This window comes from Coptis chinensis, chromosome 9, assembly GCF_015680905.1.
Source record: "Coptis chinensis isolate HL-2020 chromosome 9, ASM1568090v1, whole genome shotgun sequence".
NCBI lineage: Eukaryota > Viridiplantae > Streptophyta > Magnoliopsida > Ranunculales > Ranunculaceae > Coptis > Coptis chinensis.
This window is the reverse complement of record NC_141464.1, coordinates 81,567,264-81,705,154: the sequence shown is the minus strand read 5'-3', so window position 1 is coordinate 81,705,154 and position 137,891 is coordinate 81,567,264. Positions and strand designations below refer to the sequence as shown.

The window sequence follows — 137,891 nt, the reverse complement described above, 5'->3', positions numbered from 1 at the left end:
TGAAACCAACTTTAATCTTAGAACCCAGGTACACTAAAAAAAGACTCGACTCACGTACATTCACCCCTTACAAGTAGACTAAACTGGTCAGTGGTCACTAGTTATCTTCACCGATCAGCAACTATCATCATCATCATCACCATCACAAGCACCACGACCATATTCATTATGGTCTATCTTTTCTACGAGTTGCACGGTGTCCCCATCTTTAATACCATACCAAGCGAAGGTCATTTTCCCTTGGAGTCGTTCGTTCCCCCAAAGAAAAAATATGCCGCCTAGGCCAGAAGTTAAGCCTTGTCGACGTGCTTCACCATACAAAGTGTAAATAGTGTCTGAATTCTCAAAATACGCATTGCTCTTGTATGAAACTGTCTCTATTTGTATGTGCAAAGTTTGATTATGATCCATAGGAATCTCGTCAAGAAAAAATTTGGGCTTGGTCTTTAGTATGTATTCATCCAAAACATCTGACTCATACATCAAATCTGATTGAGGTGTAGAGAGACTTTGACGATGTGGAGAAAGACCGTACTTCTTATCAATCAACAACTTCAGGTGTAAAACCGTCTTGTTGCTAGCAACATCTAACTCTAAGTTTATGTTACTATTGCTTTTGGACACAATTTTAACACGTATCATCCGAGGGGCGATCTTTCTGAAAACCTCAAACGTTCCAAGAGTATAAATACCCAAGTCGACCAACTCCTTACCATTATAATGCACCAACTTTTCTTTGTAGAGAAGGAGCTGTTCCTCAAAGGAAATGCCAAGGTCATATTCGATGCAGGATTTTAACTCTCTGATGGTCTTTATTTCGCCATTTATCATATGATTGTTACAATATGCGTAACCATGATCTGTTTTTCGAAAAATGATATTTAATTTTACCATTGTTGGAGGAAGTGAGCTGATACTATACTTAAAATTGGATGGAAAGCTTAAGAGTTTAGAGGATGCGTAGTTCATACTGTGTATATATAATATCACAAAATAAGTTGCACATCTATCATGATAATTAGCTTTCTCCATACCCCCCTTATCTTCATAACTTTGGTATGCATAAATTGTTATGAAAACAGAATATGTCTGGGAGTCATGTGATTGTTGTTAATTGTGCCTGCATGAATGTCGTACATGAAAAAACATGTTTAATCCATATATTCTAACTGGAAAATTATCAGGTTAGAAACTGGTACAATCCCCATACCAAGTTTTGTTTTGCACTCAATAACCATTTTCTGCTCTAGAAGTTCTTTTTGAGCAATGTGAAGTAACTATTAAGTACGTCAGTACGTGTACTGTAATCTCAATAAGTTTGTTGACTATAGTAGGTGTGAGTGATGAGTCTGAGATGATGGAGCTACATGGGTGATTGTTGATTATTCACTACATCATGCTTGACTAACATATTCAGAATTTCTATGAACGTCCTTGACCAACCCTACCAACTTGAATATGTTCATATTGGATTATTGATTGACACTTTTATTGGTGCATTTTGTTCTAATAAGTTGATAATATTTTGCAAATAATTTAGAGTTGAGACCAACTGTTGTTAAGTTGTAAAGAAACAATAAATAGTAATGTAATTTTCTATCGGCCAGTATGGCAGTATCATATCCCTACTTTGATTTGCATATTCAATCAATGTTTGTTTGGGAATTAAATTCATTTTCTTGATGACTTTTAAGTTTGAGCAAAAGTGCAAAACCACTGATGATGCCTAAGAATTTAGATAGGAAAATGTTAAATTCAGTAGGCTATATGTAGATGACTCCAATACTACTGCAAAACGGTATATACATACCTTCTTTAAGAAAAGACAATAAGCAGGTGGTAGGATAATATTTAATTTAATTTCACCAGCAAATGCACACTACTCGAATCATCAATAATAATAGCCTTTCAGATGAGGGACATTATGTAAGTTACTAAGTTTCTAGTGCTCCAGCCCATAGTGGACTGGCTTCAGAAATCATCATTACTTCATATATATATGTTGGTCGGTAGTGGAGGTGAAGTTATGTGGCGGTGGTGGTGAATTATGTAGGTTGCTGTGGAAATAATGATGGGGGTCGGCTGCATGACTTGCTTGGAATAATTGAAGAAAACAAACTGTTAGGGTGAAGAATTTGTCTGTGCGTGTGCAAGGACAATTTTCTTGCTAATAATGCTATTTGGCGTTTTGATAAACCCAAACAACTTGTAAAGTCCACACATCCTTATGTGACTCAAGTGACTAAAGAATTTGCATTCTACAAAATCGGAATCTAGCTTAATAATTAGTTTAAAAGACATGAAAGCAACGAGTTTTATTTGAAGTACTTGCTCTGCTTAAACATACTAGAGAAATTTGGAACTGAGATCTGATCGCAAGACTACTTTTGTTTGGGTTGTAGAGCACTAGAAAAAGATAAGATCTCTGGTATCACGTAAAGGAGAGTAGCAGCTAGAGTTGTCATTTGTCGATATACAGTATGGGTGAAAACAATAATATGTTGCTAACCAAAAACTCCATAAATTAAATCTCCTCTCCGGTTGTAAAATGTCATAAAATGTGATAGTTGCCTTGAAATCCATCAAACCATTACATTGACACCTATCCATTCTGTTAATGATCTGTGCATCTCATAGCAGCATGAATGTGTTCTTCTATCTCTTTTTGGTTACATGTATGTATCATGGATACAAATATTCTAGTACTTGATATATTCATTGATGTACTTCACTATTCCTTAGTCCTTACCACTCTATCAGTTTCAGAAAAGTTGATAAACCATAAGAAACCAAACCATACCTAGATACCCTTCCAACTCCGGACTCTTAGGTAGATCAGTAGATCAAAGCCTGTCTGTCTGTCATCTAGTTACCAACATCAAGCCAAAATACCAACAGGCCAACACTCTATCTTCTACAAAGTACATACCTTTTCCACAAATCTCTCATCATCACCAAAACAACACATTCCAACCAAATTCAACGACCCAAATCACTCCACGTAAACATTCCTTCTTTCCTCCACGTCAGCCAACATAATCAAATGCAAAAGGGCTCTCTCTTTGTCCACATTAACAACATCTCATATCTCAATGAACTCAAAATCCAATCCAACGGTTTAAACAAAGGATGACATCTTCCTTAAATCCAAAAATAGCCAAATATTTCGGGTCTACTCTATCTTTTTCTCCCTGTTTTTCGTCTTCACTAACTTTTCTTCCCTCCATTTTAACAGAAAAAAAAAAAAAAAAAAAAAGCCCCATCGAAAAACAAGGACAAGGAAAAAAACCGAAATGAAAGTTATAATCTTTTGATCATGTCGAAACTTGGATGTTTAAAATTTTAGGTAGTTTGATGAGAATAAAGGTATTTTGATTGGTTTTAAAGATTTTTTTTTTTTTTTTTTTTGATGGGGAATAAGTTGAGTAGTAGAAAGAGACAAGTGATAGATGAAAGGTATACAAGACCACAAGGATTATATGAAGATAATGATGTTGATCAAAAGAAGTTGAAGAAACTTATACTTGATTCTAAACTAGCTCCTTGTTATCCTGGTGATGAAGAATGTGCTTTTGATCTTGAAGAATGTCCTATTTGTTTCTTGGTAAGAAAATTTTCATAATTGTCATCAAATTTTAAATTGAATTTAGTCTAATGTTTGTGAAATGTTATTTAAATATGTTGTTTTGCATTGGTTTAGTATTATCCAAGTCTTAATCGGTCTAGATGTTGCGCAAAAGGAATTTGTACAGGTATAATTTAGTAGCTTTTGTTTTATGATTATGAGTAATAGGTATTCTATATTGTGATGTAGTGAATTGATGTTGTGATGTTTGTTAGAGTGTTTTTTGCAGATGAAACCTCCTCATTCAACTCGGCCTACACAGTATCCTTGAACAGTTAGTGTTTATATAAAATTTTCAATTTTCAATTGTTGATTGTAGTATTTAGTTTGGATATGTTATTACTACTTTTTTGGTGTTGTTGTTTGGATAACTTAACATTTGTAAGGTGCCCCTTTTGCAAAACCTGTAATTATGCCGTGGAGTATCGGGGCGTGAGGTCCAAAGAAGAAAAGGGCATTGAACAAGTTGTAAGATATTGTTACATTATGATTACGATTCCCATTTGTTGGTATTATGTTTCTATGATTAATAATATATCTGAGATATACAGGAAGAACAACGAGTTATAGAAGCGAAAATAAGGATGCAACAACAAGAACTTCAGGATGAAGAAGAGCGAATGCAGAGAAGACTAGAGACTAGTTCTTCCAGTGTAATAATAGCTCCAGACGAAGTTGGATACAGGGATTTATCTGGTACCTCCCGTGCAGGTTCGTTTCAGTTGGAGAATGTTACATTCCATATGCCTTTTTCCTTTTAAGTATTATTGGATGGTTGTGTTATGTTTCATGATTAGTGATTTGTTACTCAATCTTGCAGTTCCATCTTACAACTTTCCCGAAGAAAGAGATGAAATAGTTTCTTCTCACGAGCCCCAAGCTTCTTGTGTAAGCAGTCAGCCTTTAAGAATATGGCGGAACAGGTTGATTATGCTCTCTTATTTTTTGAAGTAATTTCTTTTACAATACAAAAAATCTATTTCATAATTATGGTTTCTTCGATTTGGGTGCATTTTCTTTTCTCAAGGAAATCACAAGGTGTTTGTTACTTTGATCTTTGTATTGATTAATTGTAATCATACACATCTGCTTTATGTTTGAGTGTTTTTTGGTCTGATGTTAAATAATCTAATGGAGTGCATTAATATGGAAATCTTAAACTGGTACTGGCCTTTTGTTTTCACAGTTTACATGGTTCCTCCTTGGAGTTAATGGTGGAGGCTGTGTGATCTGGTCATGGGGAAAATATCGTAACATAATTTGGTGAATTGGGAGTCTATGGTCTGCATAAGGTAGTCGACTAGTATTAGTTTCTATATCTATTCTTACCTCCTATGTGGATGGCAAGAAGTTAAGAACAATACCTAAGTTGAGCATTTTTCGAAGAGATGCCAATGAGTCTGGTAGCTTGTGACACTCTTTCACGGTTTGGTAGGGTTCCACTGGTGATACTTTTCGGTTGATGTTTGTTAGGATCCTTGTTTGGCATTGCTGATTAAATTGGTTTTCAGATAACCTGATGGATATAGCGATATTGATTATTTTTTTCATTGATCTAAATGGCATGAAAAACAGACACTTACCATTAGTCTAGATAGGTTGTCACTTTCAGTAATTGCTTAACTTTTTATCTGGAAATGTAATCAAGTAATGGATTTATTTGAGACCTAGTTTCAATCTAAACAATGCTGACCCATTACGATTGATTGGAACTTTGATAGACTGTTTCCCTTGTTCATTGTCAAAGTGCTTTGTGCCTAATAATTTACTTTAGGCGCTCTATATGATTAAAACATTGTGGTTTTTCCTCCTAGACAGGCTATGCTCTCTGTACTAGAAAAACGATATTGGAGTCACTGTAGATAAATATATTTTCAATTGATTTTCGAAGCTCAGAAGTATAGGATAAAAGAGCTCTCAATTGTCTGGAAAATCCTTTCAATATAACAACTTAACATTAATAACCAAATTCTTATTGGAGGGGATAATAACTAATGTAATAAAGTAGTGAGCTCCTTGTGAATCCATCATGAGCTTTCTTGTATTGAAACACAATTAAATGTTACTTATTTCAGTGTGTAGCTATTATCTGTCTAATTATTCTTGCTTCCATTCAGTGAAACATCATGTTCCCTGCTTTTATCAGTTTCCAATTCTGCTTAATTGAAATATTGACCAAGTGCCATCAGTGCTCCATTCTTTTTTCCTCTTACACTTTGTACTAAAGGTAAAGGATGGCTTCCTTTCTTAAGAATGCCTTCGGTCATGAAGTAGAGTTGTGAGATCCTGTGTTGTGGGCATTGTAGGTTTGCCTGCCAAACCCCAGGTCATACTATTAGATAATTATTATTTTATCTGTAATGCTAAATTCATTGACCAAGTAGAACCGTACAAGTATAGTAAGGGTGGAACATGGAAGTATATAGGGTCCGACCCACTACTCCATTTGTGAGATACTAAGGCAATTAGACCCAAAAGGACAAACTATTATGACATCAACCCCTGTCCCCTGTGAATAACTCGGAAATACAATTAGAATCATGAAGAGTAATCCCTTTGACGAGTCCACCACAAGTTCCAGTGCACAAAGATCCTTCTACTGTGTTCTTGCAAATTGGCCAGCAAATGGATGTGTTTTTTATCGGTAGATCTAGATTGAGATGAACAAAAAGGATTTTGGAAAATAACAGTCAGATTTATCTTATTATTAGGCTTTGAATCAGTATCTTTCTTGGCATTGGTTTCAAGATACACCATCAGTCATGAAATTGAGTTCACTTTCATAATTAGCCACAATTTCTCTTGCTTCTAAGTATTAACATGCTCTGTCAATATCCCTTTTACTAGAATATGTACTGAATCTTGAAAATACAGGGACAACCAATTTGATGTGGATCTTGACGATCTTATGGTGATGGAAGCGATCTGGCTTTCCATTCAGGTAATGATTAACTTGTTAAATGATCGAACTACCATTTCCAAAATGACTTGTTTATGAAAAAAAGAGCATTCAACCATTAATTTACATAGTACTTGTCTAACCACGGACAGGCAAGTTTTTCCTGCGAACCTTATTTGTTTTTTAAGAACTCGAGTAAGTTGCAACAGCACAATTCTGTTATTGGTGTTTTGGTTGATCCTCTAAACTAAGTTAGTATTCTCTTTCTTTCTTGTGTAGAAGGCTTGTCTTTTTAGTAACTTGTGCGTGTACTTGCATTTCTATATTTACGAAGTCTTTGTGTTTACCAGCCAAAAGGGAAAAGAAACAAAGAATTGATAGCTAAAGTTAGAGAGTTTGGTGCTTCGAATATGTGATTGTTTCTTCATCAATCTAACTGAAAGAAACAACATTATAAAAGCTTATTTATGAGTTCCTTTGGCATTAACGTACAACTGAACTGAGCTCGTAGAAATTTTAGTTCTTTTGGCTTCAATGTTTTCCCATGGTTTCAGTGAAATTTTATTATTGCTAATGGAGAAGAAAGTTGAGAGAGAAGAGATTTCGGCTTAGTTCATCTTCAGCCCCTCTCACTTTTCTTATATAGGAAAATAGTATGTTTACAATATAGAAAGCCCAGCTGTCACGGCTTACAAGAACACATTGTGGTTTATGCATGCAAAAACATTGTGGATGCACTGTGGATGTTTGGTGATAAATGGATCAATCATTACAGTTAGTCCCAAATATGTAATAGTCGGAATCCCTAAAGGATTACATGGCGCATAGCTTCACGCCTTTACATGTGAATTTTGGGAAGTGACCGTTTGTGGAATCAGGGAGGTGTTTCACCGATCACATCACTTTGAGGAACCCTTGTGAAGGACTCGATGGTTTACAAATTTTGACCTGAAGTGTTGAACCAGGAATTTTTAGAGCTCAAGAATAACACCTTTAATATATTCCCTAGTCACCCCTTGCCTCGTGATGATGCGGTGAGCTTGATAGCTCGCACCGTGAACTGCTGTCAGAAGTTGTGTTGTTTGGATTGGTAAAAGTGTTTCATTATGAAGATGATCCAAATTCAATTGGTTTTTGCTACTCATTCATATATAAATTAGATGAAGGTTCACATTTAATATCCATTGAGAAGCGGGTTAAGCAGTCTAGAAATAGGACTGCGGTCTGGTAAGGTATTGCCATAGTTGCTTCTTTTTTCATGTTTTAGTTGACCTAATTTTTGAGTCTATAGTTCCTTGAAACTGTATAAGTAAATACATGAAGAAGTGTCTTGCATAGTTGCATGAGAATGTAAATAGGTTGTTGTGCCCCAAAGTTGGCGTGTAACGAGTTGCCAGCCATAGAAAAGGAGCAGATAATTCGTTACCCTACTAGCTTCCTCTTGGATGTCTCTTATATAGTTGTATATCCTATCTCATATATGATAGATGTATGATTCATATCAAGTGGCTTAACTGCTTGAAATGAATATATGTGCTAACATCCTTCTTTATCTAAAGGAAACTCATCCGAAATGAATAAATAGCAAGCACAAATATTCTGCTTCTCCAATAAACCAGCTCTATAGATGGCCGAAATATATTTTGATGATCAAGTTATTGTGATACCCATCACAAATATGAGTGCTGTTATCAGTTACGGTTTGTTGTTTAGCACCTGATTAATCCAGCTGATAAAGACTTCGTACAAATTATTTGACAAATTGAGCAGGAGAATGACAATCGAAGATTAGATCCTCATGGTGCTGGTTCTCTATGTGAAGCGCATATGTCTGAGGATCGTTACGCCTCCCTCGCTATGGCCACTACCTCTCAGACATCATCGCCTTCTGGTGGTCTAGCTTGTGCAATTGCTGCGCTTGCTGAGCGTCAGCATATGGGCAGAGACTCCATTAATGATCTTGGGAACACATCAGCTGTTGACATGGTTCCAGAGTCCTGTGTGCTGACCCCTGAGGAGGGACGGGAAGGTTATGCTTCAGAGAGCTGGGTCGACGTCTCACCAGACAGCAGGGGGGGTTTCACCAGGGAGGAGGGAGAATGGGGGACCGACATCGGTTCCGAGGTGGCTGAGGCAGGTACCAGCTATGCCAGTTCTGATGCCGCCGTTGATCTCAGGGGAGCAGCAATTCCACTCCCTAATGGTGTGGGAGAGCAGTCTCAATCCAATATCTCAGGCTCTATCCTCCCTGAGAGTTTTGAGGAGCAGATGATGCTAGCCATGGCTGTTTCGCTAGCAGACGCTCGTGCAAGAACAAATTCACAAGGAGTTGCATGGCTCTAGTCAAATGGGGAGGTACTGTGGATATGCTCTCTCTCTCACCTGTCGTTTCTTTTATATGTTTGGTTAGTTCCTGTGAATTTTAGATTTTAATGTAGCAGTTAATGATAACGAAGAAAATATTTTTTGATTGTCAAAGCTTTATAGGTTATTAATTTTGTAACATCCAAATTGTTATTTTTTCTCCAACACTCTGAATGGAGTAACAGGCTGAAAGTGTTATACATTAATGGGAAAGGTCAGCCCTTCTTTGCTGCCATACTTGGCTTGTAGATGTGAAGATGCGATTTAACCTGTAATTTGGGGTTTTCTGATCCAAAATTTTACCTTTTTTTGTACCTATTTTCATTTACAATTTTCTAGGGGGACGCTTGTATAAAACTGTCGTCAGTCCTCACTCCTCAGGAAGACCTTTTTAGGGGAAGAATTCTTTTAAAAGGTATCTTGAGCATGAACTGAGTTGGTGCACTATTTACACGCTTACATGCCAAGAGATGCGAGATGCCATAGTTTAAAAGACTATTACCAGGGGAGAGTTGTTGATAGTTCTCTGCGTGCGACTTGTTGATTGTTCACGAATCCTTCTCGAGCTAAAGCAAACATAAACTTCAGTACAAAGTCATCTGTAGTCGATTGTCTTTTGCTAAGCATTTAAAACATGATTGTATACACTGAACATATAAGAAAAGAGGGGGACAAAAAAGAAACACGGATTTATGCGAATGAAGGTCGGAAAGTGTCCTGGGCTTCATGAGGGCATTGTACAATTGGATGAGGTGGGACACCTAGGTGGAGTGCTTTCACTAGTGAAATTGCAATTCATATACAGAGGCAGTTAATCTTAAATTGAACTTGCCAGAAAGGGTTGAGGCTAGTTGGCTATCTTTGATACCATCAGCTGATTCAGTGAAGGCGTATTCCCTGGATTAAAGCTCTTTGAAGGTTTTACTGAATCTGTGTTTTGTACGCCTGGAGATGCTAATGAGCTATAAAAGGAAGAAAGAAAACAAAAACAAAGGAGGAATGCATGATAATAATAATAAGGGCGATCGAATCCCATAAAAAAACATCGTTTTTCAGAGTAAATAGTTAGATGTTTCTCCTTAATCCAGTAGCTCCTTTGCATTCGAAAACATCGAATAGAAAATGTGTACGAGTGACATTGTATTGCATGTTGAAGCCAGGTACTCAGCTCTAACTACACTGTATTCGATCTGTCTAACCGCTTGCTAATATTGTCTGTTAATCTAATTATAATTTTCCTTTGCAACTAATAATTTCGTGAAACTGTCACTGTTTTTGTCATGAGAATATCCAATTGTTTAATCTGCACCCAAATGGAGTCCAGGTCAAGTGCACATGTACACCTTTATAGCAACTTTCATATCAGAGTTGAAATATAATTATTGGATTCTATATTTATGACTTCAACAGTTCAACTGAAAGATAAGATCACCAGAGTACTTGAATTGATGAAATGGAATTTATGTTTTTCCATAGTTGAGATAAAGAGTGTTGACATCAATGACAACCATGTCTGTTTGAGAGTGGTGAATATGAAAGGAAGAAAGAAGGGTCAAAGGAGAATGTCTAAAGTTCCGCCTGCTTTCTTTTTTGAATGAAAGAACGGCTAGTGGTAATGGAAGCCTAGCTTGTAGCGCAATCACTTGCGTAAGCATGGGCAAAGAATTGAGAGTTTGAGACATGAATTCTTTGAGTGTTTATGGTGGCCAAGTTATGTCGCCTGAATAGTAGCTATCAACCAATAAAAAAGTATCCAAAACAATGGGAGATACATGTATGTAGAAAGATTTCTCGACACTTCACATAGTAGGGTCCCAGTTATGGCTAGAAGCTGAGAACTCACTTATATAAGATGCATGTAGATGAAAAGTTGTGTTTGGCTTCAAATACTGTTCCAGTCTTCCAGACTTCCAGTAAGAAAGACAGTGCTGCGTGAGGCCGTGTGGGGACTGTGGGTGAGTAGTGAAAGTGAGAAACAATGATGTGAAAGATTCTAATACACAGACCAAAAATTTATCATTAACGGAATTTACAATTTTTCTCTCTGGTTTACAAGTTTTCAAGTGGAAAAACATAATGAATTCTCTCTCCTTTTTGCTCTTTTTATAGTCATAATTTTCTTTCAAGTTGCAATCACTTGCTGTGGCGTGTCCATTTTTTTCCTCTTTTTTTTTTTTCCGTTTTTATATCAATATCTCAGTTTATAATGAAATTAAATATCAATATATCAATATATACGATATTTGGCCACCACACATGGCATTTTATTGAATCTAGAGGGCATAGGCTCATATGGTTATGGTTGTACTTTTCAGTTGTTTTGAAAGATCAAAATAATACACATCTTTTGTTTTATCTAACATGTAAAATAATACAGTATTAGTAATCAGCTAAGATACTCCGACCAGAAAGATTTTGGCACTTCAAAGTTTCCACAAAAGTGTTTAAGAATTATCTTCGAACTTAGGGGTTTGATGCTTAGCTTAGCAAAGTGACGGTGCGTGTTAATATTAAATTAGTTTTGAACGATTGCAGGCTTTCGAGTCCCAACACTGTTTGACTCCAATACTCCTGGAACTTGGCCAACTGTTAGTATCTCAATTGCTGTACTAGCCAGTTGCTGACTTGCTGGTCATTGTGAGCTGGGAGTTGTGACTCACTGACTTGTGACCAAGAATATAATCTAAAAAGAATTCTTCTGAACATATACTCCACAACCCATATTTTGGTTCTTTCCTGTAAGAAAAACTATCAGAAGCCATCCAGGTTCGTTGAAAACATTCGTTAATCTCAATTCAAAGAACTGACATGGTGGTATGAAGGCCACGAGCACACACTCTTTTAGCCCAATAATGTTGCAGTTTTGGGCCTAAACAGGTGATCAAACCATGTGAGACGTGGTAGTCACTTGTAGGCTTAGTTATATTTCTAATATTTAGTGCATGCTAAGTAGTTAAACTTAAGACATAAAAAGCCCAAAATGCAAGATTCTTAAGTTTTGAAGATGAAGACAGAATGATTGAAACAATCGTGGATCGAGGTTGATTTTGGGCTTTTGTTAGATTATCTGTCACCACGTGGCGCATTTCCTCTCTATCCGCAGATGTGTGCTGTATGCTGTTACCTTATGTAAGACAGCCAGCAAAAATAAGCAGAGGTGGATATGGGCGTCTATGGTTCCTACTTCCTACACGTATCCAATTTCGATGCCTGAAGCTAAATTCGTCTGCACAGATTTGATCCAATTAACCTCTATTTTTCTTCAACCAAAATTTATAAATAAAACTTAGTAATTAAATTAGAGGCAAGCGATATCTATTAATACAATTAGGGCTGGAAATGGCACGAGATTTAATCTGAATCCATTTTAACGGATATAGTTTCTATGTTTGTGATTAGAATCCGATTCGAATATCTGAAAACCCGAATTATTTTAACAAAATTTATATTTTGATATCTACAAATTAATTTATATCTTACATTTATATATGAAAATTATTAAAATAGTATATTTTTTTATATTTTTTAATAGATATGTGATATCCGATATCCGACCCGAACCCGAATGGATCCTAATATAGTAAAAAGTTTTGAATGACAATTCGACCCGAACCGGGTTCCATTTCCAGCCATAAATACAATATATTTGTTTATTTAGAAGGAAAAAACAAAAGCACCCCACGGCACCACTACACTATTCAAGTAGTACAAAAGGAAAAAGGGCTTTTGAAGTACAACTGTATACGTGTACGACACCAAAAGATTCAGTGAAAAGAATGTCAAATGATAGGTACCCACAAGGTAAGAATATGTGACACGTTCATTAACGTTGTGCTCATAATGCTCATCTTATTAATGGAGTTTGGGCTGGAGAAAAAGACTGGTCAAGTCTACTAATGCGATTAGAGACTTAATTGATAACGATGTACTTATCAATCTTTATTTAAGCAACATTTGTGATTAGAAAGATACGATGAAAAGTATGAGAAAAGACTTTCGAACATTTGTCACTTCAAAGGGATTTGGTGGTTTATGTATCGCCATTTTGATGTAATTTAAAGACTATTGAACACGATGGTGACTATTTTTTGACTTCCTAATAGGTTCCAATGATTTGAGGGGACCTCGGTATTTATACTACCTTTTATCAATAACAAGGTCTATTCTGTGATAGCTCATGCCAAGCAAGCGGGTGACATCCGTGGAATTGTGGTGTCGGTAGAATTCACGAGCACGTGTAATTTGCACCACAATTCAACGGAAGTCATTCAACAAGCAAGTAGGATACTAATGAGAATGAAAGAATGTTCAAAGTTTTTCCTCAACACACAATGTCGTCAGTCGTCACATCGAGCAAAGATGTTATACCTTTGTAAGTTGTATGGGGCTTCAAGAATTCTGTCAAATATGAATTTGTTTTGACAAATGTTAACCTATTTCGCCCGAGTGCAAAATACAATACCGTTCTAATGTTTGCACATATATCAATTGTATATCCCGACTCTACAACACAGTCAACTTTCGGCCTGACATGGCAAGAAACATTGCAGGCGCAAGCAAGTCGGCTAACGCTCGCCCACAAGTACTAAATAAATGCAGCATCATCATCCATTTATGAAGGAACATGCGCAGGCAAACACGAAGGAAACGCAAGTCTGGCTTGGGTCTCTATATATTAATTCCATGCCATTATATCTTGGAAATTCTCCAAGTTGATGATGTGATTGTAACTGTGTAAAGACTCATGGAGTCAAACCGATTCATCAAAATTTCAACCCGACCGACTTCTGTGTCAAAATCAGTTTTTTTTATGACACAAATGTTTCTTTCACTTATCATGGATCAGGCCCATTGATTGATCTGTCAAGCCATCAATAAATTTGATCAAGGACCCACATTCATTCAGAAATTAACAGCCAATGATCCGTACACGTTGGATTCCTTGGACCCCAATTTGATTGACCAATCACTGTTATGAGCTTGTCAAACAATGAATTCTCAAAGATATTTGATTTATTTTACTTTTTTATTTGTATTGGTTTTTTTGTTGTTTTTTTTTTCTGTGACCTTAGAGTATGAAATTGAGGAAAATGTAAAATTTTGGTATCTCAAAATTACTGTCGAATTCTGTGTGCCACAAAGCTAAGATACGAGTGCCAATTCTAGATTTGAAACTATGCCGCAGAATATTTTTCATTCTTGGCAATTTATTAACCAACTGCCGTTTGGGCAACCACAGAATTTGATGAAGGCCCCAAAGACACGGGAATAGAATATTCTTCTTGCTTTTCCATCAACGTACTAGTTTTCGATCCCACCGAATGTACTCGTCCACATTGTGTATGTCATCACTATACTGTTCCACGTGGTTTCAAAGGCATGGGCAAAAACATTATTGCACAAGTTTCACAGACCAATTGTACTCAGTCGACATCGTGTCATTACCATATGAAGCCAAGTGGGTTCAAAGGTTTCGGCAAAATTATTATTCCCTTTGCGAAAGGACTTGGGTGATGGTCTAATTATTGACAACATCCTTCGAAAATAGAAAAATTGGACGCTCCAACTCGAACACATTTATGTTTGTTACGTTAACCGTAGTGATATGTTTCAGAAGAGAGAAGAAAACGTTTTTATTTTTTTATTTATTTTTGCTTATTTTGGTAGCAAACTACAGCTAGTGAAATGAAAGTTGGCAAGCATCTCGCTAAGCATAAAAAGTTTCAAGAAAGCTTCTTGTCAACATACCAAGCACTCCCCCTTAAGTGAATCACTATGAAAAAAAATGTGGAACTCCATTCCATACTTGAGTTAAGTTTCACATCGATAACAATTTTATCTATAAAGATTTGATTATGTACTTGAAAATCCTTTTGAGCCCGTTTTAGTGACCTGAGGTGGAAGGCAATTTTTTCTCCCCACTCTCACTCACATTCTATTAATTTACAAAAAGAAAAAAAATAATAATAATAAAAATAATAATTTCTCTTCGGTCTCTCTCTCTCTAAGTATTTATTGAAAACACCCATCTCTATTTGAAACCCCCAAACTTTCATCAATAAAAACATCATACATGAATTTAATGTCAAGATGACTAATATAAAAACACTTCAATTTTTTATTCATTTGTTGTGTTGTGTTTTCTATAGATTAATTTATATTTATATTTTACTTTAAAATTGAGAATTTTGAGGTTTTAAGAGATATCCTCAATACCCATTTTAGTTTAAATGATCTAAAGTTCATTTGATTTTGGAATAAGATTTGGTGATATATTAAGGATTTCTTGCAATCCAATTGTTTTACAAACTTGTTAAAATTCTAGTTAAAGTGGACAGTCTCGAGGTTTGTTTATTTCTAATGAGTCATAACTAATGCCGTGTTATTAATTTTTCATGAACTTTTATGACGATAATAGCAGTTGCATACTTACTTAAATTAGTTTGTATTTGTTTTTCTTTTTATTTTGTGATTTAAATGATATGTGATAGATGAGCAAAAATTTTGCCTTCCACGTCACTAGAACCGGCTCAAAACCATGTCTCCCTATAATTATTGTATTGTATTTGGCTATTTGCGTATTATTTGTCTATATTAAAAGACATATTTGATAGTGTCAATATAATTACTGATTATTAGTGTGAAGAAGGGTGTGTTTGATGAGTACTTGAGTAGTCACAGACTTTGCAGTGATAAAATCGTTATCCAGCCAGCCAAATGTTGGTTCCACTGTTGCAGTAGTACGTACCATCCTAACTGATGGTCAGCACACAAATAATACAACCGACAATTAAAGCAACGATTGATAACACACCACGTCATCAATTAACAACCTCAGATTTGTTGATTCCAGCAAAGTAATGTCTACGTGTCACTAGCACACCAACTAATTGGTGTTACCACTGTTATGCCATTCAAACACGTGTGTTAAGATACCTGCTTGCTATAAGTGGAAAGTTTCCTACAGGGATTTGCAATATGCACTTTTCCTGCTCGTGACCCCTATAAAAGTGTTCTTTTAGGTTGGATTTATTCGAAGTTCTTATCTCAGATCTTCACTTTTATTGACTACTAATGGCACATCAGCTCCTGCAGTCCAGAGTTCACCATACTTTCAATTAGGTCAGGGGAGCAGTATATATATGACTGATGTAATAAATATACATCCTCAAAATATTTTGATATATTTGAGTTTTGTATAAGGATGAAATTTGAGCCAAGGGCTTGGAGGAGAGCTCAAATAAAAGCTCGTGTAATAAACGAGTTTGATGAAGCTTAGCTCGTTTAGTTCAAATAGTATATTTATAGTGTAAAATAATCGAGTTGTTCGGATTCAGTTTGGGTTTGGCTCGTTTAAGCTCGGCTCGAGTTCGCTCGTTTAATTATATGAGCCGAGCTCAAGTTCAATTTAAAACTCGTGTAATTAGTGAGCTGAATTTGAACATGGTAAAACTCGGTTTGTTTAGCTCGAATTCCACCTTTAGTTTTGTAGTATAAAACACTGGTATTTTGGTATGAACATTTCATTTTGTGTAAGAAACATGATGTTAAACTAACTTTTTCAAATTGACTAAAATTTCACAATGATTGTGGTTTTTGACTTATCGGGAAGGTGAGATCTCGAAATTATTGCTATGGGGATGTTCCATGATTGTTCGACAACAGAATAAACATTTATATTGTTTCAGTACTTCCACATTTTAACCAATTGGCTTGACCCCGTACTTAGCTGGAGCAGAGTATCATTTGAGGGTGATGATTTGATGTTTGATATTCTACCAAAATTCAGTATGGCCATTCAAAATTGAAATGAGATAGTCTAAAACTCTAAATCAGCTGATTTTCATTCCAGGGACTGGGATGCTATAGGTGTATACCGATCTTATCTTACTGTACTATTACCAGAATCACTAATATTGATTTTTATAGGTTTCAGTCACTTCTTGATTTTGGTTTTAGAAATGATGGATCCCAAAATGGAACCACATGTTTGTGCAATTGGGTTATCTTGTACAGTTGCGGACCCAGTTGCTCTACCACTTCCAGTGAACAGTAATCTTTGGTGTGACCATGTGACGTTGATCTATGATTTTCGATAATTTGTCTATTTTTTACCTTTTAAAAATATCTAAACTCCTTGTCGAATTCATTATCATGTTGAGATTCATCGTAATAAATTTATTGCGAGTTGAGTTTGTTATCACTTTTGTTATTACTTCCAACAAATAATAAAATTCCAATAATTTCTTACGCCTTTTACATAGTTCAACTTTTTGTATAATTAGATGGGATTAATTGAGGAATTCAAATTAATATGACTTTAGACATATATGCACAAGTTCTAGTCCACCAGCATCTGATGGAAGAAACAACACAGTAGGTAAGCGTGGTGACGCTGTATAGCATTATCCTCTAATAAGTGCAATTAATAAGCCACAGAACAAAATGTCCCATGGCATGATATATGCCAATATATTTACGTTCGTTTCATCAGTTTGATTTTTTATTTTTTGGTAATCGTTCGTTTCATCAGTTGACACTTTGATTACCTATATATATACGTATGCTCTGAGTGTTATTTTTCGTTTCTTCGATGATCTCTCTCAGAGTCTCATTGCTATCAAGTGTATCAACACAAGTCCATTCTACAAGTCCATTCCAGAATTATATATGTTGACCATTTTTTGTAAAGCTAAAATCAAAAGTACACAAAAAATATGAAAACTCTACCGGTAATCAATCTTGTATTTATTAAGAGATTGAAGATTAGTTTGGATACGGAACTTATGTTGTTTCTTACCTGTTAGGAAAAAACTGCTGCAACAAAATACAAACGATGAGTACGAACAAGCTAGAATGAGACTCAGACTAGGTTATTCTCTTTAAAGTTGTTTAGCGCTGCAACAAGCCACTCAACCCCTACAATTATCAATCTATCTCCAATGTGACTGCACTTATTAACAAAGTCCAAAAAATATATTTTATGTTAAGAAAGAGATTTTCTATAGGGTGATTTTGGACACACCCATAAAACCACTCTCATACTCTATAACTAACTAAAGTTTTTGGGCTATGCGTCAATAACCGTTTCAATCCAATAATATCTCTCTAATTCATTTAGGGTATTTTCAAAAAAAAAAAAAAAAAAAAAAAAAAAAAAAAAAAAAGGCCTTGTAATTTTGCACTTCATAATTCAAAATAATTAGTTGTTGACTTGTAATCATATTTATTGGTGAGAAGAATTCAAGAACATTTTTTATTTATTTTTTAAATAAAGAATAATAAGTAAATGACTTGTTTTGTCTTGGGTACGCCTAATAAAAAAAAAAGAGTAATTTGGGACGAACCTAAATTTGTCTTAAATAATTTTGTTTTAAAGTTGGGGTATGGGAGTATTTTTATGGGTGTGTCCAAAATCACCTTTTCTATAAACCGTTTTTATTTAAATAATATAGCATTAGGATACTTTCTTTCTTCATTAGGCACTTTTAGCATATATAGTTATTAACATCATATGCCAATCAGCCAATGGCAAGCATGTTTAAGGGAAAATGACAAGATTATTTATGGTAATGTCGGAGCAACATGTGGACAAGATACAATAGTTTATTAAAACAAAATAAGTATCATTTACTAGCTTGAAGGTTCACAAATAATATGAAATCGTTAAGTCAAGACTAATAAATTAAGCTGCTATAGTTAACAAATTCATGAAATAGTGATCGACTAGTGACTAGTGAGATGCCATTTTCGTTTTTTTTTTGAAAAATCGATCAATTTAGTACTATATTACATGTAATGGAATATTATTAAAAACAAATTCGGCAAAAATGCAATTTTACTTGCTGGCATGTATCATATTATTAGCAAAGCGAGTCCTCGATCTGAAATAACAATGGAAAATATATGCGGCTGAGAATTAGAAAAAATTGACTTAGGTTATACCACCCTATGTATTGTCTTCAAACATAATCAGCACAAGAATGGATAAAATCCAAGTAAAATAGATATAAAGATAAGTTCTATGTACATTAGATATGCTATGCATTTATTTATATTTGGCAAAATGTGATCGCCATCTTTGTTCTAGGTGATGGTAATGTACTAAGTATCATTAGATAAATGTGACAGTAACTAACTCAGTAAGAACAAGAATTTTTTGTTAATCGCCTTTAATGATAAGCATGAATTAGTCAACTTTTTATCGTTTGCTTAGCTTAGTATATATCATTTTTCCTTTTTCGATCAAATTAATTAGGCACAGTACAAGATAAATCCATATAGATCGATCTCACGCTAATTTTTGTGCCCCTTGGATGCATCCGCATGAAATGGTGAAACAGATTACATCAATTAAAAAATAATAATAATAAGGTGCTATATATTTTATATTTTGATCAGTTCTTAATACAAATGATGGCTATGGAGATATAGATCGAAACATGTTATCAGGACAGCTGAAAATGAAACGATAAAAATACGTCATCTTATGAACGTATAGTACTGTTCTACATATATACAATATCATGCACCACAGGTCCACAGCACCACTACCACGTACCTTTTTTGTTAACCCTTACCTCAGCAATCAGAAACGTGTTACTAACTTCAATACTACATGTCTATACTATTCAAAACTTATAACTCGTGACAAATAAAGGTTTTAGGTACAGGCTGCTAGCAAACTGAAAGTATGCAATTTCTACAACTTTGCAGGATTAATTGCTATGACACTGAAGTCAGCTCCTCATACTTATCTAAAAAGCCTTGTCAATCTTACTATACATTTTTCAGCTATGGAGAACATTATATTCTAAAGTACGTAAAAGTATTAATTTGGATTATCGATTTTTTTTTAAAAGTAAATAAATAAAAGTATTAATTTGCATCTATCATTGGATGCACGCATGTGTTGAACAATTGGACTTTAGTACCAGGCTACTGGCGCGCATATAATGTGCGTGGTGTCTTGCACAATATCAGCTCAACGTATTGTAAATTCTGCGGTAATCTGAATTATCACACTGAACATGTTGGTTTCGAGTATGCAATAAGATAAATGCTAAGCTGGAAGGCAATTTGCACTTGAAACTTGTTAGTTGCGTACATGCATGCTTAGCATGCGTAAGCGGAAAGCCCAAAAGTCTCGTCAACGTCGCACTATATGATCAGTTTCGTGAAGAATTGGGCATCTCAATGCACACTCGACGGTGCGCATTAGGCTATTTGGTTGCGCCCCATATAGGTGACATGGATATATGTTACTTCAGCATCTTTTATGAGATATCCACACATCATTGAATGTGGAAATATCGACTTGGTTTAACGCCTTAATGGCCCACCCTCCCCCTGAGATATGACTGGTATTACTTTAAGTAATTAAGATAGTATATATAGCATAGACTTTCTAATAACAGAAAATAGTTGAATGACATCTATACACGCATCTCAACGTCATCCAATGCTTCCATGTGCAAAATTAGTTTGGTGACATATATTAGAGTTGAGATCTTCCGGTCACATAATCAGAATTAGGTCCTGCTTCATTATGTCTAGTGGACACTGCATCCATTGATCCATCCTTCATCTCCGGACTTTGCAGTATGAATGTTCTGTTAGGATTTAAGAGTTATTAGAATAAGCCTATGCATGCTTATGCACTTAAGCATGTGCCAATTAAGTGTATGTCCTTTGAGTTGTATGTTGAGTTGTTGACTGATCGAGTCTAGTTAGTTGCTATTGTTATGGTCATGTATAGAGGAGTGGATTAGTAGTTCTGTAGTTCTTGATTTAGTGGTGTTAGTTTTACTTTAGAACTACTACTTTCTCATTCAATAAAACAGAGTGTTTACACCATTTTTTCTTGTTATTGTTAAGCTCTCACATCTCACAGGTTATCATGTTTGATTTCCCATCCATGAATGTCGTGGTTGTTGTTTTTGTATATTAAATTATTATCAGGTCAGCTATCAATGGCACTGTGACAAAGTTTAGGCTTTGGATTGAATAATAAAGTAGTTGCTACAATTACATCATTGGTACGAATGAACTATAACAAATATAATGCAAAAAGCAGTGGTTTGTTTCATTTTCAAATCAGTGTCACTCACTATGGTTCATGATCGAATGATGGAGTAACGGAGTACATTATTTTCTAATTTTGGCACACACCTAGGTGTTTTTATTTATTTGTTAAGAATATATCAAATTGTTCATGGGTGAATGGATAGAAAACAGATGTCAAGCTGGCAAATGATATCAATGTCTATGTATAGTAACATATAAAAATCTCAAAGTAATCTAAACAAATCGTAAATGAGAAACATAAGTGAAACCTTGATCCTAAGCAAACACTCTCCTATGTACCTGCCAACGAGTAGGGGCGGATCTAGGGCCCCAAAAAAATAATAATAATGGAAAATTCTGATAGCAGCTCTCCTTGAATCAAAATGGACGAGACCACATACATGGAACTCCCGAAAATCATTTACATTTACTCTTGTATATGTTTTGCAAAAATGATTATAAGTAGAGTTATTTTCTAGTAGTATCTATCCTCGGTTCCACCATAGAAACTCTGAATTAGGTGCTGTAGCACTCCCGCTTCGCCGGTCTTGTTACTGAGCTATTAGGCCTGCAGGAGGGGGTCCAAAAGAATATTGGCACAGGCAGGATTCAGTGTGCGCCACATGGCTTGATATAAACACTTGGCCATCTCACTCTATCCTACCATTCAAAAAGAAAAACCTCAGGTACTTAAATACCACCCCAGTTGTCACCACCCCTACGAACACAAACGCGTAAACAAAGGGCTGTTCAAGGAATCTTCATGAATTGACTAATTTTTTTATCTTTTTTTTCCTTTTTTCAGCCGAAAAGAAGACCAAAAAGTCCAAATTTAGTTGATCCTTTTCTGTTTGTTTAATTTGGTTAATGCCAAATTAATTAAACATATGTATCAACCTCGTGAGCATAACTCAATTAAACAGTCCCTTGGCCAGATGTCTCAAACTTATATAGTTTGTAACGCCCCTGTTCATGCATTCCCAACCCTTTAAAGCCCCCCCTCTCAACTCTCAAACTTCTCACACTACTACTAGCTCTCTCCATTTTTCTCACATTTCTCTCTCTTTCAAACCTCCTCACTTGTTCTTGTTCTTGTTCACTTGTTTAACATGGTGGTGCTTTCAAAACCAGCATTAGAACAATTTTCACCAATAAAAACATGCAAACCAACTTCAACAGCTTTCTTCTCAAATATACCAGTTATTGATCTTTCCAAACCAGATTCTAAAAACAAACTTGTTAGAGCTTGTGAAGAGTTTGGATTCTTTAAAGTTGTTAATCATGATGTTCCATTGGAGTTCATGAACACTTTAGAATCTGAAACTATTAAGTTTTTTTCTTTACCTCAATCTGAAAAAGATAAAGCTGGCCCTCCTGACCCTTTTGGTTATGGAAATAAAAGAATTGGGACAAATGGTGATGTTGGGTGGGTTGAATATCTTCTTTTGCGAAGTACTTCAACAAATGCATTCAAAAAAATCCCGAATTTTTGTTGGTAAGAATAAGTACTTTGTTCAAGCAAAAATGATTGTTCTGTACTACAGAGTACTCTGTTTTCTAACTTCGAGTATTGATATCTTTTTTTGTTTTTGGTGGTTTTGTAGTTCTGCTGTGGATGACTATGTATCAGCAGTGAAGAAGCTGGGATGTGGGGTTCTCGAGTTACTAGCAGAAGGATTGAAAATGAAAGAAAAGAATGTGTTCAGTAAACTTTTAATGGATGAAGAAAGTGATTCTGTTTTCAGGCTTAATCATTACCCTCCATGTCCTGAACTTCAAGCTTTGAGTGGTAGAGATTTAATTGGATTTGGAGAACACACTGACCCCCAAGTCATATCAGTTCTAAGGTCTAACAATGCAACTGGTCTTCAAATCTCTCTTAAAGATGGAACTTGGGTGTCAGTTCCACCTGATCAGAATTCATTCTTCATCTTTGTTGGTGATTCCATGCAGGTACAATCTTAAATTCAAGCTTATCCAAATGCATATCCCAACTTCAATTCTTGGCCTAGTCCTTAGTTTGGCATTGTTCTTAGTTGAAATAAGTGCTTCTCAAATTTATTGTTCAAAGCTCAATTTGCTGTTTTGGGCCTTTGACTCTTTCATTCAATTAGACACTTGCTGCTTAGCACATTGTCTTCGAGTATCATAGAAATGGAGTTATCTTCTTGTTGGAACTTAAAACCAATGGCATTTGAGCAAAAACATAAGCATTTGATATACAGCTTTTTTGCTCTATAGGATTGAAAAAATATTGTTTTAGAAATACATTTTTTATTTACCAAACAAATAAGTTACTATAGAACATTTTTATATATAATGACTTACTGGATTTATATGCAAATGCCAAAAACAAACTTTCCTGAGTGTTTTGTGCTTGTTTTGTAGTTTATTTAAGTTTTTTACCTGTTCTTTATTTATTCCAGTTTGATTGTCATACTTATTGCTTTTCCTGAGCATTTGAACAGTACCTGGCATAGGCTTAACAGTGAAATTTTTCTGCTCATTATTTAGTAGTCAATTGTTGTTTCTTCAAAGAAAATGTTTGTTTGTTTGGTATTTACTTATTCTTCAATGATTTGCAGGTTATGACTAATGGGAAATTTAGGAGTGTGAGGCATAGAGTGCTAGCAAACAGCAGGAAATCAAGATTATCAATGATCTACTTTGGAGCACCACCTGTGAGAGCAAGAATAGCACCAATAGCATCATTAATGAAAGAAGGAGAAGAAAGTTTGTACAAGGAATTCACATGGTGTGAATACAAGAAGTCGGCTTATATGTCAAGATTGGCTGACAATAGACTAGGCCACTTCCAAAAATAATAGTTTGTTCATGCTGATGTTGTCAACTCCCCCTTTTTAAGTATATGGGTTGGTCAAGCTTTTTTGTTGTAAAAAATTGACCAAATTCAAATAGATAGACGGATGAAACAGTGTTCTTTCTTTCTAATTTCTTTTTCTTTGTGCAACTACCTTTCCTATTAATACAAAATTTTCATCAACAGAGCATGAGTGGGACTATGAAAGTGATGATAATAAGAAAATTTACATAGGAAGTTCCTACTGGCTAAGTAAACAAATATCTTCATCCGTAGGATATGGACACAATGAAAATGACATTAAACGGTGATTTGATCATCTAAGGTTTATAATTTTCATCCTCAACGAAGTTCTTGGTTCTTCAGTCAAATCGGGCTATAAAACTCGTGGAGATCGAAAGTCAACATTTTTTGGACTAGTCGACTTCCGTGTGTCTGAAATTCGTGGAGATCGAATGTCAACTTTTTTTGGACTAGTCGACTTCCGTGTGCAGTGTCTGAAAATTATAGTCTGACTGGGAGTTGATCAAGTACATTATCAAGTTTTAAGTCACTTAATTAATTACATCCCGTTCTGCTATAGACAAAAATAGGAGGTACAACACTACAACTTACTATCCGAAAAATGCACTTTGATACAAAGTATTGTTTTTTGTACCAATTTATATAATGTACTTGAATTTGGCCAATTTATACAACCAACACTATTCATGTCAAATTAGAGTATTGGACTAAAGTGGCGGGTTTAAATTGAAACACACAATTGTAAAGAAGAGGTAAAATAAGATTTGAATATGATGAAAAGATGAAAATTTACTTCAATTGATGTTGAAGTGATTATAAATTGCTTGTCAATTTCAATTTATTATTTTTTTCATCTGCCATGTCTTTATTCCGAGACTCTAAATTCACCTGAATACTAGTATTGGTTGTATCAATTGGCTAAATTCATTTAGTACATTGCATAAATTGATACAAAAAGTAGTATGTTTTAGTATTTTTGTCTTCTGCTATAATATGTTTCCTTCCACAATTGGTATGTAGAAAAAATAAATGAAAAAAGAGAAGGAAGTCGTTTGTTGGTGCCCCATGAAGGATGTCCACATGCCATTAATTGGATGGGATGGGACTTTTAAATTTTAATTATGGTTTCCGGCCTACAGACCTTATCTGTTAATCAAATTATGATTGAGAAACTTTAGAATATATAATACAGGCACTTAAATACTTATGTTTGAGGTTAGAGAACAAAGTAGGCCCTTACTACAGCCTCTTTAAATCCGAAAGTGTGTGATTGGTGTGGCATAGTTGTTGGAATGAATACTGACAATCCACAGAAAGTGGAGATTAGGAGCCGCGCTATGACAAGATGTTTATACAATTTTCACATGTATGCCGAATTGCCGATCTCATTGTCCACCTTCACTTGATTCCAGTTTAAAAAAGGAAGAAGAAGAAGATATAGAAATCTGGTGTTTGATATACAAGAGATCTGCGTTCCAGAATTGATAATTTGGTATGCTTTTAGCAAAACCAAAAGTTGGGACTCATAAGAGTGAAATAAGTGAATGTCCTTTAGGAAAAACATACTTACGCACCCACTAAACAGAGTGTTTTCCAAATGATATTGTGTTTTGTTCTATAAAAACACGATATACTGAAGCAAATGTATATGGTGCGTCCTTAGGAAGTAAACCAAAAAATTACCTAGTACTAAAGTTAAATTGTTCTCTGTTCTGGTAATGCAATAGTTCATTTTGTAATCTTGCTTTACCTAACTTAGTTGTTGATTCTAAAAAGAACATTTACAGATGGTCTTTAAAAGAGAACACTGTTATACTACAAGTCACAAATCACTGAAACAACATAACTAGTATGTAGATCTTATCCACACATCCACAATGCCCTCATTTCTTAGAGGTTAGGCTATAAATTAAAGCAAAAAAAAAAAAAATCTCATTTATGCATTATGATACAGTCCCAATCTTTCTTCCCTGAGATGGAAGAAATATAGAGATGTACAAGTAATAATGTACCTACCAAAGGCAAAGGGGATGACAGGCTACTTTTGGCCCCTAATTTGAGACCCATTGTAGATCATTGCATGAAAGAAGCTCCCCATCATATGCCTTTTCCGTATCATCTTATCTTCTAGGTTTTCTAATTATATTTAGGTTCATTTTCATTATCTGTTCCCCTAGGCTTCTATTTTTAATCTGAGTCTCAACCTGTGAAATTTCATTTCCACATTTTTTTGAGTGCGTGACTGATTGGTGGGGGACCGTCGGAATATATATGTACAATCCATTTTTGTTTTTCTTAACACTCAAATTTGATCTCAATGTCAAATTTGTTTTTCTTTTAGGACAAATCTTTATCACATAGCATCCTAATTAACTGCAAAAAAACCTGCAAGGAATTATTTCTTTTTGATCGAAGCGAATAATGATCGACTATATAGCATAGAATTTGACGATATTTAAGTTCATACTAAGAAACTTGCAGTCAATCTTAGATTATATAAACCAAATGATAAAGGTGCATTCACTTTATAGATAATTGTACTAATGTACGAATTAATGTAGAGCCCACGATTGGCCAAAATGACAAATAATGCAGTTCTTAGCTAGAGCAATGCATCAATTATCCATCCAACAACTATTCTGGATGAAATTTTTTCATTCTTACGATTAGAAACATATATTATAACGAAGATAATGAAAATATTGATGATCGAGTACGATAATTGATTGCTACTACGTACCATTTTAGGAAGTCCTTGGATTTTTCTCAAATATGGTCGCTGTCTTTCATTCCTTTCATTCTGGATATGTATTATTATTGGTCTATGTAATCATTTACTTCCTATTCTTTTACGAAATCACAGATATCTTCTGTTTTGGGATATAAATAGTCAAATAGAAAACCATTTTGTACCATTTCTCATGGAGTCCTTTTTATCAATTCCACAATGAACTATAATTTGCATAAGAATTCTTGTGGCGTAGCCTTGTCTCTATCAGTGAAAACATCACTATGCTAAAAACGATATCAATTATTTGCCAATATATAGGCCGATAAGTTCAACTTTAGGTCGAACAGACGAACTCAGATATAGACACTGAAGATTCAGACAGGACCTCTACACCGAATATATATATTCAAGTAAATTGTTTGTGGCCATGGATCTTAACTAGAAATGAGGTTGAGAATTTGGCAGGCTAAATTTGCAGCTTATTGTGTTTTCTTAGCATGAATGACTGTGCTTCAGAATGTGCGGCCCACCTCTAATCTAGTGAACTTACATCCATGGACTCCCGCTAGTTCAGTTTTACAATTCTGGGTAGTGCTGGAAATGGAACGGGTTCGGGTCAGATTCTCATTCAAAACTCTTTGCCATATTTGGATTTATATTCGGATTGGATTTCGGATATCTATATTTATTAAAAAAAACACAAAAATATAATTAATTTTTAGGCATCAAAATATAAATCTTGTTAAATTGATTCAGATTTTCGGATATTCGGGTTGGATTCTAGTCACAAACATAATATCCGTTAAAATGGATTTGGATATGGTCGGATTCGGGTCGCATCCCGTACCATTTCCAGCCCTAATTCTGGGTCTCTGGCTAGGTTTAACGAATAATGTAAATACAAAGAATTTTGTTCCTCGATTTTTCAAGGTATGTCAATGGTATTGTTAGTGACTGCGAACACAGCCTCATTTTAGTTATGTGTTAGTTCATTAGCAGCTGGATTCAATCAGGTATGGTCTCTAAATGTTCTCTGTAAATCACGAAAGTAGAAACAAATTTCTAGATATTAGATCTCTATTATATGGAACTGGAACTAAAGGTATACAACTCCTTCGAATTACACAAACAACAAAAGAATTTCAATAATGTAGGTTCACATACAACAAAAGAATAACAGTAAAGTAGGCCCATATTGATCATGCCTGGATTCAATCAGATTGCTTCCTTTCTGCTTGTACGTTATATTACAGCCCTAATAATACATATACATAAAAAAAGAATAAAACATAAGACTTATAAAGAACATCAAGTTCAATGGTAAATGGAGTCCTGTAAATGTCACTAAAATTCTAGAAAAGTATATTCTAGTCACCTAAATGGATTAGACAGAGGGTTTATGTCTTCAACGGTTCAGAACAGAGATGCTGTGAATGAATTTTTGTCCATTGAAGGTCCTTTTTCTTCATACATTCAACTCCATAGTTCCATTTCAGTCAGTAAGGTACTGGACCACCCAAAAAACTGAACAGAATCACGTCAGATTCCATTGGGTAATACTTATATACATCTACAAAGCAAGATCATTCAGTAGCAACGAAGCTGAGGTGTGGACTCAATCCAAAGCAAAGGAGGCAGAATCATGTCAGATTCCTTTGGGCAATGCGGTTCAACTTCGTTCAGTATCAACGAAGTTGAGGTCTTCTAAACTGTATACTCCCATGTCATGAGCTCCAAATTTATGTTTTTCAAAAAGATACCCCGCATGGAAATCATCGGTAAAGTAGATGCAATTCGGTTTGCATCCAGGAAAGTCCGAAGCTGATACAGAGAACGAAGAATTATGACCTACAAACATGGTACGATCGCAAATGCTCTTCACTTCAACCCAATAACGCGTCTTGAAGTCCAACTTGAATACAAGGAATCCGTGAGTATCATATCCATATGATCCGTCTTCAGCAGATCTCCTGTCCCTCTTTCATTAGAAACAAGTCTCAAATACTTGCCTGCTGTAGAATCACTGAAAAAAGAGTCGGTAAGCCCTTCTTTACCAGTTTAGGGCCATTAGGATCATTAAAATCACAAACAGAAACTGCTCCAGTCCAATCCGCCATGCAAGCGTGAAGATCTTTATAACAAAAGACGTCTTCTAAGGGGTCTAAATCCAAGTCTAGTTTAGTCCACGCTTTGTCTGCACATATCACTATAGATTGCCAAAACTAGATAATTGGGATTTGTTAATGGGTTCTCTGATAAAACTGTCTTCCTTAGAAAGTGAGGGTAGTCCACAATGGTGTCCAGAGAAAGTAAAGAAGGGAGACGGATCTTGTTATTGACTGAAATGAAAGGATTGAGTAAGATAACATCAAACTCGTCGGAAATTGTTACCAGCCATCCATGCTAAAACTATTGACTAACATATTGTGGGGAATTGGTAGTTTGGAAGTGTTGAATTCTATGTTAGTGGTTATGCTAGGAGAGTTGTGACATTGATATATTAGAGAAACCAAGAAAAAGAATAGAGAAGATTAGAGATTGATTAGGGTTAGAGAGTTTTTGTATTTGAGATTTTTGTTCTCTTTCCATAATTACATAGTTATACTTATACTAAAACTAAAACATGATAATAGAAACTACTAGATATGGATATTCACACTTATAAAAACATAAGACTTTTCATATTGGACATATTCTAACACTCCCCCTCAAGCTGTAATTACGCAAACTATGCAAATTACAACTTGGATTACAAAAAACAAAAGATAAGAATACTACGATCCCCCTTTCGCATAGAACTGTCTTTAGTTGAAAAACTCGAACAACTGTTGAGACGTTCTGGAGATGAAACTGTCGGTGTAGACAATGACCTAACCTGGATACTGAAGGTGTACCACACTCACAAACTAAAATCATAACACCGATTTAGTGGCACGCTGCTTGGCTACTACTCACTCCATTCGCTGTTATGGCTGTCATAATATAAATTGAAAACAATAACACTTATAACTTGATGTGCGCTTCTTGGCTGCTACTATCAATATCACTGTTAATGTTAACAAAATACTATTATGGGTATTCCTGAATACTGAATACTGAATACTAAATACTGGTGTAGTTATAACTTGACTGCTACCTGAATCCTGATGAGTACAATTTAGGCTTGACTGCTACCTGAAATTTACTTGCAGTTTAGGCTTGACTGCTACCTGAAACATACTTGCAATTAAGGCGTGACTGCTACCTGAAACATACTTGCAGTTTAGGCGTGACTGCTACCTGAAACATACTTGCAGTTTAGGCTTGACTGCTACCAGAAACATACTTGCAGTTAAGGCCTGACTGCTATCTAAAACATACTTGCAATTTAGGCGTGACTGCTACCTGAATCCTGATAAGTGCAGTTTAGGTTTGACTGCTACATGAAACTTACTTACAGTTAAGGCTTGACTGCTACCTTAATACTGAAGACTGTAGTTTAGGCTTGACTGCTACCTGAATACTGAAGACTGAATAGTGGATATGCCTTGTCATGAAGAGTTCGTCAAGGCATGCCGGAATATGGAGACATGAGTACTCTTTCTCATACGTCTCTATATTCTTCTTCCCTTATATACTACTGAATGTCTTCATATCTATTCCTCCTCTCAAGTTGGAATATACAAGGTTGAGTAAGAACATACAAAGACTTGTCTATTCTGATTTAAACTTGAAATAGAGAAAACCAAATACTAACTTAGACAACCAACCAATGCCCACTTCAAAAAATAATACTTCATACTCCAATACAAAAAAAAAAATTCTAACAGAATATGCATCAAACAATACTCGCTATAGAGGGTGAAGGGTGGGTTGCGCCTTTTTATGACTGCGAACTTCTGGAACAGTGGAAGATGGAAAGAATAATTTCTCGTGAGATAGAGGTCATGTGCTCCTATAATACTTCAAACAAACAACTTGATCATGTTCTAGAAACTGAGACAGAAGACGGTATCAATACCAACTGCGTGGAAGCTAGAAACCCAAACATCCATAACGGCATACAAACTATACTACCCCTCTAATCCTGGATGAGAGTGCAAACTACCTTCTAAAGGCTTGATACTTCAATTGGCATTCAAACCGATTGTGTGTGGAGGCATATAAACTTGGCAAGGCCAATTTCACAGCGTGTGCCTTTTACTATTGTTTCACGAAAGTTTTTTTCTTTTTTCGGCATAAGCAATGTATGTGCCCTTTGAACCGACTATACTACTTGAAGCGTCGTGTTTCGTCCAATACTAACTTCACTGGAAAAACAAATTCGTACATAAAAAACTTACTTCTTTCAATTCGCGGTAGAAGCGTACACAAAAGGCTTAAAACTTTGGAAATGGCGTGTTTCATCCAAAGACTAACTTCAGAGACTGTGAGATACAAAGAGGTTGTGCCCCTCTTACAATACTAAGACAGAGAGATTCTGGAAGAAGGAGACTGCGGAAGCGAAACAATATTATAAAAATAATACTGAGAAATTTTGGATCTCTCTCCTAGCTTTATTCAAACAAACTTTAAACACCAGCGAAATCTTGAAAACTTACTTTGAACCATAGAGAATAATGAGATGAAAGATTTCGGAACTTAGAATACTTAAACATGTCAATGAACAGTACCATGAACAGTGTCGGTGAACAGTAATGATGAACAGGACTGGTGAATAGTAAATTCTTCTAGAGAAAGATTGAAACTTCAATTGAGATATAAGAACTTCTTGTTGTGAGAAATCTTTCTTCTTCTTAAAACTTGACTTGAATACTATACTGTAAAACTTAAATAGACTTGATTTTTTTTCTTAGTGAGGGATTCCTCTCATAGCATACCACTGAACCTCGCTCTGATACCATGTTGAATTATATGTTAGTAGTGATGCCAGGAGAGTTGTGACATTGATATATTAGAGAAACCAATAAGAAGAACATAAAAGACTAGAGATTGATTAGGGTTGGAGAGTTCTTATATTTGAGATTTTTATTCTCTTTCCATAGTTACATACTTATATTAAAACTAAAACATGATAATATAAATTACTATATATAGATGTCCATACTTATAGAAATAGTAGACTTTTCATATTAGACATATTCTAATACTGACATATTCTAACAGGAAGAGTAGATTCTTTTCTCTGAGATGTTGTAGAAACTTCGTGTCTTGCCACCGTGGTCATATTGGGTGGGAATCATGAGCACAGGAGCTTGTCGGGGAATGTGGTTTTGAAGATCCATATAAACAGATCGAAATTGCTTACAAGCTCCTCCAAAGCGAATGTAATCCTTGACATCGATCAGCCTTCGTCCAATTAGACATAGAACATGATCAGGAAGATCCAACCAGTCAAATTCTCTGACGAAATAATTAATTAGATATTGGAGCACTTGGCATAGAGTCATCACGGCTCTTGGGTGGGTGATGATCCGAACTCTCCCTCTCTTCTATAAGTTCATCACAATCATTACAACTGTGTACGTTCCATAACAATCCGATGGTGAAAGACTTCACAGCCATAGTTTAATTTGTTTCTGAAAGACAGGAGAAAATTTCAAATACAAACAAATGAAAAAGGACGAGACAACTGAAAAGTAAGAGGCCCGTCGGATTTACGACTTCATGAACTGGTTTCTGAAAGACAGGAGAAAATTCAAATACAAACAGTTCATGAAGTCGTAACAAGATTTACGACTTCATGAACTGGATCCAGTAACAACAACAGAAATCCTCGAAACCGAAGCGGAACCATTTAGAGCTATTTTGGGTCCTAAAATGTTAGACCCATTAAAAACGGGTTTTCAGGAATCTAACTAGGCCCGGCCCTCAATCCATAAAAGCCATCATCACTGAGGGCTGGGTCAGCCCGCTCCTAATGTGTGTTGAGGGCCGAGTCGAATAGAGTCAGGACATAAATACACAAGCCCTTACCCGCCCCTCGACCCTCAATTTTGAGAGTCAAATGAGGGCCGAGCCGGGCCCAATCAAATTATACACTATTAATTTTTTTTAGTAGTTTTAATTTTATTATTATACTTTTGATTATGTATATCAATTTCAACTAAGAATATAAATCTTATTTTTATATATTTAGAAAATGAGATATAGAGATGGTGGAAGAGATGAAAGCCTTACACTTTCAATATTGAACTATGTTACTACTACGTTAGAATTGCATGTTAACTTTGTCTTTATATAACGTATATATTTCTCTTTCATTTAATTTATAAAAAATGTATATGTTATGTTCTAATCTACTCCTTATTGAATACTAATTGTAGCGAAAAAAATTGATATAACCTAGATAATTAAATTAGAATACATATATGCAATGTAAAACAACAACAAAAATTATGAGGGCCAAGTGAGGGCCTAATGAGGGTCGGGCTCATGTTCCATAACCTAAGCCCTAGCCCGCCACTAATAGGCATGAGGGCTGAATTATCACCCCTAAATCGAACCGATAAATAACATAACCGTTAGAACCGAATAGCTAAAAACCTGTGGGTACCCGAACTGAAACCGATTATTTTGATTTTGATATATAAATTTTACTAATATATTACACTTAAGAAAGACAAACTCAAGTGTTATAGTATAGCATTTGCTCATGCGTAAAAGTCTATTAAGCATATATAGCATATAGTGAATGTGTGTTGTTAATATATAATAAATTACACTAAGTAAATAAGTGTTTTATAAATGATAATAATGTCAATGTGTAAACGTATACTATGAATTAACTAATACATTGTATATATATTAACTGATACACGTTTACGTGATAATATTTATATATATAGTGCACGTGTTTGATATATTACACATGTATATATAGGATGATGAATAATATAGTCTTCGTGTTATAATTTAGTGTGATATATATATATATATCATATCGGGCTGGCTACGTCGACATACATAAATGACATACGGAATTGACATACACAATCTAAAAGCAGACTTGCACATTGCTCTAAGGGTTGATTTTTGGTAGATATTTCCTCCCTACCATGGATAATATCTCCACAAAAAATCAGCTCAATCGGATGTATCTAGTCTTGTCAAAAGAGTGTTACAATTCTGGACTGTCAGATAAATTTCTAACTTGAACTCAACTTTTGATAGAGTTAGACATGTTCAACTGAGCTAATTTTTTTGTGGAGATGATCTCCATGTTGTGGAGCTAGATCACATCCCTATAAAATCAGCTTTTAGTTCATTGTGTAGGTAGGTAAAATTGTGTATGTCAATTACGTATATCATTTATGTATGTCGATGTAGCCAGCCCGTAGTATATATATACTTAAGTTAACTTAAAATAAGTACGTAAGTAAAACTTCACCTAAAAATGAATTCAACCATAATTTTTTGTGGATATTATATACTCAATATTAAGATCATCTCCACAAAATTTCAATTCATTTGGAAATCTCTCACATTGGCAAAAAATGATTGCAAAAACTCGACATTTCTGGACCGTTAGATTTCTTTTTAAAGATAACAACAATTTTTATCTATATTAGAGGTTTTCAAATGAGTTGAAATTTTGTGGAGATGATCTTTATGGTGAGTGCTTCATAACCACAAAAAATTAGGGTTGAATTCATTTTCTAGGTGAAGTTTTACTTACGTACTTATTTTAAGTTAATTTAAGTAGCTACTTTTAAAAGCTTACTCAACCGTCATAACTATACATATACAAATTTTCTAACAAATCGCGTTTCCTGTTTTCGTTGCTAATATGTTTTAATTTCCTAGCAAATTGTTTTAATCAAGTTTTTAAAACCCGTTTTAATTAAGTTTTAAAAACTCGTTTTAACTTAGAAGTGTGATTTTCGTTTTTAATATGAGAAGGATTTTCGTTTTAATTAGAAGTGTTAGATTTTTCTTTTTCAATATATAGGAGAGGAATTCCCATTATAATAGGAGAATGATTATCATTTTAATTATAAGTGCTAGACTTTTATTTTTTTAAATAGGAGAATAGGGCCAGCCCTAGGTTTCAAGGGGCCCTATGCAAGCTCCAAAAAATGGGGCTTATATATTAATAAAAAAAAAATAACAACAAAACTCGCAAAATATTTTTTTCTTACCAAATCACTTCCATTTGTCCAAGGGATATGGAGGACATGGACCAAGCATCACAGAGTCAGACACTACCTTCTCATAAAACTTAATTGCACGGTCCAGATCAGTCACACGAAGCATAACTTGACACAGTGGCTCTGGAGTCAATCCTCTCTGGATTAGCTCAAAAGTATAGTCATCCGGATCCTTCACAAAAGCTATGACTGTCTCCCCACCTAAAACTGCACCAGGTTCACCTATGACCTTTCCTTCTTTGGCTCACATTTTCAACCAATTTATGAATCTGTAAATGAATGAAGTTAAGAAATTCAAGTTTCCATATATATCAACGACTATATAATCATTCTAATCTCCAGCTCAAACAAAACTTACATCTTCAGTTGCTATAGCAAAATGTCCAAAGCCTGATCCAATATCATAGCTATCCTTTCCATAGTCTACAAATCAGCATAGGCAAAACTCGCAGGTGCAGCTTCTTTCACAGTTTCACTATTCAAATTTTCTCAACTAAATTGGGTGTGACTGTCTTAAAGAAGTACATCACTGAAAAAGTGTAAAATTTAGTGGAACATGGCAAATTATTGACAGAGTATGGTAGAGAAAATGCCAAGCGTAACACTCATTATGCAGACAGATCGTGCAAAGTTGTATAATGCATTGGCCTTTGGAATAAAATAAAAAGCTGGTCAGGAACGAAGCAAAGGAAGAACAAATATATATAACATATTAACATAACATATATATAACTAAGTGTTACCCATCTTGCGCAAAAGCATCAATAATATATATAACTTCTTAAAGGATACCATGTAATAAAGTATATGGCTTCTCTTTCACTGATTTTATAGCCAATCAAAAAACTACTAATAAACTACTATTAATCAAAAATAGATCTTGAAGTATTTTTACTTGCGAAATCACTGATTACGCTTGCATAGTCAATTTTCTCCACCAATCCCTTCTCAATGGACAACATAGCTAACCCATTCAATCTTTCTTGTGACATGCTTGACCGAAGGTAAGATTTTATCAATTTCAACTTTGAAAAGCTTCGTTCTCCAGATGCAACTGTAACTGGTATGGTTACTAATATTCTGTAAGAAATCCATGCATTTGAAAAACAACTAGCTATTAACTTCAAATGATCCAACACATCAACTGCCTTCTTTATGCTTTCTGGCAAATCTTTTCTCAATATCTGTAGTTCAGAAAATAACTCCCTCCCATCAATATCAGATACTGTGTCGTGCTTCAAATACTTTTCAAGGTTCTCACAAGAAGCTTTTAAACTAGTATTATTTGCAGACTTCAACTTCTCCAAATCATACAAAAACCCAAAAGTTCCTTCAAATTTTTGAAATTCTTCAAATCGACTCCTTAATAAAGAAAGAGCTTGGTCAACTATATATATAAAGTAGTGGACTTTGAACAACTCTTCAGCCGATTGTGGCAGTTCTTCAGTAGCATTCTCATCAAACTATCTCTTTCTACGAATGATACGTTGTTCACGAAAAACAGGTTCAACTTGCATAGCAGTCGCTATCTCCTTAGCCTCTACCACAGCCTCATCAAATCCAGTTACTCTATACCTCTCAAAATATGAAATGAGCCCTTCTAACTTCTTTATAGCTACATCCTTGTGCATGTCTTCATTTTGCAAGAGTTTGCTAACAGAGTTAACCTGTAACAATACATTGTACCAAATAATCATACCAACCAAGAATTCAAAATTTTCCAGCTCGTGTGTTGCTAAAGACTCAGCATCACTCTTTGTCTTTGGATCATCACTAGTATCAACCAAGTGAAGTAAAGCATCTCGAATCTGTGGAGCCTGCTCTTTTATCGCTGCAACACTGTCCAAACGGCTTTCCCAACGTGTTGGTGCCAATGTCTTAAGAGTAAGACCACCTTGAACCTTATCTTTAAAAACTTGCCACCGCTTTGTAGATGAAGAAAACACCGAATATATACGTTGCACCACTCCAAAAAAAGATACAGCTTTTGGACAAGAGTTCGCCATATCACATAGAGCAAGATTAAGTGTGTGACAACCACATGGATGGAGTATAGAATGCTCTAGGATTAACTTCGAGCAATCTATTTTGTACACCTTTGTGTTTCCCTTTCATATTAGATCCATTATCATAACCTTGGCCTCTAATATTACCAATGTCAAGTTCAAGAATATCTAGCATATCTTTCAGTTTATTAAAAAGTCCCAGACCCGATGTGTCATCCACTTTCCAAAATTCTAAAAAATATTCTTCCACCTTCATTGGACTTGTTGAAACATCCACACACCGTACAATAAGAGACATTTGTTCTTCATGACTTATATCAGGTGTACAATCAAGGATGACTGAGAAATACTTTGCATCTTGGATTTTCTTCACTATCGCACCTTTAATTAACCTCACCTGCCAACATTTCTATCAATTCATTTTGAATCTTGTGACCAAGATAATGATGATGAATTTCACTCTTTTGGATACGTTGGAGGTGTTTCTGGATAACCGGATCAAATTTACCCATCATTTCAATTATACTCAAAAAAATTTCATTGTTCTCTTCATAAATCTTCTCATGCTTCCCGCGAAATGACAAATTATTCTTAGCAAGAGTTTTCACAACAACAAGTACCCTCTGTAAAAATTCCCTCCAATGTTCTCTTTCCTTTGAAATCTGATTCTAAAGATGTTTATCAATAGTTTCATTCTTGTCTAGTCGATTCACCAATTCAATCCAATATTTAAGTCGTCTTTTGTGCTCAGGATGTTGCTCATGATGTTTAAGCCTTGTTGTAATTTCTCCAATTGTCATATCCTTCATCAGTTGACATAGTAAACTTTCCATTTTGCTTGAACAATTTACAACAAAAGCAATATACCTTGTCTAAAGCATGTGAATAGACGAGCCAACTTCTATCTTGCTTCTCCCCATTCTCCAAATGTCGAGTGTAATAAGAGGAAGAAAATCACCTATTTTCAGAATTTCTAGGAAAATTACGACTATGATCTCTTACTGGACCCTTTTGTACAAGTAAGTCCCTAAATTTTTGGTCAATCTTATTCCAATTTTCTGGATCATAATAATTCACCGGTCCTTCATAATCATTATCGACTTGTGCATGTTCTTCAATCACCACATTTTCAGATTCCACATTATTCAATTCTTCATTAACCGGTTCCTCATTTACCAATTCTTCAAACCCTTCATTAATTCGTTCATCATTTACTTCTTCTCCATTGCCATTGTCATTCTCATGTATCTCGTTACGAGGATTTGCAATTGAACTCTCTCGCTTGTTTTCAGAAGTAAATAAATTTTTTATAGCTCCTGCTTGAGATTGAGCCAATGCTTCCATTCTTCGCTTCTTTTTCCTTTTTTCATTACCAGATGGATACGCTATAGTCCCCGCCATTCAAAAAATCCTAAGAAAAACAACCTGATAGTCTGATACGTCTTTTCACAATTCCGTTAAAGTGGCTTGGCGCTTGTCTACTTAAAACTTGATGAATGATAACGGGATTAACAGATAACCTGTTCAAATAATTTAAAATAATTTAATATCCAATTGAAAAAACAACAGGAGAAATTAAATAATCCCTTCTACTAGTTAAAAAAAGCAGTGAAAGCACCAACAAACCATGACTTGTTCATATTAAATAATCCCTAACTTAAAAAAGAAAGGATTGATTTGGATTATAAAAAAAAGAAATTAAAAATATCAAATACCTGATCCTTTATGAATTTAGAATGGCAAACCCGCCGAACCGCGAAAAACAAAGGCCAAAAGAGGGAAGATAATACGGAAGGAAGGATAACTGGGTTTTGTTTTTCGGACTTTTGAATTAGAATCGGATTTTTGTTTTGGTGGGCTAAATCAACTTTTAAGTTGACACAGTAGTGGGTTTAAGTGGCGGATGGGGCCTTTATATTTAGCAAACATTTAGGGGCCCTATGCAAGGCCTTAGGCAGCATAGGCCCAGGGGCGGCCCTATAGGAGAATAATTTTCATTTTTAATAGGAATTGATAATATGGAATTTTAAGAGAGATATAAAAACACCTCTTGTGGTCGTTTTAATTTTTCAACAAATTATTTTAATTAAGTTTTAAAAATCCGTTTTTAAATTGGATATATAGCCCGACTCCTAAAATGACATTAAAATAAGTACCAAATTAAACTAAGTACCCATTCTAATATTGCTCAATTTTCTCTTGTAAGCTGTAAGTTTCTCTTGTTGCTTCTCCTGTAATCATGTATTCACTTCTCAAAAGTATAGTAATGAATATGTCTTTTGAATATTATTCACGCATAAGTAGTGTAACATTTGACCTACAGGTTTGAGTCGTTGTGAGATTAGATTAAATGCCTCAGTTAAATTGCTTTATATAGCTATGAAGGGGTATCTGGAGTCCTAAAATTCTATCACAGTCTCTCTTTTTCCTCCCCTGTTCTAGCTTCAACTTTGTAGGAATTCCAAAATTTGCAAGCAAACAAACACAACCCATATGGCATCTCTGTAACTGAACTGTTGATCATTCTCCCATTATTTACAGTATAGGCTTAGATTCTTGGAACTTGGATTCTTGGAATGTTTTTTTTTTGTTGGGTAAATTAAATTGTATTAAAAGAAAAGTAACAAAATACAAAAGGTATTTAGAGATGCAACATGTTGCATTCTCTAATGTTCATGCCAACTCAATCAGTCGACTATTACCATTTATAAGAGCATTTGCAATGTAGGTGGATAAGGGGGGTTTGTGACTATAGTCACAAGTTTTGTTGAAAAAAGGGTGTGTAATGTAGAGGTGAAAAACTGGTGATTATTTTCCCCAGTTGAAATCAAGGTGAAACCTTCTATCGAAATAGTGGCTGACTTGTTAACTTCGGACGGGATGTTGGATTCCGTCTCGTGTGTTTTTTTGATTTTTTTTTCGGACGAAATGTTTCATTCCGTCTCGTGTGTTTTTTCGATTTTTTTTCGGTTTTTTTTAACTTCAGATAAAATAACGGATGAGATGCTATATTCTATCTCGATCAAAAAGCCTCCAGACGGAATCTAACATCCCGTTCGAGATTTTTTTTTCACCTTTATATTGCACAGCTTCACTTTACTTTTCACCGTTTTGGTGAAATGAGAGAGAATAAATACCTATGTAAAGGTGAATAAAGGAGAGATTATTTTGACTTGTATTACAAATGTTCTAAGAATAGTAATAGTTTCAGTCACTGAAATATCTAGCTTCACATTGCATTATAAATGATATATAAGTGGCATGACCTTCCATTTGCCATTTATATATATATATACTCCCCACGTGTTTTTTTGCCTCTACTAATACAATCATCCCACAATCTACACCCTCAATATCTCCTCGAATTTCACAATCACAAAATCTACGTAAATAAACGGCTTATAACTACGGAGCACATCTTGACTTCCATTTCACTTTCTCCTGAACTCAAGTGAAGAGAGAGAAGAGAGTTTGATCTCTTTCTTTCTCGTATCTCGAGGAAGCAATCGTTATGGACGAACCTATGCCCACTCGCTGGTCATTTCAGGTATTGCCTAGTTTTTCTTGCATGCATGTAACGATTGATATTGGTGTATTTATACTTATATATATATATATATATTTTTCAAGGATTTTAAGATGTTTTATGATGCAAAGTTTGGAAGAAAAAAAGAGGCCGAGCAAAAAGAAAATGTACTAGTTTCTAATGTTCATACTAATGGGACTAACGTGGTAAACGAGGAGTTTCGAAATCAGGTTGGTGAAAGTTTAACACTTTGGAGGATTGGCATTGTTCCTGGGCTTTTTTTTAACTCTTTGATTATTTAGATTTTAGAGTGTTTTTGTATTTCAGGCTAATGGAATTTCTTCAGAGACAACCAATGGAAAGCCGTAAGATTAACTTTCTGATATGTTTGATTTTAATTGGTTTTGATGATATTTATAGTGTTACTGTGCTCTTATTTTCCAGGCAGAAGTCTTTGCTTCCTCCTTTTGACTCTGCGGAAACACGCGCCTTGGGAGAGAGTTTATGTAGGTAATTAAATCAGTATAGGCCTGATTTTAGCATAATAGAGTGTGTGTCAGTCTGCTTACTTTCATGGGTGCCAATTTGTCGTTTTACAGGGATATTATTCGAGGTAATCCAGATGTAAAGTGGGAAAACATTAAGGGTTTAGAGACTGCAAAACGTCTTCTTAAGGAGGCTGTTGTTATGCCAATAAAGTATCCCAAGTAGGTCTTGGTTTATAAATTTGAAATCTACTTAGTACTACTCTTGAGATTACTTTATGAAAGGCTTGATTAAGATTAGTTGCAAGTTACTTTCTTCTTTAATGTTGTCAATGACCAATGCTATACTGGTGGGAAGCTTTTTCTATTTGATAACTGAGCTAAGCGGAAACAAAGACACCAAGTTGCAGTAAACATTGAAATCAAACTTTCACAGCCAAGCTTTTGCGATTTGATCACTTTTCCCGTTGTGTCAGGATGTCTTTTTAGTTCTCAAAAAAAGCTGTGATAGTGAATTCTATACAACCAAGCATGGGAGGTAGACTAGCTAAGAATTCTTCAGCTCCCTTAGCCACCGTAGGATGCCTGAAAGATATTGACTTTACGTCCTTCTCTTAAACGCTATAAATGGAAGCTGAGATCATTTTGTGTTCTGTAAGGATTTTGAAGTGGAATTCCTTAAACAACTGACCAGCGAGAGGCATAGATGCATGTAACTGAATAGGAGTTTCTTTTTTGCCCAATTTCTCTTGTGCTTGAGTATTACACTTAGATTCTTATTTAAGATTTTTTCTTAAAATTCATGTTTTATGGTAGATGGCTTTTATTATCTAATTGAACTGAGTCAGAAGATAGCATGCGAATCCTTGCATTTCTAAAACCTTAAACTCTCCCCCATACATTGTAGGTACTTTACTGGTCTCCTGTCACCATGGAAAGGTATTCTACTTTTTGGCCCACCAGGAACGGGGAAGGTATGTCTGAAATGCTATTCCGTTATTTGTTATTTCGGAATCCTTTTTTTTGTTTTCCTGTTCATGTAAATTGTTTTTATTATTTGTATGTCAAGCTACTTAGTTTTAGATTCTTCCCTGAAATTGGTTGTATAAAATATTCTGGGATGCTAAGCAAAGGTCAATCACATTCCCCCAAAGTTCAGCATTGCTCGCAAAAAGGACACCTTACTCCCTCTACCACATGAAATAAGAATAAAAAAAGACCAAAAGTTAAATATGAATGAAGAGTACATTAGGTTAACAGCAGCCTGAAACTCTTACATGTTTTGATGTTCTCTGATATTGTTATTTGTTGTGCTGTATATATAACTTTCGTTCTGGATGAGAATCCTTTAATTCTTACGAATGTTGTACTTGAGTCATTCTATATTATACATTTGACGTATCGAAGTGAGGCACGGTTCCATGCATACTTGTATTGAGATTGCAGATATATACACGCACTCATAAATCATAACTGTTGTGAGTGTCGTAAATACTGGTGATATATCACCAAATATTGGTTTTTTGGTATATTGAATGGACATATCACTGAGTTTTTATGATTATTATCCTTCAAAAGAGTGACCTTTAGTATAGAACATACAGATGTTTCCAGCCATATATGTAATATTTTGTTTTCTGGCCCCTTAATATTTACTTCGATATGGTGATTAAGAGCCCTGGTCATGGATAAAATTTATTGAAGCTCTACAGTGAAATTGAGCCTTGTCTTGTTAGAGAATATTTCATTGTAAAGTTACTTGATTTCTGTCTCACTACTTCCAAATTGCAGACTATGCTTGCCAAGGCTGTTGCAACCGAGTGCAATACTACCTTTTTCAACATATCAGCTTCATCCATAGTTAGTAAATGGCGTGGTATGTCAACAGTGTACCTATCATTTGCTTTTGAATAACTTTGTTGGATATTCTATGTAAAAAACCAATCCTTGCAAGTCACACCCTTCTTGCACATTTCACGCATACGAGGCTTACCAATGCCAAGTTGCTGGAGGCCATTCATTGCTTTGCACTCTTTCTTCTTCCTTCTGCTCGTAAAAAGTTACTTTAGTTGGTTCCACCCTTGATCGAATATTATGGGATGACACGCGTCAGGAGACACCCTGATTTCTCTTGGGCCCTTTTAAAATATGAAGAAATAAATCATACCGCATTTTTAACCACTGAACCACACAGACTTCATGTTATTGAAATACCCCAGTGAAGATTCTTCCCTTGAAAAGTAGATATTCTGAAATTTTCTCTTCCTTTATACTTGATTTCTATTTGATGAGTCAGTTTATTACACATATTCTAGAGGTCATTTGATTAATTGTACGGGTATGATTGTCTTAATTCATTGAGTTTATTAAAACTGCAGGTGATTCAGAAAAACTAGTGAAAGTTTTATTTGAACTTGCTAGACACCATGCCCCATCAACCATTTTTCTTGATGAGATTGATGCAATCATTAGTCAACGTGGAGAGGGCCGCAGTGAGCATGAAGCAAGTCGTCGTTTAAAAACCGAGCTACTTGTACAGGTTTTTTTATTCTTCACCAGAGTCAAGTAGAGGTACATAACCTCAAGTTTTGGAGCCCCTGTTACCAAGTTTGCCGCAGATATACTGGCTATAGTCAAGGATTATTTTAAGAAACTTTCTTGAGAAGACAAATTGATTGGTTAAAAAGTAGACCCAATTTAAAAGGCACATCCACATGTATGGATGACTTAAGGAGTACATGACTACTGGTACAGATATTCTTTACAGATTAACAATTGACTACGTGTTTTATTAAAATATACATCAAGTTATTGCAATGACCATGAAAATTTAATATTTATGTATCACTCTCAATCTTCTGAAATTGGTTGCAGTTCTATTTCACATTGTTCCTGATCTATTTCCGCATTCTTATGCAATAAATAAGTAAAATAGAAAGGGGAAGAAAAGAAGAAAAAACTGGAAGTACAACTTTCTGATCAGTGTGGATGTGGGTGATTTTGTTAAAGTATATCTCTGCATTGACATAGCAAGTGCAAGTCTTATTCTAGAATGGGAAATAAATACATGTAGTCAAGAAGTATTAGGATCAGTTTCGATGGTGGTGTTAGTACTCTCATACCTTGAAAAGTGAAGAACTGGAAAGTGACACTCCAAATTGAACTGAAAAACCATCCCACAAAGAAATTTCTGCAATCTTCTCTTTCTGGAGCTGAAATGTTTTCTACTTACGACATCTATGCTTGTCCATATCTAAATTCCTGTTTGTTTATTATAACTGTCTCAGTCCATTTTCCACATTTGATCAATAGAGTAATGATTGCAGATGGATGGCTTGACAAAGACGAACGATCTCGTTTTTGTTTTGGCAGCAACAAATCTTCCATGGGAACTGGATGCAGCTATGCTCCGGCGTCTTGAGAAGCGAGTATCCTAAAAGCTTCCAACTTCTATAATTTACTTGTCACTTTTGTGTCCGTCATCATCTAGATTCATCTTGGTTAAATGCAAGTTGAAGCAATGTCCATGTCATGTTTTTGCTATTTTTTTGAAAAAGACGCTTTTTCTTACTAATTGAGAGCTTTCTCTTTAAGAATATTTAACTCCCTCTCTCTCCGTCGTATAATTTGTCCGTTGGTGTGGAGAGGCTTTCCAACCAGTGAAGTACCATTAAATGAAGTTTTCACTTGACTTTGATGAATTAGATTCTTGTACCACTTCCAGAACCAGAAGCAAGAAGAGCAATGTTTGAGGAACTACTACCATCGATACCTGGTGAAGAGAAGCTTCCATATGAGTTGCTAGTTGAAAGGACAGAAGGCTATTCAGGTTCAGATATTCGATTAGTTTGCAAAGAGGCTGCGATGCAGCCTCTTAGACGAGTAATGGTGCTTCTTGAAGAGGAGCCAGATGTGGTGCCTGAGGATGGTATGTAACTCACATTAGTTATCACATCCATGACTGCTAGACAAGCTTGGGGAAATAAATGCAAATTATAATCTGCAGGGATTCAATAATTCTATGGTATATCAGATAGTCAAAACGATGTACTTTGATCAACACTAGCATTTGTTTGAATTTGATAGTTATTGTGTTAGGTAATGTCCTATTGGTTGTATTACCAGCTTCTCTGAACACTCCGTCGCTCCTTCCCATCCAACCCTCCCTCAAGAATAGAGCTTGCCTGTGTATTTATTCTGCTGAAAAGAGAATGTTATTGTTATTATTATTATTTGTAGTTTTTGTTCTTTATCAGTAATTGTTCTGTATCAGAAAGAAAAAAAGACAGAAACAAAAACAAAAAACTATTGACTGAAATGTTCATCACTATCTGTTCATGCAGAGTTACCAAAGGTTGGCCCGATCAAACATGAAGATATTGAAACAGCTTTAAGGAACACAAGACCTTCAGCTCATCTTCATGCTCACCGATACGATAAGTTCAATGCTGATTATGGTAGCCATATTGTCCAATGAAGGTGACACTATTTCTTTCCAATTGTTGTTCCTTCTGTGCTTCATTATTTATTCATGTGTTGGAATTTATGTTGTCCTTGCAATTTGAGAAATAGAAAGAGAACCCAAGAGCTTTACAAATTTCCCTTCTAGTTTGACTTGTTTGATGTATGATTTCTATTGTAGAGAGAAGTGTGCAAGTTTCTTTTCAAGGGGCAGATCAATTTCCTTATTTTTTGGAATAGACAATTTTTTTTTTTTGCTCTTTCATATGTATGTTCGATGTGTCATAGCTTTCGGAGTCTGCATGTTACTTTTCATACGTCATGGATGCTCTGTTTACATTTCATTCTCCCCACGTTCTCTCTGTTATATAGTGTTTTTCCCTATAAACTATCCATTATATAGTCATTACCATAACATGACACCCGTGTAGAGACTATAAGCTTGAACTCAAGCCGGGTTAACTAGTATTACCCCCCTACTAGATGAGCCAATTAGGATTGCCCCCAACTAGGGGAGACCCTAATTTCCCCATCTAGTTGGGGGCAATCCTAAATCCTAATTGGCTCATCTAGTAGGGGGTAATACTAGTTAACCCGATCATTTCACTTTAAGTTTAAATTGCCCCTACTCACCAGTGGTAGTTATTATTATTATTATTATTATTATTATTATTATTTTGGTTAAGTTACCCCAAGTTATCTGTATGTATGATTTAACTGAAGATGCAGTGAGCATTACTGCATGCGTCTGCGGTCTACCCAAATTGGAAATTTACCAAATGGCATGTTAAAACTATTGTGAAACGATTTGGATTTGACAGTTTATGAAATCAGACACGAAGCTACAGTGACCTGATTATTTGTATATCGGTTTTAGTGTGAAACTAAGCATAACCAACTTAAGCTCTTAATCTAGGTTCTTTACATGATTGTTGCTTATGTGGATAGATCATTATTATTATCAAATGTCCAATCTCGCTTTGAGAATTTAGTTGTAGTTGTTCGAAAACAATAAAATCATCCGATGGATGATGTTGTCCCAGACTTGTTTCTCTAATGAACAGCTACTTGGTTAAAGCACAAGATTTATACATCACCTCTCGTGTACATGCAAACTCTAACAACAAACTCATGATTCACAGATATTGTTTTTGGTACATTAATTAGCATACAAAATTCATGCACAAGGAGGCAGAAAGCTTCTCGTGAATCGTGATACATATAAGTACTATGCAATATACTTGGAAAACAAATCTGAGAGGTTCAGTTCTCATCCTGTTTCATTTCTCTTCCTGATTAAGAAAGAAAAAAACACTTCAGTTCTCTTAGTTAGGTGCAGTTTATAATTCCGCAATATACAACATAGAATGGTTAAGTTCATGGAAGATGCTATAGTACAGTAATAAAGGGAAATTTTCGTACAGTCAAAGCCTTAAAATCCCGCTAGATACCATGACATTCCCTATGATGAACAGATTCTTCTACATGTTATTGATCGCGATAATTACGAGTTCAAGTCGATGTTTGATGATAACAAGAGGTTGACTGATTTGGGAATTTATGTCGTGGAGAGATAGAAGTAAATAGCAAGATTTGTAATGAGGAGATCGCAGTTGAAATCTCCAGGACTGACCAAATAGATGAGTACTTAACTGTAAATGTTAACACAGATGATCCAGTTCTCAATCTGAAGATGCTGATTAGTGAGCAATTGAGTCGTCGTGCGCATCGTCTGGGGCTCACTTGGTTTACTGGAGTCTGGAGACATTGGATGATTCACATCTTTTGAATCAATACGTAGCACAAACTACGGATAACAATTTTTTTCTTTCCGACAAGGAAGATTAGTAGTGACTGTCTTTCTTATTTATCAGAGAGTAATATGTGCAGTATTTTAGTGAGTGTAAGTGCAAGCCTAAGTGTCAATATAGGTATTTAGTTCTGGATTTGATTTAAGTAATTTCTTTCTGCTGCTATTATGCTAACTTTTTTTTTTCGCTGAACAGTACTACTATATGAATCTTCATATTTCTAGCCTCTTTCAACTTTTTTCTTGGACAACAATCATTATTGGGTCAACAAATGTCGCATTTTACTTTATGCTAGATAAGTTCTACTTAAAACTACAAGAGCTGGGAGGGCTGGAGGGGCTAATAAGCTATTAACCACTAGTACGTGTTACAACCATCAGCTCAACAAATGTTGCAAGCTACAAAGTTTTAATGAGAGCTACGAGCCTACTCCAGATAAGAGGAAAAAACCGAAAGAATATATGCAGCCTGTTACAATCTTTTCAAGCCAGAGCATCCATTCTCCAATGAATTATAAGCTGTAAGAATAAAGAAAATAAGCATTGAAATTTTATTGGTTTAGATGTGAACGTAGTTCAATCGAATCCTTGTAAGGTAGGTTCAAGCCAAATCCATCCCCACTTTTGAGTCTGTAGAGTGAGTCTCGAAAGGGCAACTTCACGAGCACAATCATCTGCAAAATAGACATAATTTGGTTTACATCCATGGCGAAGGACATCGGTCTCAGAGACGCATATTGGAGAATTGTTACCTAAGAACAATGTGCTACCTTCGAGACTTTGTAACTGGATCCATCCTCGTCCCACCGGATCCAGCTTCAAGATTTCACACTTGGTAAAGTAGTCTCTTATTTTGTGAACCAGCAACAACTCGCCTGATGATACTTCCACCAAATACTTCCTCATGCACACGCGGTACGCTAACGTGTGTTGGACAATGCTCGTTGCTGGAGGTGCAATTTGTCTCACCCCGAGGAAAGGATCTTCAGATTCTCCTTGTACAATATCAATAGTTAAAACTGCTCCAAAAGAGTCTACCACAAAGAACTGATTTGCCTTTTCAATGAAAACAACATCCATAAAGCGGATTCGCTCTTCTGTATGTACTTTACTCCAAGCTTTCATTCCCGGCTTGAAGAAGACCAAATTTCGTTCAAAAAAAGCAATTGCCAGGATCAAATAGTTGTTTGGTGTGAAGGACGGATTGGCAGACAAGACAGCCTTGCTAATAAAAGGAACTGAATTTAGTATACCTTTTTGCGATTTCATGAGTGAAGGGAGATCAATGATATTGTTATTTGAAAGGAAGGGATTTCTTAGTTGAATAACGTATCTGAAACGTTCTTCTTTTACCGATTCCATTGTTACAAGCCATCCAAAGCACGAACCACGCAAGTGTAGGTTATTAGGCACTGGTAACTGGAAATCATAACCCTTTTTCCTAGTAATGTTATACAGAATACGAGTTTGGCTATTGTTGTTTTCTTCTTGAGTCAAGAGAAAAGGAAGTGAACAAAGCAGCTTCTTTCTTGGATTTTCTTCAATTAAAAGCGTTCGCCATGAAACGCATACAGCTCCAAACCGAACATAATCATCAATGAGAGTCAACTTATCCATTACAGTAGCTAGAAGATCCCTTGGAAGTTCTGCCCAGTTGGGCTTGAGACTGCTCTCCATCACAACTTTGAACACGCCAAAAAAAACAGAATCTAAAACATTGTTCAAACTGATGTTATTGGAGAAGTACAACTTCAATTTATAGATAAGTATATAGGTACATATAGGATTCTAAAAGATTAAGTATCCCAAGTTCCCAACGGACACGTACCTCACAAAGACTCCTCCATAGCACCAAAGACCATAGCCGTTATATTCGGCGATATAATCTTGTCAAGTCTTAACTATGGACCTATGAGCATGAGCAAGTGGCGACCTGAGGTTTGTTTGCAAAAACCTTTTTTAAGCGCTACAAGTCCTATAAGATGATTGTACGAGAAGTACTTGGGCCAATACAGATATTAGTCTCTTGTTAAACAACTCGGTTTTGTTGGCATAGAATCTATCTGTAGAGGGTTGGTGTTTAATGGACAACGACCTGATGATTTGTGTGATAGGGGATGGCTGCACTCTTCTCGGGATAAGAGTTGCTAACGTATCAAGTTTCTTGGGGTCAACTTGAATCTAGCCTTATGTAGTTCATCTCTCTCTACTTATAGATGTTTGAGCTAACATTCATTATTTGCTCCAGGCCGTTATGAAGTGTAGATCCACCTTGTGTGCTATCTTTGATGATTCGTCATTATTCTGATGTTACAAAGTAAATGACTCCTTGATTGTTGCGTTGACTGAGCTCCATGATTGCGCTAGATGATTTGCTTCCATATATGGCTGTAACTGATGCTGGGACGATCTGGGTTTGGGACGTTGGTACATTTTGATGGATTGGTACGAGCTGATGGAATACGATCTGGTGTGTGGACACGTGTACTGTAGTGTAGAACGGAGGGTACTTACACATCCCCCTTTATTTTATACGTTATGTGTACAGTTGTGATGGAAAAAAGGACGGGTAAAATAAAGTTTTACAACACGTGTCGGACAACTGGTTATTTTAATCGGGTTTTGAAAAATGTGTGGGAACTGTTGGGTTGGATTCGTGGGCCCGAAATCACGGCGGTTTGTATTTTCGTTGAGTGTGTTTCGTTGGAAGATGAAACGATTTGTATTTTCTCGAGGTTTGGGAAGGTAAGGTTTGTGAAAGGTTTTCGTCTGTTCATTCTTCAAGCAAAAGGAAAAAATATCAGAGCGAAAGAAAGAAAGAAAAAAAAACTTTCCCTTTTGGTTTTGCAATGTCTATGACTAGTGATAGTTTGAGTGGAGAGGTTGAGGTTGATTGGTAGAGAAAGAGAGAACGGTAAGTGATGGGGATGATGAGGTTAGAGTTCGTAGTGGTGTTGGGGCTTCATCATCTTCTTCAGTGGAGACGATGGTTGAGGAGGCGGAGCCTAGGTCGCTTTATGCTGATCTGAAGGAGGAATTTGGTTGGGTAGATGCCGACCTGACCATGTACAACCTGAGTAGAGAGAGGAGGTTGTATAACAGTGATTACGTACCTCGGGATGGGGGTGTCGTGGTTTGCTATGGTCAGTTTAAGGCTGGGCTGAGGCTGCCCTTTTCTCGTCTTACTGTGGAGTTTATGAATTTTTGTGGGAAAGTCTCTTGTCAGTTTGTAGGGAATAGTTGGAGGGTTTTCCATGTGTTGGATTTGTTGAATGAGAGGGGCTACAACATTTGTTTAGTAGATGTGTTGGAGCATTTCTCTGTGAAGAGGTCGGCTGCATTGAACTTTAGTTTGTAGGTCGTAAAGGGGAAGTCTTCTGTTATTGTGGGGGTGAGTAAGGAGGAATGGGGGCGTAGGCCGTTATTGGTTGTGGGTGATTACTGCCCCCTTGGTTGGGCGTTTGAGAATCGCAGTGTGAAGACTGCTGGTAGGTCGTTTATTTGGTATAGGTCGTCTTGTGTTGTATGTCATAGGTCGTTTGTTTTTGTTAGAAAGTTGATATGATGATGTTCTGATAGTGTTGTTTTGTTTTTGTAGAGGTTGTCATTCATGGGCGTATCAGTACTGACGCTATCGAAAGGTTTGCTTGTTTAAGTTGGGAGGAGAAACAGGCTTTGTTGGGGGAGGTTGCTCACTATTTTAAGAGGCGTGGAGGGGAGAAAATCAACAAGAAGAAAGCTGAGCAGAAGAAGAGGGCTCAAAGGTTTGTTCTTGATATATCTGATTCTAGCTCGGATAAGAAGATGGAGAGGGAGAGCTAAAGGAAGGCACCTGTTTCTGCAGGGAGAATGACTGGAGGGGCTGCTGATAGCCGTTCTGCTTCAGTGAGGTCAGTTGGAGGAGCTTTAGAATGTTCTGCATCCAAACGCTCTGAAATGGGTGATACTGAACGTTCTGCATCCAAACGCTCCGAACTGGGTGATGAGGAACGTTATGGTCATGGTGTTGGGAGTGCTGGTGGTAGTGTGGATGCTCCCACTTAGTTTTGGAGGCCTAACTTGAAGAGGCGCTCTGAAGTGGTTGAGAAGGAGGGGCCGAAGAAGGCTCGAACTAAGTCTGAGGAACGACCTAGCACTTGTGGAGGTCGCTCTTCTACAAGTCGAGCTCCCTTGAAGAAGCTGGATTTGAAGGAGCTTTCTGTTGATATGGGGGCTACTGATGCCCGGGGCAAAAAGAAAGCTAGTGAGAATGAGCCTGTTGCCCAGAAGTTGAAGGGGTCGGGGAGTAAGACCCCAAGTGGCAAGAGTGCTGATGACGTCCTGGATAGGCTTGTCACCTATGAGGACCCAGTGAGTGGGTTGAATAAGTTTGTGAATAATGGGGATTGTAGCTTCAAGAACTATTTAGTTGTTGGCGGGTTGCTGGAGAGTGTTGCGCTGGATGGAGATAGGCACCAGTTGGAGACTAGAAAGGACTTGGGGATGAACATTAAAGATATGGATCGCTCCCTGTGCTTTGTAAGTGTCTCTCCGACCTGTTTATTGTTTTGTTCTTCACTTTTACTGTTTTGTGATTTACTTTGTTTGTTGTTAGGTCCTTGCTATGTATAAGAAGTTGAAAGAGATAGCCCTTATCTCCGACCTATACAAGAAGGAGTTGGATGCTGCCAAGGAGGCCTATGATAAGCTGCTCGCTGTTCAAGAGGTGGAACGAGCTGAAGTGCCTGGACTGAGGTTGCAAGTCTCTGATCTTGCTGGGAAGGTGGCTTTGCTGCAACCATCTCTTGATGCTTCTAGGGTGGAGGTTCAGAACTGGGTCGATGAGTGCAAGAATGCACAACTCGTTGCTGAACGAGCTCAAAAGGAATATAACGACCTGGTCGACTTGGTAGAGAGCGGTGATACTTACGTTCTGGTGGATGACTTTCTTGAGCTAGAACGTAAGTATAAAACCCTTAAGAATGCGTTGAAAGTAGGGCGAACGGCGATGGCGTGGATAAGGCTTTGCGGATGCTAGTAGGCGACGATCTACCATCCAACCCCGATGTTGCTCAAATTTTATGATTAATGAAGAGGTCTCCACAGAAGTTGTGAATGTGAGTGGTGATTCAGCTGGGGGCCCTGTTGGTGAAGAGGGTGGCCCACTGGAGCCTTTGAATGTGGAGAATCTTCCCCGTGTCCTCTGACTGTGCCTTTTCTCTCTTTGTTGTTTTGCTTTGATATTGTCTTTAAATGTTGCATGAATGTGATTGTTTTCCTTGTTTTTTTTTATTTGTTATATGACGACCTGTGCTGCATAGCTTCGGCCCTGACGACCTATTGAACTATGGTAGATCGTCTAATGTTCGAAGGTCGTGATTAGATGAGCGTAGCTGTCACCTAGGTCTCCTTGCGTGTGTTTGATTGGGTCGTTCCTTTTGGGGGAACTTTTATGGACTGATAACTAGCCTTTGAATAGTAGTTATAGTTGAGCCAAGCTTAACCCTGTTCAAAGGCCTTAAGTTGACTTTGGGTCCTTTTGGGGGTCCCAAATGTTTGTATTTGACTGATAATTGCATGGAATTTACAGTTGAATCATACTTAACCCGTTGGTGTTAAATTGATTTAGGGTCCTTTTGGGGGACCTTGAGTTAGATTTGATTGGTACTTAACCACTGCGTGGTAAGTGTAGTTGAGTCGTTCTTAACTCCGTCTTTGAGATACGACCTGACATATATTGTGACTTCCTAGGTCGGGTTGCGTAGTGCGAGATGCATGGTGCTTGTGTAATGCAAAAGATGACACTTGTACTTGAAATGTTGATGAAATTTTATTCATATTGATTGATACATCTGGAGAGAAATTTTATTGACAAAATCGCTTGAGGATAGCAGTATTCCAAGGTCGGGGAAGCGTATCACCGAGCTGAGTTTTGACCCAGTATGCTCCATTTCTAACGACTTTGTCAACGATGTAGGGAAGTCATGTGGGGTCGAGTTTGGATGGAGCTAGCGTCTTTTTGAGGACTAAGTCGCCAGCTTGGAAAGATCTTGGGATAACCTTCTTGTTGTAAGATCGTTGGATTGTTTGGTAGTATCAAGCTAGGGATATTACAGCTGCTTCCCTTCGCTCTTCTAGGAGATCGATTTCTTTTGCCAAGATGGTGTCATTATCTCCTAATTCGATGATGTCAGAACGTGTGGTTGTGATTGTGAGTTCTGATGGTATGACTGCCTCTGTTCCAAAGCAAAGTGTGAAAGGAGATTCATTGGTACTGGCTCTGCCTGTTGTTCTATAAGCCCATATAATGTTCTTGAGTTGCTCCGGCCATTGGCTTTTCTTGCTCTCCAACTTCTTCTGGAGATTCTCCTTGATTGATTTGTTTATAGCCTCTGCTTGACCTTTGCTTTGTGCATATCTAGGTGTAGAAAATGCTTGAATGATGCACCATTTTTGCAGAAATGTCTTGACTTGTGAGCTAGCAATTTGAGTTCCGTTGTCCATGACAAGGGTGTAGGGGAGGCCAAATCTTGTGATGATATTGGTCCATATGAAATTGATGACGTGGATCTCTTTGACTTAGACTAGTGGGATTGCTTCTACCCATTTGGTGAAGTAATCTGTGGCTGCTAGGACGTATTTGAGTCATGTTTTCTTGTGTGGGATGAATGGTCCCATGATGTCTAGCCCCCACATATGAAAGGGCCATGGGCTGGCTATGTTGATCAACTCTCGTGCTGGACTCAAATGGTTATGTCCAAATATTTGACATTGGTGGCATTTCAGAACATATGTCTTTGCCTCGATGTGCTTTGTGAGCCAGAGATCTTGCTCCTGTATGGTTGCCACATTCGCCTTTGTGAATCTCGTCAAAGATGAGTTAGCCTTCACGTGGAGTTATGCACCTTAGGTGAGGTCCACCAGCAGATTTGCGGAACAATCGTTCGTTGATTACGGTATATCTGGGAGCTCGGAATTTTATGGCACGAGCGTTTTTTGCTTCTACTGGGAGTTCCCCATGTAGGATAAATTGCAAAAATGGGCCCATCCAAGATTGAGTGATCTCTTCTTCAGATGAGGGCTGAAAGTCTGTGAGGTTGTTGACACTTTCCTGCTGGTATGCAGGCCTCTCCAAGATGTCAATGTAGACCGTGGTTGGACATGCCTCTTGGGTTTTCGAGGCTAGGAAGGCCAGGGTGTCTGCATGTCTATTGTCCTCTCGAAGAATGTGTTCCAATGAGAATGATTTGAATGAGCTGATGATTTCATTGACGACCTGGGCGTATTTGGCCAGGTTTGCTCCGTTTGTGACATACTCTTTGGTGAGCTGCTTGAGGATTAGCTATGAATCACTGTGAGCTTTGAGTTTCTGGACTTGTAGCTGTTGTGCCATGCGAGGCCTGTGATTAATGCTTCGTATTCTGCTTCATTGTTGGATGTTGCGAAGTCGATATTTATTGACTTTTGTAGCTGTGTTCCTTTTGGTGAAGTTAACACAGCCCCCAGTCCAGTACCACTATTGTTGCATGCTCCATCTACGTAGAGGTGCCATGTATCTGGGGTGGGTGGTTGATGAAATGAAGTGATTGGCTTGGGCTCCCAGTTGACGTCTTCGACGGGGAAGTCTGCCAAGAAATCAGCAACGACCTGTCCTTTGCGAGATGTTCTGGGAACAAAGTCGATGTGGTGTTCTCTAAGCTCTTCAGCCCATTTGGCCATGCGGGCTGTTTTGTTGCTAGAACTCAAGGCTTGTTTGATTGGTACATCTGTGATGACTTTGATGCTGTGAGCTTGGAAGTGAGGTCGGAACTTCTGAGCTGAGTACAACAAAGACAGCATCGTTTTCTCCATGGGGGAGTAATGCTTTTCTGAATCTGCTAACGTCTTGCTGGTGAAGTAGACTGACTTTTCAATTCCTTCATGAAAGAGAACCGAGCTGATGACGAAGTCGGTAGTTGCAAGGTAAAGCCCCATTGTCTCTCATTCAGTTGGTTTGGACAGGACGGGTGGCGTTGATAGGTAAGCTTTCAGGTCGTTGAAAGCTTTGTGGCATTTGTCTGTCCATGTGAATGTTGCGCCCTTCTTCAATATTTGCAGAAACCGTCTGCATTTGTCAGATGCACACGAGATGAATCTGTTGAGGGCTGAGACCATGCCAGATAACTTATAGATTTGTTGCTTGGAGGTCGGTTCTGGCATCTCGAGAAGAGCTCATATCTGTTCTAAGTTCGCTTCGATGCACCTTTGTGAGACGAGGTATCCTAGGAATTTCCCTAAAGCTACCCCGAATACGCATTTTGCTGGGTTGAACTTCATTTTGTTTTGGCGTAGTCTTTTAAAGGCCTCTTGTAGGTGAGAAATGTGATCTCTAGCTTTTTTGCTTTTGACTACCATATCGTCTATGTAGACTTCCATATATAGTGTCGCCCAGCAAGTCTTTGAACATTTTTGTGACCAGTCTTTAGTAGGTCACGCTTGCGTTCTTCAAGCCAAATGGTATGACGTTGTAACATAACGTTCCATGTTCGGTGATGAAGAGCGTCTTTTCCTGGTCTTCCTCTGCCAGTGGTATTTGATTGTATCCACTGTATGCGTCCATGAACGATAGGAGTTCGTGACCGCATGTTTGATCGACCAGAACGTCAATTCTTGGCAGGGGGTCAGGAGTAAGTGTGTAAAACCATTCCAGAGCTCCGTCCTTTAGGCTGGTTGGAAAGAGTTTGCACTTCAAGTAGTCGTACTCTGGAACACTGTATAGTGTGAGAATCTGGGTGAAACGAGCTATGTGCTGGCCTGGACACGAGCTACCGTCGTACAGCGGGAACTTTGGTTGGATGAACTCTGAGGGAGGTTGCTTGTCCCTGATTTCAGTTGTGAATGGTGACGCCTTGTACGTCTAGAGGATCTTCTGAGGGATCTGGAGCGCGCTAGCCTTGGCATTCGACTTCTCCAATCTTTGTGCGAAGTCTTCTAACCTCTTATTTGTGGTGGTGGTGAGGGCTGTGACGGCGTTGTTCTCCACTGCGTCTGGAGTGCTCTTGTTGGAGTTGGAGGTGGCTTGTTCACGCATCGTCTGGTTCTCTTGTTGCAAGGTGAGGAAGGCTTCTTGGAGCGTCTTCATCTGATCCGCCAACATTTGAAGTGAGGGGTCCATGGTGGTTTTTCTGACCAGCTTCGTGGGCTTGAGAAAAGAGTGAGTGTTTTTGTCTTAAGGAAACGAACCAGCAGATGACGCCAATGTAGAGGTTTGGTGTTTACTGGACAACGACCTGATGGTTTATGTGATAGGAGATGGCTGCACTTTTCTCGGGATAAGAGTTGCCTATGTATCAAGTTTCATTGGGTTAACTTGAATCCAGCCTTACGTAGTTCATCTCTCTCTACTTATAGATGTTTGAGCTGACCTTCCTTATTTGCTCCAGGCCGTTATGAAGTGTAGATCCACCTTGTGTGCTATCTTGATGATTCGCCATTACTCTGATGTTACAAAGTAAATGACTCATTGATTGTTGCGTTGACTGAGCTCCAGGATTGCGCTAGATGATTTGCTTCCATATATGGTTGTAACTGATGCTGGGACGACCTGGGTTTGGGACGTTGATATGTTCTGATTGATTGGTACGAGCTGATGGAATACGACCTGGTGTGTGGACACGTGTACTGTAGTGTAGAACGGAGGGTACTTACACTATCTATCTATCTATCTATCACCTCTCTCTATATTAAAGTAGAATACATCTTATGTGGATCTTTGGTTCATGTTGGGCAGTTGTACCAGTGGGCTGCTCCCTGATCTCTTTGCCTCTATAATTTCTTATGAAACTTGTTCCTGCACCTTCAGAGAGGGCACTAGGACGACTCCTAACTCTCCATATTCTTCTATTCACATCTTCTCCACTTCCATTGCCAACATACATTACAGTATTCCTCATAGCATTTTCATGGCTTACATTGGCATTAGGAATCATTCTTTCATTCTGCCTTCCTTCCTGTGAACTGGTTACATTGTTAGCATCCAATCCAGTAGATTATGCAGTATTGAGTCTACTCATTCTTCCACTTTTGTTAGTGGTATTCAACCTCCTTGAATTTGCATCACCAAGACATTTTTCAGTTTCATGCCCAAACTTTTGACACTTCTCACATCTTTTTGGGATCTAAGGGTACTCAAACGAGATGATCCGTTCATCTCATGGTGCTAGTTCAACTATAAATGAATCTGGAAGCTTGGCAGAAACATTTACCTCAATACATAGTCGAGCATAATCGATTCACTTCTTTTGCTTTGTAGCTTCATCCTGACTGAAAGGAATGCCCACCTTGCTAGCTACTTAACCCCAAACCATCATCATCCCACTCTCTTGGGGCGTTGTGACATTTAACCCACAGGGATTGTTGTTGCCATTGCTCGTTGTTTTTCAACACCTCGAGTCCATGAACTTATGATAAAGCAACGACCACCAATAAAGATTGGACCTTCATTCCTCTAAAACTGCTTGATGAGCTTCATTGCTCGAGAATTTGAAGTAGAACAGATCTTTATCTGCAATAATCTCAAATGACCCTTTATCTTTCCATCGTTGTGTTGAAGGGCGTTTTCACATATGGGAATGAGTATTTGTTCTATAAAGAATCCCACCACGTAGTCACTTCATTCATTACATCCTTGCATAATCAAATCCATCGTACCTGAGTAACACCATTCACTTCTTGTAAAGTGAAGTGCTTTAGTGTTTTTTTAAGAGCAGACACTCTATTTTGAAAGAATAAGATACTCCATGATGATGCAGTAGGCTTGAAGCAACTGGCGGAATTCCAGCTGAGGAAGGTGATGCCACTGAGGAGATAAGTGGCTCAGGAAAGACCACCACAAGGAGGCTGAGGAATTGAAGTGGAGTTGGATGGGAAGGAAGAGGAGGAAAATAAGATATATTGCTATCCATTGATAGATCAATCAAACTCCGATATATCCATGTTCTTAGATGAGAAATCTCACATCCCTTGTTGTTTCCGATCCCCCTCCCCAAGGGAAGGTTTTGAGTTTGTTCTTAGATAGAACTTTACTACTTGAAGAAAAGATATACGCGAGATTACTCTTATACCCTTAGAGGAAAGGAAGTAAGTTTTAACGAGATAGTGTCAAGTCTACACGCCAGTATGAGTGGCGGGTAAAAAAAATCTAAGCCACACACTATTCTGTGGCGGCTAGATTTTATTATTTATTTTTTTTTTCCCACACACTTTTGAGAATGGCGGCTGGAGAGTCCAAAAAAAAATCCTTTTTTTTTTATTTTTTTTTCCAACACGCCTGTGAGAATGGCGGCTGGAGAGTCCCAAAAAAAAATCCTATTCACCGTAGATACTGGCGGTTGTGAAAAAAACCATTGCCTTGGGAAACGCTAACCTGCTAACTGTATACACTATGCTATTGTGGTTTGGCGGGATGGTGCACCAAATCATTGGACTTAGCTTAAGAGAAAATGCCAACGACAATATAGTACATGCAATAGCTAGGAAAATAATGGATCTTGTAAATTGTAATACTCTACAGTCTACACAAAGTGCAAACAATACATGTTGCTACCTTCTAATACTGCTGCACACCATAAGATGAATGACTGCAGGCCTAGTCAAGTAGCTGTAGGTGTAGGCCGTGTAGCAGCAAGCGAGTAGCACTTCATATTCCTAGCACTCCTCTTTTGTGCAGATGTAGACATTGTAACATCATTAAGGAGCAAGTTTGTCATAACCCTTGTATAAAAATGTAGACATTAACGTAAACCAATGGACTTAAAAGGTTATAGCAAAATCTAGAGACACAAAAGAGCACAAGAAACAAGTCAATAGCTCATTTCTTACCAAATGGTGTAGGCGGTGTAGCCTAGGAGTGTAAAAAAAAACCGTTGACCCATCACCCGGTCTTCACCCGCCACCCAAACTCGCACCGACCCGAAAACAGACCCGCCCTACCCCGCCACCGTTTTTACGCGGTCGGGTTATGGGTGTAGGTTCTATGCTGAAATCCGACCCATCAAGCCGCCCGACCCGCCCCGTGTCAAAAGTCGTTGACCCAACCCCGTTGACCAGCACAATTTCAATACTCTAACTCTAATATTTTTGTATTTTGTTTATATTTTCTTTTAACTTTTGTATGAATTTGGGAGATATGAACACAAACTTATGAGTTTAACATCAATTTCAAATAATCAAATTTGAACATTTGACAAATATCAAAAGTTCAAATTCAACGTTCGAATTTTGGAGAAGATGAATCGTTCATCTTTTTATTAATTTCAAATTCTTTTAGTTTATATTTTATTTTTTTTGTACTATAGGTCCTCGCTCTCATCTTCATTTTATCATGCTATGGAAAATAATCAATTTACAAATGGTAAATCACGAGAAAAAAGTTTTAAATTTACAGATATGATTTTGGGTTCAAGTTCAAGTTTTTTTATTTTAGTTTATTTTTTATTAATTGATTCCATTTTTTTCTCTATGTTGTGAATTGGAAATATATTACTTGCATAATTAGAAAGTTTTTTTTGGGTGAAATTGGGTTAAAATGATAATTTCCATCCGACCCGGATGACCCCTTCCAAAACCCCATACGTAAGGTGACCCAACAGTAGGGTGATGAGTCTTAAGACATGACACTTCAACCCGCCCCGCCTTGCCCCGTTGGGGACCACTGGATTTGTATCTCCTAGACCTGCCCCGTCCCACCCCATCACTATTTGACCCGCAGTTGACCCGGCCCGCCCCATATTACACCCCTAGTGTAGCCATTAGTCCATTACTATGCAAGAGATCTTCAAGGCATGACTAACATTGTCACACATTGCTTTGGAAAACTCTTTCCTTATGTTGTGTGTTGGCTCATTTTGAAGTTGCTATAATTTATATTATGAAATTAGGACCCTAATATAGAGAGAATAGTTAAGCGCTTTAGGCATGCATATGGCCATGAACAACATGCTCAATGGACAGAAGAGGACTTCACTTTCATCAGATCAGATGATATTAATTGGCGTGCATTATTGTATCTGTATCTTCAAAGTGGTCTAGTTAAGTTTTCTGGGCTATACCACCTGTAATAAGGTATAGATGCCGCTAGGCGACTTACTTGATTGAGGACATTCCTCATTGTATAGTGTAAGTGACTATGCCTTGAAAGCACAAACATATGGCCAAAGTTGTCGGCGTATATGGACTTGGTGGACATGCATACAATTTTTGGCAGAAAAGCCAAAGTTTTTCATGTCTTGATATTGTATCACGGACCATGAGGAAATACAAGTAAAACAACTGAATTCTAAGTCACTTTTGTTTTTCTGACATGATGCAAATTAAGAAACTTGATGGACATTTCGTCGTGCCAAATACATAGTAAGGAGAACAATACACAAGCATGTCAAAATGCTGGACAATGAACACAGGTAACTGCAGTACTCCTAATCAATATTTGGCAGTCATGCTTTCTCTATTTCTCTATAGGTGCTCCGACCTCAAAAAATAGGTTTGATGTCTTGGATATTGTGAAAGTCAGAGCAAGATTCTCTTGACCTTGTGCAAGTCAATTCAATGCGATAGCTTTCTCTCTCTCTCTCTAGTTGAGTTATCTCTGTGTGTGTGTCTCTGTCTCAGTCTCAGGGGAGCCTGAAATTCCCTGGGGAAAAGTTCTTTATTATCAGTCCTAATTAGCTAGTAGCAGTCTTGATAAAGAAGTTCTAGTGGGTAACACTGATGCACCTGCTCAAGTAATTCATACACAAAATTACTTTGGAGGGACATCTTTGGGATGAACAAGATATCTAGAACAACTCACAAGATGGAATTGGTGAAAAGTCAAAAAGAAAGTTGTTTGTGGCAATAAGTTGAGTGAGGATTGGAGCTCGCTGGTGCGCTGTTAATTAAATGCGGACACATCTTTTACAGGCAGTTTAAACTAGTATAGGCGAGGACTTCAAAATAATCCATATATGATTTGCAAAATCACAATGATAATGTAGTGACCTAACAATTTCAGATCAAACATGTAAAATGACATTTAATAGGTAGTGCAAAAGATAACCTGATGGAAATCCATAGGTGCACATAAGCTAATCAGAAAGCTTCATTCACCACTAGTAATCAGTGTTCACCCTAACTCGGCAAAACAAGTTCAACCCTCCCCTTCCTAAGATGAATTTGTTCTTTCATTCTGATGGCCTCATATATGGTGTCCCTTAGCATTATGCGGCCACATTTTCCTGTCCTCCCTAAAGGAGTTGGGCTGAGGTAGGATGCCAAGTCCAAGGTAAATTATGTACACTGGCCTGCATCACATTGGAAGGGGAATCTTAAGAGTCACTATTCATAAAACTAATTTAGCGAACCAAAGGAGTTCAACACCCTCTCCAATGGTAATGCTGTCTCACCAATTTAATGACCATTCCCCAGCCTAAATGATATACCATTTCCACTGACCCAGCAGAGTTGTCTTTCATCTCTTTCAGAGCGCATTTTATTCCTGACCACACTGGTGACGTCATATAGTTAGACCAGTCCCCAAAATCTTTTTGTGAAGAGTACTCAATCTCTGTGTTCATTCAACATTCATCTTCAACTTGTAAGAATTATCGTGTTTACTCTTCTGGATGCCATAGGTTGAGAACCTCAACGTGCATTTCGTGTCACCAAGATATATGTGATGGTGGTAGTCAGCCTAGTGCTACTCACCCCCAAAATCGGAGGACCTGGCGGCGTTGTGTGTATTTGCCTGCTGACCTCCAAATATATCAAAAACCTAAAACTTACAAACCAACCGTAAATTTCTTCTTGAAAACCCAACGGATATATATTATTTGCCGCCACCATTAGAATTAGAAAAAACGCGTAATCCGAGTCCTAAAGATATTATGATTACGGACTACCAAACACCAATTCGGAAACTCTTTCTAAAACAGGGTAACCTTTTATATAAAGAACGAAGGCAAATGCCTCAAGTCACAGGTTTACTTCTAATTCCTTCTATAAACAAAGCAAACTTCCCTTTTTACCTTCAGTGATTTTTTTGGTAGTTTCCTTCTATCAACAAAACACAAATTTCTTTCCTCTTTGTTGGGTTTGTTAATCATGGAAGGTAGTTTCCTAAGACCAGTTCCATTTAGTTTTGGTTTTTCTCCATACCGACCACCACCTCCTCCACTTCCATTTTCCTACCGACCACCACCACTTCCTCCACTTCCACTTCCACTTCCAGCTCCCCACCCTTACCAATTTACAGGTCCATATACTAATCCTAACATCCCAAGTGCGAAATACTACAAATGGGCTAAACCCCTACATCCCTTTTGTACTTTAAATACAGATGGCTAACTAACTAAGGATTCCAAGGTTGGTGGTCTATTACGTAATTGTTTAGGGGAACCAATATTTGCGTTTGCCGATGTTTGTAACGAAGAGTATCCAGTATACGCGGTTGAGTTATGGGCGATAAAAGTAGGTTTGCGCCATGCATTATCTAGTGGAGTGCAATTTATTAACGTAGATACCGATTCCACAGATGCTGTAAGTTTAATTTATAGCGATCCCTCTGCTTGTCCATCACTTGTACAGGATTGTATTATTGAAATACAAGCTCTTTTAGAACAGTTTTCATGCTGGGAAGTAAAGCATGTGTTTAGGGAAACTAATCGAGCAGCAGATTTCTTGTCTAGGTTTGCTACTACTAGTGAAGTATTCTTACATCCATTAGAGTTTCCTGAAGAATTGTCAAAGATTGTAGATGAGGATGCAAGTGGGGTTTTGTATGTTAGGGAAAAAACATTATGTTAGGGGAAAAAACATTATGTATGTACAAATATGATATTCATACCTACCAAAAAAAAAAATGATATTCATACCTGTATATACACAGGGAATATATAATAGATATCTTTAATTTGTTCACTTTAGCGTTCATCTTTGTTTTTGTTTACTTGTGATTGTTCTGATTGAGTTTGTTATATGATTTTCCCCAATAGTCAAATATGTTCTCAGTATTCAAAAATATATATGTACAATACGCAATGGTTCTTGACATACGCATACGGTTCAGAGGTATTATTTTCACAATAGTTATTTATCAATATTATCTTCTTAGTGTTTTTATCAAATAATATGCTAAACGACAATTTTGAAGAGAGGATTCATGAAGAAATTAATGGTTTGAACGGTATGTCCTCAATAATCATACAGCAAAACGTTGTAATATATTGTCTACCTGCTCAAATCTGAGAGATATCCATACTTTACAGTGGCAATCTATTGCAAATGCCTAGTGTCGGCTTTGTATGCAGTGATAGCACATTGTTGTATAATGAGATTTCACACCCTGTTGGCATTTAAAAATTATGCTTGTTATTGCTACCTCCATATATGGATGATGATTGCCAAGTTTTAAGCAGCTGTCATGTTTGAAACATTTTGCAGCATTTTTGTCATTGCACAACACCTATAACAACAATATGTGAGTTTGATAGCCAATTGCTGCTACAGCCTACGAAGGATAAAGACTCCACTGGTAAAAACACAGATGGATGGAATCTATGAACAAGAAAAAAAATCTAAAATTAGGAAACTACTCTTATAACAATTTAGCTGTAGATAGTTGCATTTCTGTTCTCTCTTTCTCACCTTTCTCTCCATCAACGCAGCTATGCTAAACATTATACTCTCTCAATCTTGAATGCAGATTACAGTTGGTGAACTTCTATAGTGAAGAAGTGAGATACAGGCAGTTGAATTTGTTTTCTCTGTCGAAAATTTGAATCGTCGTTTGCTTTTGTCACAATTGCAGATTCAAGCTGTGAGGTCCTTCGTTCAGTTTTGCACCTTTTTTTTATAGCTTGAGTCTTGAGTCTGTACTAGTCTGTATGGTTCACTTGATTAACTACTTAAATTCAAAAACTGTTCCATGTCATATTTTTATGCAGAGTCTTGGAGTCTCAGGTGGTGGGACTCTGAGGTTAAGTTTCATTAGCTTGGTTAGGTTAATCGACTACATTAAGACAGCATGGCATTGGGGCTTCTTAGCTCTATTTCGAGTAAATCACAATTGTTATATACATGCCAGTGTCCTAGTGTGGTCTCATTCAAACTTCATTACTTGTTGAAACTAATACTAAACATAAAAAGCTTTTGCCAATACAATTGGTGATCAATCTCAGCAGCTAGCGTGATACCTAGATAACAGGTGACAATGCTGGCACAATACAGGTAAGCCAAATGAAGCCGCTAGCCATGAACGCAAGGTCTAAATGTATGGCTTTTGGCCAATATGGCAACTGGCCATTCTCCGTTTTTAAGGAATTCAATCAGAACAGAGCTGAAGCAACAAAGGACTTTGGTCATTTGGTGTTCTCTGATGCTGAATATCATCAAATACAACATTGTAAGTTTTCACAAACAACCCAATTGAAAAGCAATGACATTCAAATTCGTTTGCAATCTCAACAACGGAGGAAGTACATTGATATTAAGGCAACGGAGTACATTGATATTAAGGCAACAAAACTTCACTAATAAATATGCTTATTCACTGAATCGAACAAACTCAACACTAGCTACAACTTCTCCATCAATCTTTCAATCTTACGGTGAATGGCCCAATGATGCCTCCTGCTTGGCTCGAACGGTTGTTTTTTCCTGGAATATGGTTCTGATTTTTTTTTTAACCTGCAGTCACCAAATGACTCCATGAAAATCATAAAACTTATGGCGGTTCCCAGTGAACACTGCACCTTTAAAATGATCAGTGACTATTCCATATGAAAGATTTGTATGAGGTACGACTATAAAACCTTTGAATTCTTATGGATAGAAGTAGCCAAGTAGGATTCAGAGTAGTAGAAGAAGATGCAAAGGTCTTACCTCACTCTAAGAGCTACTAACTCACCGCTAGCAGCAACAGCTATACTAACACACCGGTGACAAACCAGAACTCGCTAGAGAGGAGTATACTCCCTTGACGGAACTACACCTAAAAGAACAGTGCTAAAGATGAACTCTACCCAGCAAGAAAACGGCTGCACGTTAGCGCAACGGTTTTATCGCGTCAGCGCCGTTGCTTGTTGGGCTGGCTTTCCAAAGATATCTCGAGGCCTTTTCCCATTCATTGATAATCATGTTGTTACTTCTTTAAAAAAACACAAATCCACTGGGGTATGTAAACGATCCAGCCAACCCAATTCCAATAAACAAAAGATTGGAAGGGCTTCATACCTACCTAACCTTCAGAGGGCCCTGTTGAAAGGGTTTTCTTACCTTTCCCGCAACCTACAAACAGGATTGGTTAAAGTGAGTTGGATGGATTGATTTCTTCCCCTCTCCCTTCCTTTTGTTCCGAACCCGCCGGAAGCACGTACTATAAACTGTCTCCGGCCCCTTGAGTACCACAGCGCGAGTCGTAAACCACCCTTAGAGTGGGGGATCTCCGTCCGGGACGAATCGTTCCAATGCTCTTGAGATGGACAGACAAAAGGAAAGGGAAAGGATAGGAGAAAAGGTGAGGAGATCCTGCCTTATAAACGTATTAATATCCCTTCCATTCCCATATCCGGCCACCTCAGAGGAAGGGAGGCTCAGAAGATATGGACTTGGACCACTGGTGGGGCATGTGCGAATGGCCAATAACTATGACTATCACACACCATACCAGCCAGACTCTTCCACCATGCCAGAAATCACCCACCCATCTAGTTCGCCACCCTTCCCAGACCAAATTTCCCAAACTATGCTTAAGAACCTAACTATGCTTTAGAACATAGCCTAGATGATTTCCATGATCTCCTCGCCTAACAAAGAACTTTCAACCTTGCCAGAGATCGACACACAACTAGAACAACCTATTCCCATAACCACACCATTCGACTTAGTTAAGACCTACCTTGAATTTCATGAATCATTACCTTCCCATGATCCTCTCATTAACCATTATGTTGACTCCACACCCCACCTGGATGAGAAAATTCTTGAAGACGACTCTTTAGGACATATTTTGGATGACCACTCAAATTCGATAGATGCCTCCGAGGAACCTCCCACTGATCCATCTGAAGATGAATATAATGATGACACTTTATAAGATATTTATAAAGGTGTGACGAATGAAGAATTTGATAACTATTGACATTCTCTTAATATGGACCCTCCTGTTGAGCATGTCCAGGCCTTTGTGTTTGCTAACCACACTCGGCTGGATGATTCCTCGACACATTCAAATGATGTCATTGAGGATACTTATAGTATTTTAGAGGAAGAGGGTGAGAAAATAGAGATTAACAATTCTAATATAAGGCATGAACAAGGTCATGTGCAAGAAAAAGAGGAAGTAACTTCTTTAGCGCAATGTGAATCAAAATTTAGTTTGGCAGCTGAGGAAATAACAATAGAAGAAATAGATAAATTTCTTAAAGATAAAGCCACGAACCACAATTTTATGGATTCAGCTAAGCTAGATGAAAATTTTTATGATTTCTTAAGAGCGTGTGAGGATCCACCAACTGATGAACCACCAACCAACCACCATCCACTTGAGTTACCACCTCCTATAATCTAACCATCTATCACAACTAAACCATCCATTCACCCACCATTTCAGAGGAACCTCGAATTTGCACTTGAGCCTATTTCCTCAGAGACCCTCTATAATTTTTTTAACCCTCACAGTGAAGAGTGTTTGCCTAGCACACAATCCCATGAGTACACTATTCCTGTAGTTGAGAATCAAACTTTGACCGAGTGTAGTGAGAAACCTAGTTTGTCTTATTTTTCCTCATCTGAGCCTCATGAAAGACACACTACACCAAAAATGGGGTTTGGTAACGGTAATAATTGTTACTAATATTTTTACTAACGCTTATATCCGTTACATCTGGGGTGTTACAGTCATAGTTTGGGATTTTGGAATTCCGGTAAATCCAAAAACCGAAATCCAGTAAATTTCGACCCTATTACATTCGGAATTTCGAATTCTTTTGGAATTTCGATTATTTCGACACTATATTTGGAATTCCGATTTTTTGGAAAACCGAAATTCCGAGCGAATTCCGGAGTTTCGTTCGGAATCACGAACTATGGTTACAGTCACTTACATAAATATTTGTAACAGATATATTCGTTACTAAAATTAATTTAAGTAACGCTTATATCCGTTAGTGTTCCAATTTGTAACACTTACCTTGCGAGTGAATTTTGTTCATTTCATGACATTCGTCACACTTATGATCGTTACTAATGTCATTGACCAATAGTCAATATTTATTTGTAACAAATTTGTAACGGATATCTCCGTTAGTGTATGGGGACTGTTTTGAAAAAAAATATAATATATATTTTAGCCCAGTTGTTTTGGATATGGACTACCTGCTCCTGCTCCTCCTACACCCACACCCAAGCTTAAAGAGCACAAAATTAAAAAAAAAAAAGCACACCCCACCATTAAAAAAAAAAAAAAATCCATTCAAGTCATATAACCATGTAAAGAAACACAAAATACTTCTACCATTCCAAACACAATTTATACCAACTCCACCATTCAAGTCAAACAAATATATTTTATTGATCATAAATACTAAGTCTTGACATAAAAAATATGGTACTAAATGGGTGAATGATTTCTTACCAACAAAATTTACCATACACATTTAATTCATTAATTACAAGTACACCTAATATGTCCAACTCAAAACTTCATTTCTTTCTTTGACATGCACTTCTATAAGAAAGGCTTGCTTCACAACACCTGCACACTAGCAAATGGTTAAAAAAAAATTATTAGAAATGACATTACCATAATGTATTAAAAATAAGTCAAGCTACTAGAAAATGAAAAAATTATTACTGAAACACGATGCATATAGACGGTGGCAACCTACGTTCATACATGAAATATATTATATGCAAAGTGTAGGAAGTTACCATGAACTTAATTGGTGTCTAGTTCAATAAAGGAAAAATAATCAAAGGCGAGATTGCTCGTGTTGTTCCCAAACATACATAGTGGGGTCCATACCTGTACATAGCGGTGTTCTTTTTTAATGGTGCATATCTACAAGACTACAACTACCTTCATTTCTTCCTTTCTTTTACTAATTATCTGACTGAGTGTACCACGGAGGAAAGTAAAAAAAAGGTAAAATAAAGCCAATTACACGAAGGATAGACAACCAACACAATAGAATTTTTTTTTTTTTTTCAGAGGATCAAAAGATAGACAACCAAAGTAGCAAAACATAAAGTAGATCACTAAAACCCTATGGACAAGAACAACAGTTATCATATACCAATGCAAAACATTTGACCCCACTACTTCGATCCATAACATATAGTTTGACCCCTAAAAACCAGTATAACCAAGTGCTGAAAACCCATGGTTCAAATTGGATTAACAGAAAAGGGAAGAAGCTTTTTGTTAGCCTTAAACTAGTAATCTAGTATTATAAATTTCTAAACGTGCTTTGTTGGAAAGCCTAATGACTTTCAGAGAGGAAAACATACATACCTCTCAAAGCAAAAATGATTGTATCATCGGACATGGCAACCACTACCTTGAACAACTTGTGAAACCATACCCATTGGACCAATAACACTCCCCCCTTTATAAACCACATTAAATTTCCTCGTCACCTACATCCAGCAAAGCAAACTCAAGTCAAACATGAATCGGTTCAGTCTGAAATGTAATAAAAGAACCCATTTCACAAAACAAAAGGATTGTTCAGAAACATACTATGCATTTACTTCACTAAAAAAAGGCATCTTTGGATAACTCTGTTAACACTATGGAAAGATAAACACCGCAACTGAGCAAATTAACTAGAAGTGTTCCAAAAACAACCAAAGAGAAAAGACAATTCAATAAATTCATGTTATGCGAGACCTAGCTTGGTATATTGGAGCTGAATCAGATTCAACAAACAAGAGCGATACCGATAGTCTGATCAATACATTTCTATGGTGCCCAAGGCAGGTTTGTGATGTGAGTTCTAATTTGCACAAGGGTGGGTAGACATGTCTAATGAAAACAATATTTTCAAAGGTGAGCTGATGTTTCTAATGTCTCTTAGAGCAATGTTGTTGAACCTATATTTGGACCAAGACGCTAATATAAATTAAACACGAATAAAGTTGAGTGGTGTGCTATTCAACTTCAAATTTTGTAAACCTCAGAAGCATCAAACTAGAACGTTGGTACTAACATAGAAAAAATGAAGAACTTAAATAAAAATAGCTAAAAGAAGGGTCTGCTCGCTCATCCTAATGGCATCCTCAATGTCAACAAACTCACAAATCAAAATAGCTAGAAGAACTATTTTCCTTCAAACAACAATGTGTCAGGCAAAAGGACATGCATTTAGATTTTTCCTTACGCCCTTTTGAACAGAAACTTAACTATTCAAGTGTTGGTGACCAGCAAACTAATCAGAGTTCTAAATCATGCAACCCTCCAAATGACTTCCCTAAACTTTGTAAGTAAGCTAAAATGGATGGAAAAGTCCAATAAAATCAGCACAATAGAAGGCGTAAGGAACAATCTAAATGCAAGCCAATAGTGGGATACAACCCTTAATAAAATCAGCATAATAGATGGCGTAAGGAGCAATCTGAATGCAAGCAACCAGCGGGATACAACCCTTAATAAAATCAACACAATGGATACGACCCTTAATAATATCAGCACAATAGATGCAAGACAATTCAACACTATCCAAAGAAACACCACCATAAGTTGTTTCCTCGCAATTCTATAAGTTGTTCCCTTTATGTATGATTTACCTAGTCATGGGGTTAATTACTAATAAAGTTTAGCTTTGAAAATAAAGGAACAAAAAATACTTGTATGAAGTTGCACATGGCTTGTTCCAGACCCAAAACCCGAGTGATACATACGCACAAACGAACAAACATAGAAATAAAAGAGAATGTAGTAAAAACAAAGATGAGCAATGAATACTTCTTCAAGGTAATGGATGCAACAACAAATGATGAACATCCAAAAGAAGTGATTCCTCAACCCCAACCATATTGACAAGCCTGATTGATGCTAATTCTAATTGATAAAGTCGAGACAATAAAACAATGAAAACAAAGAAGATGAAGAAAAAAAAAACTAACCAGAATATTAAACATCAGACTAGTCAAATGCATTCAAAAGCTTGACGTCGTCATATATTAAAGATCAATGGCACCCTTCCATCCAATAATCAAAGAAGAAGCTCTTTTATAAGACCATGAAGAGTTATCTAATTACAAGCATAAAAAACACATACAATCTTTATATTATGAACAAAAAACAAATTGATGAATACACTTTCTACAACATAGATGTACTAGAAAGAGGAAGAAAAATGTGATATAACTTACAAGTTTGTGTCACATGAAAAATTATCGACCTTCCCAATCATAACAGACTCCAAAGATTTGCTCTCATCAATTTGAGAATGTCGTGCATGTTCCATAACAATACAACAATACTGTAAAGGTTCAATGTGCCGAAGCTTTTCACTTGACAAAAACAAAAATGAACAAGGAATAAACCAACCCATTATCTGAAGATTGATTTCACTAGAAAAAAAAAAACTAGTAAAAAAAAATAATAAGTAACAAAAATTCTATAACTTGCCTGTGTCCGTGAGAGAAAAAGCTATGTAGCACAACCTAGGAAATCAAACAGAAACAGAAACAGTTTATAAGGAAAACTAAATCTTAGATAAACATAAGCTATTTAATTAATACTGAAATTCCTTAGATTTCTTATTAGCCAACCGAACCCCAAACCAACGAAATATCCCAATTGATGATCGAGAAGCGTAAATTTAGAGTCCAATCTTGCAGTTTCAATACAAAGCTTAATTTCCACAAATTTATCAGCAACTAAACCAAATAAACCTAACTTGAACAGTACGATCATGGAGCACAATTAAAAAAAAAAAAAAAAAAACTTAGAAATTCGCTAGATGGGGTTTGGGTAGAAGAAAAGAGAAAGCGTACCTGGTTTATTTCCTTCTTCGTTGGCTAGGGTTGGACAGAGGAGACGGGGGAAGTGTTCGATGGAGGCTTGAAGAGAGAGAGACGAAAATGGGAAATCATCGGCACAATTTTTCTCTATTTAATTTAATGTTATCTGTTAGTTTCGAATATACCCTTCTGTTCATTATTTTAGTTGTTTCAGACACAATTGTTACCAAATATTAAAATACTGGTTTTGATAATAATTAGAAAAATCAATTGAAATATACTAACGGATACCAAAAAACCTCACAGTTATGTCCGTTAGAAAGGTAGTAACAGATATATTCGTTACAAATGAAAATTTTGCTCTGTTACAAAATGGCCCTTATGGTGTAGTGACATCAGGATCCATACTTCATTCCTTTCTCACCTAAAGTATCGCTAATTCATTTTTTAGGTCATTCCAACTTTTTAACGCAGCTACAATATGATGGTTTGGATATGTTCTTTGATGGGTTGGATAAGTTTTTTTTCATTCTTCTACATGATTGCTTCCAATTATACAACTTCATTCTGTTTAGAGGTGCATTTAGTATCATGTTTTTATGGCGAGACCCCCAGCTCCTCTTTCAACTATTAGTTTATAGTTGACCACGCATCATCTAGTTTCTTGCTTGTTTAGGGGTGTGCACAGTCTAGGGGAATCTGACTTAAAACGACCCCATATTAAGTCTAGGGAAATCTGACTTTAAAAGACCCTCGTTTAAAATAAATTTTCTAAACTCTGTTCTATAAAATTTGTTTTGGGGTGGGGTGTTTGGTTTTTCCATTCTTGATCACTCAACTTCCTATTCTTATCCCTTCCTCATCTCATAGCTAGATTTCTTGTTGTTTATTGTTTTTAGTAGATTGGATGTTAAGTTGTTAAATTTAGTAGTTAAATTTGAATTTGGTAGTTAATTGCATTTGAATTTCGATTTTAATTTAATTTGGTTCTTTTCAAATTATGCGTTGATTTTAGTGTTAATCTCACCTTCTCGAATTGTTTGGGGTGGTATTATTTCTTTTAGCATGGTTTTTATATGATCCACAATTTATTATGTAATTTTGCGATGATTGTTGGGAATGTTGTTGATATTGGCATGACTATGAAATCTCAATGAGCTGAGTTAGGCAGTTACTACCCTAAATTATATTCAACCTAAAAGATATTAGGTTTGTTTTAGAATCAAGAATATAGGTTGTTTCCGTTTTCGGTTTTGGAAATTTTTGTTTCCGGCAATTGTCTTAAAACTTTTTGGCAACTTCCCGATTCGTTTTGGAAACTAAAAACCTATATAAATTTCATTCATTATCCACACACAACTCACATCTCTCATTTTCATCTCTCACATTTCACTCCCAAGTTTTCCTTCTCACTTCAGCATTTCAACACCTCGGAGTGCGCCTGCGCCTCAGTGGAGCGCCACCTGCGCCCATAACACTGCCAATCCAGTTTACCCTGAGCGCGACTGGCTACCCACCCAGGCCTAGGTTGAGCGCGACCCGCGCCCAAAACACTGTAAGTCCAAATTCTCCGGAGCGCGACCCACACCCATACAGGGATTCAGTTGAGCGCACCCCGCGCCCTGACCCGTGGGCACGAAAAATTCTGATTTTTTGTGGGTTGTTCCAGGATCGTTTGCAGCTGTTCCAGAGGGTAGTTTTGAGATGACATCTCCTACAGTCATACCGGAACAGTCTTTCGAAGATTTGTTCCAAAGTACCACCTATGGTGCTTGGTTTCGCGAGGTGATCATACACGTAGGCTGGGAACCGCTAATGGTAAGACCTGATGAACATTATTCTCCAACACTTACATCTTATTTTTATGATAATTGCATGTTCTTTGATAGACCGGATGGAGAACAAGTGTTCTCCATCAACATTAAGGATGAACTAATGGAAATTACCAGGTTCTTGCTAGCATCTGTTCTTGGACTTGCTATGCCCGTTGAAATACAAGACCCATGGGGCTATTGGGTAGATAATATGTATGTCTACACCTATGAGTTTTTGCATGAGGCTTATGGGGCAGGAATTTTCCGTATCGAGGACCAAGGGGAATACAACGCCGCCCTTAATTGGTAGCTTGTCCATGAACGTGGGCACTGTTATGTTTTGGATCATGCTAAATATATTAGGGGAATGGCGTTTTTCGTTTGTGAATGACGCCACTTGCAGCGTCTTCCTTGCTTTAGCCACGGGACGTATGTTTTATGACCTTCCCTGAACCTTAGTTTCTAATTTAGCGCGAGCCCATAGTATGATACATAAGTACCTTCTTATGCCTGTTTTAGTTTGTCGTATTATGCTATGTTTCTTCCCTGTTTTTTGTACCCGTTTCACGGATTGGGTTAGAATTCCACATTGTGAGACCCACCAATTGTATTATTCGATCTTTCGGTCGTAATGACTTGGCAATGGTGGAGGATACAACCTTATCGAGGTTGCACCTTACACCCCATCCGACCAAGTGAAACTTTTATGTGTTAACATCCGTAGATGATAAATGGCGTCAAGCCTGACAAATTATCATGGCATGGCAGGACGCGAAGGAACCTCAATTCTTTATAGAAGGAGAGGATGAGGAGGACGATTAAGCGGGAGATAAGGTAAGTTTTTAGTTTCAGTTAGTGTCTGCTTATGTCCCAAGCAATTTATTTCTTATTAACCCCATAGCGGGTGGAACTCTTATAGAGTTGCGTCAGTTTTATTTGCTATATTAATATGTTATAACCTTGTTTTACAGATGTTCCACAATTTTACGCGTTTCTATGGTATTTTTCTACCCTTTTTATTTAAATACTTTGAGGACAAAACATGCTTCTTGTTTGGGGGTGGGCATATAAACACGTGTAATTAAGGCATCTGTTAGGATATATAGATATGTATAATATGCACTTGTTTTCTAATAAAAATTTTAAAATTTTAAAAATATAAATAAAAAGTTATGCTATACACTTAGGAATATTGGTATTGTTTTCTTTCTCTATGCTCTTAATGATCTAGAAGTCTCACGTAGCTTTTACATTAGAATAGTTTTAGAAACTTAGGTTAATATATAGGTAATAATCTTTGCATCTATCTATAAATATATTACATGAGTATTTATGATTGTTTGGTAGTAAGTTTATGAAATCTAGGCTAGAGTACTTATTCTACAAATCCTGTGAGAATATAGCCTAAAGCCTTATATGAGTGAAACATTTGAGAAATGACACAAGGGAGAAGTAAAATCCGGATAGAGAAATCACACGTCCACTTGCTTGATCACTATACCATATCCTAAGCGAGAATTTAGGCCCTCTTTGGATCGATATAGCCAGAAATTCAAACCTTATGAAATTATTTTCCGCTAGTCGCCCCTCTGAGCCTTTCTTTAGCCTTTCATAAACCACAATTCTTTTACCCTTTTACAAAACAAAATAAAAATAAAAATTAGCCTACTCATTTTTTGAATGAGTCTGAGAATAAAGATGAAGAATAGAAAAGAGAAAGACCTTTGAAATCAAGAATTTGTTAGTCGCTTCAAATAAGAAAATAAAGTTTTCATCTAAATAAAAAAAAAATAAAAGAAAATAAAGAGTTAGAACTACAAAAATAGAATCAAAGGAGTCAAAAGCCAAATAAAAAGAAAAAGAAAAATATGGCTAAGGATGGAAACAAAGTGTATAGTAGAAGCAAAAGTAAAGAACAAGGTTTTCTCTAGTTACATAATATGAAGACTCTATTATCTCAGACTTGTCCTTTTTGAATATCCATTTCCTTCCTTCTTAAACCATCTCATAATCCCCGCAACACCTAATAAAGACCTCTAGCTCAATTAGGAATAGGTTAGTGTGATAGTAAGTGGCAGATGTGTTTGATCGACTCCGGCTTTCTTGTGTGTCATTGAGATTGTAAGGTAAAGTGTGCCCACTACACACCTTTGGAGTAATAAACTTGAGCTTTGAAAAATCGGAGTAGTTTTTTGTCTTGACATTTATGTAAGGACCTACTTAAGGGCGTTATTCGAAGTTTTCAAAACGGACTGCTAGTGCATTTCATAGTATTACTCTATGTATATATGTTTATTAAGTAGATGATTGATTATTATGCATATATTAGCTTAGGTTTTGACTTGATTATTCTCAGATCCATTGCTAGTGAGATGTATAGATAATCGAGACATAAATAAGGAAACAATAGTTTTATTTCTTAGTCGTCAGTAGTATAAATGAAGTTTGTGAGTACCTTCATTTGGAAAACTCTCACGAGGGCTATAACTTCGTCCACTAGGAAATTCCTAGTGGTTTAAGGCCTTGTTGCATATGGTCAATGCAATCGCACTCTTTTAAACGAGACTAGTTAGAACTCCATTTTTGTCACTTATTTTAATTTCTCATATTTGCTTGAGGACAAGCAAAATGCTATTTGGGGGTGGTTTGATAAGAGCCAAAAACTGTAGTTTTAACCCTTTAACAATATTGTTGTTAGACCAATTATGTGATTAATAATATAGGTTTATCACTAATTACGTGCTTTTGAGTATTTCGGGCTTTGGAGTTGAATAAATGTAAATTAATTTTACTAATTAGGCTAAAAGGAGCTAAAGGGATTGCTATGAAAGTTCTATGAAGAAAGCCCAAGTTTCATGGAGAAAAAGCCCTTAAAAAGCCCAAGTCAAAGCTGTTAAGTGAAAGTCAAACCGGATTAGAAAGCTGAAGAAAAGTCAACATAACTTCAAAAGACCATATCTTTGGACTCAGACCTCGGATTTGAGCCCATTTTATATGAAAATGACCGGCTCAGAAAGCTCTTTCCAATGATCTAGACCTTGACTCGATCAAAGCAGTATAAGTTAGTAAAAACTTATGCTACAGTAACACAACCAGAATGAGAAGTCTTGGATTAAACAAATTGGGTTTTAGGCTCAATTTTTCGGCCCAAAACATGACTCCTCAACCTATGCACGAATTTGGGGATCTAGCTCTTCTATATCAAGAGACAAAAACTTAGCTCTTAATCTATCTAGATCTAAACCTAGTTCTAGTTCATAAAATTTAGTTTTGTAATATAAAATTAGTTTTAATTGATTAAATTAGTTTATATAGATTAATCTAGTTAGTTGTCAATTTTATTAGTTGTGAGAACAAGTTTTGAATTTTAGAATAAATTACTTAGTTATATTTCAATATTTAAATTCGAATTCAATCTTTCATTCATAGATTTAGTTGTTTTAAATTGATAATTAGTATTCATAATCTTAGTTCTAAATTAGTTTAAATTTCAATTGTAATCCATGTTTGAATCTTAGACTATTGTTAATTTAGATTAAGAAAGTTTAATTAGTTATTCAATAATGACTTGTTTTTACTATTCTTGTGTTAGAAATGATAGTCTAATGAATTCTAGCTAAATCTCCATTAGAGGGGTTTGATGAAGCTTGGATGAAGACTTGATGTGTTAGTTAGAATTATTGCATTTAAGAGTTCATTCTAGTAGGTTAGTTGATTCGCCATGAGAATGAGTTGAACTTCCTCACATGCTAATTATTAGTTGGCAGAGATTGCCATGAATAATTAGGGATCACAATTAATCTTAATTGGTTATGATTGCAATAATCTATACTAGCATATTAGAAATTTATTTAAGTGAAATCAAATCCCCCTAATCTCTTCTCCATATTCTTCTCTATATTTTATTCAATTCATATTCAATTGCTTAGTTAAATTAGTATAAGTTAAATTCATATATTTAGTTTTATAGTATAAATTCACCTCTATAAATATTACTCTCACCATTGTTTCCTTGTGTTGATCAATTGATTTCTATTATGTCTTGTTAGTTTATGAGTGAAATGATTCCGTACTCTATATATTGCATAAATCTATATGTGAGAGTATGAAATAAATAATTGATACCGTAAGAATAATATTAGAGTAATCTAATTTAGTTTTTACGGGTTATCAGTAAGGTCAGACAACTTTTTAGAAATTGTACACTTCAAATCACCAATTATACCATTAGTCCCAACACGAACACTCATAATTTGTGTCTCTTAGATAATAACAAAAAGAACAGTCCCATCCATGTCTGCATTTGCAAAAAACAACAAAGAAAAATTGATGAATATATGTAAATGTATTTTTACATAGTCATATATCTGTAAATCTATATTTACATAGGTATATATGCAGTATTTCCAGCAGTCATATATCCGTAAATCTATATTTACATAGGTATGCAGTATTTTCAGCATTTAAAACATGATAATATCACCAATTTAAATTTTAATGGCATGAATCTAACGAAGAAGATATAGAAGAAGTAAAATTAAAATAACGAAGAAGATTGAAAAGAGGATAATCAGAAGTTCAAAGAAGTGTGCTGAAAATAGGTTAAAACAAAAGTTAAAGGAAGAAGATTTCTCTCATGCCAAACCTTATTCTTCAATGATGTGAGAATAAAGAGATAAATTCGCGAAAATCGAAAATAGAACTCAACTCCGAGCTGAAATTGGTGTGTTTTTTGTGTCCTTGTTGGTTTAAAATGGTGAGAATAAAAACCCCAAAACGATATGAGTTGTGTGCTGGAAAAGAGAAAAGGTAAAAAATGATAAATTTCGTTTGAAATTTATAAGTAGACCGAGATTTTATTACTTTCGCAAAAATAGGGAGTTTATTTCATAAAACCTTAAAAATAGGGGGGGTTAAATGGGTTGGGCCGACATGGGGGAGGTTTAGAGTAACCGGTTAGGAAGGCAGGGGTGTGAGCCACATTTCTTAGAGAGAGAAGTATGCCACGTGGACACTCTTAAATCATAAGAAGTTTCATAATGCAACAAGAGCTCTTAATCTTAAGAAGTTTCATAATACAACCACAACTCTAATAAGTCAATCAACATCTCACAAGAAAATTTTATACAACTCCAATTGCTAAATCAATTCTAAAAAATTATGCTAATAATTATCCGTCATTGAATTTTTCGCAAAATTTTATATAGCCGGGCTATGAATTTTAGAAATGATTCCGGCCATATGGCTGGGTCTAAAACCTTGTATATATATATATATATATATATATATATATATATATATATATATATATATATATATATTATAGCTTTACCTTCTTCAATTGAGGAAGCGTTTCTAGAGTGTCCACGTGTCATGGCTAATTAAGAAAAAGTAGGAGACAAAATAGGATTTATATATATATTAGATTTCTACCCTCTTCAATTGAGGAAGCGTTTCTAGAGCGTCCACGTGTCATGCTAATTAAGAAAAAGTAGGAGATAAAATAGAAAACAAATATTTATCTTTATCCTTAGATATATATTATAGTTATACTCTCATAGAGACTCCAATTTTTTCTAAACTCTATTACTAAATATAAAAAAGTATGATATAAATAAGGAAACAATCCCATATAGAGTTTCACAAACTCTTTAACTTTTCCTAAACACTATAGCTAATTACGAAAAAAAAAACAATCTCATCTAGAGTTTCACAGAATCTCTAACTTTTCCTAAACAATATAGCTAATTACAAAAAAAAAAAAAAAAAAAAATAGGAGACAAAAAACTAAATTGCTAAAAACAATAATTTCCACCAAAAACGATTTTTCTAAAACCCTTTCGATTTGATGTGTCATCCACTATGTGATTTAGACATTTATTCAGTTAAGGATTCAAAAAATCACAATTACGGCCACAATAATTATGACATATTCCAATTCCTTAGATATATATTATTGTAATACCCTCACCAATCTATTTTTTTGGAACACTCGCAGGAACTCCAGTTTTTTCTAAACTCTATTACTATTTATAAAAAAAATATGATATAAATAAGAAAGCAATCCCATATAAAGTTTTAGAGAGTCTATAACTTTTCCTAAACACTATAACTAATTATGAAAAAATAATCCCATCTAGAGTGTCACACAGTCTCCAACTTTTCCTAAACAATATAGCTAATTACGAAAAAAAAAATATGAGACAAAAAACTAAATTGCTAAAAACAATAGTTTCCACCGAAAACGATTTTCCTAAAACCCTTTCGATTTAATGCGTCATCCACAATGAGATTTAAATATTTATTCATAGTTACATCATATATATATATATGATGTAACTGCATTGAACTAACCTCAAAAAATAATTAACGGGAAATCGGAAACTGGATGCAAATGCAAGCATTAAACTAATCTTAAAAAGTAATTAATAGAAAATCAGAATATGGATACAACTGCATTAAACTAACCTCAAAGAATAATTAACGAGAAATCAAAACTTGGATGCAAATACATCAAACTAATATAAAAAAATAATTGTCGGGAAATCGGATCTGGATGCAAATGCATTGAACTAACCCTCAAAGATTAAATTAACGGAAAATCGAAAACTGGATGCAACTGCATTGAACTAACCTCAAAGAAAAATTAATTATAAATTGGAAACATGATGCAAATGAGTGGAACTAATCTTAAAGAATAATTAATGGAAAATCGGAAACCTGCTGCAACTGCACTGAACTAATCTTAAAAAATAAACTGGATACAAATGCATTGAACTAACCTCAAGAAATAATTAACAGAAAATTGAAAATTGAATGCAAATTTATTAAATTAATATCAAACAATAATTAACAGAAAATCGAAAACTAGATGCAAATGCAACTTTATCAAATAATAAACGTGAAATCAAAAACTGTATGCAAATGCATTAAACTAATCTCACATAATAATTAACTGGAAATCAGAAACTGGATGCAAATGCATTGAGCTGACCTCAAAGAAAAATTAACAGGGAATTGGAAATTGGATGCAAATGTATTGAACTAACTGTAAAGAATAATTAATGAGAAATCGGAAACTAGATGCAACCGCATTGAACTAACCTAAAAAAAAATAACGGGAATCAGAAATTAGATTCAACTGTATTGAACTAACCTCAAAATATAAATAACGGAAAATCAGAAACTGGATGCAAATGCATTGAACTAACCTCAAAACATAGTTGGATTATATGTTGTGAGAATGTCTCGATAAGTATAGTTTTGCATTTAAATTGTGTTTATCTTATCTCTTTCCGTATGATTGGGTAACTTCTTGCTATTCAAGTAGCTTCAATATATATGAACTTCGCCTTATTAGGCAATCTCACAAAACTTCAATTAAACTTCAATTATTAAACAACAAAATGAAATTGAAGGGTTTTATCAAATGTGAGTTTTTTTTTAATGGAGAGTGAGGTTTTCACGTTATAAGAAATTTGGATAAGTGACAAATATAATATTAATATATAATAGTTCTGCATATTTGCAAATATTTTTTAGAGTAATTAATATAACAACACCCGTTCGTAGATAATCTTTGAAGATTCCACATAGTGAGTCATGCATAATTTAAAGAATAATTAACGGAAATTGGGAACTAGATAATCTTTGATGATCCAACATAGTAAATCAAACATAATTTATTTTTTATGCTATGTTTGGAAAGACACTATAGATCAGTAGAAGTTGGTATTACACACCACATTGGATAATTAAAAGAAAATCGAAAACTGGATTCAAATACATAACTAAGCTCAAAGAGTAATTAACGGGAAATCGAAAACTTTATGCAAATGCAATAAACTAAACTCAAAAAGTAATTAACTAGAAATCGAAAACTGGATGTAATTGCATTAAACTAACGCCAGAGAACAACTAACGGAAAATTAGAAAATAGAAGCAAATTCTTGAAAATATTTAATGGGAAATCGTAAACGGTATGCATTAAACATTAAACAAACCTCAAATAATAATTAATGGGAAACCAGAAACTGGATGCAAATGCATTGAACTAAACTCAAAAAATAATTAACATAAAATCAAAAACCAAATGTAACTGCATTGAACTAACCTCATAGAATAATTGGTGGAAAATCAGAAACTAAATGCAAATATGCATTGAAATAACCTCAAAGAATAGTTAACGAGAAATCAGAAACCGAATGTAATTGCATCGAACTAACCTTAAAACATAAATAATAAATTTGATGCAAATGCATTGAACTAACCTCAAGAAATAATTAACGAAAAATCGGAAATTGGATACAAATTCATTGAACTAACCTCAAACAATAATTAACTGGAAATCGGGAACTAGATGCAAATGCAATCTTATCAAATAATAAACGAGAAATCGAAAAATGGATGCAAATACATTAAACTAATCTCACAGAATAATTAACCGGAAATCAAAAACTTGATGCAAATGCATTGAACTGACCTCAAAGAACAATTAACATGAAATTGAAAATTGGATGCAGATGTATTGAACTAACCACAAATAATAATTAATGAGAAATCAAAAACTGGATGCAACTGTATTGAACTAACCCCAAAAAATAAATAACGGGAATCGAAAATTGGATGCAACTCCATTCAACTAACCTCAAAATATAAATAACGGAAAATCAGAAACTGGATGCAGATATATTGAACTAATCTCAAAGAGTAATTAACGGGAGATTGGAACTTTGATGCAAATGCATTGAACTAATCTTAAAGACTAATTAATTAAACATAAAAAATTGGATGCAACTGTACTAATTAACCTTAATGAATAACTAACGGGAAATTATAAAGTAGATGCAATTGCACTGAACTAACCTCAAATAATAATTAACGGAAAATCGAAAACTTGATGCAACTGTATTGAACTAACCTCAAAAAATAATTAATGAGAAGTTGGAAACTGAATGCAATGTACTACATTGAACTAACTTCAAAGAATAATTAATGGAAAATCATAAACTTAATGCAAATGCATTGAACTAATAACCCTAAAGCATGTTTGTATTATAAGTAGAGGGAATAAATGTCTCGACAAATATAGTTTTTCATTTTAAGTAGTGTTTATCATAAATTTTTTATTATGATTAAGAATGGCATGCTATTCAAATAGCTTCAATATTGTCTTCGTCACATTAGATATTCTCACAAAATTTTAATCAAACTTCTATTATTAAACCTAACAACAAAAAGAAGTCGATGAGTTTTATCAAGGTTTGATGCTTCATTTTTATAGAAAGTGATGTAAGAAATTTGAATGACTGATTAATATAATTTTCATATCTCATAGCTATGCATAGTTGTTAATATTTTTTACAATAATTTAATATAACAACACCCGTTCATAGGACGGGTTCGAAAGTTAGTATATATTATAGCTCTACTCTAAGCAGAGTACATCTTATGTAGACAATCTCTTTCCTAGGTGGCGCATTCTTGAGACATATTGGTATGCCACGTGGACACTTTTAATTTAATCATAAGAAGATTCCTAACACAAAATGAACTCTTAAACTTAAGAAGTTTCCTAATAAATCACAACTTTAATAAGTCAATCAACATAATAAAATTTTATAGGACTCCAATAAGAAAACATTGCTAAATTAACTCCAAAAACTTATGTTAATAATTATCAGTTATTGAATTCATTACAAAAATTTAAGGGATGCGAATTTTAGAAATGATTTCGGCCATATGGCCGAGTCTAAAACCTTATCTATATAAAAGTTCGTGCATATTTTCTCTCCTTACCATATCACTCTATTTTCTAAACCGAACAATATTAGTCGTTCCTAAAAAAAAAAAAAAAAGGTGCTAATAATTAAAAACACCTCCCTATATTTGCTTAATTCTCCCTAATCTATTCTTAAATTACCATGACCTCCGATCCTCAATTTATAATTTTATCACAAAATAAAATAACAATAAAAAAAAAACACAGGAAACCATCCAAAGCCTCCGTACAAAGAAGAAACAACGGAAAAAAAAACCCTAAATCGAAAGTGGCCATGACCTACCCTCTTTCCCCCATCAGTTTTCTTGAACCAGTAAAGATGATCCAGTAAAAAAGGATTTAATTAATTAAATGATTAAATATAAATATTTGTGAATTATGAAAAATAATACAATGACAATATTAGTGAGTTCAAATCCTAAACCTATGGTGAAAGTCTAAGTTGGTGTTGAGAGAATTTCAAGCTCACATCTGTTCTTTGCATGAGAATAGTAACTTGCGATATATGCACGATACAACTTTTGCTGAACCAAAATGGTCAATTCTCAAATCCTTATAACATTTCTGCTCTAGATACTCGATCTGTGATCTGTAAATAAGATAACCCATGAGACATCATTAACTATCTGAAAATACAATTAGATGAGCTAATAATAATGTGAGCACCTTTGGAATACGTAGAGGATTTTTAGAAGCATATTCACAGAGCTTGCCAATTTTCCTGTCATTTGGCTCAGCATCCTACAGAAGCATCAAAAGCATGATTTAGTTACATTTATTTATGATTTATGGCAAATGATAAGCAATAATAAGTGAAACTTCTACTTAAAACTACAAGGGCTGGAGGGGCTAATTAGCTATTAACCACTAGTACGTGTTACAACCATCAGCTCAACAAATGTTGCAAGCTACAAAGTTTTAATGAGAGCTACGAGCCTACTCTAGATAAGAGGAAAAACTGAAAGAATATATGCATCCTGTTACAATCTTTTCAAGCCAGAGCATCCATTCTCCAATGAATTATAAGCTGTAAGAATAAAGAAAATAAGCATTGAAATTTTATTGGTTTAGATGTGAACGCGCGTAGTTCAATCGAATCCTTGTAAGGTAGGTTCAAGCCAAATCCATCCCCACTCTTCAGTCTGTAGAGTGAATCTTGAAAGGACAAGTTCATGAGCACAATCATCTGCAAAATAGACATAATTTGGTTTACATCCATGGCGAAGGACATCGGTCTCAGAGACGCATATTGGAGAATTGTTACCTAAGAACAATGTGCTACCTTCGAGACTTTGTAACTGGATCCATCCTCGTCCCACCGGATCCAGCTTCAAGATTTCACACTTAGTCTTGGATTTGTTAAAGTAGTCTCTTATTTTGTGAACCAGCAACAACTCGCCTGATGATACTTCCACCAAATACTTCCTCATGCACACGCGGTACGCTAACGTGTGTTGGACAATGCTCGTTGTTGGAGGTGCAATTTGTCTCACCCCGAGGAAAGGATCTTCAGATTCTCCTTGTACAATATCAATAGTAAAAACTGCTCCAAAAGAGTCTACCACAAAGAACTGATTTGCCTTTTCAATGAAAACAACATCCATAAAGCCGATTCGCTCTTCTGTATGTACTTTACTCCAAGCTTTCATTCCCGGCTTGAAGAAGACCAAATTTTGTTCAAAATAAGCAATTGCCAGGATCACATAGTTGTTTGGTGTGAAGGACGGATTGGCAGACAAGACAGCCTTGCTAATAAAAGGAACTGAATTTAGTATGCCTTTTCGCGATTTCATGAGTGAAGGGAGATCAATGATATTGTTATTTGAAAGGAAGGGATTTCTTAGTTGAATAACGTATCTGAAACGTTCTTCTTTTACCGATTCCATTGTTACAAGCCATCCAAAGCACGAACCACGCAAGTGTAGGTTATTAGGCACTGGTAACTGGAAATCATAACCCTTTTTCCTAGTAATGTTATACAGAATACGAGTTTGGCTATTGTTGTTTTCTTCTTGAGGAGTCAAGAGAAAAGGAGGTGAACAAAGCAGCTTCTTTCTTGGATTTTCTTCAATTAAAAGCGTTCGCCATGAAATGCATACAGCTCCAAACCGAACATAATCATCAATGAGAGTCAACTTATCCATTACAGTAGCTAGAAGATCCCTTGGAAGTTCTGCCCAGTTGGGCTTGAGACTGCTCTCCATCACAACTTTGAACACGCCAAAAAAAACATAATCTAAAACATTGTTCAAACTGATGTTATTGGAGAAGTACAACTTCAATTTATAGATAAGTATCCCAAGTTCCCAACAGACACGTACCTCACAAAGACTCCTCCATAGCACCAAAGGCCATAGCCATTATATTCGGCTCTCGATATAATCTTGTCGAAAAACGACTAAAAAGGTATCAAACTTTACACCTTTCGTTAGTTTCTTGGGGACCAAATTTTTTTTCCTGACAGTTTGGGGACCAAACTGTTTTTACAATTTAGAAACTTCTGTCAAATTTCTCTTACACTGTTTCTAATTTGTATTTTTTTTTTTCGAAAAATAAAAAACATGCTGATGTGTACAACTATAACTCACACGCACACACTTCTCACGTGATAGACGGTGATCGAAAAAAAAAACCCATATCCACTTTGTCATGTTGTCCATACACTTTGCACGTATATTTGTTGTCCCTTTTACTCGACTGTTAACGAAGAGCCCTGGGGGCAGTTGCCTAGAATAAACACTAAACTTTTTCATGATTCCAGCAAGAAGAAGGAAAACAATTGCTAAGCAAATGCCTGACAAGAATGTATTGAAAGCCAATGTCCACTCCATTGTACCTATACTCTGTTTTTAGCGAGAAAGAAGGTGTACATTTGGTTTTTGGGTTTTTTTTTTCGATCACCCAAACAAAAGTTTGGAGAGGGCCTATTGCTATCACGTAAGAAGTGTGTGCGTGTGAGTTATAGTTGTACACGTCAGCATATTTTTTATTTTTCGAATATACATATACAAATTAGAAACAGTGTTATAGAAATTTGACAGAAGCAAAAAACAAATAGTTTGGTCCCCCAAATTGTAAAAAAAAAAAAAAAAAAAGTTTGGTTCCCAAACTGTCAAAAGGTGTAAAGTTTGATAGCTTTTTTAGGCATGAGCAAGTGGCGACATGAGGTTTGTTTGCAAAAATCTTTTTTAAGCACTACAAGTCCTATAAGATGATTGTACGAGAAGTACTTGGGGCCAATACAGATATTAGTCTCTTGTTAAACAACTCGGTTTTGTTGGCATAGAATTGAAACTAATACTAAACATCAAAAGCTTTTGCCAATACAATTCGGTTTCATGAAGCCCTAGCCATGAACGTAAGGTCTAAATGTATGGCTTTTGGCCAATATGGCAACTGGCCATTCTCCGTTTTTATGGAATTCAATCAGAACAGAGCTGAATATCATCAAATACAACATTGTAAGTTTTCACAAACAACCCAATTGAAAAGCAATGACATTCAAATTCGCTTGCAATCTCAACACGGAGGAAGTACAAAACTTCACTAATAAATATGCTTCTTCACTGAATCGAACAAACTCAACACTAGCTACAACTTCTCCATCAATCTTTCAATCTTACGGTGAATGACCCAATGATGCCTCCTGCCTGGCTCGAACGGTTGTTTTTTCCTGGAATATGGTTCTGAATTTTTTTTTAACCTGCAGTCACCAAATGACTCCATGAAAATCATAAAATTTATGGTGGTTCCCAGTGAACACTGCACCTTTAAAATGAAAGATTTGTAAGAAGTACGACTATAAAACCTTTGAATTCTTATGGATAGAAGTAGGATTCAGAGTAGTAGAAGAAGATGCAAAGGTCTTACCTGACTCTAAGAGAAAAATATTTGGAGAAAAGGAGGAGCAAGCTTTTTAATACAGAAGAAGTCCAAGCTTTTAATTAGTTAAAAGAGGGTACGGTGCAATACAACCAACCAGCAAGGATAGGCCAGATGGCGTCCCATTTAAGGCATGTGTATGTACATGTGTTGGAACTCTTACTCTATCTTCGATTCTTAGATGTTGTTAACCTATAATTTATCAACATAATTCAGCATGTAACATCAGATGGATCATTAATAACACTGATATAACCAAGGAACATGGTTGCAATAAGAACTGGGGTTCTAAGGTTCCAATAAGAATTAGTGCATCTTTTTTTTTTCCTGTTTCGTGTGCAACGTTGAAGCAGATACTACCAGTGACGCTCGTAAGGAAATGATATTTTAGTAGTCAACCTTAAGACATTGTCCTCTGTGCTCGAGGGACGAGGATTTGGTTACCTATATTTAGTGTTCGCTTTTTTCTTGGCAAGTTAGACCTTTATTTTACGAGTCTTGCTCTTTTTTGGTCATTTACTTCCAGAAGGCAGAAGATCTGGGATAACCATAATAGACTGTCATTTTAAGTGTACAACTATGGAGCTCCAGATGTTTGTGCTAGACCTTTTCACCACTTGAAGATAGATGATAGGGTATTATGTATAAAGACTCTTGATTATGACAGGTGTATGAGTTCGTTTTTTGGCTCGTTTGTTCTTGAGTTTTGTTTAGGGTAGGTTATCTAGACCTACTTTTTCTATCCAAGGAATCCTTCCTCTTTCCAATCATAACTAAAAAACAGAAACCAACTATTAATCAACTATGCAGTGAGAAGCTTCATGTTTGTCGGGTAAAAGACTTTTTTTTTGTCTCAATTTGCAAAATAAAGATTGTCTCACTCTGAGGTGCACTTAACATTAAGCAATGCATAAACCCATCAACCATATAATGGAATTTTAATCGACTAATATGTTAAAAAACAATTTGAAAAGCTAAAACAACTTACTCAATGTTCATCGACTCAGTTCACTGCTAACAATCCTTGCACCAACACGATCAAGACTGCGCACTGTCGCTGAAGCTTTAAGATTCCCTTCTTTCAAAAATGCTTCCACCATTCTATTCCCAATCTCTTCACCTTTCTTCAGATCATCTATCACAGCAACAGCCGTCGGTCCAGCACCACTAATAGTACACCCAAATGCGCCTGCCTCAAGTGCTGCTCTCTTCACCGCTTCCATTCCAGGAATCAATGGTGCTCTTTTGGGTTCGACAATCTTGTCCGATGACATTGCCTTACCCAATACTCTCAAATCTCCTTGAAGCACTGACGCAACCAACGCTCCTGCTTGACTACTGTTCCAAATATGTTCCTTCATACTGATTTCAGTCGGTAATACCGCCCTCATTTTCTTCGTTGGGGCTTCAAATTCAGGATTAACAAGAACAAAAAACAAGTCCTTATCAAATGGAAATTTCAGCCGAATCAATTCCAATGGGTCATAACTCCTAATCAAAACAAACCCACCCATTATAGCTGGTGCTACATTATCCGCATGATAACCCGAAACCTTGGCTTCCGAATCCAACCCAGCAAGAACAAGATCAGACACAGTTAACCTCCCACCAAAAATCTCATTCACAGCTACAGCTGCAGCAGCAGCACTAGCCGCACTCGACCCCAAACCACTCCCTAACGGCAACCCTTTCTCAAGCGAAAGCGATAGCCCAGTTGACCGAACCCCAAGCATTCTCATAACAGATATAGCAGCAATTCCAGCACAATTCCAAAGTGGGTCTTTACTAAGTTTCTTCGAGCTGTTCCCAATACCATCAATGGAAGAAATCAAGATATGACCTGGTTGTACATCTGGGTCAATAGATAAAGTCACATGATCCCCAACACCGTCAATTGCACAACCAAGGAAATCAAACCCAGGACCAATGTTAGCAAATGTAGCTGGAGCAAAAGTTTTAACTGTCTTAAAGACAGGTTCAGGTTCTGTTTTCAATGGTTTTGAAGATAAAGAAGTTTTGCATTTAATGATTTGGAAATTTTGTGTTGAAGGGGTGGTCTTAAAAAGGTTAGTTGATGATGATGATGATGAAAGTTTGAATGGAGACTGATTACAGATTGCCATTAGAAGTGTACAGTTCAAGTACTAATTAGTAAAATTGTGGTCTCCTAAAACAACGTTTGCACCTGCAAAACATATAAAAAAAAAAAATAAGGGTGAAAAAAATAGACTGTCCTAGATGGAACCGATAAAAAAAATTGGTCAAAACTTTTTTTTTTTTGTGTGTATTGAGGGGAGAAACCGAAACTGATAATATTATATTTCATCCGAAACCATTCTGAACCGAAAAGAATATGGAAACACAAACCGAAACCGAACTGATAATATTATATTTCATCCGAAACCATTCTGAACCGAAAAGATATATTGCAACCCGAAACCGATCCGATCCGAACCGAAAACTATAAAATTAATTAAATTCTAAATTAAACTAGTATACTGCATTGCAGTGTGGAGTGAGCGGAGAAAGAGTGGAGAATAACACTCCCAAATCCCCAGAAACATTTGAGAAATCCAGTTACCATCAGGGAAGAGTGAGCCTCTCTTCTCCAAAATAGTCTCAACACACGTCCTAAAGCCTATACCATAACCTTGCAAATACCATCGCCAAGGAAATTAGTTGCAAACAACACGAATAAAAGTCTCCAAAACAATATTAAAAAAAAAACCATAAAAATCAGTAAAACAATATTCACTGGCTTTTTTAAGGCGCTCTTGATTTTTTCAATCATGCTAAGAATTTGAAATGTCTATACTTCCACTCTCTATCTTATGATTTGTTTTAAAAAAACAAATACATAACTTGAGGTTCAATTTGTTCAACACAAATACATGACTTGTTCTATAAGATTCTCCACTTTTTTTTCTTCTTATTATTAGTCAACAAAGAAAGGCATTAGTCTGGTTAATCAATTAATTATCAACCAACAAACGGTGGTGAAGAATGAGAAAAAGAAAAATTCCTTAAAAGAATCTCAAAAACCATAAATTATAACAACCCATTGCAAATTAAGTTTCTTGTAATCAATCTAAAAAGGATTAAATCTATGAAAACAAATAAAAAGTTATCTTTTTAATTTGACCAAGCAAGATTCTCCACTTTTTCTTCTTATTATTATCCTCCAACAAAGAAAGGGTCTGGTTAATCAATTAATTTCACTCACACAGTTGATAAACATATAGAAAATTAATCATAAATATTATTAAAATGTGATCTTATCATTTCGGTGGAAGACAAATCCGAAACCAAACTAATATCTTATCAGTTCGGTTTGATTTCGGGTGGATGAAATGCAAACAAAATTATCAAAACCCAAACCATTTCTTATCGGTTTGGTTATGGAGAAAGAATGTGGGAACTAAAAAGTGATATAGTCATGTATTGTGGAGGAAGATAAGGGCCCTAAGCAAAGTTCGAATGGAAATCTTCTATGATTAATATATACTAATAAAAATTGTTACATTTTTTTTTTTTTTTTTTTTCACAACATCTTATTGGCCATATGATCCCAACTTTTTCTTTTTGTCTTTCTTGAATAGTTGAAACACAAACTTGAAACTTCAATTGATTTATTTAACAACAAATTGCAAATAGAGAGAGAATGTAGAATAATAACACACCAAATAAAACAAATATAGAAAGAAAAGAGATTATAGAAAAACCATAAAAGGCAAAAATATGATATAAGTAAGATTGAATTGTTGGCGTTATATATACTTGATTATTTGTTATAGGGTGATGAAGAACTTTAATAAATTATGGAGGCTACTTTTTGTTGGAGCTGAGGGGGAAAAGAGTTTAAGTGTTTAACACTATTTTAACAAATAAAAATTGTTACATCTTTTTTTTAATTTTTTTCTCACAACATCTTATTGATTTGTGATACATTATTTCATATGATCCCAATTTTTTTAGCTTTTTTTGTTCTTGAATAGCCAAAGTTGAAACTTTAATAGATTTATTTAACAAAGAATTGCAAACAAAATGTAGAATAATTTTACACCAAATAAAACAAATATAGAAAGAAAAAGAGATTATAGGAATAAACATAGAAAACAAAAAAAATGATATAAAAAAATTGTTAGTGTTATCTTAATTATTTGTTATAGGGTGATGAAGAACTTTAATTAGTTTGAAAGTGTGATATTTTTTTGAGAAGGAGGGAACCAAAGTAGTTTAAGTGTTTAACACTACTTTAACAAATAAAAATTGTTACATCTTTTTTTATTTTTTTCTCAAAACAACATATTATTGATTTGTTTTGTTATTTCATATGATCCAAACTTTTATATTTTTTTCTTTCTTGAATAGTCTTAAACAACAAATTTGAAACTTCAAGATTTATTTAACAAAGAATTGCAAATAAGAGAAGAATAATTTTACACCAAATAAAACAAATATAGAAAAAAAAAAATTATAGAGGAAAAAAAATATATAGGTAAGATTGAATTGTTAGTGTTATACTTAATTATTTGTTATTTGATGAAGAACTTTTAATTAGTTATGGAGGTGTACTATTTTCTCTCTTTGAAGGCGGGAAAGAACCAAAGTAGTTTAAGTGTTTAACACTACTTTAACAAATAAAAATTGTTACATCTTTTTTTATTTTTTTCTCACAACATATTATTGATTTGTTTACGTTATTTCATATGATCCAAACTTTATCTTTTTTTCTTTCTTGAATAGTCTTTAATGACAAATTTGAAACTTCAATAGATTTATTTAACAAAGAATTGCGAATATAGAGAGAGAGAATGCAAAATAATTCTACACCAAATAAAACAAACATTGAGAGAGAGAGAGCGAGATTATAGAGAAAAATCATATAGAAGGTAAAAAAATGATATAGGTAAGATTGAATTGTTGGCGTATATATACTTGATCATTTGTCATGGGGTGATGAAGAACTTTAATTAGTTATAGATGTGTGCTATTTTTTGTTAGAGAAGGCGAGAGAATTGAAGGAGTTTTAGTGTTTAACACTACTTTAACATGATTTTATGGTTTCCAATTTACCAATATAAAAACGTTCATCCAACAGTTAAAAATAAATGAAAAACAATAGTGGCAATAGTGGGCAATGGCTGGATTATATTATAGGGGGGCCCTAAGCGGAGGCCTACTTTGCTATATGGTTGAGCCGGCCCTGATTGTGGATGACCGCTAAATATAAGAAAAAAATACCTTGATGTGGGGATGCAAAAAAGACGGCAGCTAGATATGGTTGGGGCAAGAAAGGAGGCTGGAGCTGGACTGTGGGAGTTGTGTGAGGAAGAGGGTAAAAGTGTAAAACTAAAAAGGTCAATTTTGATTTGCACATTGGCTGTTTAAGTCTACGTAAATGGTATGGATGCAATCTATTCACACCGGGCCCAGATCCGAAGCCTTTTCACGACGGGTGTAGGCAGCTAGCTTCTTCGGGGTATATGTTTAGGAGGTTGGCAGTGAGTATATGCTAAAGAGATACTCTTGAGATTGTGATAATTAAGCTAATAGCAATTGTTATTGAAGCCTCCTTAGGGCATCTCCAATGGGGGTGTAAACCGTATAGAGTGGAAATTTTATACCTCAAATATCAAAAAACTCTTTCCAATGGGGGTGTTATACCGTAGATAATAGTGTATTAGCTAATAGAGAGGGTGAGAAATTCCCCCTCTCGCTATTAGTTAATTAAAAACCCAGACGTCACTTAAAATAACGTCTGTTTAACTTAAAAACTCGGACGTCACTTCAACACACGTTTGAAGCTTTATTTTTTTAACTCAGACGTCACTCCCAGTTTAAATTAAAGAGGGACGTCACTTGGAATGACATCCGAGTTTAAAATTTATTTTTTTTACAATCTTCCATTGGAGAGTATTGAGTGTGGATATTTATGAGCTATACAATACTATACAATTAGAGGTGTAAAATCCTAATGGCACCTACGTGGAGCCTAGGTGGAGGTGTAATTTTACACCCCCCATTAGAGATGCCCTTACAAAATTTAAACAAACAAACAAACAAACAAAATGTTATCTTCTATAAATATGTTACTTTGATTTTTTTTTGGATATTACCAATTGGTCTTTGAATCAAGAGGTTATATTGATCTATCCTCTAACATGTTCTCAAATATTTTAAAATTTGATTTGATGAAACAATCAAAGAGTAAATAAACAAAATATTGACTACAAAAGCCTTCCAACTTTTCAGATATATAAATTATGTCTTAGTTACACCTTCAGTACTCACAGCCAAGACAAACAAGAGACAACAAGAGTAGCAAGATGAAATCTACCTAGACATAAGAAAATAAAATCCCTTCTTAAGCCATAAGATCACTAGATAACACAGCAATTGCTCAGACCTATACCTACTCCCTAAAAACTCAAGGATATCCCTTCATGGAGTCTGCGGTTTTTCCAGATCTTGCATCAGTCCATGCTTTAGCAATTGTTTTCTTCATGTCTTCATCCCCTTCCTCATACATATTCTGCAAGGTCCAACATAATTTTGTCCAAATTAAAAACATGGAATGGAAAAAATAAACCTATATATGATAACAATGGATGAAGTGAAAGCCACACCTTCATCAAGTCCATAATTCCCGCCATGGGATCTTTCTGTTTGTCAAGATTTGGTTTCAGCTGCAATGACGAATATATATTGGATCAAGAAAATCAGAAGATAATACATAGATAGTCCACGATCAACTACTAGAAATAGGAAAGTGTGAGGAATGACCAAGCGAAAGACGGGGTAACAAATGTTAGCACGTTACCTTGTCCTCTTTGAAGTGCAAATCTAACCAGTTACCCTTTGACTCTTTGAATAAAGTGATGATGACTCTCTTGGGCTTGACAACCACCTTAGATTTCTCTGGTACAATTTCCTTGTTCAATTTCGGTAGAGCACATCTGTAGTTCTTCCCTTGGACATTATGAAACTTTATGTCAACGGACATCGGCTTGAACACGGTCTCCACTTTCTCTTGTTCAACTCCTTCCAGCGACACATATATCTGTGGAATGGACAGTCGAGTTAGCCAACAAATGAGACTGTAAACAGGGTCTAGTCTTTTACAAGTATGAAACACTTAAAAATTCACTAAACCCCTCCGATGATGTTCACTTGCATATTATACATGTGATCATCTAAAAGATACTAAATTCTCAGTGTACCTTGATCTTCTCATTGTCTTGGTCCCAGCTGAATGAGCTAAGTGTCACATACTGCAAAGCAGGGTTGGAGGGAACTTTTGCTGGAGCAGAAACTGGAACTGGAGCAGGAGTAGGTGCTGAAGACTGTGGTGTGGGCACTGAAGCATCTTCTGATAACTGTACAAAGATGAAATCTTAATCAGAAGAAACTAACATATCCACCATAACTGTACTAGGATATTAGGATATTAATATTTTGGGTTAATTAGACTAAACCCCCAAATGTACGTACCCGTTTAGATTAAACCCCCTATTGTTTAAATCATTAGACTTAAATACCCATTCTGGTTTATGTTTTACTTAATTCCAGAACTGCCCCTATTATTTTTTTTCCTCGATTACTCTCCTACTCCATTTTTGCTAACATTACCACTATATCTATACAAAATTACAAAACTTCTTGCACTATCTCTCTTCCAATTCAAAACAGCCCCACATCGTTAGGACTCAAATCTAGCTTACCTAATTAAAAAATAAGAGAATATATATGTATTGATGTAAGTCTTTAAAGCCATTAAGAAGGCCAATATGCTAGAAATGGGTTTAAAGAAATTGGAAATGGATTAAGAGTGAGAAAAAATAATTGGTGGGATGAGGAGGAATTCAAAATGTGTGATTATTGAGTTTAAGTATTTTGAATGGGGAATCTATTCAAAAAGTTGATGGGAAGGTTTTAATGAACAAAAATAGAAGTGAGCTCTCTTGGAACAGAAGATTTTAATTTTTAATCAAAACTCACTCAATTTAATTTGTTTTGGACTAATAATCAGAGGAATTGAGTATTTGGAAGTTGAAATTGAGTATCAATGGGTTTACTTAAGGTTGGGTATGTTATTGGCATTGGGGTTATGGGATTTGGGCTGTGATTGATTGTATTGTGGAATCGAATTGGGGTTGGGCCGTTGGGGAGGACAAGTGATCGGGGAAGAAGATGGAAGGGTCATATGGGGGGGAATTAAACTAAATAACAATTAGAATGGGTATTTAAATCTAATGATTTAAACAATAGGGGGTTTAATCTAAACGGGTACATACTTTGGGGGGTTTAGTCAGTTAGTCTAATTAATCCTATTATTTTTATTATTTTCAATCGCTACTTTGCATTTCAATATTAAAATCCACTACTCAACTTTATCAATGTAAACACATTTCTCCAATTAAAATTTTCTTTTCAGCAGTTCTGTGTTGATTCAATATTACACAACTACACTGTGTTAGTACAGTAGTGCCACATTGTAGGAAATAGAAAGTGTAGAAAGAGATTTTCAGAAGAGAGTAGAAGAGAAATTGTTTGCACTTCTAACAAAAGTATATATCTAAGCAAAGTAGGATACAGGACGAAAGTAATAAAATTACCGAAAGAGTACCATTGGCCTAAAGTACAGTTAACTCGTAACTATTTTCCACTGATTATGTTAAAGGTTCCATTAGACTTCTAAATGTCTTCCCTCATGTTTTAGATGAAAAATTATTTATGGCGACTTACATTCTTTTATCTTTTTTTCTTACCAGCATTAAGACTTATATTCTAACAAATCCCTTATTCAAATCTTGTCATTGCCCATCAACTAAAACTTTGTCATGTATAATTTGGACACCATTAACCGGATTTTAGTCCAAATCACCAAAACAATTTCACATACATGAAATAAGTAAAATGAACCAATATACAGAGATAACACTCATTTACTCCCTACGCCCGCAAAATCTGTACTACGGTTATCCACATTGTTGTCTACTGATACATAGAACAGCAGCTATAGTGTTTATGGACATACACTGCAATTACGAAACCTAGATGAACAAACAAAATTAAAACAGATAAAGGAAACACTAAACTTGCTTCTCCAAAGATACTTTAAGGCCATATAACAATGTATAATGCTAGTAGTGTCCAAGCACAAACAAAGTATCATTATTTCCATTTAAAAACAGTTCCTTTATAACTTTTCTTACAGTCATTACTCATGGTACACCATTTCATCCAAATGCTCATCACTAATATCAAAAATTTCAAACATTTCGAGATATTTTAATCCCACTTGTTTCTATTCTTAAAACAATGAATATTAAAACATGAGGAACGAGAAAAGAGACCTTTTCTAAGTTGCGGATTTCGGAGGAGAGGAAAGAGAGAATACGAGGTCTCTTTGCAATGCTTTGAAGTTGACGAAGCTCTTCTAAATCTAGTGCCAAATCTCCTGCCATTTTTTTTTCTGAACTGAATAGATTGAGTTTGAGAGAAACAGATGTAAACTGCCGAGGATTATGTTTGAGGGTTTATTATTAAGGTTCTTCTAGGCTTTGTATCAATTGTTGAGAAGGTTCCAGAACTGTTAATAGGATGGGCTTTATTATAGTAAGCCCATGGGCACTTACAGTTTTAACCCCCATTAGGAACGCTCTAGCTCTAGACTTCTTGTATGATAGTCTGACAACGAGTATGCGAACCGTGCTACGCATCGGTGTTTTTTCAAATCTTTAAATCTGTCGCTCTAATATCTCTACGATAGTATGATTTTTTGAATTCTAGTTATAATCTAAAAAATAATATAAAATATTAAGAGAGGTTGAATATAATTTGAGTGACGTGAATGAGGTTTTCTAAATTATTTTAAATAATATAAAGCTAAGTCTAATTTTAATAAAGTGAGAGAGTTTTTGGTAAATTATTTAAAAAAGAGAGAGCTGATAAGAATAATTAAGGGAGGTGGTTCTAAAATCATAAAATAAAGATATTACAAATACACAGTTTGGTTGAGAAATTTTTCTCCTAAAGATCCGGCTATCATATAATGTAGAGATTTGTATGTATGTATGTACTATGTAGTCAGACAGCTCGAAGCAATTGTAAAGCTGGTATAGTGCATAAAATTAAGACAGAAAATTCATTTCCCAACTTTTGTTCTTTAAAGTCAAATTAACAAAGATTGACAACATCACAGCAGAAGGATAGGTAGATTCTAAGTTGAGCATCATGGCTGAAATTTGAGTTGTCAAAAGGCTAACTCATACTGCTAATTTATACATGAGTGAATTTCAACTCTACGCATTCGACACTGGCGAGACGGGTTGTATCATCAGAACGGTATTACAGTATGCAATATAGCAATTGCATTGCCTTGGAAGAGCAGTACGGTGTATCGTTACTCAGCAATCCGGAGTTGAGGGTTGTTTTCTCAATGATTTATCAACTACATGTCTAAGCATTCTATCTACATTATCATGGGAATAGTATGCAATCATATTCTGTTAAACATTTCTGCAGAGTACTCAGTTTCTTTCTATGGTATGTGGAGGGACTAAGATTTACAGCATCTGCACTACCTATAAGCATGGAGGCTAAGGTAAGACATGTAGAACCTTTTTTACACAAAATTTACTGAACCAGTTGACGAGAAATAGGTAAGACATGAAACTGACGGAACCAGTTGAACACTTTAAGTACAAACAACCAAAGGACAAGAACGAAAACGATACAATGTTGATATCCATTAACCAAAAATACTATAACTTCTCTCAACTGGTGGAATATATGAAGTCACTTTTGTAACCACAAAGGCTGTGTAAGAAAAAAGCTAGGTCACAGGTTGGATTTGTTTCACCCTGCAGGCAAATCAGGGTTGGAATTTGAGGTACAAAGTTCTCACTGTGCTACAAATCCTTCCAGATTTTGAAAGGTATCATAGTAGTGTAAAAAACAGAAAAATTACCAGTAAATGAACAATTTCAAGGACTGCCAAAGTTGTATCAAACTCTACTGCATTCTAATATCATCATTGTGCTCTGTTATTCTAGTACACATAACTTTTCAATTCAACGGCTGCAAAAGGAACATCAACGAACCGAGACAATTTGTACCAGCTCTAGCAAGATTAATATAGACAATATATTACGTACACTGAATGAATAAGATAAATCACAAATTTATCAATAGCACTAATGACTAATCACCTAAGCTTTAGACCGCATAAGAAGTGGTATCAAACCTAGACTTAAGCATACACCTGTGACATTAGCCACTTGAAATTCCCTGCGCAGTTTCTAAATCAAGTGGCTTCTGGTGGGCGACGTCATAGGTTGCATGGAGACCGAAAAAGACATAGTATACCAGCATTACTCCTGTGCAGATCGCAAACCTCACAAAAGGTAACCTAGTGCTCCAATGAGAAAAAGGTTTATGGCAATTGAAAATGATGGTAACCACAGGACTAAAGGAACACCCCAGACCTTTGGTGTCTGATGTTGAGGAAGAAAGACTGCATGCCCCAATGTACCTAGAATTGGCTCATCAGGGGGTACGTGGGTGGTGGGTTAATACTAGTTAACCCTAAATAATAATAAGCGGAGGTTCCAGACTACTTCCAGCTGAAGAGCCAATTATCATCACTAGAAAGATCCACAACTTGAGCAAAGGAACGCAGATCATATGCATAGTATTGCCTCACAATCAATGCAACCACTTCAAATTCCCTGCGCAGTTTGTAAGTTATAGGTTGTACAGAGACTAGCTACTTGAAATTCCCTGCACAGTTTCTAAGTCACAGGTTATACGGCGACTAGCCACTTGAAATTCCCTTCGCAGTTTCTAAATCAAGTGGCTTCTGGTGGGCGATGTCATAGGTTGCATGGAGACTGAAAAAAACATAGTATACCAGCATTACTCCTGTGCAGATCGCAAACCTCACGAATGCTTGGTAACCTAGTGCTCCAATGAGAAAAAGGTTTATAGCAATTGAGAATGATGGTATCCACGGGACTAAAGGAACGCCCCAGACCTTTGGTGTCCGCTGTTGAGGAAGAAGGACTGCAAGCCCCAATGTACCTAGAAACCAGATAGATAAGGTTATCACATACCCAACCCAACCATGAGGCCTTAAATAATAATAAGCGGAGGTTCCAGCTGAAGAGCCAATTATCATCACTAGAAAGATCCACAACTTGAGCAAATCAGATTTGGAACTAACATCATACACATAGTATCGCCTCACAATCAATGCAACTGCCATCAACATGAAGATGAAGAGGGTACTAAGGGATGAAACACTCGACAAAACATCTAAACTCGTGAAGAGAGCTATACAAGCACTTGAAAGGGTTACTAAGAGTGTAGCATTGATGGGTGTTCCCAATTTAGGATGAACACGAGCAAACCAAGGTGGAATCATATGTGATCGAGCAATTTGAGTAGTATACCTTCCCTGACCAAGTGCTCCCACCATTAATCCAGTAGTCATCCCCTTCAGTGCACCAAAAGACACTACGTAATTCGCCCAATTCATGCCCACACTCTTAAAGGCAACCGAAAAGGCAGCATTTACATCCATATTACTATACTTCACCAGCATACTAAGTGACAACGCCATTAAGCAATAAACCAGTGTAATCATCGACATTGATCCAATCAATCCAATGGGTATACCCCTCGAAGGTTTCTTAGTCTCTTCAGCCATTGTAGCAACCATGTCGAAACCAGTGTACGCCCAAAACAAAACAGCTGAAGCTTTAAACACACCTCCAGCTCCATACGGAACAAAAGGAGATAAATTCGACGCATCACCCTTAACAAAACCAGCTATTATCACAAACACAATAATTCCAACACTAAACATAGCAGCAATCCAATTAAGAAGCGATGCCTTACGCGAACCAAACATTGGAATTGCCGATAAAGTGCATAAAACAGCAACAGCAAGTGGGTCTAATAAATTAAATCCATCCGCAAATGCGCTAACATGAAAGCGCAATGAATCAGGCTGACGATTAATAAATGTTGCAAAATAAGAAGTCCATGATCTTGCTAAACCCGCAGCACCAACTACTGCCTCTAACAGAATAATTCCAGCAGCAATAAAAGCAACAAAATCACCTAACTCAATTCTAAGAAACGAAAACGAACCACCAGCAACAGGAATTTCAACAGCGAATTCAGTATAACAAAAAACAGAAAGCAATGCAGATAAACCTGATATTGCATACGACAAAACAATAGCAGCATGATTATGAGCTTCTTGACCTGTCAAAACAAATATACCAGTACCAACAACTGAACCAAAACTTAACCATATTAAATCCCACCAAGACAAACATCTTTTCATCTCATTAACACTTTCTTTTCTGACTTCTAACTCTTGGGTGTTACTTGAACGGTCTAGAAACCGATCTTTTAAACGATGACCAGTTTGGGATAGTGCTGTTTTGTAAGTTTGCCAACTTTGGAATGATGGTTCTGGGTAAAAATCGTGTTTGCTCCATGTCCAGTAACTTTTTGCTTCATTTTCTTCCATGGAGGTTGTTTTGTTTTCAAGCAAGGGAGTTATGTGATTATGAGATGAAGTCATATGATGATATATGTAGTGAAATTCTGTTTGGATGGAAGTAGAGTCCTTGTATGGTAAGGGGACTCGGGCGAGTTAGAAACTTCGGACGAATACAGATGTACTTGCTAGATGCCTGGAATCCTGGGTATCAGCAAGATTCCAGCAAAAAAGGTGATTCTCCTAGTCAATAATTCACGTTGGGTGGAGACTTCTATGCTAGATGGGCAGCTTTTGATCTCATGGGCTTGACTTACTAGGATTCCAAGACAGGACATAAAATGGATCCAAACCATCGAGCAAAATTTGCCAAAATGTCACAGATTTGAGAGTGTGAGGAGTTTTTATTTTTGTACCCAACTTAAAATGAACTTGGGTAGGATGATCACTCTCAAAGTCTCAAGTTTAAGTAGGCTTACCATAGCTCAACATGCAATTTAAGCGGGCTTAACATGAGTTTGTGTGGAGATTGGGATGATTATTTCTGGCAATATAGCTTGCTCAGATTAGCATTTTTTTTTTGCGTGATTACAACTTATATATGTACTTGACTATATGCACGGAACATATACACAAGGCCCAAAATATCGAATTCGGTGAATATTTCGGTGTATCCAAAAACTAATATATATCAAATATGTCAAAAATATTGGATATATATATATATATTTTTTTTGTAACCAAAGTCCAAACTATCTAAAATATCATAAATATCGGTAAAAAAAATATCATAAAATATCAAAAATATTGGATATTTATATTAAAAAATGGTCAAAAAGTCAAACGATATATATCATAAATATCGCATATATCGGTTATATCAGCGATATAAAGTTTTATATCGAAAATTCTAATATATATCGGGAAAAAAAATGATTCAATATTCGGTAGATATATATCGGATATATCGATATCAGTGTACTAAAAAAAATGATATATATCAGTGATATATCAGATATATCGATGATATTTTGGGCCTTGCATATACATACTGGTAATTATAAAACGTACATCTTCTCACTTCAGTGGTGAGCACGAAATTTGCCAAGCAAAACATGATCATAAACATTGTACCATACAACCATACCTCGTGTCAAATTATCCATGTAATGGTGCAGTGTATCGTATGAATGAGAATGTGTTATCGAATTGTAATGGAGATGGTTTGTTTGTTTGTTTTTTTTTTTTTCCAATAATTGACTTCCTTCCATTCCTTTAAAATCTCATAAGAGGAGTTACATACTTAAAAACCCAATTTGGAGGAGGTCCAATTCCTGCATATCTTGCTGCCCACTTGGCCAGTTCATGGGCCTCTCCATTGGTGTTATGTCTCATCCAAAAGAACTCAGTATTGGACTCATTATTTATATTATTACAAACTTGAAATAAATCTAAGATTTTCTTCACATGGTCCTCAACTTGCTAGCCTAAGCTTTTCTCATTCCCTGCAAGCACTTCCATCAAATGACGATTATCTCCCAAGACTATAGAGAGCCCGGGGTTTAACTTTTGAATTAGAGTAGCTATGACTTCTGCTCCATATCATTCTGCCTGGATAGTTGTTTCGCAATTGAATTTCATGTATGTTGTTCTAAGTAATTTACCATCTAGACTTCTGCATAGTGTCAACGCCCCCTTATTCTCACATTTGTTAAAAGCTCTATCAAAAGAGATGAGGTTCCTGTTACTGTATAACTCTCTATGGCTCGAGCTAAAATATATAGTATTGTTTATGGCATGACTAAGATCCTGGCCATTAAGGGATGGATTGTTCTCTGCAGTGTAGACTTCTGTGAATCGCCTGACTGTTTGATTCACGAGTGTGGAGAGCTCCTCTTTCTTTCAAACTTAAGTTTGTTTCTTGCTTTTCAGATTTCATGCATCATACATAAACCATATGTATTGGAAGCATGTAGATCATTGTCTCTCTCCCAACTAATGAAATCATCTAGCCAACCTTTGATATCCTTTTCTTCTTTTGCATCTGCCTTCAAACTTATGTTTGATCCATACAATAATGTTTTACTCCACTTACAACCAAAGAAAATGTGCAGTGGTAATCAGTTTCAATGTGTCTTTCACATAAAACACAATTTACATCACCCTTAAACTTCTTCTGCATCAATACTTCTCAATTGGGTAGACCTCCCATGTAAGTTTTCTATGTAAAGAGTTGAGTGGATCAAGGCCCAAAATATCGCCAATATATATTTTTTTTTTTACACCGACATCGATATATTCAATATATATCCACCAAATATTGAATTTTTTTCTCGATATATATCGGAATTTTCGATATAAAATTTTATATCATCGATATAACCGTTATTTACGATATATATTGTTTGACCTTTTTACCATTTTTTAATATAAATATCCGATATTTATGATATTTTTTTACCGATATTTATGATACTTTTAGATAGTTTGGACTAGTCACAAAAAAAATAGATATATCTGATATTTTTGATATATCTTATATATGTCGGACTTTTGGGTACACCGAAATATTCACCGAATTCAATATTTTGGGCCTTGGAGTGGATGCATCAGTTTTTATTTTCCAGATCCTCCTTATACTCTTTTTATTAATTCTAGAGCTCTTACCCTCCTCATAATCTTTGGCAAGTAACTTGTAAGCAAACTTGACTATAATAACTCCATTTTTATCTTTCCACCAAATGATTTTATCAATGGCATTTGGTTTGATAGTTAAGGTTTTAATACAATCAGAGATAAGATTATGAAACAATTCTTCTAATCTATTAATGTCTCATTCCTCCTCATTTCCCCTAGATAGGTTAGATACTATACGTGTGAGGTTTAAGTTGACTCTTTTTGGGTTTAGGTGTTTTTCTAAAATAAGATATTTATTAAGAAAAGATAACAAAGGTTCAGAAAAAGTTTTAATCCTAGAGTCATTACCAAGTAACCACATGAATCCTTCCTTTATTTCTCTCATACTTGGCATCATATCACCCCTCTCCAAAAAAAAAAAAATGTGATTTTTTCTTCTTACCATCTTAGTTATTAAAACAATCCCACTTATAAATACTACAGTTTTTAGGCCCCCCCAATACTTATGTCAATTAGCTTTACCCCCCACTTCTTTCACATCCACATCCAACTTTGGTTGACCGTGTTCTTTTTGTTGAGTGCATTTGAAAATATATAAATTCCCTTACCTAGTGCAATTACTATAATAACCCTTGACTTGGAGAAGACTGAATTCAAATTTTTGACATGTGTCATCATCTCAACAAATCAAATCGACGACCAAAATATTATTATTTTTTTTTTTTAAAACCCATTCAAAAAAAATGACAGGTGTATTTTCTTTTTGTATATCATGGGCCTCAATGTAGGCCTTTTTAAGTTTACAAACTAAATTAACACATTGGCCCATTCTCATTTCCACATACTGTAGTTGAACACGTACTTGAACTGAATCAAGGCGAGTCATCAAAACACCTCGAAATGAATGGGACTCTCAGCATCGAAGAGAGTCTCAAAATCACTTCTCCTCAATTCTCAACTCCTTCACTCCTCCACCAAAGATATTGACAACAAAATTAAATGTCATCATCATCTGTCTCTTCCCAAAAATATTGTTTTTGTGGTGATCCAATATATATAAGAAGTTCCAAAACTCCAAAAAACCCAGGTAAATTGTTTTATGGGTGTAAGCTAGGGGTGCAAGTGGATATCCAAATATTCGAATCCGAAAAATCGGATATTATCCGAAAATTTCATATTCGGATATTTTTTATGTCCGGCTGGTTTGGATCACGGATCGGATATCTTGACAGATAATATCGATCGATTTAAAAATTAATAGTTATTATATATAATTAATTTATTCATTTTTTTCGATTTACAAAAAATTAAAAAATTTAGTTTATATATAATTAATTTATTCAAACTAATATTAATTAAAACTATAAATAAAACAAAATAATAATAATAAATGGAAATTAATACTTATACTAGTTTTATAGTGGTAAAATGAATTAAAAACAAATAAAATTTTAATTAATTTTAATTTTTGGCGGATATTATCCGATATCTGTTTTGGATATCGAAATCGGATTCGATAATTTTTTTTGGATATCTCAGATAAAGTTCGGAAAATCCGAACCTATCCGTTTGCACCCTAGTGTAAAAAAACTCGGCGAAAAGCATGTGGTTATTTTGAATGGGTTGTGAAGTTTGGAGGCAAAAGTTGCTTTAGTTTTGAAGAGGGTTTTTGGGCTTAGATGTTTACTTAGAAATTCCAAGGCGGAAAAAATTTGTGTAGTTGTAGTTTGGTTGTTTTTTTTAGATGTTCAATTAGAAATTCCAAGGGTTATTTGGTTGTAATGGTGGCTTAGCTTGTTCAATGTAAGAGTTCAGGATTATGTAATGAATGGTGGCTTAGCTTGACTGATTGTTCCTTGTTATTTTGTTAATTGGTTCATTTTAGGTCATCATAATATTTGTAAGTTGTAATCTTTTCAAGGATAAAGCTAGTTGATTAGAAAAAATTGTGTTATATAGTAGTGATTTGTTTAAGGGTTAGACAGGGATACAACAACCCCTATTGATCCACTTGTGTTAATAATGTTAACAAGAATGACAGAGGTGAGGTGCTTTCAACAGTTACTGTGCTGAAAAAGAAACTTGGTTGGCACTTTTGGGTCATGTGGTGTTCTGTAATACTATTAGTCTATTAGTGTATACTGTATACGCAGACAAGTCTAATTCCAGGAAATCAGTAAGATACATTTAAGAACTTAGAGAATTCATAAATTGTCAGCTCCTCACTTGTGATTACCCCTTGGCCTTTGTTTTTGAAATGGATATAACTAGAAGTTTCAAAAAAGAAAAAAGGAATAAAGAAGAAGAAATGAAGAAATGATTCTAAAAATGAAGGTCAGTTGATGTTCTAAACTTAATCTGCTTGCATTCCTGGGAAAAAATGAAAAGCACTCCAGATTTGGTTTCAAAGTATCCTTCTTCTTGTTGAAGTTAGTTTCCTTTGCCTATTCTATTTGGAAGTCAAGAATGGCTGCAAACTAGGCAAACAACTTCTATCAGTTCTTTCTTTCTTCCCACTAAAAAAGAGAAGTGTCGAGCTCATATATTGGAATATATAAACTTTCTCTGCATGAAAGACCCCAGCCGTTGGATAGAAATGATCAGATGAAGACACGTCACCTCGCATGATAATAAATGAGGGTATTTAGCCCATGTTATAAAAAAAATAAAAAAAAAAATATTTTGGCCGTCGATTTGATTTGTCGAGATGATGACACGTGTCAAAAATTTGAATTCATTCTTCTCCAAGTCAAGGGTCATTATAATAATTGCACTGGGTAAGGGGTATTTATGTATTTTCAAATGCACTCAACAAAAAGAACACGGTCAACTAAGGTTGATTTGAATGTGTCGTGGTCTTGGGGGTAAGCCTCTAGATGAAAAGAAGGTGGGGGGTAAAACTTATTGGCATAAGTATTGGGGGTAAAGCTAGAAAACTGTAAATACTATTAAAAGTTATATACCATATTAAATTCTCATCTATAATAAGTCTCCTGTTTAGCCAATATGGCCAAATTCATTTCTTTGGCTTTCCTAAAACCCAAACCACAATTTACTTTTAATTTGTTTAGTTTCTCCTAACTCATAGTGTGCCAAGTAGTAGAATTTGTGGTCCCATTCCACCAAAATCCCGATTGAGTCTTTATCCTTTCATTTATTATGCTAAGTAATGTATAAACTCCCGTGGCATTGATAGGCACTGCTTGCCATACTGATTTTACTAGGATTTATCTCAATGTTCTTTGTGTATTCCCACTTCGAAAAATGCATCCTCAAATTAAATTGGTTGGTTTCCAACTTTTAAATGATTGTCTTGTATACATCATTCTGGCTCTAATTAATAATTATCACTTGATTGCTAAGTTTTAATCGATCTTATGCATGTTGCTAGCTATTAAAATTCCTATAACAAAAAATAACTACTAAATTGCGACTGCTCTTCTATAAAATATTGTTGTGATGATCATAGCAACTGCCCTCTAGAGACTGTTCTGAAACTTGTGATCGTCGACAATTATGAGTGGTAATACTTTGCAAGCCCCTCACACTCAAGCCGTAATAGTTATATTCCTATTTTCAGTTGGTTATCGAAAAAAAAATATATATATTCCTATTTTCAGTTAATGGTTTTGGTGAAATGCAGTGCTCACATTAATTTTAGCGTCTACAAAAGCCACTAGTACATTGCACTTCTCTACACACTTCAAAGTTTGAGTACATGGCATCTAAAGCAATTGAAGCTCACAAAGAAAACGCGGAAATATACCATGGAGCTGAAATATGCAAGCAGAAAGCTCACCAAATACTATCAGATAATTCATTACCAAAGGGTCTATTACCACTAGATGACATGACAGAGGTTGGTTACAATCCATCAACTGGATTTATATGGATGAAGCAAAAAAAGTGCACGATTCATTTTTTTCGTAGTCTAAATCAGACGGTATGGTATGGTCATGAAATTACTACTTTCATTGAAAATGGTCGTATGAAGAAATTAACTGGGATTAAAGCTAAGGAGCTTGTAATTTGGATTAGTACTGGTGAGATTTATATTAATAAATATGATACTGAGAAGATTAGTTTTAAAAACAATACAATTGGGGTTTCTCGTACTTTCCCTGTTGCGGCTTTTGATCTTAAAGAAGAATACTGATGAAAAAATGGAAAAGATGTGAAGAAGTGATTTGAGTTACAAGAATGATCATGCTAGTTTTTGTGTGCTTTTGCATTGTGAGAATAAACAATACATGTGTAAAGAATTATATTTTGAATATCGAAAGCAAAAACTTAAATGCACAGGCGTTATTTTCTAGATAACTTATTCCTATACACTCCTAATATCTGATTCATCTTTTATTTGAATGAAAATAATTCGTTTCTGTTCTCTTGCTGTACTCAAAGTTTTGAACCTATATATCTATGTTTATTTTGCCTGAAACAGTCTCAAAGTTCAAATTATTGCTGATATCTTTAAGTTTTGTTAGGTAACCGGCCGACATCAAAATTAGATACAACACGACCATTGATATTGACACTTCTCAGCTTATTTTGTTTTGTTCATAGTTTTTAACTTTTTCAAACACAAAAACAAAAACTACTAAACTCAAACTTAGAAATAGATAAATTGTGAAATTGAATACTCATACTGGTTCTCATTTTGAAAGACTCTAGCCTAAGAGCATTTCTAATGCAAGCCGTTCTTATTCATCTCTACGGTTAGTTCTATTTCTTCTATTTTCTATTGTTTTGGTGAAAAACAATGTGAGATTGTCCAATGCAAATGTGACTATTATTTTTGGGCGGAATGTTTGATTCTTTCTGAATATAAAAATTGAACAAACATGCCGGACGAGTCTAAAGTTAAAAAAATAAATCGAAAAAATCGAAAAAGCACGTGAGACGGAATAAAACATTCTGTAAAAAAAAAAAAAATTTAAAAAAAATTCACGAGACGGAATAAAAACATTCCGTCCGAAGTTCTCAACTCAACTACTATCTCAGTTAAAAATTTCACTATCGTTTTGATTTGGAAAAATAGTCACTTTGATATTCACCTTTACATTGCAAAAAAATTTGACCATTTAAAAGTGAATATTGTCACATTCCCCTACTACTCATACGCATTGGGAGTGCTCTAAAAGAAGAATATATTCACCAATTTATTTAGATTCGATAATTAAGTCCTTTTTCATAGACACTCAATTGCTATGATTTAAGATCATGATTTCATATATAAAAGTAGGTTCTCCAGTTGATTATTACCGAATAAACTATAGATGAGTCGATGACTTTATATTCCGTTCCATTTCTGTATCATCTAGTTCATATTTAAGTCCTTGTTTGGTGCTATACGGCTATTTCAAGTAACGCCTGATTCTGTACACATTTTTTTTAACACATGATATTGAACATTTAACAACCACTATTGTTAGCTGGATGTTGTAATCCCATTAAATAACCTTAACCCCCACCAAGACAATCTACCTTTCCACGACATCACCAAGGTCAAACTTGTAATATCCCACAACTCCCACATCTATTTAAAACTTAAAACCCCTTCCACACACTCCACTTCTCTTCAAACACTTCAATTTTTTTTCCCACACCTCATTGTTCAACCATGGCAAGAAACCAAGCAATAGAAACAAACAGAGAAGGAGCAGAAATATACTATGGAGATGAAATATGTAAACAAAAATCACTCCAATTACTGGGAGAAATCTTATTACCCAAAGGTTTATTACCACTTGAAGATATACTAGAAGTGGGCTATAATCGAAAAAGTGGGTTTGTTTGGTTAAAGCAAAAAAAGAGTAAAACACATGTGTTTAAAAAAATAGGTAAAAGTGTATCGTATGGAGCGGAGATTACGGCGTTTGTTGAGAACCGTAGGATGAAGAAATTAACTGGAGTTAAGTCTAAAGAGATATTGATTTGGGTTACTATTAGTGAGATATATATTGATGAGTCTGATTTGGGGAAAATTACTTTTAAGACCCCTAGTGGGATTGGAAGGTCTTTTCCTGTGGATGCTTTTGAATTGGAAGAGGAAGTGAAGAAGGAAGATGAGAAAGTTGTGAAGAAGTGAATGGAATGGAAGGAGATTAAAGTGTTATAATTAGATTTTTTTTTTTATTATTATTATTATGTGTTTGTTTTTTAAGTTTAGATCTGGGAATAAAATTAGTGTGTTTGGAGAAATATGAAATGTGTATTTGATCAAGTATTAAATATTTAGGTTTTTAATATTTATGAATTCGAGGCTGAGTGATTGGATAATGTCTTTTGCATTTTGAGAAAAAGGGTTTTTAGGTTTTGGTCCTATTAATAATAGTATAATTGGTTTAAAAATAATTATTTATTAGGTTTTGGTCATTCTGACTATGAGTTGACCGGGTTGACTCACAATGGGTTTTAGTCAATTTCTTATGATTTTTCTATTAACCACATTACCACAATATCTTTACATATTAATTAGTTTTTGGTCATTCTGAAAATATTTTCGTTTAGGTTTTGGTCCTTCTGCCGTAAAAGTTCTTATGATGTTTGCACCACCCAAAATCTCAGAAATGGCAGCAACAATAGTTGCTTGGTCTCTCTCACTTGTATTGGGGCAATTGCAACTATATCCTAGAAACCTTTTTCATGAAGGTCTAATCACGATGGGGGCGAGAAGCAGCCTGACTCTTGAAAGAGAGTTCTTCACAGTTCACAGATAGTCAATAACCCTATGAGAATTTTCAAGTTGTTTTCATTTTTCAATAATCATCCTCCAAGCTGGTATTCCAGATAATTCTGCTTCCCTAAACCCGCGTATATAACTCGGAAGCAACTTGTTTACACTTTACACACATCTTTATAGTGTAAATTCTCATTCGTTTGCATTGTGGATGGGTCCCCCTCATGTGTATGACAATATACGGAACTTTCAAATGAGCAACGATCTATATAACAAAATAGGGTGGTGTCGGACCAACCACACCTCCCCCTAACCTTTGGATTAATTTTATGACATGGAGGATCTAAAAGATGATGGGGTGTGTGCAACTTTGTTAAGTCACTCCATAACCATTTGGTCAACAAAGGGTGGATGAACATGGGATGGGAATTTTAACATTGGGCCCTTTACACTTTGTGAATGGACACTATAACTATTTGGGATGGGCCTTTTTACACTTTTTGGGCTTTTTAAGTTGGTGGACTTGATATAGGGTTTAAACCAGAGGGACGAAGATGGGACAAAGTTCAAGCTTGAAACGGTAGGAATGGAGTTGGGACAATTTTCAATTTGTGCCGCACGAGGGGTGGATGGATCCCCGGGTGGATGTGTAGGCGCAATATACGGAGCTTTCAAATGAGCAAATACTAGTATTAAACATTTTAGAGTCCAAATGCCCACCAGATATATCATTTACCAAATGAATCCCTTTACTTACTGCTTCAGATGCAACTTTAGAGTAAAAAGTATCTTCAGACAAGAGCTTGCCCTCTACCTCAGGCATCTTAGCGATAGCTTCATTGGCAAGTATTAGCCTATCCATTCTTCTGCAGAAAGAAATTCTAGGAGCGAATGGGCGAGTAGATTATGCACCAATGACAATAATGTCCACCCCTTCAGAGATCATTAACCGCACTTGAGAAACTACAGATTCTACAGACTGAAACTTCCCTCCATCACTGAAACTGTCCGGGGTCAGGTTGAGAACCCCCATGACATGGGTCTTCTGCGACCAGTCCCATAAGTGATCTCTAACCGGCAAAACTGGTTGTAGTACGTCCATACCAATGGGGGATTTGTTGGAAAATCTAAATGTTGAATAGAAAGTAGTCCCATATACGAAAGCCGATATACATAAACAACTTTAAGAAGTTGGTATAGTGGTATACTTTTGGAATCCAAGTTGGATGTGTAGGGTTCAAGTCCACTCTCCAACAAAATAGACATAAGAATATATTGAATATTCTATGATATATGATTGGGCCTTGGGGGGTCTTGGACTTGGATGGTTGGGACTTAGTTTTATTTTCGGATGTCATAGACAGTTACTGTCTTACTGATGGTTATTTTTTTGGTAACTGCATGTCTTTCTCTTTTCTGTCTGCTATAAAACTCTTTAAACATTGTCTTGAAAAAACATGCTTGAAGAGACAAAGTGATTCTTGGAACAGACATGTTGGCTGTTTGAAGAGACACTTTCATTTTATTTAAACTTTTGTCTTCTTCATTCAAAACACACTAGAGAAAGATCTCTGAAGAAGAGAAAAGAACTTTTGAGAGTGACAAAACGTGCATGTCTTTTCTCCTTGTCGATTTCTGAAGTGTCATTGAAAGTACAAACATCCATTAAAAGGTTCACTAGGGCTTTGAAGTTGTGGTGCTATGATTTCGAAGTAACTGATTGTTGTATCCTGGGGAGATGATGCCTGAAGAACTGTGAGCACTCAGACAGTGGTGAAATTAGTCTTTAGGACATTGCATTTGCAAGCCTCAATCATCAAGAGTAATTTCTTTTATTGTTATTTGTTTTATTCTATGAAACATCATCTTCTTCATTCATACTGTTATCTATAAAGTTTTGTTTTGTTCAATTTTTCCATATTGTTGAAGTGTAGTACCAACAGGATTCACCACTAAGTTTCTCCCATGATATGAAAATTCCACCTGATTGTCTTGAAAATAGATGTCAACTAGCAACACTTGATTGTCCTGACTCAGTAGTCTTGGCATCAATTTTTACTGCAGAAGGACCAAAACCTAAACGAAGATATTGTAACGACCCGCTCCATCCTACCACATCGATACTATCACCCATTCTGAAAACTACTCCTGCCCGAGCACGCTTAACTGTGGAGTTCTCACCAACCCCACAACCAAACGATATGGAAAAGGCCTTGATGTTAGGATTTGGTGGATAAATTACTCATAGCCAAGATCTTTGAACAGCTGCTTAAGCGAAGTGGGATCACATCATGGTGCAACCGTCACACCCATACTCGGGTTAGGTGTCTTTCCATCATACCCCCTCCGAGGCCTCGCCCAGGGGTATCACATTCCCACCACTTTAAGATCAAACCATCCTCGGCTCTTATACCATTTTGTAACGACATGCTCCATCCTACCACATCAATACAAAAAACTTGTTCTTACTAAGAGTCGAACCCGAGACCTACCAGCCCTCAAGATTATTTAGTCCCAAACTTTGCCACTAGTCCACTGTTAACCAGATTATTTAGATGGTCATCCATGATAATAAGAGAAACTTGATTTGTTTGTTTAGTAAGAAAAAAAAATATAGTTTACTAGTAAAAGAAAATAAATTTTGATATATTCATGAGAGAAAATTGATGTAAAATTGGATAAGAGTGTTTTAATGCGTTATTGATGATGATACATTGATGTTTAGAGTAGTGAACGTTATTGATTCATATTATTGTTTGTATTGTTAATTAGATGTTTCTCTTTCGGTTTGACTCATATGATTTTATTGTTATTACGGGAGTACCCTTAATTAAAATGTTTGAGATTTTTTTATTATAGTTTCAATAACATGAGTTATTTTTGTTTTAAGTGTATTAGGACACTAATTTTCTTTTGTGTATGATAATGAAAAACTCCCTAATGTTTTATGTAGGGATGAACTTACCCACATTATTGATTAATTTAAGCAGAATATTATTTTTTCGTAGAGGTTGTTCCGTGTCAAGAAACTGCATGCTAATGAGAAACGATATATTTGTCTTGTGTTTAAGTGAAATTAGTAATAATTTATTTTAATATAGACAGTTAAACTGTAATAGATTTTGTAGTGGCATGAGAACATATATTATAAAATTATTTAAAAATAATTAATATTAACGTTATCTTGCTTAAGTTTAATCTCGGTACATTATTGTATATGTTATAAGTTAATAACCAATGTTATTTGTTCGTATAGCTTACCTTATTTTCAAATCTCGGGACGAGATTCTATTGAGATGTGTATAGCTATAAGACCCCAATTATTTTTCTATTATTTTGTAACAATATTTAGCATTTCGGAATTTGATATTTATTTCTTGGTTAACGTGCTAGTAAATGTGGGCTTGACTTTTTGATAGAAAGAGAAAGGAGGAAAAATTAGTATTTTGAAATTTGAATTTTTGTGTAGAGATTTTTAATATTTGAAAAGTTTTCAAAAGATATATTAATATAAGGTATATAATAAATATAGTACTTATAATATAGAAAAATATTTTATAGTTAGGAATAGAGATATTTGGTAAGATAGGAAGTTTCTAAAATGTTAAGCATGATATAAATTCTTTAGAATGGAATGGTTTATCAAAAATTTAGGATTTTTAAGAAAAATAAGTTTTTTATTAGAACTAGACAAGTTAACTAAAAGAAAGAACGGAGACACGGATCGTGCATCTTTTAGCTAGCTTGGGATCGGATTTCTGGCGTAATATTCTCTATGCCTCTTTTTCTCGATACAAGAGGTGAGTAGTTATGCTTTTTCTATTTCACCGAAACGAAGAAAAAAACTTTGCTGTCAGAGTTTTTCCGCTCTGTTTTGTTCTACTTATTCTTTTTTCGATATTTTTCTTATCCTGCCGAATTGTTAAACTAGTTAAATGTTATATATTGTTTTTCTTAATTATTGAAATTATTGAAACTGTTGGAACTCAGAATAGGTTGTTAATGGCGGCGCAAGCCAAAAGAAATCACCCAGTATATGATTTGAACTATATTATTTGAACTTTTGTTGTTGTGGTTTTTGGTTGAATACTTGAATGATGATTGATTATAGGGGGTGTGTTTGAGTGTTGGAGAGTGGGGCTGATGAAGCTTTGAAAGGCAGTAATGGCATCAATGGAGAGTTTGGGGAAAAAATCGGTTTGGTTGTTTTTGGTTTAATTAAACTCGGTTTTGAGATATGTATAGCTGTAAGATCCCAATTATTTTTTCATTATTTCGTAACAATATTTAGCATTTCGGAATTTGATATTTATTTCTTGGTCAACATATTAGTAAATGTGGGCTTGACTTTTTGATAGAAAGAGAAATGAGGAAAAATTAGTATTCTGAATTTTGAATTTTTGTGTAAAGATTTTTAATATTTGGAAAGTTTTCAAAAGATATATTAATATAAGGTATATAATAAATATAGTACTTATAATACAGAAAAATATTATATAATTAGGAATAGAGATATTTGGTAAAATAGGAAGTTTCTAAAATGTTAAACATAATATAAATTCTTTAGAATGGAATGGTTTATCAAAAATTTGTGATTTTTAAGAAAAATAAGTTTTTGCTTAGAAATCTGATCCTAAGCTAGCTAAAAGATGCGTTAACTTGTCTAGTTCTAAGCAAAAACTTATTTTTCTTAAAAATCCTAACTTTTGTATAAACCATTCCATTCTAAAGAATTTATATCATGCTTAACATTTTAGAAACTTCCTATTTTACAAAATATCTCTATTCTTAACTATAGAATATTTTTCTCTATTATAAGTATTATATTTATTATATACATTATATTAATATATCTTTTGAAAACTTTCCAAATATTAAAAATCTCTACACAAAAATTCAAAATTCAAAATACTAATTTTCTCTCTTTTATCTTTCTATCAAAAAGTCAAGCCCACATTTACTAGCACATTGACCAAGAAATAAATATCAAATTTCGAAATGCTAAATGCTAAATATTATTACGAAATAATGAAAAAATAATTGGAGTCTTACAAATATTTTCAGAACGACCAAAAACTTAATTATTTATATTTACTCATGACTCACGTGGAGGGGTATTGTGGGTAATAAGAAAATCATAAAAGATTGACTAAGGCCATGGTGAGTCAACCCGGTCAACTCACAGTCAGGATGACCAAAACCTAATAAACGATCATTTTTGGACTAAAGCCTAATTATGTTATTATTAGGAGGACCAAAACCTAAAACCCCATTTTGTAAAACCTTCACAAGTCCAACTGCTCATGCATTCATAGTTGATGTTAATCACTTAAGGGTTAACTAGTATTAACCCCCCCCCCCCCCCCAAGTACAAAAATAACCCCCCCAACACCATGAGCCAATTAGGATTTCATTCCCACGAAATTAGGGTCTCTCCCCAAGTACAAAAAATAAAAATAAAAATAAATTTGGGTTGACAGTGTGTTTTTTGTGTGTATTTGGAGAAAATACCTAATTGGCCATCTACTAGAGAGAAATCCTAATTGACTCATTAGGAGGGTGGGGGGTGGGGTGTGTGTAACACTAACTAACCCATCACTTAATCTTAATCAGTTAATGTGTTACTTGATATGTCACTGAGAATTAATCATTGCAAATTCTACGTTGTTTCTAGTGGTAACTTTGCTCCACAGCATTCTCCATTTTGAAAGAATTCGGAGATTTTGTAGGAAGGCTTCATTAGTTTATCTGAGTCACTTACATAATTCTGTTTCGTTGTGTTTGACTCAAAAATATGCCCGTTTAGTTCAAACGTACTAAATTTCCAGCAAAGTTTTGGAGTTCGCGCAACTTCTTCATACACCGGAAATTCAACAGCGCACGCCAGCTGGTACAAGTGCAGAACATGAACATTCACCATTTCTATAGTTTATCAACTCACCTCAATAGACCACTTAAGAAAACCACCTACCTATCAATAAAATGTGTGTTGCCGTGTTGGTTAACTTCTTTTGCATGTTACCAAAAAAATCTTCATTTGCATGCATGTTTGGACATTTGGATTACAATTCACATGTCATGGGCACCGACCTTTGACCTTCATTTAGTAATTAATAGGCAAACTGTTTGAAGTATTTCTGTATGTAGTCTAAATCTTGGAAGTATGGTCATTTTTGATATATTGGCATTATAGCATTTTTAGCAGAGAAAAAAAAAACACCAAATTTTTTAACAAAACCAAACACCAAACCAAAAAACTATCTTTAGAAAAAACATCAAATTTTCGATATCAAATGACGCGATTTTGGATAAACCGCGCCATATAGCCTACACGGTTTTCCCAAAACCGCGCCACTGAAACCCATTTGACAGGCCCAATCCCACGCGGTTTTCCAAAAACATCACGGGATGTCTCGCATATTAACTTTCTTCTTTATTTTTTTTCCCAATATCTCGCGCAGTTTTTGCAAAATCGGGTAATTGAAGCCCACTGTGTAGCCCAAGCCCACACGATGTTAGAAAAACCGCGCGGTTTTTCCAAAACCACGAGAGAGATTTGATACAGCACCAAAGGCAAAAGCATAGGAGATAATGTTGGTTTAGCCTGTGAAGTCTTCCACAACATGAAAAACATGAAGACCAAGAATGAGGGTTGGCTTGCTCTAAAATTGGACATGGCTAAAGCTTATGATCGAGTTGAATGGTCTTTCCTGGATAGTATTTTTGAGAAGTTGGGGTTCAACCAAAAGTGAAGGCACATAATTCAGCAATGTGTGTTTACTGTGTCTTTCCAGGTCATGTTAAATGGGTCTCCTTTAGAGATATTTGTCCCTGAAAAAGGGATTAGACAAGGGGACCCTTTATCCCCTTATTTATTTTAGTTTCTGAGGCACTATCTAGAATGGTGACTAGATCTGAACAAGAAAAGGAGGTGCATGGGATAAAGATTAAAAGATTCTCTCATGATTTAACACATCTGCTTTATGCTGATGATCTCATTCTGTTTATTAAAGCAAGTGTTGTTGAGAGTGGGAATCTAAAAAAGATTATGGATAACTACTGTGAGGCTTCTGGCCAAAAGATAAACTATAAAAAGTCCAGTATCTTTTTTAGCAGAAATGTCTCCTATAGACAAAAGATCAGACTCAAAAGATTCTGGAAGGTGAGAAACTTTGCTCCTAAAGAAAAATATCTTGGAGTCCCCATTATGTTAACAAGGAATAAGTCTGAGGACTTTGATTACTTGGTTGACAAGATACATAATAAAATTAAAGGCTGGAAAGCCAAGGTCTTGTCTCAAGTTGGGAGAATTACTCTCATCCAAGCTGTGATTTAGGCCATCTCTTTATATGCCATGTCAACTTATTTGCTTCCAGTTTTTACTTGCAATAAGATTGATAAAGACTTGTAGAGATTTTGGTGGTCTGGAAAGGAACACTCAAAATGTGTCCACATCATAGGGTGGGATCACATATGTCAGCCCAAGGAAACTGGAGGTTTAGGTTTAAGGAAGGCAAGAGACATGAATAAAGCCATGTTGGCTAAACTTCTATGGAAAGCTGCCACTGATATTCAATCTCTCTGGATGAGAACTATGTTTAGTATCTATGGTAAAAATTGGATAGGGGATATGAAAAAACCCCCTAACAAAGCCTCTTTCTTTTGGAAAGGCATACATAAGACCTTTAGTTATATAAGTGGATGCTTGATTTGGGCCATTGGCAATGGTAACTCCACCTCTATCATGCAAGATCCATGGCTAAAATGCAATGAAAAACCTATAACTCTGGAGGAGTTGGGGGTGGTGGTACCTGCCTGGCAAGATCTGGTGGTCTCTGATATGTTTAGGATAGATAAGAGTGGGGGGGATGAGGCTAAGATCAGCCTTCATCTAGACTCTTTCATCTGTAATAAGATCCTAGAGGTCAAAGTTAGACCACAAGTAACCTCTGTTGACAAGATGAGATGGGAAAAAGATAGATATAGGGATATCACAGTTAAATCAACATACAATCTTATTAAGCCTAAGGATGATGTGGGGCAAAGCTATAGCTGTAACCCACTCACTCTAAGGCACATTTGGAAGACTCCTATCCCAACACATATACAAATGTTTCTATGGAAGCTGTATATGCAAGTGTTACCCATGAGGGACATCCTATCTGAGAGAAAGATGATAGGGGATTTCTCATGCCCTTACTGTCTCAAGGAGATGGAATCTACAGAACACTTATTCTTTACCTGTGAATGGGTGAGAACAGTGTGGTTTGGATTACAAGTTGGCCTAAGAATTCACAAGGACCAACAGCTTTCGCTGAGAGAAAGACTGGACCTTGTCTTGACTTGGTGCTGCAATGCTGACAATGAACAAAGGCTGGTAGGCACCCACTTTGTGTTCTTGCTCCAGCAGATTTGGCAAACCAGGAATGAGATCAAGTTTGATAATAGAAAAGCAAATCGAGAAAGGATGATCAGGGAGAGTAGAGTTGGAGCAGACAAATGCTATCTGGCATACATCGAAGACTATCTCAACTTTAAACCTGCCTTATCTTTAGTAGAAAATAGTTTTGAGCAAGTTTTTCCTATAATGCAAAATGACAGCATAATTATTAGATTTGATGCTTCTTTTCTGCACGCAAACTGGATGGAGCTGGAGCTGGAGCTGGAGCAATTGCAACTGATAAGTGATAACGAGGGACTCATTGTGGGAGCAGCAGTCAGACGGTTTAAGGCTTTGGAGGCAGCAGCAGCTGAAGTGGCAAGTGTGCTAGCAAAGTCTTTAGGAGGACAACATTTTGTGCTTGAAGGGGATAATCTGGAAGTGATTAGAGCTTTACAGGATAGCTCGTGTAGATGGGATTGGGAAGTTGTAAGAACCTATATTAGGTTGTTGGTATCTGATTTTAGTTCCTGTGAGTTTAGATGGATCAGTAGGGTTTTTAATGGGGATGCTGACTTATTAGTTGCTTGGGCCAACCAACAGTTAGGAAGCTCAGATCTTCCAAGTTGTATGTTAGTTTCAAACTGCAGTCCTATGTTTGTGTGAAGAGTTTCAATATATATATTAGTATGATTTGCATAATATATATATATATATATATATATATATATATATATATATATATATATATATATATCACCAAAGCTGGAACCAAATTTTGACCAATTTGGTATTTGGTTTGGTGTTTTCATCAGCATGTGACTCTCTTGAAGATGGAAAAATATCAAATTGTTGGAAATTTGGTGTTTGATGTTAGGAAAGTATCTCTCCTAAAGATACTCTTAGAAGAACAAACCAAATGGATATTACCCATATTTACTATTTAGAATATTCAGGGAGACCAGGACCATGTACGGAAATAACCAGCTGTTTGTTTTTTTTTTTTTTTTTTTTTTTGTTTGTTTTTTTTTTTTTTTTTTTTTTAAATGAAATTTTATTAAAAACGAGTATTACAAATAATTATGACAAACGTTAAATAAGCTGGGCCACAAATTTTTTGTGAATAACAAATTCTATTATTCTAAAAATAAATTCGTTAGAACAAACTGTCATAACATTACTACCCATAACTTTATGAAATCTCTTTAGGAGCTCAATAGACTATTGTCTCAAGAACCCAAAAGTGTTAAAACTGAACGAAATATAATAAAACAATGTTGGTTAGCCCCACAAGTTTCATCATGTTTCTCAATATTCTCTATTGTTGCTATTTTAGTCATTTTTCTCACCTCAAAGTCAAGATTTTCCTAGCCTTACCAATGGAAAGACTCCAGTTACATCAACACATATATGTTTTTCTTCAAACTAACTATAAATTAAGACATCCACAAGGCGAAGTGTCGATTTGCCCTCATCTTGAGAAAGTTAACATGAGTCTCTTTCTTCATTTGTACCCCCAACCCTCCAAAATGACATAATAATGTCGGTATTTAAAACCAGAAAAATGTCTATAGTACAATGTGCTACATGGTTTCCAAAGACATTTAGTCTATTCTTTTTGCATACAGGACAAAGACCACCATCAAATTATAGAGGAATTATAAGACGATACCGGAAAATAACACGATATTCTATCTGTGACATACATTGTCAAAGTCCCTCCATCGAAATAGCAAGTAGAATTTTATTTGCATGTTCCAACTACAAGTATCCAATTGATTTCTTTTTGACGAGCAGATAACTCAAACTCTCTTTCAAAACTAACAACAATGTTAGTTTCTCATTGAAAATGTATCGATGTCTTTGATGACAAGAATTGTCAAGAGTAATACTCGCCTTTTAATCTTTTATACGTCGCATGTAACTTCAATCAAAATGTATTCTCTCTAAGATATTTTTGGAGGTGATTTTACTACCTCACTCTAAGTAGATTCGTTGATTATTGTTGAGGTCCCCGTCCCCATAACTTTGGGGCATATGTGATGTCGAATGTGAAATGTCAATGTGCGATGCGGTTTCCTGTTGTCTGTTGGACTGGTCACCAACCTCTACAATCCATAAACTCCTCAACAACATTGACCATTGACATTGTGGCTGCTATTGACCATATATTGCTGTGTGGGAAGTAAACCCTAAACAGCTAAATATAACGAAATAAAAGTAAATCCAATGGAGAGCTATTAAATTGGACGGCTAAAAGGTGCCACATAGCTTTTTAGCTTGTCCAACCAAATTTAGCACTCCAAAATCAAAAAATCAATCTAATCGTGTTTTCTGTTTTGAAGCGCTAAATGATATATGTCGTCCGTCTATTATTTTATAACTTAAGTTGATTTTTTTTTAATGGATGGTACAGTTTCTACCGTCCGTCGAAATTTAACACACGAATGGCAAAAACTATATCGTCTATCTCCCGAACTTATTATAGTAGCTGCTAGCGAAGGTCTTAACTTTGGCTGAGTTTTTTACTTCTTCCAATTTAAAGACTCTTTTAACAACACCATTTGAATGACATTTTTGTGGTTGGGGTGCTATTTTGACTTTAACAACCCATATAGCCCCCCATCGGACTTGTTCTAAGGAAAAAAAAAAACTAGATACCAAAGTCCAGTAGTTCAAAGTTCAAAACTAAAATGCCAAGCCGGCAACACCCAAAGCTAATATATCGAGGACTATATTGGAAATTTGGAAGATTACAAAAGCCAACGAAATTCCAACATTTAATTGCCGACACACCCTATTTCAGATTCCAAACAATCGGCACATATCGTAAAAATTCCAGCATTTATTTGTGTATACTCTAGAGAGCACTAGAATCTAAACTCAGATCCCATATCTCCGGACTTGCGGTAGTAGCATTTCAGCCATGAGGTAATCATACCATGGATATCATTTCTTTTCCCTAAAGTCATGGTCTCAACTCTCATTTTCTGTTATTATAAAGAGGAATTTTGTAGTCATCATCCATGAATTAGGCCATGAAATCACCTCCAAGACCACTTCTCCTTTTCCTTTATAGACCAACTCTCAAAACTGCAAAACATTACCACACAACCATAACCATAGCACCTACACATACAACAACCAAATTATCCCAACTCACTACCAACAACACCCACATCTATATCCCATCAATAGCGTGTCAAAATACAAGGACCTTTCATTCATCAAGTCTAAGACCATCAGAAAAAACCATGGACAACAATTCCACATCCTCTCCATCCAAAACCATTCCTGTTAATTCAACTTTTGCAAATCCATTTGAGACCATAGACGCAAGTTCTTCACTCCGAAAACCCCTTAGTCTTTGGCCAGGAATGTATCATTCACCTGTAACAAATGCGCTATGGGAAGCAAGATCAAATATCTTTGAAAGACTACTTGATCCTCCCACTGATGCTCCTCCACAGACAGAATTACTTACAAAAGCCCCGTCGCGAAGCCGGACTAGTATTCTTTATAACTTTTCTACTGATTATAGTCTTAGGGAGCAGTATAGAGACCCTTGGAATGAGGTTAGAATTGGTAAACTTCTTGAAGATCTTGATGCTCTTGCAGGTACTATTTCATTTAAGCATTGTTCTGATGATAATAACACAACTAGGCCGCTTTTATTGGTTACTGCTTCTGTTGATAAGATTGCTTTAAAGAAGCCAATTCGCGTTGATACTGATCTGAAAATAGTTGGTGCTGCTACCTGGGTTGGAAGATCTTCCATTGCAATTAAACTTGATGTCATTCAGCAAGCCTGCCAAGGCGAAAAAACTGATACTACGGATGACGACGATGTAGCTCTAACTGCAAACTTTACATTCGTGGCGCGTGACTCCAAGACTGGGAAATCAGCACCAGTTAATAGGCTTTTGCCTGAAACAGAAGAAGAAAAGAATCTTTTTGAGGAAATGGAAGAAATAGACAGGTTAAGGAAAAAGATGAGAAATGAACGTGGAAGAGCATTGGAGAAGGGGGAAGAAACAGAAAGGCTCAATGCATTGTTAGCTGAAGGAAGGATTTTCTGTGACATGCCGGCATTGGCGAATAGAGACAGTATTCTTATAAGAGACACGACACTTGAGAACTCTATAATATGCCAACCACAGCAAAGGAACATCCATGGAAGAATCTTTGGTGGGTTTTTAATGCACAGAGCATTTGAGTTGGCCTTTTCAACAGCTTATGCTTTTGCTGGTCTAAGGCCATGTTTTCTCGAAGTAGATCATGTTGATTTCTTGAGGCCTGTAGATGTTGGAGACTTTCTTCGATTCAAATCATGTGTTTTGTATACAGAAGTTGAGAACTTGGAGCAGCCTTTGATCAATGTTGAAGTTGTTGCTCATGTTACAAGGCCTGAGCTTAGGACTAGTGAGGTATCAAACACATTTTACTTCACATTCACTGTTAAGCCTGAAGCCTTGAAGAAAAATGGATTAAATAAGATTCTTACTGTTGTTCCAGCCACAGAGGAGGAAGCTCGGCGAGTTCTTGAGCGCATGGATGCTGAAAAATCTTAGGTTCCTAATTCATTAGCACACAAACTTATATCAGTGTAATCGAGAATTTTGTTCCTTCGTGATCAGAATTTCAAATAAATGCAATATTTCCTAAGAGTGCTGCAAGACATTGTTACATACGTGAAAGTGTGAGGATACTTGCCTCCAACTCTTTGATTTGGCTAGTAAGTTACGGGGGTAATGATCTCTCCACACAAGAGTATAGGGCATATTAGGGAGGGGGTAGAGAATTCTGTAGTTTTCAGGTAGTTTGCTATTACAACAAACACAGAAAAATTGGAGGAACACCATCATTAAGAGTACATTCAAGTATATCCAACTTACAAAAGCCGCCAAGTACAAATTTTCTTCAAAAGGGTCCTTGAGGAATCTAAAGACTATTAGAATTCTTCTTGAATCAATCTATCTCCTTTGCTTTTCCCTGCAGCGTTTTTCCAACTGTTGACGGGGTCTATGGTATCTGTAAGCCGCTCCGTATTTCCATCTCTCCTTTTTGTGGATTACCTTTGCGGTTATTGGTCTGGGAGTGTCATTTAAGATGAGACGTTTCTAATACAATCAACTAGTCACCTCTTCTTCAACTTATTCTACAATGTTGATAAATCTCCGTCACAGGCGGAAATATCACCTGAAAGAATGTGGTAGATGTTAATCAAGTGATCTTATTTTGTTTGTTCTGTGACTGTGTCTATATGCTAAAAATATATCTTGTGCTCTGACAGCATAAAGGGGTTAAGTGCCAGACAGTCATTTAAACCATTGCTGAGATCGCTCTGGTGTAAAATTTGGTACTGCCCATGCGAGGAAGCTCATTTAGAATATATCAATCCATCAGCCCCTAAACTAGAAGAACAAATGTGTAACTACCTCTACAGAGGTTGTGAAACATAACACACGAACAAATGGTAAATGTAAGAACAAGATTCAAGTTTAGCAGATACTCAAGTAAGGGCCGCCTTACAACTCACCTTTTGGAAAAAATCATCAGAATGATCAGCCAATGTTGATCCTTTACATGCTGCAAAATATAGCCAAATCCATGCCAACTATGTACAGTTCCTTTTGCATCTTTCCTTTCTACAAAGTGAAGTCATCTTTGTATTCTCTGACAATGCCCTGAAGGTAGACATATTTTTCGAAAATGAATTTCAAATACTTGATGACAATACAATAGAGGCATACATGCAAATAAGAATAAATCTACCTACAAAAAAACTAAGTGATAAAAAAATGAGGCTGAATTACATAGGAGAGTCCACCAAAGAAATAAAGTACAAAAAGGTGAAGCTTTAACACGTTCTTGCTAAGCTTGATAGCTCTTATGACAGCATACTAGTTCAAATTATATGAGCCACAACAAATCAAACACAATAGCAAGTTTGTTTCCTACCTCAGTGAGACACCTATCATGCTCGAGCTAAACTTCGCAGCCATTTGTCTTGAGATATTGAGTTCATAGCAATGCACAATCTTACGTGAGTTACGTCATCTTCAAGCACACATCTGCAGATCACAAAGAGTTTCAAACAACTCAAGTGTGTACGGAATCACTACTGCCACCTTGACTGGAACTTTCTATTTGCTTGATATCATCATTACGGGTTCGGCGACTCCAAATCCCACAAGTCTTATAATCCCACACAATGTTGGATATTTCATCTTGTGGAAAAACTAAACCTTCTCGTTTTACTGATCTATGCAACTCACAGAAGAATCTAGGGTCCTGCAACTTAATATACTCGTGCAATACCCTCTCATGATCCGGGATCCAGTCTCTGGGAAATGGAGTATAATCACATGGAGGAATCAAGGACATATGAGAAAACTGAACACCTTCAATTGCATCAATAAGACCCATCCTTAAGAGATCTGAATACTCAGGTGCTGAAGTATTACTATACTCTCTTAATGGACTGCTGAGATCACGTGTAGCAATCTTATATACCTTTGCACGAGACTTCAGTCTATACCTTGCTGCATAGAGCTTAGCTAGAGAGCTGCGTATCACATATGCACAAAATCCAACAACTTTTCTGCGATTGTCAGCATATTTGTACCAATCAGCCATGGTCTCAAGGAACTTATTCATTTGAGAATTTGTATGTGACTGGCTTGCATAGAGCATTGGTGTGCATGGCAATGGCTCAGGATCCTTATCACCCTTAACAAACTGAAGCTTCCTGAATTGTCGTATGCATTGTTGTAAACTAGCAGTAACAGAAAGCAAAGTTCCAACACCCTTCTCACTCACAATATTCCCCCCACTCGCTGTATAGCGCAATGTTGGATGTATCACCCTACGACAGATTATGTGGTCTAAGAACTGAATTCCCCTGCTGATGTGTTCTATCTCCACTGTCGAATTGTCTAACCTAAACCCATATTTGCTCTCACAAAATTCAACCAATGCCTTCCTTATCTCTACTGCATCCTCTCTAGGCCCTCGAATTCCAATTAAGAAATGACCCCCATACCGAATGTAGTCCATTTTCCTTGTCTTTTCCCTCCCACTTGATGGCACAAATTCTGGCCAAGCAGGATTGTGACAACCATCAGTAATGGAGTCCTTCCATATAGAATCAAACTTCGAGGGACAAAAGTACTTAATAATCTTTTCTTCCATCCAATTATCCAACTCAGTAAGGCATACATTACCAAGCAAAGGGCTCAGAATCCCACAATGACCATAGGAAGGGACCATTGCCGCTTCCATTGGCGAAAAACTAAAGAAGGTTCTCAACCAATACGGATCAGGTTTCGGCTCATTCTCATTAAGAATTTTCTTCCTAGTCCCTTTTTTCTTTTTCTTCTTCTTTTTCATCATTCTAGGTTCCTCTTTCTCCTTTTTCACTTGGTTCCTAACAGGAGTCCTAAGAGCTGATTTGATCAACCCCAACACTTTTTTATCCCTTACACCCTTCTCCAAACAACCCATCAACATATCTACTCTAACATTCTCAAAAACACCACTTATATCCCCTTTCAAGAACCAAAGGTACCCAGCAAAATTACTCCTAATAGTCCTAATAACCGTATGAGCATTCCGCCCAGGTCGAAAAGCATGTGACTTAGGCGAAAACCTAGGTTCAAAAACAGGCTCCAATATATACAACAACACCTCTTGAACAACGCGGTCCTGAAAACTCCGCTCATCGGACTCTAACAATGCTTGAAGCTTACGCTTCGAGAGTACTTTTGTACCCAGTTTATCATTGGGAGAACGAAGAATTAGGTCAGTCTTCATACCCCAGACAAACTGCCCATTCAAAACAGCAGTTTGAAGCGATAAAAGGTCACGTAAGACATTGAAATGAATGGCGTTTCGAGGTGGGAAAGAACCAGTTTCTTCAGCACAAGAACGTTGGTAAGCTAAAACCCACAAGTCAAATTTCTTGAGAAAGCCAGTAAGGTTTGAGAATGGTTTGGTTATGGAGTCTGAGAAGGTTTTGAACCAAAGGTCTGAACATACTTGTATTGGGTCTTCTTTCATTAGAGAATGTGGGTCTTTTTGTTTTCTTTCTTGTTGGTTTTGAGGTTGTGATTGTTCTAGGGAGGTTTGTGAGTGGAGTTGAGGTGGAAGTGGAGGTTGTGAAGTGAATGTAGTGAAGGTTTTGAGTATAAGGGAATTGGAGGGAAAGCGTTTGATGAATTTCCTCAATGACATGTTTGTGAAGTTCAGTGAAAAGGGGACCAACGCCTTATTAGTTTTGAAAAACGACTGAAAAAGAGTACCAAACTTATATGACAGTTTAAACTATTTGATTTTTGCAATTTAGGAACTTGGTATAACAATATGTCTTCCCCAAATTACAGTTTCGGTGATCGAAAAAAAACCTTTTTCAATTGGAATTGTGGGTGGAACTCAAACCTAGCATCATGGGTGGAACTCAAATTGTAATTGTGGCTGCTCCAAAGGTGAGTAATTTGTACCCAAAAAAATAGATATTTTATATATTTCATTTTTCTTTTTGTTGTAATTCTAATAGTGTAACATCCACAAATTATTGGTTGTTAGAAATTTAGCTACGATTGAATGATTTTGAACTTAATTATGTGAATGACCTCGGTACAGTTCAGAGAGTGAGAAGACCGAAGAGACAAATATATTTTCTCCTTGACAATTTTTTTTCTGACAAATGTGATACCAAAATATTCAGGTGGATTCAGTAGGGTAAACATCACTTAATTATTTATATTACCGTCTGTTTCAACTTAAACATCACTTAATTGTTTGAAAATGACAAAGCCAAATGCATCCTTGTCTTAGTATTCTTTTGACTGCAATTTAAACTTTATCTAATTCAATTCGAAAATATTTTAGGTTATTCTCAATTTTGCAGAAAATTGTTTTGCATAATAATCTTTGTAGAAAATAAATATATGACTATTTTGTTATTAAACATCATCACGTATGTCAACTATGCTATGACGAGGGCCATTACGCTTCAACATGCCCGTATTTTGGTATTCATTGCCCTCATTATTGGTGTTGCGGATTCATGAAAGTTGAAATAGGCTATTCTAATGGTGGAACTCTTCAACACAAATATCTCAAGTGTTGTCGTGATGGTTGTAGTGCTGTAACATGGATATACTTTGATAAGAAAGTATATAACAAAACATGTAACTTGTGCAAGGAATAGTTTGAAATCTGTGAATTGTGTGGTATATGCAATAGTTGTCATATAGATCATGGTAACTAAACGTGAGGTTTTGTTCAAAAAGGCTATCAGGGGTTGACAATGTATGAGAGTTGTGAGGTTGTGGTTTTAAATGTGTAGCGACAAACATGTTCTAGTATTTTGGCTTGTGGTTTTACAAGTATTTTTTGTTGATCTGTGCCCATGCTTCTTTACCCTTTTTCTTCTTTTCATCTCAAGTTCATTGTGCTTGTCAGTGATATCCATATTCTAGTTGGGTACATTGTGCCTATAAACTCTTATAACAGAAGCTGTTATTCTACGAAGGTTATTCTAATAGCAGCCACTACATTCCAGCAACTCCATGTAGGGCTAGAATTCTCTGCTCTTGTCATGATTTTAATAGCACTCAGAGTCACGGAAAAATTCATCAACAGGTTTGAAGTGATACTGAACATTAAAAAAGGTCGCGAAAGAATTGTGGCATGATGCAAAAATTGAAGTTATTCTATTATGTGGGTAGACAAGAATCTAATAAAAGAGTGTGAAGCACATAATTAAGAACTATAAGTAAATATATTCTACTGCTTAAAATCATATGCCACATCGTTCCACTTCAATCAACTTTCTAGACATTTAAACGAGCAAAAATAATCTCTGACAGTCAAAAATTAGAATACGAACAAAGGTTCACTTATAAATACAAACAAAAATCTCTGACATTTGAATGAACAAAGGTTCCAGCAAAAATCATAATACGAACAAAAGGTCAATTGCATCTTTTGAACTTGAATCTTTTTAAAAGAGCTCAAATAATCTTTGACAGTCAACAGACCCACATATCTACCTATTCATTTATGAACATCGACAACAACTCTACGAATGTGGAAAGGGATCACTGTTACAGGAGCAGTCCAAAATATAGCAAAAAAACTATGCAAAAAATACATTAAAAGTAGTAGTTCACTTCCAAACTGGCCTTGTTGTCTAACTTGTTGCCATTTTCAACCCCAAAGTCTTTGTTCTTTCCCCGACTATGCTTTGTTTGGCATTAGGTGACTCACGTGGTGGAGCACTAATTGGTGGAACAGTAGGTGTTGCTGCTTCATGCATTCTTTCTGGAGATTCCATCAACAAAGTTGGCCACCTCTTTTTAGGTTGGGGGTCATTTGTGACAATTGAAGCTTGACTTAGTTGAGTATTGTTAGTGTCCACAACATGTGGGAGATCATCAATGCTGGCTGGTTGTCCTTGTCCAGACATCTATTTAAACCTTACATTTTTAGTATAAGACAACAACTAATCAAAAGCACATTTAAACCACACATGTTTGTAACTCACCATGAAAGTGTTTCCAGTTTCAGAGCCAATTAACACACCAATCCCTTCTGGCATTCTTTGTTTATTCTTGTATCTCTGTAAAACAAGAAAACACAAGCGACACATAAAACACATTTTGATATAAGTATGAAAATGAATTTCTAATTATAACTTAATTACCTTATCTGAAGGAACTGGTTCTGGCATCGTCCATTCTGGCATTGTTTGTTTCTTCTTGTATCTATGTAAAACAAAAAAACACAAGTGAAACATAATTCACATTATGATATAAGTATGAATATGAATGTCTAAGTATAACTTAATTACTTTATCTATTGGAACTGGTTCTGGCATCATACAAGTTTTCCTAATATGTCTTGGTTCTCTACATATCCCACACTTGGTTATCACTACTGGTCGAGTAAAGCTTTCACCATTACCAGCTACATCACTTGTCGGAACTGGTTCTGGTTCTGGCACTGGATGCTTACATGTCTTCTGATTATGCCTAGTTTATTTACATCTCCCACACCTTATTACTGTCCCAGCTTTACTTACTTTAAAGCTAGTGTTTGGACCCTTTCCTTCTCTCCTTCTTAACTTCTTTGGCCTACCAGGCATCCTTCTATTTTTTGGAGGCAAAATCACATTACCTTCTGCTAGTGGCCACATAGTCTCACCCCTCATTGGCTTAATATAAGTCAGATATGCCCTCCTGTACTCCTCTAATGTATACCAATTGTTTACATACTTGCCAGGCCGGGGAATCATGACACAAATAGATAGACGATACAACATGTGCACAAGGGATGCCACTGAGCTGCCACATCCGACAACTACAACTTCTGTTTCGACTCCCACCTATGTGGCGAATGTCCATTGGTAGGAATCTCCACTTTATTCGTTTAATTGACAGGGCTAAAGCCCAATTTACAATACCATGGATCAATGTACAAGCCCATTAACTCGTGTCTAAGGCTGAACCTTAGCCACATGGCTTGCCAATAATGTACATTGATTTATGTCAAGATTCATTTCTTATCAAAGAGATAATTATCAGTTGATAGTTATATTTTATCACAATTACTCAAGCAACAAGATTACTTGACCTACAAGGACTCTCTACTCTACCTATATAAATATCACATTATTTTTCATAAGGAACTACGTGGAAACTTGATCCCTAGAGAATAGATCTTGGGTACGTAGGCAGCCATTTTTTGGTTCAGTTTCATCTCCCCCAATATCAAAATTCCTCTGTTTCTTAGTGTGTTATTTGTCATTGCTCTTGTTGTATTAAAGCAGTTTACTGCCGAAACATAATTGGCGCCGTCTGTGGGGAATTTAGAATTCATTATCACGTGAAACAATCAAGATGGTAAGCACAAAAAGCAGACCAAATAGTTAACATATTCCTCCTGCTAATAGGAATTGCAACCCTTGAAATTCAAATCGGCCAATGCAAGAACCGTTGAACAATCAAGTTGCTCCTAGTGGTAAGATCAATTCTCAACATCCAACCGTAGCAGCGCCACCGCCACCACCACCGCCACCGCTACCGCCATTCCTAATACGGTTGAGCGTGAGTTACGACAAGTAAAAAATTTAAAATAGGAACTAGAGAAGGAAGCTGGAAAATAGGCAAAGGCGGTGGGACGAGGTCAGAATTCAACAACATCGGCGACCACGAAGGGGGACGCAGCCATTCCAAAGATATGGGACCGTCTTGAAGATCCACTTCATCGTCCTCAACAACGTGTTATTTCTCAAACACAATCAACCAGTGCACACTCTAAGAGTAATGACCCTATTACCCGTACTTATGGGAAGAATCGGATTGGCAAGGATAACTATTACCCTAGACATGTCCGATCTCAAATGGAAAATATTACCTCTGAGAAGCAATTTCAGGGAAGACCGCCATCCGAGATATGTCCGACATGACTGGGAAAGCGGACATCCCAGACAAGAGCAACAAAACATGGAGAAGTGGTATAATTATACCGACCACCCGGCCAAGGGTGACTACCGGCCTAGACAGGCTGGTTACAGGGATAGACAAAGACAATCACCGGTTGGAGCTGATCGTGTGTACCGCCAAAGATCTCTAACTCTAATAAGAGATAATGGAAGATATCCTTCTCCACATGGGCACGACCGGGGGCGTCCAGTTGTTCGAGCCAATACTTTAAGTCTAACAGAACAACAGTTGAAAGAGTTGATTGCAAAAGAACTTAACGATAGAGAGTCAAAGGATGTAAGAATGAAAAACTTGATAGTCAATGATGGCGTACTTGATAAGTTTTCGCTCGACATTCAGGAAGCTTACCACCATCCCGACTTCAAACAACCCGATTTTGAACTTTATGATAAGTCGAAAGGAGATCCTGGCTTGCATGTTCTATCGTTCAAAAATAAGTTGGTGTTATGGGGTGGAGATGATCCGCTCATATGTAAGCTCTTTCCATCAACTCTAAAGGGAGAAGCATTTATTTGGTTTAGTGAGTTGCCTTCAAGATCAATTCACCAATACAATGAATTAGAAAATCGGTTTGTTAATCGTTTCGCCACAATTGCAAGGCGCCAAAGGATGTCGACTCACTTTTGAACATCAAGCAACAACGTGACAAAAGTTACGTACTTTTGTTACTAGGTTCGGAAAACAAGAAGACCGCCGCCGCCGCTACCGCGAACGGCGGCGGTACAAACGCCGAAAAGAAGGCGCCGGCGGAAGAAAGTAAAAGGAAAAACTTCATCCCAGATTTGACCGACTGATAGGGAAGGCCGACCCGCAGATTCGCGGAAAATCGCCATCCTAGACAGTCCGTCCCGTGAGAAAAAAAAGCGCCACGGAAGAAAGTATAAGGAAAAACTTCATCCCAATTTGGACCAGGCGGACAGGAAGGCCGACCTCGCAGATTTGCGGAAAATCGCCATCCTAGACAGTCCATTCGACGAGGGGAAGAAAGGCGCCGCGGAAGAAAGTATAATGAAAACCTTCATCCTAGACCTGGGTGACGACAGGGGAAGGCCGACTTCACAGATTTGAGAAAAATTGTCATCCCAGACAGGTCCGACCAGGCAGGGATGAAGGTGTCACAGAAGCAACTAGAGGGAAGACCACAATCCCAGACAAACTATCGACCTAGATAGGTTGATTACACGCAAAGAAAAAGACAATCTCCAGTCGGACCCGAAAGTGTGTACCGCCTAAAATCTCTAACTTTTGTAAGAGGTAATGGCAGGTGTCATCTTCCACATAGGCTTGACCGGGGGCGTCTGTCTGTTTAAATCTTCTGGGTGAAATGGATTTCACTCTTCAATACAATTTTTTCCGATCTGCTGGGAAAAATAATGGAGGCTTATATCGATGATATAGTCGTTAAATCGAAGGATACTGAGACTTTAAAAAGGGCGGCAACTTGGAACATTGATTGTGAGATGACATTGCAACAACTGAAGAAATACTTGGCCAGTCCTTCAACGGGTCAACCTAGTGGCATATACCTGGCAGCTACAACTCAAGCTGTTAGTGCTGTTCTTTTCATTGATGATGGTAGACTCGTCTTTTTTTATCAGAATCAAGCAGATTAGCTGAATAGGAAAGTTATCTTAATGCATATAGCATTGTCTTTGAAAGTCGTACTACTGAAAAAGGACATGCTCTGGCTTCTTTGGTAGCTGATTTTCCGATTGATGATTCTCCTATTGACGATTTTTTGTGCTAGGAAGAATCTATGGAAGACATTCTGCCGCTAATAACTGGGGGCGACGAAGACCAACTTGAAAACGCAATTCCTAAACCCATTGACCTATGTATTGTTTACTCAGATGGCTCCCATAGTAAATCTGGGTCGGGAATTGGATGTGTTTTTGTTAAACCCGGTGGAGAAAAGATTGGGAAATCTGTGCGACTTGGCTTCGCCGCTTCAAATAGCGAAACCGAGTATGAGGATGCCATTTGTACCTTGAGAACAACTTTGACACTGGGGGCGCGAAAGCTCTAGTTATACACGGATTCTCGCCTTGTTGCAAATCAGTTTGGTAGGTCTTTTGAAGCAAGAGATGAGCGTATGGCGGCTTATCTTAGTTTGATACATAGTCTGCTCGACAATTTGATAGCATCTCTATCACTTAAAGACCCCGAAATGACTTACGTCATGCAAATTCATTGGCTTATCTCTCCGCTGCCATTAGAAGCGAAGGGCTTGACACATCACTTTTGCAGTCATCTTTTCGTCAGTCTAAGTTTGAACGTTTTTACACTCGCTTAATTCATTACTATCATTACGAAAAAATCTGACGAAGTTACCACATTTAGTTTTGTTAGTCTAAGTTTGAACGCTTTTACGCTCGCTTAGTTCATTACTATCATTACGAAAAAAATCTGACGAAGTTACCACATTTAGCTTTGTCAGTCTAAGTTTGAACGCTTTTTACGCTCGCTTACTCATTACTATCGCTACGACAAAATCTGATGAAGTTACTATATTTAACTTCGCTAGTCTAAGTTTGAACGTTTTTACGCTCGCTTAGTTCGTTAATATCGCTACGACAAAATCTGACGAAGTTATCGCATTTAACTTTTTCAGTCTAAGTTTGAACGATTTTACGCTCGCTTAGTCCATTACTATCGTTCCGACAAAATCTGATGAGATTACTACGTTTAGCTTCGTCAGCCTAAGTTTGAACGTTTTTATGCTCGCTTAGCCTAATTTTGCAAAGTTAAGTACGCATTGGGGGTGTTTTTCTCTACATGGGGGCGTATCGTTCTATTTCATTTCAATTACATAAATCTATACAACATTGTCAATATTCCGCAGGTATGTTATCTGACACAACAACAATATTCAATAGCAAACCCATCTTTATTTTTATTTTTCATCAAAAGAAGTTTTAGCTCTATGGTATTACATTCACATAATTACCTAATCAATTGTCTCTGTCAATTGTCTTACGGTCGCTCTATTAAATCTTCGTTTTCTTCTTCGAAATCTGCATTCGTTTCGCTAGCGCTTTCGGTTAACTATCTTCCGACTTCATTATTTTTTAAACATTGTGCCGATCTTTCTCCGAAAAATTTTCCGAGCGAAAATTTTCGTCAGCTTCATTATTTTTTCTAAGGCATTATGCCGATCTTTTTTCTGAAAAAATTTTTCCGGTTTAAAAATTTTCGTCAACTTCATTATTTTTTTTCTAAGGCAGCGTGTGCCGATCTTTCTCTGAAAAATTTTCCGGCGAAAATTTTCGTCTAACGTCATTATTTTTCTAAGACATCGTGCCGATCTTTCTCTGAAAAATTTTCCGGCGAAAATTTTTAGCGTCAATATCGATTAATTTTTCTATGGCATTGTGCGATCTTTTCTCGAAAATTTTTTCCGGCGAAACTTTTCGTCAACTTCATTATTTTTTTTCTATGGCAGCGTTTGTGCCAATCTTTCTCTGAAATTTTTTCGTCAAGCTTCATTATTTTTTCTAAGTAATCGTTGTCGATCTTTCTCTGAAAAATTTTTCCGTTTAAAATTTTCGTCCAACGTTATTATTTTTTTCTAAGGCACTCTGCCGATCTTTTCTGAAAAAAATTTTCGGCGAAAAATTTTAAATTCCGGCGTCATTATTTTTCTATAGCATTGTGCCGATCTTTCTCGAATTTTTCCGTTTAAACTTTTGTCGCTTCATTATTTTTTTTTCTATGGTATCGCGTGCCGATCTTTCTCACGAAAAATTTTAAAAAATTTTTCGTCAACATCATTATTTTTCTAAGCTAATCGTGTCGATCTTTTTCTGAAAAATTTTTCCGGCGAAAATTTTCAAATCAGCGCCATTATTTTTTCTATGGCATTGTGTCGATCTTTCTCCAAAAATTTTCCGTTTAAAAATTTTCGTCGATATCATTATTTTTTCTAAGGCATTCTGCCGATCTTTCTACGAAAAATTTACCAAGTGAATATTTTTGATAGCTTCATTATTTTTTCTAAGGCATTAAGCCGAATTTTCTGAGCGAAACTTTCCGAGACTTCAGATAACTGTTTGTTTCTCCGTCGCGCAAAAATTAGATTATGTTAACTTTCTAAGCTTAAAACTTTATTCAGCTTCTTTATTATTATTTTTTATACGATATTGTGATCTTTCCGTTCGAAACTTTTCGTCAATATCTTTTGCTCGTAATTCCGCCGTTTCAACCTGCGAAAAAAATACAAATATTTTCGTTAGTCTTTCAGACTTAACCAAAATTTGAAGCTAACTGGGAAAAAATCTCGACATACCTGTTTTATCTTTGTCGAATTTTTTTGCCACCGCTTTATCATATTCTCCGAACTTTTCTCCGTCTTCTTCAGCAGCCCAAAATAACTCTATAATTGCGCAATTTATTTGCTTAACGGAATTGCACTCCCGTAACTTAATTGTGAGTAAGCCGTTACTACTTCATCTTCTTCGATTTTCGTTTCAAATTTATACACTTCGTCCATCTCAAATCTCTCGAGTACTAATATTTTCTATAGTTCTTTAAGTGACCGTCGCCGCGGCTTCGTGTGTTCGTTGTATCTATCACCTTCTTTCCACCTCACCAAGTCTACGATCGTCATCGAGTTTTTTTCTTCTTGATTATCTTTCATCCGTGTAATACGGTCGTTTCTTTTACCGCAAAAACGGGTCAGAAAGCTCAAAAACCGGGTTCATTGGACCAAATTAAAGAAGCGCATGTATGATGCCCCTCCTTTACTGGCGCTGCACCATATCGTGTTTGTTATTTTCACTTTTAAGTTTTGGCAGCCTCCAGCACAGCGTTTCTTCTTCCACAGCGGAAACAAAGGTCAATTCCAGAGCTTCCTCCAAACTATATACAAACCAAACCAAATCTGTTTTTATACCGAGATAGTTCCTGCTTGTTAACGAGTAGACTAATAACAGGTATGTGTTTTCATGCATGGCGTTAGACATATAGCAATAGTTGGTTGTTTTCATGCTCGTTGCTGATGGAAACGACCCATGAAAATCAGCACCACCGCTTAGTGTTTTCCCCACCTGGTTTCTCCGCGTCAGCGAGAGAAATCAAGCTCATACCACCCGAGCTCCCCACCTAGACAGGTTGAATCCTCCTTAGGATAAGTTAAGAGGATGGTTATACCTGGTGCTATCAAGGTGTTGAGTTTTCAACCTGGACATAAGTACGTTTTGATGGGATTGGCAAGGTACTGACGATGTTCTAAGCCAAGGCATCCCAGAGTGACAAGAAAATGATTGATTATCTTCAACTCAGTTCTGGACGTCTAACTAGATCAACCGTTTCTATTAATGTTGTTTGTACTAATAGTAGTCAATAAGATACAGAGCTTTATTCTTTGATTTTCTTTTTCAAATAAGATAAAAATTATATTAATTTCTTTGTCTACATGTCATACTTGATCAAAACAAGGAGTATAAGGAGTAGAGTTTTACTTACCGAAAATCCAAGATGAGCTGAACAAGTGCCTGTTCGATGGAAGACGGCACACAACGTTCAAAAGCGGCAGTAATACGGAAGAAGACGAGCTTTATGCGACTTCAAAACTTTTCTTGCTTACGTCTGACGGATGAGCATAAAGTATTTTTTATGGAGTGGGATATGCGAGAGCTACACCAGTACTTATATAGGGTTTACGAGTGGGTTTTCCAGTGCTGGTGGGATTCTTCTCTAACTCCAACTCCAACTTCATCCCTAATCTCAATTTTTATCTCCTCCACAATACTTTGAGTCCAATTCGTATTTAACTTCCTTTTCTTACTATTATTACTAAATTGCCCATACGTTTAATTTTCAACGGTATAATCCAAGTATCGCTATTCCGTTGGCACGCATCGTCGAATTCAAATTTCGTATTATTACGTGACGCGTTCGGTACAGTTTTTGCCAATCAAGTTTTTTTTGCAATTTTATTTCTGTGCATATTTTATTTTTTTCTGTGCATTTTCGGCCATATTTTATTTAACTACATTGCGTCCCGTATACGTTAGTTTGACATTATTTCGTTCCCGATAATTCACGAATTTTTTTCGACAGTCAATTTTCCATTTATTTCTTTTCGCACGACACTTCGTTATACATTCCGGCTTTTTTTTTTCTTCTTTGGCATATGAACTTTGTTCGCATGCCAAAGAGGGGGCCGTGTTTCGACCCCCACCTATGTGACGAACGTCCATTGGTAGGAATCTCCACTTTATTCGTTTAATCGACAGGGCTAAAGCCCAATTTACAATACCATGGATCAATGTACATGCTCATTAACTCGTGTCTAAGGCTGAACCTTAGCCACATGGCTTGCCACTAATGTACATTGATTTATGTCAAGATTCATTTCTTATCAAAGAGATAATTATCAGTTGATAGTTATATTTTATCACAATTACTCAAGCAACAAGATTACTTGAGCTACAAAGACTCTCTACTCTACCTATATAAATACTACATTATTTTTCATAAGGAACTACGTGGAAACTTGATCCCTAGAGAATAGATCTTGGGTACGTAGGCAGCCATTTTTTGGTTCAGTTTTATCTCCCCAACATCAAAATTCCTCTGTTTCTTAGTGTGTTCTTTATCATTGCTCTCGTTGTGTTGAAGCAGTTTACTGCCGAAACATTCTGTCTTTCAAATTCACTGTGTAAGCATTAGCCAACCCTTTTCTCCCTTCAAACTCATACTCACCACACACATGTCTCCCAAAACCTTGACTCATCATTGTTCTCTTATAGCTTTTTCCTAGCATAAGGGGTTAAAAAGTCAATCCACTCACCAAAGATCTCCCTCTTATTCTGCATTCTAACCATCATTTGAAGTCTGATATCGTTTAGCATAGCAATAATTAGCTTCTCCCTTGCTTCCACAATTGTCCCATTAAAGCACTTACACATATTGTTCTCTACAACTTCACAAGAAGCTTAAAACCCAAAGAATGCCCTAGACCACCACATAGGGTTTTGATTAGTTTGTAGATAATTAGCTGCCTCAGGAAAAATCAATTCTACCTCTTTTATCACAAGGTGAAATTCTTGAGGAGTAGAGCTTTTGCTAGCTATCTAGAACAAACCTTTTAGTTGTGAACCTATACACATACATACAACAAATGAGAAAAAAAAAATGCATAAGTATGAATGCAAAAAAAAAAAATGAAAATGAAAATGAACAAATAAAAATGTACCTGCATATCTCTTTCTAAAGTTTGCATAGATGTGTCTTGCGCACATCCTATGTTTAGCATTAGGTGAGCTCCTGTATTGCTGGTATAAGCCCCTTCTGCTGATCGGTAAGCAATGTAAGCCCATTCACATCAATAATCCCAAGGTCTTCTATCAAAAGATCCAGGAACCACATCCAGCTATTCTTATTTTCGCCTTCAACCACAACCCAAGCTATTGGGTACATTTGGTTGTTCTCATCCCTTCCTATTGCAGTTAATAGTTCACCTTTAATTTACAAAACCCTTTCAGAAAACACCTGTCAAGACCTATCACTTTTATGTATCCTTTGATATAACCCTTTTTCAATCCATCAAAGCACACATACATCCTAAGAAGACTCCATTATCTTGGTCAGTCTTCACTGTAGATCCCGGATTTGACCTCCTAATTTCAGCTGCATATTTCCACAATTTAGCATACACCAGTTTCATCACTTCATTCACATCACCTCTTGCTTTCTTCTTTGCTCTATAACATTGCTCTATATTCACAATCATCTTAAAATTATGTTTAATATCCTTCTTAAAAGCTTTCATTC

At 36.0% G+C, this 137,891-nt stretch overlaps 12 protein-coding genes, 2 long non-coding RNA genes and 3 pseudogenes across 23 annotated transcripts; 6 read left to right on the top strand and 11 right to left on the bottom strand.

Moving 5' to 3' along the window:
• The first annotated feature begins 3,194 nt into the window (after positions 1–3,194).
• LOC147478666 (E3 ubiquitin-protein ligase DA2L-like) lies at positions 3,195–9,123 on the top strand. The gene is made up of 8 exons (XM_086584473.1): positions 3,195–3,604; positions 3,701–3,752; positions 3,841–3,886; positions 4,012–4,093; positions 4,177–4,336; positions 4,446–4,548; positions 6,500–6,566; positions 8,295–9,123. The coding sequence occupies exons 1-8, from the start codon at positions 3,410–3,412 to the stop codon at positions 8,865–8,867; spliced, it is 1,278 nt and encodes a 425-aa protein (XP_086440599.1). The 5' UTR covers positions 3,195–3,409; the 3' UTR covers positions 8,868–9,123.
• A 12,551-nt stretch (positions 9,124–21,674) lies between these two features.
• Positions 21,675–23,960, top strand: LOC147478665 (gibberellin 2-beta-dioxygenase-like). The gene is made up of 3 exons (XM_086583751.1): positions 21,675–22,449; positions 22,559–22,907; positions 23,540–23,960. Exons 1-3 carry the CDS (start codon positions 22,064–22,066, stop codon positions 23,777–23,779), a joined length of 975 nt encoding a protein of 324 aa, XP_086439877.1. The 5' UTR covers positions 21,675–22,063; the 3' UTR covers positions 23,780–23,960.
• An 11,545-nt stretch (positions 23,961–35,505) lies between these two features.
• LOC147478664 (uncharacterized) lies at positions 35,506–36,176 on the bottom strand (annotated as a pseudogene).
• A 3,746-nt stretch (positions 36,177–39,922) lies between these two features.
• CCP1 (P-loop containing nucleoside triphosphate hydrolases superfamily protein) lies at positions 39,923–45,436 on the top strand. Of its 7 annotated transcripts, none has more exons than XM_086582786.1 (11): positions 39,923–40,212; positions 40,296–40,421; positions 40,519–40,556; positions 40,636–40,701; positions 40,791–40,898; positions 41,584–41,650; positions 42,468–42,552; positions 43,055–43,215; positions 44,003–44,104; positions 44,382–44,604; positions 45,020–45,436. In XM_086582786.1, exons 1-11 carry the CDS (start codon positions 40,177–40,179, stop codon positions 45,151–45,153), a joined length of 1,146 nt encoding a protein of 381 aa, XP_086438912.1. In that variant the 5' UTR covers positions 39,923–40,176; the 3' UTR covers positions 45,154–45,436. The 7 variants fall into 7 exon arrangements, with proteins under 7 accessions (XP_086438912.1, XP_086438911.1, XP_086438916.1 ...); XM_086582785.1 differs by having other exon boundaries at positions 40,055–40,212; positions 40,501–40,556; XM_086582787.1 differs by having other exon boundaries at positions 40,062–40,212; positions 40,323–40,421; positions 40,501–40,556.
• A 2,087-nt stretch (positions 45,437–47,523) lies between these two features.
• On the bottom strand, positions 47,524–48,624 carry LOC147478662 (F-box protein At2g26160-like). Its single transcript, XM_086586282.1, has one exon. It carries the CDS (start codon positions 48,622–48,624, stop codon positions 47,524–47,526), a length of 1,101 nt encoding a protein of 366 aa, XP_086442408.1.
• Positions 48,625–53,022: 4,398 nt separating this feature from the next.
• Positions 53,023–53,430, bottom strand: LOC147478661 (uncharacterized). The gene has a single exon (XM_086586281.1). It carries the CDS (start codon positions 53,428–53,430, stop codon positions 53,023–53,025), a length of 408 nt encoding a protein of 135 aa, XP_086442407.1.
• A 10,812-nt stretch (positions 53,431–64,242) lies between these two features.
• Positions 64,243–65,570, bottom strand: LOC147478660 (uncharacterized). The gene is made up of 2 exons (XR_015207481.1): positions 64,822–65,570; positions 64,243–64,626 (listed from the first exon to the last, which is right to left on the bottom strand). It is a non-coding gene; the product is annotated as an uncharacterized LOC147478660 (long non-coding RNA).
• Positions 65,571–67,485: 1,915 nt separating this feature from the next.
• LOC147478659 (uncharacterized) lies at positions 67,486–70,708 on the bottom strand. The gene is made up of 4 exons (XR_015208477.1): positions 70,315–70,708; positions 70,066–70,140; positions 68,453–68,577; positions 67,486–67,700 (listed from the first exon to the last, which is right to left on the bottom strand). It is a non-coding gene; the product is annotated as an uncharacterized LOC147478659 (long non-coding RNA).
• A 12,633-nt stretch (positions 70,709–83,341) lies between these two features.
• Positions 83,342–84,941, bottom strand: LOC147478658 (F-box protein At2g26160-like). 2 transcript variants are annotated; one of them, XM_086583232.1, is made up of 2 exons: positions 83,786–84,941; positions 83,342–83,689 (listed from the first exon to the last, which is right to left on the bottom strand). In XM_086583232.1, exons 1-2 carry the CDS (start codon positions 84,705–84,707, stop codon positions 83,592–83,594), a joined length of 1,020 nt encoding a protein of 339 aa, XP_086439358.1. In that variant the 5' UTR covers positions 84,708–84,941; the 3' UTR covers positions 83,342–83,591. The 2 variants fall into 2 exon arrangements, with proteins under 2 accessions (XP_086439358.1, XP_086439357.1); XM_086583231.1 differs by having other exon boundaries at positions 83,768–84,940.
• An 834-nt stretch (positions 84,942–85,775) lies between these two features.
• On the bottom strand, positions 85,776–91,728 carry HSK (homoserine kinase). Its single transcript, XM_086582117.1, has 3 exons — positions 91,630–91,728; positions 87,374–88,570; positions 85,776–86,206 (listed from the first exon to the last, which is right to left on the bottom strand). The coding sequence occupies exon 2, from the start codon at positions 88,506–88,508 to the stop codon at positions 87,381–87,383; it is 1,128 nt and encodes a 375-aa protein (XP_086438243.1). The 5' UTR covers positions 88,509–88,570; positions 91,630–91,728; the 3' UTR covers positions 85,776–86,206; positions 87,374–87,380.
• An 883-nt stretch (positions 91,729–92,611) lies between these two features.
• On the bottom strand, positions 92,612–95,943 carry LOC147478656 (SGS domain-containing protein). Its single transcript, XM_086582116.1, has 5 exons — positions 95,745–95,943; positions 93,609–93,764; positions 93,209–93,448; positions 93,015–93,074; positions 92,612–92,920 (listed from the first exon to the last, which is right to left on the bottom strand). Exons 1-5 carry the CDS (start codon positions 95,853–95,855, stop codon positions 92,816–92,818), a joined length of 672 nt encoding a protein of 223 aa, XP_086438242.1. The 5' UTR covers positions 95,856–95,943; the 3' UTR covers positions 92,612–92,815.
• A 1,449-nt stretch (positions 95,944–97,392) lies between these two features.
• Positions 97,393–100,175, bottom strand: LOC147478655 (cationic amino acid transporter 5 pseudogene; annotated as a pseudogene). The gene has a single exon (XR_015208748.1). The product of XR_015208748.1 is annotated as a cationic amino acid transporter 5 pseudogene (transcript).
• Positions 100,176–106,259: 6,084 nt separating this feature from the next.
• Positions 106,260–106,697, top strand: LOC147478654 (uncharacterized). Its single transcript, XM_086586280.1, has one exon. It carries the CDS (start codon positions 106,260–106,262, stop codon positions 106,695–106,697), a length of 438 nt encoding a protein of 145 aa, XP_086442406.1.
• A 1,408-nt stretch (positions 106,698–108,105) lies between these two features.
• On the top strand, positions 108,106–108,794 carry LOC147478653 (uncharacterized). Its single transcript, XM_086584502.1, has one exon. It carries the CDS (start codon positions 108,165–108,167, stop codon positions 108,630–108,632), a length of 468 nt encoding a protein of 155 aa, XP_086440628.1. The 5' UTR covers positions 108,106–108,164; the 3' UTR covers positions 108,633–108,794.
• Positions 108,115–110,744, bottom strand: LOC147478652 (folate synthesis bifunctional protein, mitochondrial pseudogene; annotated as a pseudogene). The gene is made up of 3 exons (XR_015209887.1): positions 110,665–110,744; positions 109,917–110,350; positions 108,115–109,490 (listed from the first exon to the last, which is right to left on the bottom strand). The product of XR_015209887.1 is annotated as a folate synthesis bifunctional protein, mitochondrial pseudogene (transcript).
• Positions 110,745–120,631: 9,887 nt separating this feature from the next.
• NMAT1 (Intron maturase, type II family protein) lies at positions 120,632–127,783 on the bottom strand. The gene is made up of 3 exons (XM_086582877.1): positions 123,565–127,783; positions 123,143–123,290; positions 120,632–122,802 (listed from the first exon to the last, which is right to left on the bottom strand). Exon 1 carries the CDS (start codon positions 125,836–125,838, stop codon positions 123,706–123,708), a length of 2,133 nt encoding a protein of 710 aa, XP_086439003.1. The 5' UTR covers positions 125,839–127,783; the 3' UTR covers positions 120,632–122,802; positions 123,143–123,290; positions 123,565–123,705.
• Positions 120,642–122,268, top strand: LOC147478651 (acyl-coenzyme A thioesterase 2, chloroplastic-like). The gene has a single exon (XM_086582878.1). It carries the CDS (start codon positions 120,642–120,644, stop codon positions 122,172–122,174), a length of 1,533 nt encoding a protein of 510 aa, XP_086439004.1. The 3' UTR covers positions 122,175–122,268.
• Positions 127,784–137,891: the final 10,108 nt, after the last annotated feature.

Excerpts from the sequence above, each read along its gene's own strand:
- LOC147478654 (XM_086586280.1), top strand. The coding sequence starts at position 106,260 with ATGGCATCTAAAGCAATTGAAGCTCACAAAGAAAACGCGGAAATATAC.
- LOC147478658 (XM_086583231.1), bottom strand. The coding sequence starts at position 84,707 with ATGGAGAGCAGTCTCAAGCCCAACTGGGCAGAACTTCCAAGGGATCTT. Across the intron at positions 83,690-83,767 it reads AGGTAGCACATTGTTCTTAG|ATGATTGTGCTCATGAACTT; the intron begins GTAACAATTCTC and ends TCTATTTTGCAG.
- LOC147478661 (XM_086586281.1), bottom strand. The coding sequence starts at position 53,430 with ATGGACAACGGAACTCAAATTGCTAGCTCACAAGTCAAGACATTTCTG.
- LOC147478665 (XM_086583751.1), top strand. The coding sequence starts at position 22,064 with ATGGTGGTGCTTTCAAAACCAGCATTAGAACAATTTTCACCAATAAAA. Across the intron at positions 22,450-22,558 it reads AAAATCCCGAATTTTTGTTG|TTCTGCTGTGGATGACTATG; the intron begins GTAAGAATAAGT and ends GTGGTTTTGTAG. Across the intron at positions 22,908-23,539 it reads TTGTTGGTGATTCCATGCAG|GTTATGACTAATGGGAAATT; the intron begins GTACAATCTTAA and ends AATGATTTGCAG.
- NMAT1 (XM_086582877.1), bottom strand. The coding sequence starts at position 125,838 with ATGTCATTGAGGAAATTCATCAAACGCTTTCCCTCCAATTCCCTTATA.
- LOC147478651 (XM_086582878.1), top strand. The coding sequence starts at position 120,642 with ATGAAATCACCTCCAAGACCACTTCTCCTTTTCCTTTATAGACCAACT.
- LOC147478656 (XM_086582116.1), bottom strand. The coding sequence starts at position 95,855 with ATGGCAGGAGATTTGGCACTAGATTTAGAAGAGCTTCGTCAACTTCAA. Across the intron at positions 93,765-95,744 it reads AAATCCGCAACTTAGAAAAG|TTATCAGAAGATGCTTCAGT; the intron begins GTCTCTTTTCTC and ends ATCTTTGTACAG. Across the intron at positions 93,449-93,608 it reads AAGACAATGAGAAGATCAAG|ATATATGTGTCGCTGGAAGG; the intron begins GTACACTGAGAA and ends TCCATTCCACAG.
- LOC147478662 (XM_086586282.1), bottom strand. The coding sequence starts at position 48,624 with ATGGAGAGCAGTCTCAAGCCCAACTGGGCAGAACTTCCAAGGGATCTT.
- LOC147478666 (XM_086584473.1), top strand. The coding sequence starts at position 3,410 with ATGGGGAATAAGTTGAGTAGTAGAAAGAGACAAGTGATAGATGAAAGG. Across the intron at positions 3,753-3,840 it reads CGCAAAAGGAATTTGTACAG|AGTGTTTTTTGCAGATGAAA; the intron begins GTATAATTTAGT and ends GATGTTTGTTAG. Across the intron at positions 3,887-4,011 it reads CATTCAACTCGGCCTACACA|GTGCCCCTTTTGCAAAACCT; the intron begins GTATCCTTGAAC and ends AACATTTGTAAG.
- HSK (XM_086582117.1), bottom strand. The coding sequence starts at position 88,508 with ATGGCAATCTGTAATCAGTCTCCATTCAAACTTTCATCATCATCATCA.
- CCP1 (XM_086582785.1), top strand. The coding sequence starts at position 40,177 with ATGGACGAACCTATGCCCACTCGCTGGTCATTTCAG. Across the intron at positions 40,557-40,635 it reads GAGACAACCAATGGAAAGCC|GCAGAAGTCTTTGCTTCCTC; the intron begins GTAAGATTAACT and ends CTTATTTTCCAG. Across the intron at positions 40,899-41,583 it reads ATGCCAATAAAGTATCCCAA|GTACTTTACTGGTCTCCTGT; the intron begins GTAGGTCTTGGT and ends CATACATTGTAG.
- LOC147478653 (XM_086584502.1), top strand. The coding sequence starts at position 108,165 with ATGGCAAGAAACCAAGCAATAGAAACAAACAGAGAAGGAGCAGAAATA.